Here is a 144,179-nt window from a genome sequence, read left to right as displayed (position 1 = left end):
GTAAATATGGACCTCTATCTCGATGTGCCCACCTTCAAGGTCATGTTGGAAACCAATAGCAGATTTAAAGATTCCCTCAAAAGCCAACAGCCTTAGAAACGTCTCTGGCCTACTTTAGTTATCTATGTAATTGTATTTGTTGATTGCGTTTACTGCAATGGCTTTAAAATTCATCATTAATGTAACCAAGCAGAAACTTAAAAATGAGAAATTATTATATCTCTAAAGGGCCATACTTTAATATGTCATAAAGATGGAAACTTCAGAGCCCTGTCCTCTGGAAGGACCTATGACCCTATGACCAAATTAAACTAATGGCGGTGACATATTCTATAGGTTAAATGTAGTTGATTGACACAATTTTTAACAAATCAAACAAGTATAAAACCATTTTAAATACACTTTGTAGACTTGTCCTGTCTCCACATAAAGCAAATGCTTTAGAGTGTTTATGATCATCACCTGTCTTTTGTGATAAGACTGTTTGTAAACTGTTGTATATGCAGGGAGACTATTCATCCAGAGTCTTTTCTTTTTCATGTTTTGTTTATACAGTGAGTCCTCGCTTATCCTACACAATGCGTCCCGCAAACCGCTGTTGGCTAGTGGATGGTCGGAAAGTGGGACCAATGTTAACCTGCGGCAAATAATGCATTTTTGGATTGCATTAACCGCTGTCGGATAACGTGTTCGATGGAAAGCGGAACATCGTAAAGCGAGGACTACCTGTATAATGATGGCCGCATCATAAGTTTAAAGAGATTAATCCCATAACATTTGATTAAGCAAACCCAGAGCAAATAGAAACTGAACAATTTTTTACACAAGAAGCAAAAATGAATTGTTTTCTTTATGGGCAATTTAATCTTTCTAAGATTGACAATTACAATGATCATTTATTTAAAGGAGCCATCAAAGCAACATTTTACATTTGTGTTTTTTTTTTTTTTAATAAATCAGTTCTGTAGTATTAGATAATACTTACTACTTTCTTTTTTTTTTAACTATTAAACTCCTAATGCAGGGATGCACAAACTGGGGGATGCAAGTTTTTCTGTAGGGGGCAAGGTGCTTACAGAAGCCAGCGCTCTTCCCCACAACATTTAAATTAAATACTGGGGTAGCGTGCAAGGCTTCTGTATATCCCCATTACCTGCTCTCCAGTGACATGTCGCCATGACAACGCTGCCGGGTCAAATGGCAGCACTTTGCCATGGCAACGCGGCATCACATGACTATCTCAATGCCATTTGTAATGAGCCGCTTTTGATTTTTATAGCAGGCTTTAGCACACCTCCTCAGCACCGCAAGATCTTTGTAACACTTTCCTGTTTGCGATAATTTGTTACCAATATTCCCAGCAGTTTGAGCTGCAAACTGTAATAATAGATACTGTTACCTTAGTAATATAAGAATACATTGTTGCTGCTGAGTTACACTGACTGAAGGATTGATCTGAAAATGAAAGGCAGCCATTTAATGAACCCTGGGAAGCAGGATTTTGCTGATCGCTCACTGGAGAAGGAATCGATCGGCAGCTTAGATTTTATTTTTACTTTAAAATGCTTTGATTGCCTCATAAAAAATATTTTGTTTTTCTCACAACATATTGTATAGGAGATTTGGGGATCATATTTGAATTGGTATTAAAACTGACAGAGAAAACAGCTTCACAGTATATTGAATAGTGGCCAATGTGCCTGGTGGGACATGTGTGAATAATGAACATATTATTCATGCCTAAAGGCTGAGAAATGCAGTAAAATAAAAAAGATGCCTTAAAACTGTCTCTATTACTAATAGAAGGGACTTACAGGTTCTGTTAGGCTTGGTGGGAATTCAGCTTTTGCCACCCCATTGGGGGCCAATTTTGAGGGATGATAGGTTGGAACTGGCACGTTCCAGGCTCAAGCGTTCTGCATTTATAACTAAGCATTAAAATGCCAACATGTATTTTTCTTGCAACTGAGCCAATGTACGTGGCAGCAGAAATATGAAGCATCAATTCATTACTTTTATTAGCATTTATATATAAAACAATCTGCATTATCTTGTGTCCTCTCTTCTTCACACATGGAAATTCTACTCATCCTACCCACAGGGTTCTGAGGGACATCTTCTAAGAACACCTTATGAAACGTCTGAGTTGGTTACCACACTGCCTTTAAAATCATTGCAATTGTGAGTGAGATACCTATCAAGCTTCATCTTTCACTTTGTTTGTAGTTGAAACATTATTGCACTATACATTTTTTCTTTCTTTGTATAATCCTGGATGTATTTGCGCTCCTGATTCCTTCGCTTTTGTGTACCTGTCTGCACTACCTCCAGTTGTATAAATGTTTCAATATTATCACTCGTGTGTCCACTGGGTTTAATACACTAAACGATATTTGCGCTTGAATTCTCTTTGCCTCCTTCATCGGTATGTCAAGAATACAGAAACAAAATTATTATATACAGTGTTTGTAAGAAGGATATCTGGTTGCAATGGATTAAGCAGATATCCCTGTTACAGAGACTGTATATAATGTGGTGTGCAGTACACAATAAAAAGTGTTTCTTAGTATGCAATATATATTAGCTACTACGGCTAATTTGGATCTCAAACCTTGGGCAAACAATGCAGCAGCAATTTGCAGATGTCAAGGCTAAATAATAAAGAATGAGCGGCAGAAACACATTCACAGCTATAGTTTTACGTCTCTACATAATGCTTTTGCATCAATAGTTCTCAAGAATAGAAAAGCTGAAGAATTTTACATTGAAGTAAATACTCGAGAAAATGCTCTCCTGCAAAATAATTATGAAGAAAACAGCCAACTAAGTCGATGCCTGTAAGAGACGTGTTCAGAGGTACATATAATGGAGACCGATTGGGGTGAAATTATATCTTGGCTTTATTGAGCCTGTTCCTTAATGCAGGCAAAATATACAAAAACACAAAATAACAAACGCCTATCCCTGTGTAAGGGCTAACTTACTTCCCCAGTCCCTTTCTCCAAGGCTGGAGGGATAATTCTATTACCACACTATTCCCCAAAGTCTCAAGAGATACCTTAAAGCAGATGGCCCTTCATGTCAGTCTCTGGTAGGTTCCTGGGTCCCCTGTGTCTAGGAATATAAGTCTCTGGGTGTCTTGATCTCAGCAGAGCCTTTCTGCTCAAGACCTCTGTGTGCAGGCTTCACTGCTTTCCTCTTGTCAGCACCCTTGTGTACTGAGGAAAAATCTCCTTCCTGTTTCTGGGAACAGGCTTTTTCACAGAGCTGTGATTAGGCAGGTGGAGTGGTTGATTGCAGGTGTGCAATTAAACAGCACACTGCTGGATTAGAGGCAAGCCTGTTAACAGGGATAAGACCCTGTTACAATGCCAAATAGAGATATGCAAATAATTAGCTGGAGTACACAAAAGGGGTCATTCTAAATTTGCCAAACCTACCGGAACTTCAAAGGGCATTTTTGTCACGGGACACCAGGACTAACATACCAGGGATTAACTTGTGAGACAGAACAACAGAGTTAATAAAAGTCAATTTATTGGTAAAAGATAACCACAACTGTTTGGAACATACAAAGTACACTCCCAAACGGTGTAATTAGGGAATACCCTGCAGGCTTTGTCGCAGGGACCTCTGTGAATTTTCCCTGTTCTGCTCCCACGCAGGCACTGCTATCAGAGACCCCAACCGACACATCAGGAATACAGAACTGTGGAACCTATAACTGGAACTCTGGAACTGGCTCTGGCTGGAATTCCCACTAGAACTCTGAACAACTTGGAGCCTCCTTCACCACCTTTTATACCCCAAGCCATTACATGGATACATAAAGGGAGGGTTAAGGCCAGGTGCCTTCAAAATGACCTAGCTTCTGATTAGTGGGTGAACATACAAAATTACTTTGGTTACATAAAAAGAGTTACATGGAAAGGTCACAGGAATTTTTCAACATGTCTCCTGAGTACAGAGTTAACCCCTGGTCCTTGAAGTGCTGGAACAAGGCTACACAACACATTATAAATATTGTGACAAATGGCTTCCTCAGGGGGCTCCACCGTCTGTCCGGACCAGCTTGAACACAATCTTTTAGGGTGAATAAATCGATGAGACATAATGCAATGTTCCTTTTAGCAGGTTTCTGCCTGTTTTATTCAGTCCAAGACAGTGGAACTGCAATACGTTGAGAACAAGTAAAAAACAATATTTTGCTCAACTGAGCAATAACTAAACAAACAATTTCCCTGACTAGGGTTGGGCGGCTTGTCAGCATCCAGCAAAACAAAGTAACAAACTTCACAAATAAATATATGACACGAATGATTTACCCTTTTAGAGTAAAAGGCTCTCCCCTTTCTGCTTGCTGGCAGCAGGCCTGCCTCCAGGATCTTGGTCAGGGAGAGAGAGAGGACGCAGGAAACCAGCTTTAAATAGTTGCTTTCTAGTTAGCAGAACAGGTGACAGAATTCAGGCAGTTGTCAGTCTCTGGCCTGGATTCTTCATCCCTTACCTCCAGCATCTGAGAAGCTGTGGGATGGAGCACATCCATTCTGTGGCTGCACTTTCCAACCTAAACAGGATCGAAGCTGTCCAGTATCCTGGAATCCCTATATTTTACATTTATTACCACTCCCTGAATTCTGTCACATATCCTCCCCCCCGAGCTCAGACTTAGAAAAGTGAGCGACCTTGGATATCAGGGAGTGCATCCTTGACAACCCATAGGCATTGCTGTGTTTCAGCCCTGACCTGTGTTCTACGGAAAAGTTAAATGGTTAAAGGCTCAGAAATCCCCCGGTCACCCTAGCATTTTTCTCCCTATTTTGACACATCTAGGTGAGGGGCGGGTGATCTGTGACCAAGCAGAATTTTCTCCCCAATAAGTAATATTTGAGGGACTCAACAGCCCAATTTATTGCGAGACACTCTTTCTTCACTATGGAGTATTTTTTCTCTTGGGGATTTACTTTATTACTTAAATAAAGTACGGGGTGCTCTTCTCCCTGGTTTTCCTGGGAGAGCACAGTCCCCAGCCCTTCCTCAGATGCATCAGTTTGCACTATAAACCTTTTAGAGATGTCAGGTGTGACCCACACTGGTTGGGCACAGAAAGATTCTTTCAGGCTTCTAAAGGCCTGTTCAGCTTCAGTGGACCACTTTTGCTTTTGTGAGGTTGGTTAGTTGGCTTTCCTTAGTTGAAAATTTGGGAATGAACCTTCTATAATAACCAATTAATCCCAATAAGGTCCTCACTTGTTTCTTCGTAACTGGTCTTGGCCGATTTTGTATCACCTTTACTTTGACTGTTTGGGGTTTAAGTAAACCTCTGTCAATGGAATATCCGAGATACTTAGCCTCCTCCAGACCAATAGGGTGTTTAGCGGGGTTAGCGGTTAATCCAGCAGACCAAACTGAATCTAGCACAATTTGGACTTTTGGAAGATGGGATTGCCAATCTTCGCTTGAGCTACCACATCATACAGGTAGGCGGCAGCCTACCGAGCATGTGGTTTCAAAATGTAATCCGTCATTCTTTGGAATGTGGCAGGGGCCCCATGTAGGCCTAAAGGCAACACACTATCCTGAAAGAGGCCGTCTGGGGTTGAGAAGGCCATCTTTTCTTTTGCCCTTTCTGTGAGGGGAACCTGCCAGTACCCTTTTGTTAGATCTAGGGTTATGAGATATCGGGCCTTGCCCCGTCTCTCTACCAACTCGTCAACCGTAGGCATAGGATATGTATCAAATTTTGAAACCGCATTTAGTTTGCATTAGTCATTGTAAAACCTTGTTGTACCATCGGGTTTTGGGACTAAAACAATAGGGCTGTTCCACACTTTGGGACTCCTCAATTACACTGAGTTTTAACATTTTTTAACCTCTAAATTTATAGCCTCTCTTTTGGCCGCTGGGATTTGGTAAGGTTTAAGGTTAACACGGACCCAAGGTTCAGGGACTATGGGGGTCATGCACTAAGCGGCGAAAAAGTGCTTTCAGCAGGTGTTTGAACTCAGTACCAGTGAAAAAATAAGTGCAATATAGCACTCGCGTGACAACCTAAATAAATAAAGAAATGACAATAATAAATAGACCTGTGAATTGGAGTCCGAAAAAAAGTCCTTGAGCTGCCCAAAAAGTTACTCTGAAGTTTATCACCCCTAGGGGTTTGAACTCGCCATGTTTTGTGCATGTTGCCCTCGCAGTATGCAGGAATGGCCGAATCCCTGGCGAATCCCTGCGAGAGCAACATTTCAAAACATGGCAAGTTGCCGGTGGGGAGACAGTCGGCCTGGCGAGAAGGGCTCTCCTGCCGAGATGAGCCTGCAGCAGAGAGAGATCCGCCACTCTCTCTGCGCAAACCTCGGCCCAAATAAAAATAATTTTAATCAAAATCTTATTCATAGTGTTGGTGTGCAGGGTGTCTCCGGAGCTGAACCGCGTTGGTTTCAGGTACGGGACCCCCTTCTTCCCGAGATACACGCTCCTTTATGAGGTGCCGGTATCCCTCTGCATTTAAATGTCCCGATCACGTGACCGCGGGATGTAAACAAAGCAGAGGGATACCCACTTGACCGACACACAGACACACACAGACACACACAGACACACACAGATACACACACAGACACACACAGACACACACAGATACACACACACACACACACACACACACACACACACACACACACACACAATAAGAGCCGCCAACAGAAATCATGGGGCCCAGGAAAATGAAAGGAGCAGCCCCTCCCCCCCACAACCCATAGTGCACCTACCACGGAAAAACAAATTTTAGCGTACAACTTTTACTTAACCCCCCAATACATATAAAAATACACCCCCACTCCCCCAATACATATAAAAATACAACCCCAATAATAAAACGCTGCACCCGGTGCCGGGTCGGCAGCGGGGGAAGTCAGCTGGGCTAAGCTTCCACCTCGCCGGCGTGAGAGGGAGGCCCGGCGCACACACAAGCAGCCATTGTGGGACTGAGAGGTGCCTGCAGCGGGGCAGGGGCGACAGCAACTGCTGTGACCTGCAACCAGGCCGCTGCCACTTCCAGCCCCCTGCAGTCCCTCCAGCCGCCGGACTACCGCCACCCACCAGACCCCACAGTCCCGCCACCCACCGCCCCCTGCAGTTCTGCCAGCCGCCGGGCATCGGCCACCACCCCCCGCATTCCCTCCAGCCGCTGGGCTACCGCCACCCACCGGCCCCCCACAGTCCCGCAACCCACCGGCCCCCCGCAGTTCCGCCAGCCACCAGGCATCTGCCACCACCCCCCCTAAGTCCCACCAGCCGCTGGGCCCCCGCCATCGCCCCATCGCCAGACACCGCCCCCCACCACCACACCGCCCTCCCCCTTGCAGCCACCGGCCCGACCTGTGATAGTCCCCAAGGCAAGCCTGATTTGTATATGTATTGCGGGTATATTTTATATATATATTGGGGGGGAGTGGGGTATATTTGTAGATGTATTGGGGGGGAGTGGGGTATATTTGTAGATGTGTTGGGGGAAGTGGGGTATATTTGTAGATGTATTGGGGGGAGTGGGGTATATTTGTAGATGTATTGGGGGGAGTGGGGTATTTTTAGATGTATTTGGGGGTGGGGTGTGTTTTTGTATGTATTGGGGGGCTAAGTAAAAGTTACGCGCTAAAAAAATATTTCCGTGGTAGGTACGCTCTGGGTTGGGGGGGGGGGGGTCTGCTCCTTTCATTTGTCCTGGGCCCCATGATTTCTGTTGGTGACCCAGATCTCACACACACACAATCACACTCCCACACACACAATCACACACACACACACACACACACACACACACACACACACACACACACACACACACACACACACACACACACACACACACACACACACACACACACACACACACACACAATCACCCCCACACACACAATCCCCCCCCCACACACACACAATCCCACATACACAATCCCCCCCCCACACACACACACACAATCACACACACACACACACACACACACACACACAATCACACACACACACACACACACACACACACACACACACACACACACACACACACACACACACACACACACACACACACACACACACACAATCCCCCCCCCACACACACACACAATCCCACACCTCCTCCCCCCTCTCCCTGCACTCACACACAGACACATTTTCCCTCTCCTGCATCAGATCAGAAGCTATCTGATTGGTTACAGCCTGTCACATGAGGAGACCGTCTCTGTAAAAATCTAATTCTACTGACTACAGAGATTCACGTCTCTTCGTCGCTCCGTCGCTCAGTCGCCGTTGCCCCTACTATAAGCGCATGCTACAGATTCAATGCATTTCTTTTGAAGTGACGTCGCTGTCTCCGTTAGCCTGCACTATAAGCACAGCCTTACATTTCTCTCTTGGGAGAGGTATAATATATTGGCCCCTCCCCTATAATTGGGATTACTGTGAGGTTTGTTTATCTTAGTAGTGTGTTTAGTTATACTTGGGCTCACTATAGGCATGTGCCTTATTAATCAAGATATACACAGGAGCCTTTAGTATTACATAGTGTTTATTGCATATAATAGCATTTACATATGTAGCCAGGTCCCCTCCGGTTCCCCGGTGTATTTATGTGTTCCCCTTACCTCTGCTGATATAGGGATTGCTGCGAGAGGCGTGGGGCTGCTGCTGGGGTGAGAGCATCGCCAGTGGCTCGGGCGGTTGCCTCTACAGGACACCATCATGTTAGGTTGCGCGCGCGCACTCATGGAGGCTCGCGCATGCACATTGAGAATCACGGTGGCCATGACAGTCACGCATGCGCAGAGATGTTTGTGCACGAAGCTGCAATAGGAATAGGCTCTGTGTGGAACTACAACTCCCATGATGCATAGGGAGATTGTAGCAGGTGATCCACAACAACCAATGGGATGGCTGGTTTCCCCTGGAAAGGGAAGATCTATATATTGCATGCTGGGACAGAAAGAGGCAGTCGAGATCTGGACTGAGAGGGTGCAGGTAGGGTCCCCGGAGCAGTGCTCCAGGGATTAGGCCAGAATTACCCCTAAGGTCCCAGATAGTCCACTGAGCCACAGTAGAGGAACTAATATGTGTATGCTTTAGGGAAAGGGCGTCAGATAGAGACCTTTTCACCATAGCAATTGTGTGAGATATGCTGCAGGACATTTCCTGAAGGAGAAGTGCAGCCTGTTGCCTGAAAGCAGACCAAGACTCAATATTAGAGACTGCTCATAGGGGTATCATCCGGCTGGAGGCCCTTTCAGAGAAGTCAGCCTGAGGATCCATCCAAGAGAGGAGCATCAGACCACGCCGCGGAAACTCGTCGCTGATCTACACTGGCGACACACTTTATCGCAGTGCGGCCAGATCCGCAAGCCGGGAGATTTCCCGGCTTGCTAGTGGCCGCCCCTCGGCGTGCCGCGCGTCATAGACGCGCGGTCACGCGTCTTCGGGAGCCTGCGCCCCCTGCACGCGCGTCCAGGGCACCCCGAGGGAGCCCTGGTGTCCCGCGATCGCGGGACAGCGGCAGGGGGTTCCGGGGGACCCGGCGGACCCGGCAGCGGTAGGGAGAGCGCCCCGATCGGAGGGCGCTCTTCCGCTGCTTCGGCGCGCGCCCGTCACACTCGGGCGCGCGCCAGGCTACTGCTGCGGCACAGAACGGGCAAATGCTCGAATAAACTGTGCCGCAGCAGTACGGAGTGCTGCTGTTTATCCTGGTCTGGACTACGACCAGGGAGGTATTTCTAAGTGCACCACCGGGCCCCAACATAGGGAAGCACGCTTTCCCTAAAACAGGGGAAAGGGGACACTCAAGGGTTAAGTGTCTTCAGACATTCAGTGCTTTGGAGACATTCACCTGGATGGTGCCACTATTGGGTCATATTCTGTGGCATATGGTACATGCAATATATATGATTAGTAAATACTGTTCATACACAATCGTGTGTAATTCTTGTGTATGTTGGTTCTGGTGAGGGACTCCTCCTATCACACTGGGATCCCTTAACGTTGAGGCTTTGCACCGTGAGAAAAGTGTATCCAAGGCTCCCAGTGGCGGAGGCTTAGGCCTGGGACCCGCTGTGCCCAGCGGCACAGCCGGCCGCACGAGCGTACCCCACCAGCAGGTGAATCCTCCCAAGCCGGTCCCAGTCCCCCCTCACGGCATAGCTCACTACACACTGTGACGCGTCAGCTGCAAGAGGATTAAAGAGAATTGTAAACCCAAGCGTCGATGCGTCACGTGGTGTGGCTGTGAGCCAATGAGGAGGGGAGGCTTCGGGAGGAGGGGAGGCTTCGAGGAGCAGGGAGGAGCGTGTGGAGGGAAAGCAGCGTGAGTGCCTGTCTGTGTGTGTGTGTGTGTCTGAGTGCCTATCTGTGTGTGTGTATGTATGTGCCTGAGTGCGTGAGTGCCTGCCTGTGTGTGTGTGTGTGTGTGTGTGTGTGTGTGTATGAGTGCCTGTCTGTGTGTCTGTGTGTGCCTGAGTGTGTGTGCCTGAGTGTCAGCGTGTTAATAGGGCAGCCCGTAGCAGGTCCCTCCTGCAGCCTGGGAGCCCGATCCCGTGGAGGGGGGGGGGGGGCTGGTGAGTCCCTCCGCTTTACCCACGCCCCCTCCGCTTAAACCACGTCCCTCCCTCCCACTCCAGCCCGGCTCCCGCTCCCTACAGACCGCATATCACGGTCTGTGTCTGTCAGCGCCCCGCCTGTCTGGAGTGTGGGCGTGCTGACTGAGGGAGCGGGGTCTTAGCCTTATGCTTCCTGGTATCCACACAGGTGACAACAGCACAGGCAGTTTCAGTACCCAGGGGGGTACAAGGGCTACACAATGTTCACAGGAGACGGCCCACTATATGTTTTTTAGTGTTTTTATTATTGCCAGTCTGTCCTTTTCAATTGCTTGTTCAATAAAATTGATACTTTTTGTACCCACCTCAGAGTGCCCCATGTTGGAGTTTCTGTAAGCCCTTTCTGTGGGGCTTTCAACTTTCTCTTTTTAATATTAGTGTTTGCTTTTACTCCAGGGAGCACTGCCTGTATTACACAGGTTTATTCTGTGGGTAATGATAGATATATCCAACCGGTAGTAGTGCTTTTTCAGTCTCCTTGTATTCATTATTTTTTTGCTGTGTTTTTCAGTACTTTTCTTGATTATAACACTCCCTTTGTTAATATCATATTGTTGACATTTGCGGTTTATGATTTAACTATTTAGTTGTTCTCTTTTTATCTTACATTCACTGATACCACAATGGATTCTGAGAATAACAGTTTTGATTTTGATGTCCTTGAGAGGAGGTGGAAAACGATTATGGGAGACATTTTTTTCTAGAAAGTCAACACCTATACAGACACCAGCACTTACACCTACTCTGAAAGAGAAGTTTAATCAGTTTAAAACCACATTAATAAAACAGAGCAAAACATGGTGGAACATTTGTAGCTTGGAACATTATATTAGGGCAGACATTATTCCAAGGGGTCTAAGAATTAAAGTACTGCCCACTTGGGAGCCCAATGACCTATATAAAGCCAAATGGGAAACTGTCTGTAACGCCTGTATGCCCGCAGACCTGACCTGTCCCCAGTACTGAGGTGGGTAAGGGTATAACATGCACCCACAGCAGTGAGGGCGTGCCCGGAGTGTGGTAAGTTGCGTTGCCGGGCCTGATGAGAAAGGGTTAACGTTATACTTGCTGAGTCCGGGATGCCAGAGGTCGGAGGGTTAATGTCCAAGAGCCAGAGTTCAGGGGCAGGAGAGAGCAGCGTAGTGATGTCCAAGAGCCAGAGTTTAGGGGCAGGAGAAGGCAGCGTAGTCAAGTCCAAAGCAGAGTCCAAGGGTAGCGTGGTACACATAGTCAAACAGAGCCAAGATCAAACCAAAGGAATCCAAACAGGGGCAGGGGCAGGAAACAGAGCTGAAACAGACAAGAGAGCTAGGCATAGACACTGCACACACAGGAGCTACAGATAAGCTATGCAGAGCAAGGACTGAGAGGACAGAGTGGGGTTATAAAGGAAGGAGGGCCAATAGGAGTGAGGGGTGGAGCAGAGGTTTGTCTGGATATTTGCAGGGATAGGTCCAGGTGAGCAGGGGAGGAGACAGGGATGTAATCCAGAGCAATTGCCTGCAGCCGACGGGGGGCGAAGCGAGTAGATGGAGATGGCTGATAACTTGATCAGGTGCGCGCGCCTTCTGTAAGGCTGTTATGCGCGCGCCCCGACCGTGTACCTGGGCGTGCGGCGTGCGGCGCGGAGGAAGGACTCGGCATGGAAGAGGTGAGAGGCAGAGGGGAAGGAGGAGCGGTGCAGCTAGGTGCAGTAGGGGCTGGGGTGACGGAGGCATGCTGAGGGGCGCGTGTCCATCGATCCGTCACAAGCGATCAGGAGCGTGCGCCTTCTGTGAGGCTGCCGTGCGCATCGTGTGCCTGGGCGTGCGGCCCGTGCCGTGGAGGAATGCTTCGGTGTGGAGGAGGAGAGAGAGTGAGGAAGCGGGGAACCAGGGCAGCTAGCCGCTGTGGGGCCTGAGGTGACGGGGAGACGCTGAGAGGCGCGAGTCCCCCGATCCGTTACACTGTCCTTAACAGATGCTCTAAAGAGCTCTTGGAGTTTATTATTGAGCATGATCAACATGAGCTAGAAATAACTAAGAAAGAATTGGTTCAGCTTAAACTAGACCTGTCTGTCCCAGAAGTTGTTAATGAATGGAAGACATTTCAAAACCCACTGTACATAGAAATTTGAAAAAAAAAACGTGTTAGAGGTCAAAAGAAATAAGTTTTCCAGAGATTCTTTAGACTATGCTAATCAACTTGTCTATTTATGGAGAATTCCAGGTGAAAACAGAACAAGAACAAGGAGACAGTTATATGCATCAACAACTGATGCTGAATCATCTGATGTCGATACAGAGGGTGAGAGCAAATACCTCCGAAGGAGAAGGGTCCAAAGCAATCACAGGTGAAGAAAGGGAAACAACAAAAAGTGAGAAGGACATAACACTAACAAGAGGACTAAAAGTTATTAACCTATCACAGCATGTTCTTACTCCTCAACAAGAACAGGTCTTATCTAAAGAGTTGTCCTTCATTCTAATGCCTGTAATTGACAAATTCATCTGTGTAAAGGACTTGTTTCTCTTTTGTAGAAAACTTCTACTTAAAAAAATTCTATGCTAAAGAGGATGATCTCACACCTTTTTACTGGAACATACTTCAGGATATGATATCCTTGGTGGAAGAAAATTAAGGAGAATCTCTAATGGGATCTGAAAAAATTAGCTTTAGGCCAAAATCCACATTTACTCCACCATTTCATATTAGCCTGGCAATAGTGATAGAAATGTGAACAGGTGATCAGCGCTCAGAATTCTGTGATTTTAATTATTTATATAGTTGAATAAGCAAATACCAATATCCCAATATAGTGCAAATTATAGTGCATATATACATCAACTGTTGGTGATGGTGAGTATTAAACCAAATGAAGTGCTGTGTTATTGTGTCAAAAAATATAATATAAATATACTCTTCAAACCTGTTAACAATCAAGTGATTAAAAGGACGTTGCTGCTGCTGTGCTCATGGATTGGCTCCACAAACCGTCGTACTAAAGCAAAAAACAAAAAGAGAAAACAGAGCAAAACCTTATAGTGTAGTAAATAAATAATGTATTGATATATATCAGCGGGTAAGTATTACACGTACATCAATACTTTAAAAAATTGGCATGACATGTTAAGGACATGTTAACACATCAGCTACTGCATCCCGTCACGTCTATTCAGGCCAGACAAGGAATCAGACCCCTTCTCCCTCAAGCGTTCTGTTGCTTCAATCAGTGCAAGTCTCACTGTGTAGAGGGGTACTGCTGCTGCAGATACGAGCCGACACAGGCTCTTCACTGGGTCTGGATGTCGGGACTCCGGGAGCGCGCTGATGACGTCATCAAGGCTCCGTCGCGGGTAATGCAAATTTCGCCGATGTGAAATGTCCACATTAAACACAAATTCTGATGCAATGATGTAAGGATAAGTTCTCAATTCTTTTAGAGCATAGACTGGAAATGCACCCTCTTCCTACACGTTTCGTATAAAAATACTTCGTCAGGGAATCCTCATCATTGCATCAGAATTGGTGATTTTATGTGGACATTTCACATTGGCGAAATTTGCATAAACCGCGACAGAGCCTTGATGACGTCATCAGCGCGCTCCCGGAGTCCCGACATCCAGACCCAGTGAAGAGCCTGTGTTAGCTTGCGTCTGCAGCAGCACTACTCCTCTACACAGTGAGACTTGCACTGATTGAAGCGACAGGACGCTTGACGGAGAAGGGGTCTGATTCCTTGTCTGATCTGAATAGACGTGACGGGATGCAGTAGCTGATGTGGTAACATGTCCCTAACATGTCATGCCAATATTTTAATTGATTGATGTACGTGTATTACTTACCCGCTGATATATATCAATACATTATTTATTTACTACACTATCAGGTTTTGCGCTGTTTTCTCTTTTTGTTTTTAGCCTGGCAATAACAACTTTGTTCAGCTGGCTAAGAAGGATATCATGGGCATCCCAGCCAAGAATACCGGTCCAGGCAATCTCTCACACCTGGAACAAGAATGTTTGAAACTGTTGAAGGATCTAAAAGACATTGTGTTTGAGCTCTCTGATAAAGATGGCAATATAGTCATCTAGCCAACTAAGATGTACATCATTGAGGCCAACCGACAGCTATTATATCCATCCAACTACAAGATACTTTTATTGGATCCTACTAAGAATTTTAAAACTACAGTGGATGAGTTAATTACCAGAGCTCTGTATACTGGCACTTTTACCAGTAAAGAATCTAAGTTCCTGAAAGTGGCACACCCCAGGATACCAACCATGTATTTTTTGCCAAAAGTACATAAAAATCTTAAATGCCCACCGGGTCGACCGATAGTGTCGGGCAACGGAGGATTGTGCGAAAACATCTGTACTTTCATTGATACTCATCTCAAACCACATGTAGTAAATCTTCTGTCATTTGTAAGGGACACTTCAGATGTTCTATTGAAGATCCAGGATATTGTGGTCAAGAAGGGGACTTACCTAGTTACCTGCGATGTCGAGCTTTTGTACTCTAATATAGCTCACAAAGACAGAATCGCAGCCACTGAATACTTTTTGAGTATGCAGAACATCATTATTAAGGGTATATGTGATACAGTTATTCTCTTCAACTCTTTCATCCTTACTGATAAATAATTTTATGTTTAACACCAAATACTATGTTCAAATCAGAGGAACTGCGATGGGGCAAAATGTGTCCCATCATACAGCCACGGCGCCTTTTATTCTCCAACATCTCCGAATTTTGGGTGGTCCCACTAACTACTGCCTTTACATCTGCTGATTTTCCCTGCATGCCATTGCCGTACTGTCCCCTTTCACTCGGAGCATCTTTGAATCTGCCGCCACCCGCCCCTACGCTACAGGCGAGAAGTTTGACGAATCTGCGGCTGGGAACCTGTGAGGGTTCGCGTGTTTGCGTATGTGCAATCGACGGAGGACGAAGAGTTGGAGTTTTCTGTTCCAGTGAGAGCGAGGCTTGTTGCTCCATCTGGAAGCCGACGCCATACATCAACACGCGGCAGATACCAGTGAGGAGCGCATGGAGACAACCGGAGTTCTTTGAGAGGGGATACTCTCTAATTATCCACTGCGAGTTACCATCTTTATTCCGGTCAGCGGGCATTTCAGCCCCAGAAGGACTATTCAGTAGGAGCTTATATCATTGTGTATCATTGTGATCATTATATTCTTTTATTATATGTCTTATTAAATATGTTTTTTACCAGTCACCTGTTTGTTTCAGCAACAGTTGTTAGTTTTGGTTAGTCTGTTTGTTTTAAGTGTTTACAGTATCACACTATGTGTTCTTATTTTTTTATATATCATATCTGACTGCATCACGTGGAGATCAACATTGGATCTGCCAGCACCACTATCTGGTTGTATAAATTAATTTTAACCTATCTATTCTTGTTGAGCGCCAGAGATATAATTACCATTCCTATTGCTCATATCTGACCAGGGGTCAGAGTTATATCTAGGCTGCCCTCATTCCTCTTTCATTGTTATTAGTGCCAACTAATGTTTTCCACTAAGGGTATATGTGATACAGTTATTCTCTTCCACTCTTTCATCCTTACTCATAGTATTTGGTGTTAAACAAAAAATAATTATGTTCAAATCAGAGGAACTGCGATGGGGGCAAAATGTGCCTCATCATACAGCCGCGGCCCCTTTTATTCTCCAACATCTCCAAATTTTTTCGGGGATTTTATCCGAATTCAACGCACTTCACCGCACTTCACCACGTTCATGCCGCATTCATGTTGCATTCATGCCGGCGTCACCCGCGGTTGATGTGTTTATTGATGTGTTTATTGATAATGGCTCGGATTAAATTGGTTGCAATTCTTCGGGTATCCGCCAGGTGTCAGATATTCATGAATTGTAATGCGCATGCGCTTCAGTAATGTGTCGACTTGCAGGTGTTTAAACAAATACCACAGTGGTCCATTGTAAATTGGCCTTGGTACTGAAGAAGTTACAATAATGTATCAATTTAGGCTTTTCATATTAAAAAATACATGCACAGTGTCTGGTGTTTTATTGTCCTGAGAGTCCCGAAATGAGTGCACCACCGCAGTCCATGTTCCAAAAACCCGACAGAACGTACGCTTATTTAATATGGGCCGCGATTAATGCAACAGATGATAAGATGGCAACAGTTGGTCAAATTTATCAGTATTTTATCGAAAACTTTGACTTTTACAAATTTTCACCAGATGCTCATGTGTGGAAGCGTGCAATAAGGAAAAAGTTATGTATCGATCCGTGTTTTTTTCGTATTGATCCCGGTGTTATTGGAGGGTATTGGTGTGTATCACCGGATTTTTCCCGTATCTATGATCATGGAGACTTCAAAAGGCGAAAGGTCATGTTAAAACCATCTAAGAAACGTCAGTCGCTGGCATGTAATGCACCAGCGACTGCGCCAGCGACTGCGCCAGCGACTGCGCCAGCGACAGTGCCAGCATCCAATAACGGTCCGACCGTCAGTGAAAACCTGGTGACCGGCAACCCTTGCTGTCTGTCCCCGCCTGGATACCTGCAGCCTGAGCCGGATTTCGCGTACAGATTCCAGCAAGCTTGCATGTACCAAAGCGATTTCCAGCCTCATCCGCTGTCAACTACATGTGTAGTAGTCCCGCTGTCACCTGTCAACTACGTGTATGATCGAGAATACGGGACTGGTAGTGGCTCGGCGCCAGCTGATTGGCAAAGTCTATAGTGAGTAATGTTGGCGTATTTTATTCTGTTTTTGAAATATCAATACAAATGCACAGTCAAGCGATTCTCCTGTAAGCAATATCATTGGCTGAGCAGCTTCTACAGTAGATACTGCACAATTGGTGGAAAGCTAGGTGCATGCGCATTGGAACCTTCTTGAAACGCATATGCGTGTCATCACATCGACAGTAGGCGCATGCGCATGTGAACAGGAGATGCCCCCGCAGAAAATTATTGGTGGGACTGACTGTGGGAACTTCTTTAGGAGACTGCCTGACCATTACAGTAAAACTTTTACTTTTGTTTTTCCTCAGAAAAGAAAACTTTGTCATCTCATGCAGAAAACGGCAAATCGAGGGATTTCGATGGATAATATCGTTTTGTGTAACAATGCCTGCACATTGCTGAATCGGATTTAAAAAACCACTTACCAGAGTCTACAGTTTAGTGGCCGTTGTTATTGATTAGGATAGAATACTGTAACTGAGAGCTTCATAGGAAACCTGAAACAGTATGCTGTTGTTTTCAGACCGTATACAATACTTTTTTTTATATATACTGTATAATAAACCTGAAAAATAAAAAGTATGCATTTATTCTACATGTATTCCAGTACATATGTGTATTCTATACCCGTACAGCATGTATGGTTTTAATACTCTTGTGATGTACAGTACTGAGCATGCCTACAGTATACAGCAGGCCTGCACAACTTGTAAAGCGAGAAGGGCCGAACTGCTCCAAGGAAAACAGATTCAGGCCGCACGGGTAAAATCATCATCATCATCATCATCATCATCATCATCATCATCATCATCATCATCATCATCATCATCATCATCCTCATATCTCCTCCAGCACCCCTCATCAATCTCTCCCAGCACCCCTCATCATCCTCATATCTGCCCCAGCACCCCTCATCATCCTCATATCTCCCCCAGCACTCCTCATCTTCATATCTCCCTCAGCACCCCTCATCCTCATATCCCCCCTTCACCCTCATCATCAACTTTTGCAAGACTCACCCACTCACACCCCCATCTCTCCCCCTCACCCATACACCATATTCCCCCTCCACATAACACACAATACCCCCCTACAGCCCACACACATCCCAACCCTCTGCACCTCACCCCCCTGCACCTCACCTCACATCACTCCCCTGCACCTCACATCACCCCTGCACCTCACCTCACCCTCTGCACCTCACCTCACATCACCCCCTGCACCTAACCTCATCCCCCTGCACCTCACCTCACATCACTCCCCTGCACCTCACCTCACATCATCCCCCCTGCAACTCACCTCACATTACTCCCCTGCACCTCACCTCAACCCCCGGCACCGCACCCCCCCTGCACCTCTCCTCACCCCCCTGCACCTCTCCTCACATCACTCCCCTGCACCTCACCTCACATCACCCCCTGCACCTCACCCCCCCTGCACCTCTCCTCACCCCCTGCACCTCTCCTCACCCCCCTGCACCTCTCCTCACCCCCCTGCACCTCTCCTCACCCCTGCACCTCTCCTCAACCCCCTGCACCTCTCCAGACATCACTCCCCTGCACCTCACCTCACCTCCCTGCACCTCACATCACCCCCCTGCACCTCACCTCACATCACCCCCTGAACCTCACCCCCCCTGCACCTCACCTCACCCCCCGGCACCTCACCCCCCTTGCACCTCTCCTCACCCCCTGCACCTCTCCTCACATCACTCCCCTGCACCTCACCTCACATCACCCCCTGCACCTCACCCCCCCTGCACCTCTCCTCACCCCCTGCACCTCTCCTCACCCCCCTGCACCTCTCCTCACCCCCCTGCACCTCTCCTCACCCCCCTGTACCTCTCCGGACATCACTCCCTTGCACCTCACCTCACATCACCCCCTGCACCTCAACCCCCCTGCACCTCACATCACCCCCCTGCACCTCACCTCACATCACCCCCCCTGCACCTCACATCACCCCCCTGCATCTCTCCTCACCCCCCCTGCACCTCTCTTCACCCCCCTGCACCTCCCCCCCCTGCACCTCTCCTCAGCCCCCCTGAACCTCTCCTCACCCCCCCCCCCACACCTCTCCTCACCCCCCCCCCCACACCTCTCCTCACCCCCCCTGAACCTCTCCTCACATCACCCCCTGCACCTCTCCTCACATCACCCCCTGCACCTCACTCTCCCCGCTACACCTCACTTCACGGTGGCAGAGCAGGCAGGACTAGCGCACTCGCAAACAGGAAGTGCCACATGCATACAGCATGCAGTCCTGAGAGCAGGCTCGAGGAGGAGGGGGAGAGCAGGCTCGAGGAGGAGGGGGAGAGCGGGCTCGAGGAGGAGGGGGAGAGCGGGCTCGCGCTCTAGGAGGGGGAGAGCGGGCTCGCGCTCGAGGAGGGGGAGAGCGGGCTCATGTGCGGGGTGAAAGCGGACTCGCGGGGGAGGAGGGGGAGAGCGGTCTCGCGTGCGAGGTGAAAGCGGGCTCGCGGGGGAGAAAGCAGGCTCGGGAGGGAGGAAGACAGGGAAAGCCGCCGTGGGCTGCACAATGAGTGCAGGCGAGCCACATGCGCCCCGCGGGCCACGTGTTGTGCAGGCCTTGTATACAGTACAGTAATGTACAGTATGCCTGTACAGTACTGTATGTTCTAGAAACACTGTATTTTGTTACAGTATAAAAGGAGACAATGGAACAATTTAAAACAAATCAACATTTTCTTTTATTGGTGGAGTAAGTACAAAAACATTTATTTACAAATACAATTTAAAAACTTTTAAAGTGTACAGCAATTCAAAACATTAACAGGTGTATGGTTTACTGCTAGTGAAAACATTTATGTACAGAAAGTCAAAACATTTACAGTAGGATGGTGTACAGAACAGTCAGTCAGGCCTGCACAACTCCAGTCCTCGAGTGCCGTAAACAGGCCCGGTTTTCAGGATAACCTTGAAAACCGGGCCTCTTTGCGGCCCACGAGGACAGGAATTCTGCAGGTCTTGTGTAAGTAAAAATATTTCTTTATTAATACAAGTTAAAACAAGCAACATCTGCTTTATTAAAGTACAGAAAGTCAGTACAGTACTGTAGTTCAAAGACATGACATATTTTCAACAGGCAGGTCATAATAATAATTTGATCCCCACACCCCCAAATACATAAAAACCACACAAATCAACCATGTGCAGTCAAACGCACAGTGTCGCAGTCAAAAGCCACAGCACAGATTGAATATCGTAATATCAAGATGGTTTAGGCAGGCTTGGGGAGAAAATAAAAATAAAAAATTACGAGAAAATTTTTTTTTGGTCACTCACTTGAACTTTGCAAGCAAGCAGTGGTGAAGTTACTGTATAGACGCGAAGTTATAGACGCATGCGCAGTAATCATCAGCTAGCTAACAGGAATGTGATTGAAACCAGAAAGACACACATTCAAAGGAATGGTGTGGGAGAGGTGTACTGCACTGTAGATAAGATAAGAAGTTGAAATACTGCAGTGCAGCAAATTATCCTGTGTGTGTGTGGGGGCGAGCGAGGGGAGAGCGCTGTATATGCCGAAATGTGATACTGTAACAGCACACACCTATGCGTTTCAACAATCTTCAAATGAGACATACAGTACAGCACTGCAAATGCATGTATAAATATACAAATTTACAATTACTGCGCGCGCACACGCAGACTGTGTACTGACGTTAAACACAAAAAAACAACAAAGTAAGTTTATATTAAATAGGTATTGTTTTTTTTTTTTTTTGTTTTGTTTTTTGTTAATAAAGTTGTTGTTTTAAAAGTAAACTACACATCTTCCCTATCACGCAGACCATTACCTATTATAGATGATTGGTCTATCCCTAATTGGTTGACCAATAAGGTATCTATGTGAGGTATTTAAGACCTCTGGGTAATGGCCTAATTATTCCCTGAAGAAGTAGTTAATTTTACGAAACTAGTTGGATGTAACATTCTATTGCCTTATATCTGCTTACATTGGCCTTTGTCTATGTATTGGCCTGTCCTGTTTTTATTTCATCCTGTGTGCTGTTTTGGACACTTGTGAGAGACTTTGTAAGACTGTTCAAACTTCCCTATTGAATCCACCACTGCTGTGTAGACAGTGACGTCATTACACAGCGTCCCGCGACGGAGCGGCATCGTGGCACGCTGAGGGCACCCCAGCAAGCTGCGTTTTAACCTCTGTGCAGAGGATACACCTGCCGAGGTACAGGAGCAGCTTCATATCGGCCAGGAAGCAGGAGCGATTTCACCGAGCCCCAGTACCAGCTGCTGAACCTGGCTGCATGAAGGGAAATCCCCTTGGGAGTGAAAAGACTGACGTCCTGCCCCAGAATCAACTGAGCTGCAGCAGCAGAGGGAAGCAAAAACCTGAATCTACAGCTAACAGCTGCCGAGTGGTAAACAGTGTGATACACACTACATGCCTTTTACCAACTTTTTTCATGTACGCAGATATATTACCCCCTTTTTAATTCTATAATATATTGTTGAATTTGCTTCACTATTTGGCGTTGTACGCTGTTTTCTTTTGTTTCCATTCTCTTAGTGTGTACTGACGTACTGTAGGTTGAGCTGCTAAAGTATTAGACTTTGAAGACAACAGCTCACGAAATCCCCCTGAGTTTTTAGACGGTATTGCAGTATTGCAGACAGCGCTAATAAAATGCTAATTTTACGAGCGCTAAAATACCGGAACATATTTCGGAAAAAAAAAATACTGCATCTGCCTGCGGTTATCAGAGTTGCGCCGATACGGCCGCATTAGGATAAAGGCGGCCGCAGCTGTATGCAAACCTCTTTTTGGGTTTGTGGGAGAGGGAGAGAGTTTGCAACGATAACATGATCGATTTATACCTGTCACATCCCTCTCTGGATTCAGTACAAAGACGACGTCTTCTTCCTGTGGAAAGGGGACATCATCGAATGTATCGAATTTATAGAGTTGCTACTGTAAACATGAATGACCTTAATATTCATTTAACACACAAAATTTCTGACACTCAGGTGTCCTTTTTGGATCTCAAATTTCCATTACGAAGGACATAAGAATAGAGACAGATGTCTTTAGAAAAAGAAAAAATAGGGTGCTCTACCCAGTAACACTTCATCCAATTGGACAATTCTAAGTTGATAATAACTCTAATGTGGGATCTAAGGAGTGGGTATATAAATTAATTGACCTGTGAGTCACTATGAAAAATGATAGCATCCAAGTACTCAACTATTGCAGTCAAAAATAATGTCTCTTACCCACTCCTGTAATGTCCAAGGAAGGTAGTAGTGGCGTGCCAGCCATGAAGATGAATCCAATATCAGCAAACAAACAACAGCAAATAGCGCACAGCCAGGGAACCAGGTGGAATAAAAGTTCAATGTCCTTTATTTCAGTGCATGACTGATGACAAAAATACCCCCATGGGGACAAAAACGCACCTCCTATGCGTTTCGGACCGGTAGGTCCTTTATCAAGGAGTCTGGCATATGGAGCAAATATGTGTCTTATATACCCCTAGTCTAATCCTCCAAGATCTAACATACCTGTGTAAATCGGGTCAATCCCTACTGCGCCTGCGCGTGACGTCACGTAGGGCGTCACCACTCTAAGGCCTGTGGGTAAAAGGCGCCACCCCCGTGCTGCAACGCGCCCGCTAACACATGGACAGATAGCCGATATCAGGCCTGTGAATAGACAGCAAGTCCCGCCCCCATAACATCACAAAGAGCCGCGATTGGTAGATGCGTGCCGCCGTCCAACAAATAAGGAAAAGGCTGATCGGAAGGCACGCCCACCCCCTGGTACTCCACGCAATGCCCCAGGCAGGCATGAACATAATGACAATACGTAATAAACTGAGCAGGCTTACCGCAACCTTTCTGTAACCATAGGCAAATATATAATCTTAACAAAAGGCTGCTGTATAATAATTATAGCTACAAACACAGTATCTTACGAGTATTGGACTCACATTGCTCCATATCCCATTGCAAACAGTACATAATATTAAAACAGTGTCACTGAATATACACTTGAGTGACAATACAGTTAAGATAAACTAAACAACAAACATACCTTTATTATCCACAATGGTTTAACTAAATGTCCCTACATAACAATAATCGACAGAATAAGATTCATAAAATCAAATCTCCATGGAGTAAAGAAAACGTGAAGAGATGAATCAACAATATTACTTGCTCATTATATCACTATTAATTAAACAATATTAAGCATCGTAATTGTATTCATTCTATTAGTGCGAACAATCTACAGATCAGATATCTATATCCATTTATCAATATACAGTACATGAGGTATAGAGACAGCGGGGCCTTAATAGAATCAATAAACTATTCCCCCTATTTTAATGTTTGAGGAAATGGCTAAGATTCCACTCAATTTTCAGATCGCAGGGGGTTCTTGTTTGTAGCATAAAAATCCAATATGCCTCCCTGCGGTCCAAAACATTGAGCAAATCTCCCTTTCTCTCGCTAGCAAAAACTTTTTCAATGCCTCTGACAGTCAGTCCTTTGATGCCTCCTGTCTCACACTGAGAAAAATGCTCCGAGACTGGATGCGACCAGTCCCGTTTTTTAATCAATCTGACATGTTCAAGTATTCTGCATTTCAAAGATCTCGTAGTCCTCCCTACGTAGTTAATTCCACACCCGCAGGTCAACAAATAGATAACATACTGGGTGTCACAATTTATGAATGATTTAATAGGGAATTTTTTGTTATTGGAAGAGCCCGAGAAATTTCTGGCAGGTAACATAAATTGGCACATTTTTGCAGCCTCCACACCTGAATGATCCTTTAGTGATGAATTTTCTAACAGACGGAGATGAGGCTACAAAACTTGGAGATACATATGTGGCTATAGTTTTGGCCCTGCGGTATACAAACCGGGGTCCTTTCTTAACACAATCTCTGAGGCTCCCATCCAAAAGTAAAATATTCCAATATTTCTTAATGATTTGTTGGACTTGCTGACTGCACTTATTGTATTGCGTAATTATGAGGGGTACATCCTCGGTGGTTTGATATTTATTACGATTTACATAAGCTTTATTTGATGAATGTAATTTCTTATCATCGGCTCCATCTGCTCTTGGGTCAACCTGCGGGGGGGTATAATAGATCCTCCCTATTCACAGATGCCACTTCCTGAAGGGTACTAGTTAAATTTTTAATGTTATACCCCCTCTGTTGGAAACGCTGGCTCAACTCCTCAGACTGATGAGTAAAACCCTCATGAATTGAGCAGTTCCTCCTCAGTCTGAGGAATTGGCCTTTAGGGATACCTTTTATCACTGCAGGAGGGTGGCAGCTGTCTGCTCTTAATAACATGTTCCTTGCATTCGGCTTTCGAAAAACATATGTTTGAATTTGTCTATTCATGTCAATAAACAACCGAAGGTCCAGATAGTCAATGTGATGTTCATTAAAATTATGAGTGAATATCAGATTATTGTTATTACAATTAATATAATCAAAAAAACTGTGCAACGTGTCTATGTCACCTTCCCAAATCATAATGAGGTCGTCGATGAACCTCTTGTAAAATGTGATAAACTGTCGATATGGATTAGTGCTAGTGAAAATAAACTGTGATTCCCACCACCCCATAAATAAATTAGCATACACCGGTGCAAAACTTGTGCCCATAGCTGTGCCCTGTTGTTGTAAATAAAATGTGTGATCAAATAAAAAATGATTGTGTGTGAGTAAAAAATTAATAGAATCTAAAATGAACGCTGTGTGAAATTGATTGCTATCTGGACCCCCGATGAAATGGTTGACAGCCGCCACCCCCTGATCGTGTTTGATGACTGAGTACAAGGACATAACGTCCATAGTAACCCATACAGAATGGGGACCCCAGGTAACTGAACTAAGTTTTTAAATATGGTCCCCCGAGTCCAACAGGTAGGAGGGCAAACCCTTCACAAATGGTTGCAAATACCGATCGATATATTTGGAAAGACCATCTCCCAAAGATCCAATAGACGACACGATTGGTCTCCCCGGGGGGTCGACCAATGTCTTATGGACCTTTGGGAGATGGTAAAAGACAGGAATAGTAGGGTATGGATTCCATAAGTAGGCGCTTTCCGTCTTACTCAGGACTTGGGTGATTTCTCCCACTTCTAACAATTCTTTGAATGCTTCCATAAACCCTTCTGTGGGGTCACCCGGTAGTGCAGAGTAGGTAGTGGCATCCCCAAGTTGCCAATAAGCTTCTTTGAGGTAGCCAGTCCTACTCTGCACTACCACCGCTCCCCCTTTATCCGCATTCTTGATAACAATTGTGGAATTTTTCTGTAAAGATAACAATGCCTGCTTTTCCCCTTGGTTCAAATTATGATATGCCACCCCTGAGAATGAAACACCCTCCGCCAAAATACGCAAATCCCTTATTACCAAGTTCTCAAAAGTCGTCCAAAACGGACTCTTGACGAACTGGGGATAAAATAATGAGCCTCTTTTAAGATCAGACTTCCATGTACTAAATTCTGGAATACCAGTTTGCTGTGGGGCCTCATTATTATCTCCCAATAGTTCCTCTAGATCCAACACATCTTGGAGTTCACAAGCCTCTCTAAAGTCTAAAACAGGTACCATTGGCACCCCCCCTTTCTGTAACATTCTCTTGCGAGGACGAATCAGACATAACCACAGATGTAGAGGTATTCTCCAAGGTGTCCATTAATACCCCCTCCTCCTTATCAGAGGTCTGTGCCCGTTTCTGGAAAAAAGATTTTAACGTTAGTTTCCGCACAAATTTGTGAATGTCTATGGCAGTATTAAATAAATCAAAGTCCATCGTTGGAGCATACTTAAGGCCCTTCCTCAGTAGTGACAGTTCAGCCGAGGTTAACTCTTGACCTGAGATATTAATAACATCCATGTCTTGATTCATATTTACTTCTTCCTCTTGGCAGGGCGCCTGCCTCCCTCTCTTCTTCTTTCCTCTTCTGGTTCTTTTTGATTTTTCTGAAAGAGAGGGAAGTTTTTTTGCTGCTGTTGTTGTCTCATCGGTTTCTGCTGCTCCTGCACATTATCATGGTAAGATCTCTCATAGTCCGCTTACGAAGACCTGGGTCTGGATGATTTTGCTGATCCATACAAATGATGTCCATCTCTCGGTCTGTAGGAAGGACACTGAATGGGAAAGGTTTTCAACATCTGATAGGTCAGAGTCCCCACTAGGTTGATCATTGCTCCTAGATTTTAATATAGTCTTCCGTGGGGTTGATCTCATCGTTTTATCCCTTTGTTGATAATTCTTCTGGGGACCCTGCATGCCCCGCTCATGACTGGGGTTAACCCGCTGCCAACTATAGATTTGTTTCTTTTCATAATCCATGCGGTCTCTATCATATTTGGACTGCTTTTTGGCCGTAATCTCATCCTCTGCTTTAAGTACTGTTTCTGACAGGATTCTGTCATAGTTTTTAAAACCGTCTAAATCCATAAATTGTTGCAATTGTAACTGTAATTCCTTAATCTGGACTTGTAAAACCTTTCTCTCGTTAAAATTTTGCTCTACAGTATAATGAGTTCCATCAATTTGAACGAGCACTGATCCAATGTAGTGATCCAGTGCTGTTCAAACTGTGGAGTGGTAAACCAAAAGGTAGGGACCTTCTTTATCCGTAAACCCTGGTGAATTCTTTTATTAACCATATAATTCTCCAGGGAAATTATATCCCACCATGCTCTTATATTCAGGATTAACAGTCTCTCAAGTCTTTGAAAATGGGTTCAGTTTATTACGTATTGTCATTATGTTCATGCCTGCCTGGGGCATTGTGTGGAGTACCGGGGGGTGGGCGTGCCTTCCGATCAGCCTTTTCCTTATTGGTTGGCCGGTGGCGCGCATCTACCAATCGCGGCTCTTTGTGATGTTATGGGGGCGGGACTTGCTGTCTATTCACAGGCCTGATATCGGCTATCTGTCCCTGTGTTAGCGGGCGCGTTGCAGCACGGGGGTGGCACCTTTTACCCACAGGCCTTAGGGCTTGGAGTGGTGGCGCCCTACGTGACGTCACGCGCAGGCGCAGTAGGGATTGACCCGATTAACACAGGTATGTTAGATCTTGGATGATTAGACTAGGGGTATATAAGACACATATTTGCTCCATATACCAGACTCCTTGATAAAGGACCTACCGGTCCGAAACGCGTAGGAGGTGCGTTTTTGTCCCCATGGGGGTATTTTTGTCATCAGTCATGCACTGAAATAAAGGACATTGAACTTTTATTCCACCTGGCTCCCTGGCTGTGCGCTATTTGCTGTTGTTTGTTTGCTGTCTTTAGAAAAAGCACAGCTACTAATAGCCTCTTGCATTTCAATAGTTGTCATCCAGTCGCCATAAAGAGGGGGATACCCGTGGGGCAACTATATCGTCTTAAATGCAACTATTTTAACTTAACTGTGTTTAACAAAAGTGCTAAGAAGCTTGAAATTATATTTTTTGAGAGAGGGTATAAATTCTCACAACCCAGGGTGAGCATGTAGGAAAAAACAATAGAGAAAACACACACTAAGTGCAGACAATAAGATTCAATATTGAAGCGTGTATTTAGACTTCAGTGCTGCCCAGCGCCGCTCCCTGCACCATGTCCCAGGCCTTAAACGTAGAAATGAATCGAACTGGTGCTGGTGCACCAGCAATGGACTTTTTGTCCTTGGAAATTAGTAGACTCTCTCTATCTTGCTGTCTTATTGGCGAAACGCGTAGAGTGGACCCGCCCAGGAAGTGTGAAGATTGGTGCTGCAAGCTGTCAATCTCGAGCCGCACCAGTGACTCGACAGAGGTCATTGTGTACACCGGAAGTGACGTATCGCATCAGAGAGAGTGCTGGAGGTGATCCCCATACATTGCGATGGAGAGGGGACCACAGAAAGCCTACTACACGGGAATCACGAGGCGTCGGCGGTGCGGTGAGCTGTGGCAACAACCATAACACTCCCCATTCACTTTTTAGTGATAAATGTTTATTTTACATTTTTATATTGTAAGTGCGCATTTTTAGCATTTCAATAAAGTTACCTTTTGTACCATTTACCTGCACCATGGAGGTTTCTCTTTATTTCTCCATGTACCTTTGCACCTGACTTCTGAGCCTGAGTTGCATCCTGTCTGTGCCCAGAGGACTCCACAGATTCCACTCATCCTGTTATTGCCTTTACCCTACTACCATCTTGTGATTAGGCTGCACATAAGAGCCAAGTCTAAATACACGCTTCAATATTGAATCTTATTGTCTGCACTTAGTGTGTGTTTTCTCTGTTGTTTTTTCCTACATGCTCCCCGTGGGTTGTGAGAATTTGTATCGATCATCTGGGACCAGTCAAGACAGTCCCTTCCAGAGGGTTTGAGCAGGGGGTTACAACCTTTATTATATATATATTTTCAGCTTATGGTTGCACAATTTTTAGTCACTTTAAGTTTTAACAGCATTATATGTGTATTATTTTTTCACTTAATTATTAGTGAGCACTAGTATTTTATTAGCGCCTGTTTTTTCACATCACCTTGTCACAATTGGGAGAGGGTATAGTCATATATCCTTTAAGAGTACCTTGTATAAAGTTAGACAGCAAGATAGAGAGAGTCTACTAATTTCCAAGGACAAAAAGTCCATCGCTGGTGCACCAGCAGCAGTTCGATTCATTTCTACATTTAAGGCCTGGGACATGGTGCAGGGAGCGGCGCTGGGCAGCACTGACGCTCATGCTCACCTGCTCACGCAGGAGATTTTTCTTGTACCTGCATGAGCGTCAGCGAGCGTGCTTGTGTGCAGGGTGGGAGCCGGGCGAGAGGCGGGCATGGAGGTGGGCCGAGAGGCGGGGCTAGGGCGCCACGTCACGGCGCCGACGTCACGGACTGCCATTGGCTTCTGGCAGTCACGTGACCGGCCCTGCGCTTGCATGAGCAGCAAAATTTAAACTTGCCTGTCTCCTGCATTTCCACACGCCTCCGCACGCCTGCGGAAGCGTGCTGAAGCGCCATCTAAATCCGCGCTGATAGGGATAATGTTTCCCCTCAGCGCGGCTCAGCGTGCCTCAGCATGGTCTTTTTGACCATATCCGAGGCCTAATCCACATTGGGAGGAATTGAGAGCTACTATTAAGCGTCACTGGGGGATTTTACAGGGAGAAGAAAGTTTGGCAAATGTAATCGGACCTAAGGTACAAATGACGGCACGTAGGACTACTAACCTCAGAAAACAGCTAGTGCACAGCCACTTCGAGAAAAACAAACCTGTAAAAAAATCCATCCAGAGGGACATTCCCCTGTGGAAGATGTAAATGCTGCAGTTACATCTCTAAGAATAAAACTTTTTTCAACAGCAGTAGTACTAAAATCTTTGAAGTTAGGGACTTTTTCAATTCAAAGGACTCATTTATGTACTATCCTGCCCTTGCCGCCTACTTTATGTAGGAATGACATCTAGGAAACTGAAGGTACGTGTTTTGGAACACGCATGTAACCTACATAATGCTGGCAGAGATTTATCTAGAACAGAGTGGGTGTGAAAAAGGTGCTAAAACTCCAAATAGGGGTCACACTATAAAGTGACTATATAAACAACTGTGCAATATAAATTAAAAGTTAAAAGTGCAAATACTTGTGTGAATAAAGTGATACAATTAAGGTTGTACAATAACTCCCTGCTCAAACACTCTGGTGGGGTTTGTCTTCACTTAGCCCCAAATGTAGAAACTTTCTCTTTCACAATCCAGGGGGAGCATGTAAGGAAAAAAAACAACAATGCAAATATCTAGAATATATAGAGCTCTACGCAGAGAGCTCGAGCAAGCATAGCTGGAGTCCTAACGAAGGCGGTGTGGTGACCCACAGTACCTGGTGATCTCTTCGGCTTTCATAATCAGTATTACATGCTGTTTTAATAGTGCTTTATTGTAAGTGCGCATTTTTAAATTTTTTATAAACATTGATTTTTTACCTTATTGATCTGTGCTATGGTTGTTTTCCTGTTTCTCTGCATCTCCTTTCCCTGCTGAGTTGCGGAGTAAAGTTCAGCCTTTCCTGATCATAGAAGTATACACCATAGTTCACTGCTGTTGCCCTGAATACTACTTTATTCTTGTTAATTTATTCACATAAGAAAATCATCTGCACTTAGATATTTGCATTGTTGTTTTTCTCCTTACATGCTCCCCCTGGATTGTGAAAGAGAGATTTACCTAGGGCCAAGAAGCTTACTAGTGTGGCACAACATTTTTATTCAAAACATGCAGGTGTAAGGACCCGCTCTGTGGGGACTCCCGCTACCAGCGCCTCCTTACCTCTTCTCCCCGGCGGCGTGCCCCGGCCCTCGGTGTCTCCCCCGCGGCTGCTCCCGCACTTCTGGGTCGCGCGCGTCACCCTTACGGGCGCACGTGGACCCAGGCTTCCCTTTCCTGGCGCCGGGAACCTGATCCTGCCTCCTCAGGTGTGGAACACGCATCGGCGCGTTTCCCTGCCCTTGCTCCACCAGGTCCGCTCCCCAGACAATTCTCCCCTATTGGGGCTTCCCTTGGGCCGCACCTCCGCTCCTCCCTTTCCTCTGATAGGTCCCAGCCCACTATTTAGTCTCCCCTCGCCATTACCACATTGCTCTGCATAGCTTCTGTACCTTGGTGCTGTCTGCTTCTGCCTGGCTGTCTTGTGTTTCAGTCCCTGTTCCTGTCCCTGGATTCTCTGCTGACCTCCCTGGAATTTGACCTTGGCTTTGGACTTTGACTATGCTGCTCTCTGGAACCCTTTGGATTTGGCTTTGGACTCTCTCCCTTGTAGTCTTCTACATCCCTTGGACACAGCTTTCGGACCTCTACTACGCTGCTCTCTACGCTCCACGACCTAGGCTTACGGACACTCTACCACGCTGCTCTCCCTACACCTTGACCATTGGCTTACGGACTTTACCCTTCTACGCTGGAGATGGCAAGTACTGTACTCTTTCTATTTTTGTTCCCTGGACCAACTACGCTACTTCCACACCGGCCGTGCCCCCGTTTACTGTTAGGTGTGTGGTATTTCTCCTTTCCACCTCAGTCCTGGGGTCTCGTCTGGCTTGTGGGCAGGCAGAGCGTTACATTATGCAGAGCCCATCAGACCCAAACCCCCCTCAGGTGGAAGATACCCTAACCACTATCTCCAAACACTTTACCTTTTTGGACAACCAGGTTGCCGCTCTTAACCAACAGGTTGCTACCTTAACCTCTCAGATTTCTCAGGTTAATGTCTCCAGTTCCGTTATCCCTCCCACTGTCTCCCGTGAAGGAACAGGTTCTTCGGAGTTGCGTATCCCTACTCCTAGTAAATATGCTGGATACCCGCTTGCATGCCGTGGGTTTTTAAATCAGTGCAAGATACAATTCGAACTGTCAGCTTCTTGCTTCCCCACAGATCATACCAAGGTAACTTATGTTTTTTCCCTTCTCACCGGGGACGCCCTGGCCTGGGCTTTACCAATCTGTGAACTAAAACCTGAACTCACTTACAGCTTCCCTAACTTTAAGAGAGAATTTCGTTTAGTCTTTGATACCCCTGGACGTAGTGATATGGCTGCTTCCTCCTTGTTCCACATTTCGCAGGGTCGGAGATCTGTGGTGCGATACACTCTGGAGTTCCGGACAATCGCAGCTGAGACTGACTGAAACGATGGGGCCTTTTCCACGGCTTTCTGGCAGGGACTTTCGGAATCCTTAAAGGACGAACTGGCGGCTCGTGACAGGCCATCCTCATTGGAGGACTTAATCGCTTTGTGCATCAGGGTGGATCAACGACTTCTGGAAAGGCTGGCTGAACGTCAACGTCCTCGTACTTCTGTTTCTATGCCTTTTGCTTCCAGGTCTCCTGCTCTTGCTTAACCAGCATCGGACGCTCCTGAACCCATGAAACTGGGCAGCCATAAACTTTCTTCGGAGCGACTACGTCGGAGGAACGAGGGCCTGTGCTTCTATTGTGAATTTTCTGGGCACATCCTGCCACATTGTCCTTTGAGGCCGGGAAATGCCAACACCAAGTGAGGTATGAGGGGATCTCACTGGGTACGATCTCCTCTTTCCCCTCTCCCGCACAGGATCTCCCCAAACGTTACTTACTTCCTGTCCTCCTTAAGCACGCCAGCGTTCAAATCCCCGCTCTGGCCTTCCTCGATTCTGGATCCGGAGGGAATTTCATGAATATGCTTTTGCTATCCAGTACAACATTCCTCTCCGGGAGAAGGCCTTTCCGGTCAGCTTGGAGGCTATCGATGGGAGACTTCTTCAGCCAGCCTTTATTTCCTTGGAGACACTTCCCATGGAACTTTTTTTTGAAGGATGGACATTTGGAACTCATTTCTTTTGATGTCATCCATTCCCCTTCGGTTCAACTCACTCTGGGCTTACCATGGCTACAACTTCACAATCCCATTATCGATTGGACTGCCGAATTCCCCGTCCAATGGGATCCCCCCATGTGGAGTTGCCTGCTCCATCCGCTGCGGTATTTCCCCCGCAAGACGCCACCCTTCCGGACGTTTATTCGGAGTTCCTCGATGTCTTCCGTAAGACCAAATCCGAGGAGCTTCCCCCTCATCGCCCTTTCGGCTGCCCGATTGACTTAATTCCGGGTGCCCCTTTTCCCAAAGCCAGGTAATATCCATTATCCTTGCCTGAGACGGAGGCCATTGCCGAGTATATCACAGAGAACTTGCAAAAAGGCTTCATCCGGAAATCCACCTCTCCCGCTGGAGCAGGATTCTTCTTTGTCAAAAAGAAAGATGGGACGCTTCTTCCGTGCATCGATTTCCGTGGCCTAAATAAAATTACCATAAAAAATCGCTACCCTTTGCCTCTTATCCCCGAGCTCTTCGGTAGGCTGCAAGGTTCGACGACATAAGTATGGTAGCCCGGATGATTGGCACGCCCCAGCATCGCGTCCTGGCGGAGGTGTCCCCACCCGTTGCTGCAAAAGATTACATCAGCCGGGCGGGACCTGCGGAGAAGAGCCCACCTCTTACCTGCCCTCCCAAGTCAAGCTCACATCCAGATGCGTCCATCCGAGAGGCTGCGGAGGTTCCGGTCCATCAGAGGAGCTCCATGATCCCAGATGACATCGGTGCTGCTCAAGACTTGCCTGCAGAGGAATCCGGGGATGTTGCCTACCTGCGGTCTGGTGAGATTCCCACTCCTTCCATTTTCCAGGGTCAAGTTGTGGCCTACCTCGATGAGGCACCTGGTGCAGCCTTGTCCAGTGCGCAGCAGGGTGATGAACATCCAGTCCAACCAGATGTGACGTCATCCCTGCCGCCAGACTTGAGCTGGCCTGGTGGTCTCACGAGACCAGCGCAACGAGATGACATCGCCAAGATGGCGCCCACAGAATCTATGGAGCTGGTTTTACCACTGCATCCCCAACAGCGGTGAGTGTGGTACTGTTCCCGGACACTGCCCCAATGCCCTTGTCACCTCCTTGATGTAAAGGCATGCCCCACTGAATGGACAGGCCATAGACTATACAACTCCCCTGACACCAGTCCTAACAGCCCATGTTCCACTCCATACTACCCCTGTGCAGAACTTTTCTCTGACCCCTCTGGCCATATACTGGTAGAGAAACAGAACCCCAGCGGAGAGCAGTGACGTCATCACGTCAAGGGGGCGGGACCAACGCTCGTGATCGGAGCGCGTCCTGACCCAGAGTAACTCCCTCACAGAGAGTTACATATGAGCATTAGCTCAATATTAGCTCGTGAAGGCAGAAACCGTGCTGATTTTTGACACACCAGGCATTAGCAGATGCGTGTATGTTGACACAGTTTGGCTACGGTTCCTGTCGTTTTATGCTACCAGTATCTCATGCTGTTTTTATCTGCATCTAAGTGTTAGTAGACACTACTTGTGATCTACATTTTTTCTACCCACCGGTTCTACAGCCATCTGTTTGTCTGCTTACAATAGATACACCCCCCCCCCAGGAGACTTGCGCTGGGGGAGCTTTCAGTGAGTGTGTGTGATCTAACACAGATATGGTGCCGTGATATAGTAGCACCATCCAGGGACCCTAGCAGTGACCTGCTTTTATGGATTGCCTCCAACATTGGTAATTGATGACTGTCCCTGTATAAGCCTACTGTGGTGTGTACTTACCTGGATTACTTACCTGAATATATAACGATCTGCTACACATAACACCAGTCACCACTACCTATAAGCTAGACACTTGATTGACACAGGTGGCTGTATCTGTGATTTACTTACTATAAACACAGACACCTGTGGTTGTTTACAACATCTGACTTTACCCTGCACATATCATCAAGGGTAACAGCCAACACTTTACACTTGAGTTCTGGTGTTTTTTACTTTCGCTGTACTTTTTTGGCCTACTAGCTCCTATCACCCTGGTACTTAGCGTCCGTTTTATTTTAATTGAGTTAAGACTCTAATAAATGGTTTTTTAATAAACTCACTATACATATTACATCCCACACTACCTCTTCCATTGTATATTGTGCACTGTTGAGTGCTCTCCGCTGGGGTTCTGTTTCTCTACCAGTACTTGTTCATATCCACCCCTGATTGTAGCACCACAGATTTTACTTCTCCAGCAGTTGCGAGGGTATATTCCTTCCCTTCCCCCCCTCCCCCCAGCCTTTCCCTTAGTTCCCTCTGGCCATATACAATGACCCCCTGTTCTACCATCAGGTAACCCGTGCACCACCTTTATTGACTGTTGTGTAGCGAGAGAGAATTCCGCTTGGGTGATCGCAGGTTTAACCAAGTCAATAGGGGAGACCGCGAGCATACCCAAGGGATTCTACCGAGACCGTCAGGTATCTCGTGCATCACGTCTACTTTTGGTCGTATAGAGAGAACCCAACAGAAGCGTTCACAGTGGTAACCGAGGAGACTGCGAGCATATCCAAGGGTTCTGCCGAGACCTGACGGTGGCTGCCATAGAATTGAGAGATGCCCTGTTACTGGCCCTAGCCTCATAGGTCCCTTTATGTTACCCTCAAGCTATATTATGTGTGGGTAACAGATTTCAATGGATCAATGGAATGGATGACTGGGACTTGTATTTTCAAGGACAGGGTGGAGATTCTCCAAGACACCGGTGAGTATTTTGTTTGGGTGAAGGATCTAGAGGGACGGGCAATTAAGAAGCCTGATCCCAAGTTTTATAAATAGATAGTTCCCATACTCTTATGTTGAAGAGTTAGATTATCATCACTGACATCAGTGGGTGTATTGGGTTCTACTGTATTACATATGATTATGTGTAATCTGTATTATCTTTCAGGTCCAAACTGACAGATGGTGCAGTACATTTGGTTCCAGTGGGGGACATGGAAATTTAACCTGGGGAGAGTGTAACACGATTGGTCTATTTTGCCTGACTCTCCTCCCTGTCACATAAACCCTAAGATGTCTAGGCTGCGACAGGCTAATCCTGTGGGCTTTTGACCCCCTCCATCACTCAGAGAGGAGCATGAGGGGATGTGTGGTGGTGACTCGTGGCCTGTGTATAGCCTATCTGATATAAGTACAGACCTTGAGCTTGTCCCTTCCTGGTTCCTCAGAGGGGATGTGACTAAATGTAATCAGTCTGTTCCCCTCCTTCCTAAGGAGAGAATGTGAGTTCCCCCTCCTCCCCTCCACGGAGTGGGAGAGGCCATTCAGGTCGCAGGGCTGACTGGCATGGATCATCAAGGCTCCAGACTCATGAGCAAGCACCATCCAGATGCCTGGGATCATCTGAGACCCTGCACCGCTGTAATACCATCTATGCAGTGACTGCAATAAAGCCTGTTATTTACTCTTTTACACCTGCCTGGATTGAGTCAGTGCATGTGGTGTATGAGAGATGTGCTTCAGAGGGGACTGCCTCCAATGTGCTTGGAGTCCAAAGAAGCTGGAGGCGCTGATACCGAACCCAGAAACCAAGATGACACCAAAAGCCTGTCCTGGTCTCCACCCCATCGCAGACCACTCGGCTTTCTGGAACCCTCACAGGTATGCCGCACCACAACAGCTAGTAGCCGCAACTTGTCTCCTAGATGGTGGGGGTACATTTGCTACATATTTAAAGCATTATATTGACATTTCCCTTGCCACATACTTTGGAGAGTAAACACTCCCATTATAATATACCGTATATACATCACTTTTTTACAAATCTGAATCAAGCAATTTTGACAAATATGACCCTTAGAATTGTGTCATGTAAAACGTGAACTAAATTTTTAGATTTGTTCTCCACAAAATCAATAAAATATTACACAGCTATAATCTTGCTGCTAATTAAACCTAAAGAGTCTACCCGCTTAACCAGAGTGGCAGTTAGGGTGCACTAGTGTAAAGTGCAGAAACAGTGAAGAAGTAAATCCCTCCAGAGACAAACGAGATCACCGAATTGCATGCACTCTGTAAACTGCCAGGTGTGTGGAGATGATAATAGTTAAATATGGGGAGACGGTATGAGAGATCAACACCACTGTGGGGTATGCTAGTGGAAAATTGGATTGAAGAGGTCTTGAACAATGAACTAAAATGAAAGACAAATAAGGGTAAAAATATATTTAATAGTGCTAAAGGCAAAATATAAAAATGAATGCGGCAGCATGGAGAAAAAGACCATTTTAAGGAATGTTGGTCTTAAACCCCTAGCCTTAAAAAGACAAATCCTATTAGGTTACAGCTAGAGGTAGATAATTAGTACTAAGGTAGTTAGTCCGGTAAGACTCTTACCTATGTATTGGAATGTGTTACAGAGGGATAACGTGTCACCAGCAGGACTAACACACTAGAACATTACTAGTGGATAAATGGTCTGCTTGGCTCTGTAAAAAAAAAAAAAACCTGAGAGTAGACTCCTTAAAAGGAAATGCTTGAGATAAGGGCTGTAGAGACTAATGTGCAGGGTCTATGGAGTAATCAGACCCTGGGTTAGGCTAGGTACCAGCAGTATCGAATGCCTAATAGTTGGGCAGATACTGGAGACCCCCGTGGAGAAAAGGGTCAGATCTCTGCTCCAGACACCTTTTAGTATCTGATGCACAGAGAGTTAAAGTGACTTGCCCAAAGATCACAAGGAGCTGATACAAGGATACTGAACCAGGTTACCCTGCTTCAAACTCAGTGTCATTGTTTAGTCAGTGCTTTTACTCACTGAGCCACTCATTCTCTATTTACACAATGAACAGATATGCTGCTCCCATCAATTTTTCATTCAGTCCTGATGTAAACCTACAATAACTTCTGGCATCATCTCCTTTAACCTTTATAGGTTTGAGTATAAAAGCAAATGATGCCCCACATAAAAGTACAGTACAATGCTGGTCATTGGCAAGATCTGTAAATGGGAAGTTCATCTATATTAAGTATATTTAAGAAGATAGTAATTTGTAGGAGACAGGAGCATGTAAGGAATGTTTTAAAAAAAACTGCCCGTCAATGCAATCAACACAATTGTGAAAGTCCTTCCTGTAACAGATTTGCTAAAATAAATCCCTAGCGATCTCTGTGTTAATGATGTGTATTTTCACTGACATGCTCACTGAAAACAGACATGCTGATAAGTAGCTTTCTTTCTTGTCCAATTAAGATTAAGCAGTGTTACACAAAGAGGAATCACTTTGCCTACTGACCACAAAACAATTTAGAAAGCTACTTCAGCTGACAAGCCTAGTGAGCTGTAATGACATTCCCAACCATGAGGACATAAAAAGTAGTAGTATAGTAACCCCAAAAAGGTTGAGTTGACATGTTTATTTTAACATGCTTTAGCACTGTACAAAACAGAATCTATGAGTGTTCTTTTTCTTGCTTCATACAGTACATTGCCTGTGAAGGCTTTCACACTGAGGGGGCGATGCACTAAGCAATGATAACTGCTTTTAAGAGCAGTAAGTGGCTTTTAAGGCTGATATAGCCTGCTACGGGATTCACTAAGCCGTGATAACAGTGCTTTATCAGCCTTAAAAGACATTTTTTCAGCCCTGTGAAAAAACACGTCCGATCAGGCAAAAAACGGCAAACGTGATGTTTTTTGCCAGTCCGCGTGATTCACTAAACAGTGATAAGTCAATCTTGCTTTAAAAGCACGCCAGAATTTCGCTCCAGCTACACGCTGGCACAAAAGAAATGAAAACCTTCAAAAAAACTTTTTTCTGGCACAACATTAAAACAACAGTACGGCCGGTGTCCCCGGGTGATCCTTGCGGGAGTCCGTGGGTCCTCGGGTAATCCCTGCGGGAGTCCGGGGTCCCCGCTGGCCTGCGGTACCAATTGTATGCCCCCCCCCCAAAAAAATAATATTTTTAAATAAATACACCCCCCTCCCTCCCCTCGCCCCCTAACACATACAGTACAATAATGTGAAAAATGACTATTATCCAGATATGGATAATAGTGCAATTGCCCATTTAAAATACAACATTAAGCAGCATAAATAAAGTAAATAAATCTTGCACTCACCCCTGCCAGGCTGCCACGATGAAGGCCGTCCTCATTCTCATCACCATCCATGTCCTCCGTTGCTACAAACAATACAGTGCATAAAAAAAAGACAGTCTAATGTCCCTTGATCACTTTAGCGGTTAGTAAACGCTATAGTAATTAAGGGGTTAACCCACCCTTTCCACTACCCACCCGGTAGACCTAAACACCCAACCTTGGTGATAATATCCCCTTCACCCACCCTCGCTACCCACAATAAAAAAAATACACACAACAGCCCTACTACCCACCTCCTATGCTCCCAATAAACCATTACAATATTTAATAAACAACAATACACAACCCACCCAACCTGCGCCCCCACATAAAACCATTATTTATTTTTTTACACACAGGATTAATACCGCAGGCTGATGGGGTCCTCACGGGTGTCCACAGGCCCCACAATGCACCCAGGGGTGTTCCCATGGGTGTCTGGGGGCCCTCATGTGGTCCCCGCTAGGCTCCAGATGGTCCCTGCCAGTGTCTGAAGGTCCCTGGGTCGTCCCCAATCAGATTGGGGATATAGTTCCCACAATCTGATTGGCTCAAATTCCATGTGACGGCAGCCATGTTGCTTTTGATGACGTCATGTTAAAGGGATAGGAAGAACAGCCATTCTGATTGGCTGGCTTAATTTCCTTTACATGACGTCACCAAAAAAAAAGGCATATGGTTTTCACTGGCCAATCAGAGCCGTGGGAACCATTTGCCGAAAATGGGATGTCATAGGCCTATAAAAGCCAATGCAGCCTAATTTTACGGCAAAAAGCCGAGGAGGAAGGACCTCCTCCTCCAATAGGACCTCAAGGGCATGCCTGCGGAAGCTGGAAGAAGATACAGATGAAGAAAACCCCATAAGACCCCGAAATTGGATTACAAATTACAGATGAAAAAAAAAGAAAGAAAATGGCTATGGATTTTTTTTACCTGTGGCCTGTTCTTGTTTGAGTTCGTGGATTGGTCCGAGAGCATGCGGTGTCCCCAGAAATCGGAGGGTGAAGACATCTAAAGGTATGTAAAACAAATTGAATGTATGTTATTTTTCTTTCACATGTTTTTTATTTTATTGTGAATTAATTTTTTTTATGCCCATTCATTGCCACTGTATTTATGTATGTCTCTATGGATATACATACATACAGGGGACAAGCAATGGTTGTTTTTGCAAATGCTTGTTTTTATGTGTTTTAAATGTATCTTGCTTTTTTGTTTAGAAATGTTTGGGCAATTAAAATTTTATTTTTATTTAGTAAGATCTAATTGATAGTGGTGTTTAAATAGTTTATTTCAGGGGGTGCTTGCTTTTAGTGGCTTCTTTTTGGTAGTTAGATTTTGTCGGGTGGTGTTTACTTTGAGCTTTCATTTATTTCATAATGGTTTTGTTTTGGTATTTTATTATTGAATTGTGGTCTTTATTTTGGATTGGATTAATTGATTCATGGTAATTTAGTTCTGATTACTTCTTTTATTGTTTATATTTTCTGATTGTTTCGATGGCATTGGATCTTGTTTGTGATTGTTTATTTTATTTTGACCATTGACTGGCATAGTGTTAAATGATGACCATATTATATGGGCATCATGTACCACTGTGCCATTCAATTGTTTTATTGGCATTTGTTATCTATTTAATTGGCTATGTGATGTGTTTTATTTTGCTATGTGCTGTGTTTGATTTTGATATGTGCTATGTTTGATTTGGCTATGTAATATTTTTTATTTGGGCCTGTTTTTTAATCCTTCCCCATTTCTTGCTATAGTGGTAAATGATGCCCATATCATTTGGGCATGATGTACCCACTGTACCAATGAATGGGTGAAGAGTAGAGGTAGTTGCCTAGGGAGGGTGGTTTGGCCTCCTGGGTGGGTAGTGGCAGAGGGTGGCTTAACCCCATAACTATAGCGGTTATTAACCGTTAAGGTGATTAAGGGACTAGGGGCCATTAAATTGTATTTTGCTATGTATTCTTTCTGGCAACGGAAGACATGGCCCTGCAGTAAGCTGACGAGGATGCCCTTCATATTGCTAGTGGTAAGTAGAAAAGTTTTTATTTACTTTATTTATGCTTCATGGCTAATGTTGTGTTTAATAAGGGGAAAATAATCGATTATCCATATCTGGATAATAGTTATTTTGACCATTACTGTACTATATATGTTTGGTCGGGGGGAGGAGTATTTATTGAAATGTATGCCATGTTTAATTTTTTTTTAAATACAGGAATGGTACCGCAGGCCAGAGGTGACCCACGGGGACCACCCGAGGACCCCCGAATGCCCAAAAGGAACACCCAAGGACTCCCACGGGGCCACAGCTGTGGGCACCCTGGGGATCCATAGGGACCAGTCGAGTGCCCCCAGACACCCGTGGGGATAACCCAGACACTCACAGACACCTGCGGGGACCACCCGTGGACCCCGTTGGGGCCTACGGACACCTGCGAGGATCACCTGCAGGTACACGGAACCTAGCGGGGACCACCCTAGGGCTCCCAGGCGCCCGTGGGAAGCCCCTCGGGGTGCACTGTGGACCCTGCGGAGAACCGTGGGGACCACCCGGGGACCCCCGGATGTCCACAGAGTCCACCCGGGGACCCCCGTCGGCCTGTAGTATTAATCCTGTGTGTAAAAAAAATAAATAATGGTTTTATGTGGGGGCACAGGGTGGGTGGGTCATGTATTGTTTTTTATTAAATATTGTAATGGTTTATTGGGGGACTAGGAGGTGGGTAGTAGGGCTGTTGTGTGTATTTTTTATATTGTGGGTAGCGGGGGTGGGTGAAGGGGGTATTATCACCAAGGATGGGTGTTTAGGCCTACCGGGTGGGTAGTAGGGTCGGAGGGTGGGTTAACCCCTTAATTACTATAGCTGTTACTAGCCACTAAGGTGATCAAGGGACATTAGATTGTCTTTTTTTATGCACTGTATTGTTTGTAGCAAGGAAGAAATGGATGGTGATGGGGATGAGGACGGCCTTCATCGTGGCAGCCTGGCAGGGGTGAGTGCAAGATTTATTTACTTTATTTCTGCTGCTTATTTTTGTATTTTAAATGGACAAATGCACTATTATCCATATCTGGATAATAGTAATTTGGGTCATTATTGTACTGTATGTCTTTGGGGGTGGAGGGGAGGGGGGTGTATTTATTTAAAAGTATATATTTTATTTTTTTATTTTTGGGCACAGGATTGGTACCACAGGCAAGCGGGGACCCCCGGACACCTGTGGGGACCACACAGTTCCCCGGACACCCACGGGGACCCCTGCCGGCCTTTAGTAACATTCCTATGCTTTAAAAAAATGTTTTAAATGTATGTTAGGGGGCTATAGGAGTTGCTGGGGGCACAGGGGGTGAGTGGCTAGTATATATTGCAAGGTTTATTGAGTGCAATTGCCACTAATAAAGCTGCTATTGGGCCTTAGCCCCTTCATTGCCTTAGTCGCTAGCTGCTAAGGTAAAGAAGCTGCTTTAATATACATTTTTAATAGTGTGTGGGAGCAGGGGGTCTCCTGAGCTGAACCGCGTTGATTTCTGGCTCAGGGACCCCCTGCTTTCCGAGTTTAAGGCTCCAGTATAGGGCATCGGATGCCAGTGTCGCCGCCATTTTTAAAGCGTTCACGTCACGTGACGTGCAACATGTATAATAATGGGATACCGGCACCCCATATCTGGGCATGTAACTCAGGAAGCAGGGGGTCCCTGAGGCTGAAATCAACGCGGTTCAGCTCAGGAGACCCCCTGCTCCCACACAATATTAATACAAATTATATTAAATCAACTTCATAGCTTGATAGCCGCTTCAGTAATGAATTATTTTTTATTGTGAGGTTTGTTTTGATACTAGTGTAGATGAGCAGGGGGTCTCCTGAGCTGAACTGCATTGGTTTCAGCCTTGGGGACCCCCTAATCCATGAGATACAGGCCCCGTTATGGGGTGCCGGTATCTCCCTGCAGGATTTAAATCTCCCGCTCACGTGATGCCGGAGCTTTAAAAGCACAGGGGATACCGTCACCCCATAACGGGGCCTGTATCTCATAAAGTAGGGCATCCCCGAGCCTGAAACCAATGTGGTTCAGCTCATGAGACCCCCCTACACATGAACAGTATTATTAAAATGTATATTTATGCTTCACGATTGCCTTTAAGAGCCATGCATGGAGACGCAGCATCTCCATGCAGTTCTTACAGGCGGCTTTTTTTCTATCAGCTATTGCACTTTACAAGTTTAAGAGCGATGGGAGGGAGTTTTTCCGGCATATTTTTGCTCGGACGGACTAAAATGAGCTGAACTTGTTTGTGAATCCTATGTTTGGCTTCACTTTGTAACGGCCGAGCAAATATGTTCCAATCGGGCGCAAAAGCTTAGTGCATTGTCCCCTGAAACTCATTCTCACGCACCTCTAGATTGAGTACCTCCACAGATTTCAACTGTCCAGTAAGGTCAGACTTCCTCCATTTGAAAGATTCATTATTTGGTGTAACACCTGTAAGAGTGTGCTAAAACCAGGTGCGTGTGTATGGCAGGTTCCGCGACGGCTCGGCATACAGGGTGCCGCCATGTTGTTGCGTAATATTGCAAAGGACACTGACAAGGTCTTGAGGTCGCGCATGCATAAGGGGAGCGCGCGAACGACAGGCCAATAAGGAAAAGGCTCTGATATGGACGGCAACTCCCGCGAGCTCTGGGACAATCACCTGATGCTAGGAGCCAATGAGAGGGCGGGGATTACGGAAACAGGAACAGGAAGCGTGGGGGCAGAGACCACGCTAGGAGAGGAGCTCGGGACCGAGCGAGAAGGAGGTAGTGTAAGTGCAGGGGGTCCGTGACCCGCCTGCATAGGCCAACTATTACCCCCAGGCCCATAGGAGGTTTTCCCTGAGTCACAGTAGGCTGCTGTACTGCAGGGACGCCCGATAGTGGAGAGAATTGTCACCTTAGTTAGGGACAGCGCACGGAGTTGTGGACAGTCACAGTTATCTGGGATCAGACGGCCGGACATCGCGACGTCCGGAGGATCCGAGCGGAAGCAACAGACCCTTTGCGAAGAGGCACCGGTCACCGCCGTGACTGGAAGGTACAATTGTAAATCACGTGCACCAACACCGGTCATCAGGCGCTGATCCCGCCTTAGAAATAACTCTAGTAGTGACACTAGCAAGTGGCTAGCGGACTGAGTACATTAGCTAACCTCTTACAAGGACAACACTCTATAGAGCGTGGCAGAGCCACTGCTATTCGGGACAATTGCACTAGGAATGCGGCTGAGCCGCGTGGTATAAGGACTCCAGCGTATAGTATAAGTATATAAGTTATGTATGATGTTATGTAGAGAGTAAGATATGGTTACCTATGCACAGTAAACTTGGTTGCACGCATTGTTGAAACCAGAGACAGAACATAAAACACAGACAAAGCTCAGTTTTAGCACATCCAGTGAGACTCATACACGGTACAGTGCCTAAATATATATGTATAAATATCTAATAAGTAAAATGGTCTTTTGGTTTGACATTTTTGGCCAAAATTGTTGTAAGCCCCTGAGCCAACGCCACGGCAGACCACATATCAGGGGTCCCTAACGCTAATATAAATTCTTAATAACCTGTGTAATAACAGGAAGAATGATTTATAGTAAATCTGTCAATATTAGTTGCAAAGTTCTAAGTCTGACTGAAGCTTTTATTAACCTGTACATTACCAGGAAAAGCACTCTGTATTAGAGATGTCACAGCCAAACTGCAAGCAGTCAAGTGTCCCTGAGTGGAAGATGCTATGGAGTGAGCCCATAACCATTTAAATGTGGGAGGGGGTGAGCTTAAATTAGGAAGGAGGTTGCCACCCTCCAATCAGCCATGACTAGCTGGACAAGAATTGTAAAAGATACTGGACACCTAACCATTTTGGGGGTTCAATAGGAGCTTGTTAGATGTCCAGTATGCACGCATTGTTGGTATGTTTCTTGCCCAGGGCGATCTTACGTAACGGGGATCCTGGGTAAGTGGAGGCGCTGCGCTAGAAACTCTTACCCCAGGCTCCCAGCTAGCGGAGGCTCATATTTCCTGGAGCCGCAGGTTAAGTACAGCACTAGTAGTCCCTTAGGAAGGTGTTCAGAAAAAGGGCTACATTTGGAGGCGCTGCTGAGATTCAGACCTGGGGTGCCCCCATAATTTTCTTTCTCAATTGTGCAACAAGTAGTCCATCATGTCTGTGCCCTTGCCGCTTGAGGTGCGCAAGTGGGCCCAGCGGCATGAGATTCCCCTGACACGTGTTTTTAGCCTGGGGCATGTTCCCACCGTTCTCTCACTCGGCACTGTGACAGACCGTGTCAGAAAACTCCCGCTCATGGACACTGCCCGAGTGCAAGACCACTACTACGATCGGGACCAGTTGTGGCGCAAAATATTATATGTCACTGAACAGGACATATACCCCAAAGCTCTGCCCTTGGTACTATTATTACCTGAGGCCCCCGGTGTACGCTGTCCCATAGTGCAAGTGGACCCCAACGAACCAGTGGCCGCTTCTACCCCCCAGAGGGGGTATCCCAGCTCGTTAGGTGCCGTCACTAGCGGCTCCGACCGCACCCCTGAAAACAGTTTGCACTCGCGGTGGCCTGCTGCAATGGGCCTGGGCACTTCATTCACCCCGTCCGTCCTGAGGCCCGCCCTGAATAGACTTAGTATGCCCCGACTAGATGCCTACTCCCCCGCCGGGGTTAGCCTAATGGATAATGCCTCTATCCCTGTGCTCGCAGAGGCCATTCATCACTCCACACAGGCCCACCAATACTGGAAGTTAAAGGCATTCTCAGGTGTCAAACCCCCGCCTCAGGGAGAAGTTGGATTTGAAGAGTGGCTGGATCACGCGGAACAGGTACTGCCTGAATGGTCCTGCACTGACGCCGTCCGTCGACAGCGTATCGTGGAATGTCTCCGACCCCCAGCGTCCCACATGGTGCACTGCTATTGGGACGATCACCCGGACGCTGACGCGGCGGGACTCATTTACTGCCTTACCAAGACCTATGGAGCCCCTGTGGACGTTTATGCCCTGATGGCCAAGTTTCACGCTTTGGCCCAGAAAGAGGGAGAAATGGTGTCCGACTTTCTTAGACGTCTGCATCTGGATCTGTGGACCCTGGTGAGAAAGGGCGTGGTACCGAAGGTGGATGCCGACGGATTGCGCACTACCCAGCTATTGAGGGGGCTCCTGCCTCTGCATCCGGTGTCTGTACGTGTCAGCGGCTGCCTAGTACCCGGACAAGCCTTGGCGTTCAATGATCTAATGGACCGAGTCCAAGCACATGAGACTGTGCTGCTGGGGCGTGACTTAACCCCTGGGAAGAAGGCGTCGGGTGGAAACAAGGACACCAAAAAGTCAGAAGCTAAAGCCGAGGCCTCAGAGAGCGGGGACCCAGACAAAGAGGATTCGGAGGTGTCGGTGTCGGGGCGAAACTCACCTTCCGCCTGAAATGATACCTACCTCAGTCAAATCCAGTGTTACACTTGCAGGAAAATGGGACACCTTCGGGCGCATTGCCCCTCCCAACGGAGAACGGCGTCTCGACCAGCTCAGTCTATGCCATGCGCTCCCCAGGACGGTGGAGCCGTGGCTCAGCCCTCAACGAGTAATCGGATCGGACCCGCTGCCATCGTCCGGGTAGTGATCGAAGGCATCTATGCTTTGGCATTGATGGATACGGGATCCCAGATGACCATAGTGTATCGGCCCTTCTATGACCAACACTTACACAGGCTGCCGCTGTTGTCCGCTGACTCCTTACGGTTGAAGGGGTTGAGCCACGAAGATTATCCCATCGATGGAGTGGTAAAAGTACATCTGGACATTCCCCAGCTGAACACCGGTAAGCACCACCCCATGGAAGTGGAAGCCTTAGTGTGTCCCGAGCCACAAGACCACCCCAGCGCCCCGATAATCATGGGGACCAACACCGACATTGTGCAATCAGTGATCCGCATGTACCTACAAGAAGCGGGCGAAGCCCCGCTGCTGGCCCTCGCTACGTGTCCGGCCCTACAAGAGGCTTGCGGTAAAATTGCGACTGAAGAGGAGCATGGAATGCTGTACAGTCAAGAGTGGGGACTGACCCAGATCCCGCCCGGGGAAGGGAGAATGATGATCGCGGCCTGCCACTACCCGGATAGACGTCTGGAAGATCAGCTCTTCTCTTTGGAGAGCACGACACGGGATGATCAGCGGCTTGGCTACGAACTATTAGCTTCCGTAAGAGAGTGGCCGGGGAAGATTCCGAACAGGACCTGGGTGTATGTGCAGAATATCTCCCCGTACCCCATGTGTATTGATCGTCGGCAGCCACTGGGCAGAATATACCCAGTGGTACCCGAAAAGAAGGCTCTGGAAGGGCGGCCGGTGGCCACCACTCATGCAGCAGCCCCCCTGTTGGCCTTTGACTTCGGAGACTCGCCGCTAATGGCAGACTGGAGAAAAAGACTGCAGACCAAGCTAGGAGAACGACGAGTCGTGTTCTCCACGAGTGATATGGATGTGGGGTGCAGCCGCAGCGCCCGCCATACCATTCGGATGAACGACACTGCTCCGTTCCGGGAGCGCTCCCGCCGTCCAGCCCCCCGAGATGTGGAAGAAGTGCGGAGGTTAATAGCCGAAATGGAGAAAGCTGGGGTTGTTCAGGGATCACAGTCCCTACGCTTCTCCCATTGTGGTGTTCCGTAAGAAGAATGGGGCGGTGCATCTATGCATAGATTACCGAACATTGAATAACCGTACGGTACCCGACCAGTACACCCTACCGCGCATTGAGGACCTTCTGAACGCCTTGACGGGAAGTAAATGGTTCAGTGTACTAGACTTACGGTCAGGATACTATCAAGTACCAATGGGTCTGGAAGACCAGGAGAAGACGACTTTCATCTGTCCACTAGGGTTCTACCAGTTCACACGCATGCCACAAGGGATCTACGGGGCCCCTGCCACATTTCAGAGGTTGATGGAACAGACCCTGGGAGACATGAACCCACAAGAATGCCTAGTGTACTTGGATGACATTATAGTGTTCGGGAAAACCCTGGAGGAGCATGAGGAGCGGTTACTGAAGGTATTGGATCGACTTCAGAAGGAGGGGCTCAAGCTGTCCCTGGACAAATGCAAATTTTGCCGCATGTCCGTGACATACGTGGGCCACATCGTCTCCGCTGAAGTGATTTCCACCGACCCAGGGAAGATAGAGGCCGTAGTGAATTGGCCCCGGCCCAGTAACGTCCAGGAACTGCGATCCTTCCTGGAGTTTTGTGGCTATTACCGACGTTTCGTGGAGGGTTACTCAAGTAAAGCCAAACTCCTGAATAACCTGTTAAAGATCTATCCTGAGGATGCCGGTCGGAAAAATTTCACCGCCCAAACTCCCTTCGGAGAGAGGTGGACCCCGGCTTGTGAACAAGGGTTCCTAAAACTGAAAGCCAGTCTAACACAGGCCCCGGTACTGGCCTATGTCGACCCTTATCGCGAGTATGTGCTACACGTGGATGCCAGTTTTAATGGGCTAGGAGCAGTGTTGCACCAGAAACACGACACAGGGCTCCGCCCCGTGGCGTACGCGAGTCGAAGCTTGACCCCCAGTGAACAGAACTACCCTGTCCACAAGCTGGAATTCCTAGCCCTCAAATGGGCAGTAGTGGACAAGTTACATGATTATCTGTATGGGGTACAGTTTGAAGTGCGTACAGACAATAATCCCATGACATACATTAATACGTCCGCCAAACTAGATGCGACCGGTCACCGGTGGTTGGCGGCACTGGCCAACTACCGTTTCAACCTCAAGTATAAACCAGGGCCCACCAACGTGGGGGCCGATGCTTTGTCATGAAGACCGGGGCTCCCGCCTGTCCTGGATGAGGAGGTGTGGGAAGAGATTCCGGGGCCTGGTATACGTGCTCTATGCTCTACAGCCGCGGTAGTCGACAATCAGATCGCCTTTTTGGAACTAAGAGTAGCCGACTCATTGGGGTGCCAACCCCGGGCTGTCCCTCGGGCTTACCGAAGTGGGGACGGAATGAATATTACAGAAGACAAGATTATCCCCTGGAACAAGCTAGTGCAGTATCAAATTCAAGACCCAGTGGTAGAATTAGTCAGACAAGCTTTGCAGCAAGGAAACCCTTCTATCCTTAAGCAAGCCCCCAGAGAATTGGTGAAACTCTTGTTAAACGAGTTCGGAAAATTCGAACTGGACAATTGCCTCCTGTATCGGGTCATACCCTACCATAATCATCCTGACTGACGACAGCTATTCCTGGCCAAGATTCTGCGGAATATGGTCCTTCGGGCCCTACACGATGATCATGGCCATCTAGGTGTCGACAAAACATTCGGGTTAATTCGGGACCGGTTCTACTGGCCAAAGATGAGAGACTCCGTAGAGGTTCATTGCCGACAGTGTACCCGCTGCATACAGAGGAAGACCTTACCCACTCGAGCTGCCCCCATGGCGCATTTGAAAAGATCTGGCCCCATGGATTTGGTGTGTATGGACTTCTTATGCATCGAGCCAGACTCCAGGGGCATCAGTAATGTACTAGTGATCACGGACCATTACACCAGATATGCCCAAGCATTCCCCACCAAAGATCAGCGAGCAGTGACTGTGGCTAGAGTATTATGGGAAAAATACTTCATGCACTATGGGTTACCGAATCAACTTCACTCGGATCAAGGCAGAGACTTCGAGAGCACTCTCATTAGGGAACTGTTGAAGTTGTTAAATATAGCCAAGTCACGGACGACTCCGTACCACCCTGAGTGGGATGATATGCCTGAACGGTTCAACCGCATGCTACTTGACATGCTGGGGACACTAACTGGCTCTCAGAAGTCGGAGTGGAGCAAGCATGTGGAGACACTGGTGCACGCATATAACTGTACTCGCCACAAGTCTACCGGGTACACCCCCTACTTTTTGATGTTTGGAAGGGAAGCGAGACTACCTGTGGATGTGCGATTGCGGATATCTACCGATGGGGTATCCAACAGAACGCAATTCCGATAAGTACAGAGACTGCAAGACAGTCTACAGCAGGCGTATAAATTAGCGGAAAAGACGGCGGCACAATTAAATGCGGGCAACAAGAGGCGCTATGACCACAAAGTGAGACATAAAGAGATTCGCCCGGGGGATGCTGTTCTTCTACGTAATTTAGGCGTTCCGGGGAAACACAAGTTGGCTGATAGGTGGAGAGATGGGGTGTATGAAGTAGAATCACAGATGCCTGGCCTCCCGGTATACCGCTATCACGGTAGCTTTAGACAGGCTGTAATTTACACCAAAATTATATATAAATATATATATACCTGGGTTTGAACTGGGACGAGACTTAGATATGATAAATATAATTTATTCCTTGATAAAGGTGAACACAACAGATATGTACAAATAACAGGCAAAATATAGACACTTACGTAACATGGAAATGATGAAGCAGTCACAGCTGGACTGGCAGTTCATACAGCACTCTTCATAGTCATCAAGACACCCAAAAGCATGAAAAGACCTCTGGCAGGAAGACAGTGCATAGCTTTTCTCTCAGCAAACAAGATGGTTTAGAACAGACTGAACGCTTGAAGAACTTGCAAAACATGAACAACATGAAGAACAATGGATAAGGGCTTGACCACAGATTATATACCTTTTGTTGCCCTATCCATAACCTTAAGTACAGGGGATTGGTTTTCAATTACCTCCAGCCACTCACTAACGTGGGAAAGCATTCTGACCCATGCCCCCCTGCTAGTTGGCACATGCGCAGTAGAACTCTGGGGTCTCATTTTTGAAGCCCCACATTTGCATCAGGAATGCCAGCCAGTCTATCCATTTGGAGTTCTGGCAGGAAAACCTTTGTTGAAAGGTGTGAAGTGGGACACTTAAAGACTGCTCTGGCTTGAGCCTCCTCCGCCCTTAGGTAAACAGGGAGGGTGGCAAGATCCTTTGAACAATACTTAAGTCCTAGACATTTGGGCGTCTCCTAGGGCCATCTGCTACCTTATGGCCAAAAGAATTTCCTCTGGAACTTATCCATACCTTAAAATACAATATAAAGCATAAAACATAAACGTATTAAACTATCCAGTTCAAGCAGGTCCAAACTTCCCAGTTCTCATTGCCAGAACTGGGACACCATATGATCCAAAAAGCGACTTGCTACGACCTATGGAGCCGGAGTTACACAAATGCACATGAAATCATTTTAATACAAAAATCTCCACTGAAAAAGAAATCTCAGCTTTTCACTAAATCCCCATTGAAAACAACGGGCTCCGCCGCCATGGGTTTCAATGGAGCAACTCCGCCGTTGTAGTCAATGGGGTTTCCTACCATAGACTTTCAATGGGGAACCGCCGCCATTGAAGTCTATGAGAAAATCCACAAATCTTTACAGTCGTCCATACTCCGTCTGGTTGGTCTGAGGGGGCTGGAAATGGGCATGCATTAAAGCCGGAACCTTGGCTACATGTCACCCAAATCCCATCCCTCTTGGCATTCCAGAACCGGAGATATGGACTTACACATTTCAACATTTTACACTTAGTCATTTTTTCACCATGCGGCTTTTCCCTCATTAGAATCAATGGTAAAAGCCCCGAACTTTCAAGGGGGTCCATACTCCGTCGGGTTGGTCCAAGAGGGTCAAGGAGGGTTCTGCAGTGATGCCGGAGCAGTGACTACAGATACCCCAAACCTTGATCCTCTGGTCCCTCCGGAACCGGAGATATGGATTCCTAAATTTCAGCATTTCACACTTAGTCATTTTTCTGAGCCGTTTCTGCCGCCGCCGGCAAAGCCTGTGGCGCGACCCGCTCTATCTGGTTCGACCCTTATCGGGGGTCCAGGATTCGGGGACCCGGTTGTGGTCGAGTGGGGGGAAGCCTAGGAACTAGGGGCAAAAAGAATTTTATTTCTAGGGCCCCCAGAACTGTTTATTCCCACGCTAATTGACGTTGAACTTGACTCAAGTGATTTTAACTCTTTTAAAGGACATTGTATCCGCTTTGCGGTTAAGCGGTTTGGAAGGCAGCCAACTCATTCCTGAAAAGCTCTTTCGAGGGTTTCTCCATTGAAGTCAATGAGCCCATAGACTTTCAATGGGAAACCGCCGCTGTCCCTCCCGGACGCCATCTGCTTGTCTTCTCAGGAACCGGACTTCACAGCAAGATTCACCATGAAAAAGCATTGAGCCCTAATTGCGGCTTATGGGAACCTGCAAAATGGTGCCTGAAAAGGCGGGAAAACTTCACAAAGAGCTATAATCATTAAAGGACTATTAACCCTTGTGCTCCCGGATGGATTCTAGTGTGTGTGTGTGATGCAGACACTGACTAACACAGAAATTACAATGGAACAGGGGAACAGGGGAAAATACAGTTACAGGTCATAACAAGGGTTAAATCACATTTCTGGACCTCAGTCCAGTAAACCCCTTGTCTCCATGGTGCGGTCAGGGGTGGCCAAATGGGGTGCAACCCCTTTAATACCGGGCCACCCCCTTTCTCCCTCTACAACCGCATCAAGGATTCAGAAGGCCGAGTAAAAGTATGGCATAGGAATCATCTGCTCCCCATACCTCAAGTAGGGGACAACGAATTGGAAGCGCCCACTGTGTCAATAGATGGAGAAGATGGAAATACAGAGGATGGCCTAGAGACTGTAATAAATGCCACCTCTGAGAATCCGATGGAGGGAACCTCTCAAAGGGGCCTTCCGACCGTGGGGGCATCTCCCGATGGAGCTATGGGTAAAGAGCCCCTTGGTCCATCGACAGATACGCTGACCCCAGTGAGCCAGCCGTTAGACCCACAGAGCCCATGCTTTGTGCCACAAAGAGACTTTGTAGATCTATTGAACCCCTCAAGGGCAGAATTGGGAATGCCCACTGGAACTTGCTCTTCTCCAGAGGAGGTAGCTGAAGAGCTACCTCGCAGAAGCCAAAGAACTGGTCAACCTCCAATGAGGATGGCGTACGACCAATTCGGGGCACCCCATTATGAGGCTCAGCAGTGGGCTCACCGCAGAGTACAGTCGGTAGTAGTAATGTTCACTGAACTGTGCAATTTAATCTAGAACGTCAGTAATGTACTGTGTGCGTTGATCTGTGTATAAAGTTATGTAGATGTAGCCGAAGCGGGGACGTTGGGTTCTGCGGGGGGGAGAGTGTAAGGGTGTGCTAAAACCAGGTGCGTGTGTATGGCAGGTTCCGCGACGGCACGGTATACAGGGTGCCGCCATGTTGTTGCGTAATATTGCAAAGGACACTGACAAGGTTGTGAGGTCGCGCATGCGTAAGGGTAGCGCGCGAACGACAGGCCAATAAGGAAAAGGCTCTGATATGGACGGCAACTCCCGCGAGCTCTGGGACAATCACCTGATGCTAGGAGCCAATGAGAGGGCGGGGATTATGGAAACAGGAACAGGAAGCGTGGGGGCAGAGACCACGCTAGGAGAGGAGCTCGGGACCGAGCGAGAAGGAGGTAGTGTAAGTGCAGGGGGTCCGTGACCCACCTACATAGGCCAACTATTACCCCCAGGCCCATAGGAGGTTTTCCCTGAGTCACAGTAGGCTGCTGTACTGCAGGGACGCCCGATAGTGGAGAGAATTGTCACCTTAGTTAGGGACAGCGCACGGAGTTGTGGACAGTCACAGTTATCTGGGATCAGACGGCAGGACATCGCGACGTCCGGAGGATCCGAGCGGAAGCAACGGACCCTTTGCGAAGAGGCACCGGTCACCGCCGTGACTGGAAGGTACAATTGTAAATCACGTGCACCAACACCGGTCATCAGGCGCTGATCCCGCCTTAGAAATAACTCTAGTAGTGACACTAGCAAGTGGCTAGCGGACTGAGTACATTAGCTAACCTCTTACAAGGACAACACTCTATAGAGCGTGGCAGAGCCACTGCTATTCGGGACAATTGCACTAGGAATGCGGCTGAGCCGCGCGGTATAAGGACTCCAGCGTATAAGTATATAAGTTATGTATGATGTTATGTAGAGAGTGAGATATGGTTACCTATGCACAATAAACTTGGTTGCACGCATTGTTGGTATGTTTCTTGCCCAGGGCGATCTTACGTAACGGGGATCCTGGGTAAGTGGAGGCGCTGCGCTAGAAACTCTTACCCAAGGCTCCCAGCTAGCGGAGGCTCATATCTCCTGGAGCCGCAGGTTAAGTACAGCACTAGTAGTCCCTTAGGAAGGTGTTCAGAAAAAGGGCTACACACCCACAAATGTAACTTGCTTTAGTTACAATAAATTATTAATTGTCATCAATATAGAGCAGTAGGAGAGCTCATCCATGAACCATCAACATCCAGGGACTCCCTGATTTTTGTTCTGGTTTTGACTTAAAACCCTGCTACGGGGTCACCCTGGCCAAATAGCCAAGCCCTGGCTCTGCCGCTATTTTGTATTCGACAGGCATATATTTGGATAAGTTTGTGAATTTCATTTTTTTTTTACATGACGTCACTTAAAGGGAATGATGCCAGCCAATCAGAATGGCTGTGCTTCATTTGCCTGTAAGATGACGTCACGAAATCCAAGATGGCCGGCGTCACATGGTATTTCAGCCAATCAGAGTGTGGAATTGGTTCCCACGATCTGATTGGCTGAAATACCATGTGACGCCGGCTTCGTGACGTCATCTTAAAGGCAAATGAAGCACAGCCATTCTGATTGGCTGGCATCATTCCCTTTAAGTGACGTCATGTCAAAAAAAAAATTGGTTTGAACAGCCAATCAGGTGGCTGTTATCCATTTTGAGGGTAAATGTGACGTCACAAGCCATATTTAAGGCCGTGACGCCTCATTTGAGCCCAAGAAGCCGACGAGACAGCATTGGCTGGGATTTAACATGGGGTATTTTGGATTGACAGATGAAGAAAGAAGATAAAGAAGAACAAGAAATGGTGACAGATGAAGATAGAAGAAGGTTATTAAAGAAAGAAAAAGAAGATTGGGGTACCTGATCCGGATCTTCATGGAGGATGCCATCGGATGCTGTTGGAGGCCTTCAAGGTACGTGAGCTTCCTGTTACCCTGGGAGTCGGAGGGCCACCGCTTCTAATGGTAAGTAATATATAGAATGTTTGTAAATGTCTTTTTTTACAGGTTTTTTCATTGGATGTGATTTTTGATTTTTGGGGGGAGGCACATTGACTGATAATATATTAATCTGTACCACTTTAGGGTACAGATTAATACATTATTATTACAATATTTGGGGGGCATTTCTGGCTTGGTTTTGCTGTTGGTTTTTTTAATGTCAGTTTCTTATGTGGATGTCATTGTTTGTTTTTTTCATGCTTAATGTAATAAAATGTTTGCGATTGGTGTTCGTTTGTAGTTAATATTGTATTATGTTAGCTAATGCATTTTATGGTTCTTTCAGAGATTGTTTGAATGTATTTATTTGTCTTTTAATGTTATATTATGTTAGCTAATATGTTTTATGGTTACTTCAGAGATTGTTTTAATTTATTTTTTTGAGTTTTAATGGTTACATTCATTAATGTTGGAGTAATTAATTGTTTGGATTGGTTAGTGTTACTATTCATTTTGAGTGGTTTAGGAATGAATTAGTTTCATTGGTTAATGGTTTAATTAAATAATTGTTGATGTTGTTACTGCTTGTATTGATTTGATTAGCTGGCTATTGTTTTTATTGACTTTATTTAGGTATGCGAATGCAGTGTTTAATAATGGGTAAATAATCTATTATCCATATCTGGATAATAGTTATTTTGTACATTATTGTACTGTATGTGTTAGGGGGGTGTATTTAGTTAGAAATATTGTTTAGTATTTTTGTTGGCACAACATTGGTACCGCAGGCCAGCGGGTACCCCGGGATTCCCGTGGGGACCCCGGGACAGCCACGGGGTCAGCCGGGGACACCCGCATGACCCCCGGCCTCCCATGGGGACCCCTGTGGGGTCAGCCGGGGACACCCGCCGGACTGTTGTATGGGTGTTGTGCATGCTAAAAGGTAAACAAAGAATTTTTTCTAAGTCCAGCTTTTTTTATCACCTGCCTTTAGCTGGTGAGCTTTATTCAGCGCAACTTTCACGTACGATCAATTTGCGTTGCTTAGTGAATCCCGCAGAAGGGCAGGATTCAGCGCAAACAGCTGATCGTACCAGCAAAGTTGGACTTTCAAAAAATTTCAAGAAAAAGCCCGTTTTAGAGCGCAAAGTGCCTGTTTGCGCGGCTTAGTGCATAGCGCTCGGCGGAACTTAACGTTCTAAAAGCATTTTGCGCTCGTAAAATGACTTATCACTGCTTAGTGCATAACCCCCTATATATGAAAACAAATACAAAAAGGTGCCACAATTGGCACTTACACACAGTGAATGCACTTGCTGGCTCACAGCAGCATCCCTCAGCGTCCTGTCCGGTATCTTTCCCTCCCTTCGCGTCCAGATGGTCAGGTAACGAACGGTTGCCTGGGTCTTGCGACATACAGTAGAGGCAACTCTTATTCTAACAAAAACCAGTGGCAATTCCCCAAAAGACCCAGGAAACACCCAGGTACATTTTGAATACATGCCTTAAACTTTCCTTAAACTAGCCCCAGCATTTCTGCATTGATTAATGGCCTATCAGATTAACAGCGGGGGTCCCTGGCAGTCCCATTCAAACTGAATTGGACTGCCAGGGATCCCTGCTGTGTTAATCCTATGGGTCGTTAGTCAATGCAGAAATGCCTTAAACGTGCCTCAAACTAGCCCAGAACATACCCAGCACATACCCAGCACATACCCAGAATGTAACCCGGCTAGTTTACAGCAAATTTTAGAATAAACGTTGCCTCTACTGTATGTATGAAGCTTTTAAATGTTGCTTCTTGCATGTGGCTCAGATGTCTAGGGAGCAAAGATTAACACCACCTTAATCTTGTGGATTTATTTGGTGCAAAGGGAGTGAAAATTTGCACACGGTCTAGGTACATATTTTGATACGTCCTCATAATATTTCTCTGACTCTCTACTTCACTAACTCCTCCTATAACCACTCCCCCAAATCCTCATGGCCCAAGTGGTGCAAATTGTGACGCAAAATGAACCTTGATACAAAGTAAAATATGGCACAATTGACACCGGTTTGGGAGCAATACTCCAGTTTGCGACACTTGATATATATCCTCCATGAATTCTTATGGAAATTTCTAAATTATACTGAATTAGTTGTGTTATCGAGGAATAATGTCAGGCACTCCATTTGTCCATAAAATTTCCAGGAAAAAATTTGAGTCCTGTACAAATAAATATTTTGTGCAAGAGACGCAGGCAGATAACCAGCTATACTGATGGTAAAATTAGACCACTGGACTTCTCCCCCTTAGTGGTACTGAGAACGCTAATTATTTCAAATGATTTTATGAAATGTTATCTTTTACCATAAAGTATTATTTGGTATTTGTGAACTGTGTCTATTTGATAACCTTATAAAAAAAAGTATTCAACTTTCTCTTCTAACTCAGGCCAACAGTACTAGCAGTGGATGGGTCATTATTACAGTATAATAATACTGGATAGATGTCTTGGTTATAAAAAGTGATTATCATTCTTCAGTGCAGACCACAGGTAACAGTTTTCAGAGGGTTCCCTGTTGATATAATTATTTGGCAATGTAAGCTTTCCCGGACCTGAGAAAACACATATAGCTTGTAGTAAATAATAAGAAACAGTGAATGTCCTGTTACTGCGGAAGAACTGAATTTGGATGTGTTGCAGCCATGCAGGTTCTGCCCATGTAACAACATTTGGGAGAAGCAATCTCAGAAAAATTAGCAATTGGGTTACGTACCAACTAATTCCTGGGATTCCCTGTTAGTTGGATTAGATGTACCACTTTTTTTAAATAATTATTTTTATTGAAAGGTAATCAACAATACTTAACATGCATGTCAATTGTTATACTGATGCAGCGGCCATTATTCAATAATTACTCTGCGCCGTTTTCATAAAGTCTGCTGTATTCCACGTGGCATTCACTCGTTAATCTTCCGTGAAGGCTGTCAATCACAAGCATGTTTACCGTTGTTGATTTTCCGTGACTACTGTGATTGTGATTTGTTTAGGTGCAGTTCTGCGTGTTTCTGCCAGGTGGCAAAAGTGAATTCCTTTGAACAGGGCAACCAGTGAGGTGTGTTTAGTCAATTTGCAGGTGTTTAAAAACTAGATAAAAAGAGTGGTCACTACAATCATCCATTGTAAATTGACCTTGATCACTGAAGACGTTATCAAATTTAGCATTTCATAATTAAATTCTCTACAGTATACACAATGCTTGTCCCGTTATTCTACATTGCTATCCCTGCACTTGTTGAATGGACATCATGTCAAGTCCTTATACCCAAACCACAATGCAGTTACGCATTTCTCATATTTTCTACAATTAATGCTGTAACAGGTAAGAAGGTGACTTTAGCAGAGATTTACAACTATATAATTGAAAAATATGAATTCTTCAAATTTTCACTGAACCAACGTGGCTGGAAGCATTCGATAAGTCATACATTTACTAATGAGGATTGCTTTTATTGCACAGCCACTCCTCTGGGAGATACCTGTACAAGTGTATCTGTGCTCCCAGCTTTCGCCGTATGTTTGATCATGGCGACTGCAAAAGAAGAAACATCGCGTTTCATCCATTTAAGATTCGTACAGTCCGTACTTCCCAACCCTGCAGTGTACAGGTACCCAAACCGGCTTCCCAATACTATTGCAATAGCGGGCCGACCGTGACTGAAAACCTGTTGAGCAGAAATCCTTGCTACCTGGCCCTGCCTGATTACCAGCTTCAGCAGGCAACTATCATGTCAACTAACTGTCAACTATAATGCTGATTAGATGAGTGATCCCGGCTGTTACACAAAATGCTGTACACCCCTGACATTGGGTCATCTCAACCCAGTTGGCAACGTATATAATGAAGATAAATATAATGCAAACAACATGAGTGACCCCAGCTTGTACGCACAATACATATCTGACATTGGCTCATCTCCACCCAGTTGGAAAAGTTTATAATGAAGGTAAATGAAGGTAAAAATAAAGTGCTATACAGTATAAACTTTAATTCCCCTGGGGGGCTCAAGATTTCTTTGGGGGGCACACAAGTTATACAGGTCCCACGCTCTCCCCCCAGGCATTTAAATTAAATGCCGGGGGATCGCACAAAGTCTCTGTAATCCACTTATAGTACCTTCCCTTCCAGCAATGCGTCGTCATGGTAACCAAGCATCAAATTACCATGTATAATTTTGGACAACACACTATGCATTGCACTATGCACTGTGAGTCAATTACATGTCATAACCTGTAATAAACTAAATAAATACAAAATAATAAAAATGTATTGATTTTATTCCACTTCATGGTCAATGGAAAACATTAAGTGATGCTTTTTTTTTTTACATATTTAATCAATGTTAAGATTTAGAAAATAACTACATTTGCAAACAGTTGTTTTCTAATCCTTCACGATCATCCGTGAAGTACTGTAAGACAGACCAATTGAGTTGCATCTCACCTCCTCCCACCCCCACAAAGCAAAGGCATGGGACTACAGTAGCTACTGTATCTAAAAGTCTAACGCGGTTACATGATTTGTCTGCTGGTATAGAAATTTACATTTCTTGGTTCCTCACACATGCGCATTGTGAATACAATAGAAAGCCTTCACTGCCAATCGGACTTACTGTAGAAATCCAACGGTAAACAAACAAAATAAAAGTAACATTCTTTTTGAGAAGGAGAGAATAATTGTGAGCGTAAACAAAAGCTTATGCGATGCATTTTTTTTAATACTTATCAATTTTTACATTTATAAAATCACTATATTTTTATTTCTCTATGACTCTCCAAGGGACTGAAAAAATGATGTTTATATTTTACAACATTTCAAATGATTTCTTTTAACTGTAAACCTGCATGCTCATCACAGCATTATGTACACAAAGATGAAACATTTTAGTTGCACCTTCCCCCTAATACCCCCCCACAAAGCCAATGAAAAGGCAGTCGACTCATTATCAACATCTCCTCCATCCAATACAGGACATTCACACAGAAAGACACATTACGTATGCTTCGGGTCTTTCATGGCTGATAAGAAGACCTGTACTGTAATTTGGCTAGAATGCATGCACTGCCAATGTGAATTTCAAGTCAAGTAAAAAAGAAAAAGGGATATACTTTTTTTTTTCTCGAGAAGGGATTCATAAATAAGTTATTTGAAGAAACACTTTATATAAGGCTTTTTTTAAATATTTAATCCATTTCAACATTGTTGAAACCATAACATACTTATTTTAGCATTGAGGTTGCTTTTTACTGTATATTTGGACTTTGCAGGTGTAATCTAACGAATCATGAGCTTGCGTATTCTGATCTGTGTGGTTGATTTGAGGTGCTGGTTGTTTAAAGTGTGTGCAGTTAGAAACAGAAGCAGTTTGAAGAAGGAATAAACAAGGGATAGTATATTGAAGTACAGTTTACTGTTAGTACTTATAAACGTTATAGTTGCTAGAATGAGCAGGATTTAAATGCACATCTTGCCACATGTATGTGCACTTGGAGCAGCTTTTCCAAGGAGCATACCGCTGTGAGAAGTGTGAGCGGGTGGTCTCTTTAGAGTCAGAGATTGCTGATCTGAAGAGGCAACTTGCAATATTGAGGGACATTAGCAATCTTGATAGGGGTTTTGAGCTCACTGAGCAGGTCCTTGCTTCCACTAGTGGGGCAGATGGTGGCGCTGTTAGTGAAGAACAGGTAGGTAGCTTGGTTGCTATTAGTGAGCAGCAGGTAGGTAGCTGGGTGACAGTTAGAAGGGGAAGCAGAGGCAATAGGGAGAGGCAGGTCATTCCTGATCTGACCCATCCCAATAGATTTGCTATGTTGAGTGAAGATATTGGGAATGTCGGGGCAGAAATGGCAAGGCTGGGGGAGACTAATTCCTCTAGCAGCCAGGGGAATAGTTCCTCCCGCACAGTGGGGACTCAGGATGCTCAGATACAAAGAAAGATTGTGGTAGTTGGGGACTCCATTATTAGGAACTTGGATAGGGCAAACTGTTGCCATGACCGCATAAACGAACAGTTTGTTGTCTTCCGGGTGCGGCACATTGCGGATCGGGTAGACAGATTGTTGGGGGGGGGGGTGGCTGGGATTGACCCGGCGATCTTGGTACACGTTGGCACCAATGACAAAGTTAGAGAAAGATGGAGGGACCTAAAAAATTATTACAGGGATCTAAGCCAAAAGCTTAAGTCAAGGACCTCCAAGGTAGTATTTTCTGAAATACTACCAGTGCCATGCGCTACCGCAGGGAGAAAGTCCGAGATTAGGGAGGTTAATGCATGGCTAAGAAAGTGGTGCAGGGGAGGGATTTGTGTTTTAAGAGCACTGGGACTCCTTTTCTGAGAGGTGCCATCTATATTCTAGGGAGGGATTGCACCTCAATGAAGAGGGATCTTCTGTGTTAGGGGGGAGAATGCTAAAAAGGTTGGAGGAGATTTTAAACTACGGTGGAGGGGGGAGGGGAATGAAACAGATAATTAACTAAATGGAATAGAGGAGGATACAAGGTGGTATGGAGGTAGAATGGTGGCAAGTGCGAGTTTGACAAGCAGTGAGACACCCATAGTAAATACAGATAATACTAGATGAGAAAAAAGGTTAAACCGGCGCCAAAGGGGGGTAAATACCAGACCAGTGGAGGGTGTGACAGTCCAAATACAGTCCTTGGGATGCTGAATAGTGATGATTTCAACTCAGCAGTGTATATGTGGAAAAAGAAAAGAAAAAGATAATGGTGCAGTAAATCAACACAGGGGGGGGGGGGGGGGAAATGCACAGATAATTTACAGATAATGACAAACAAGACATACAAACATGAAACAATAGCACGGCCTAAATATTAATAAAAAGCAATTTATTTGTGTGGAAAGTGCATGAACCGCATCCGGAGGGGTAAAATTACAACCCTACTCACAGAATGCTGGAAGGGTACAGGCAATGATCTGGTGCGTGCAGCTGGGCTCTCAAGATGGCGACCGGAGCACTTGGGCTGGCGTCTACACGTGACTGGAATGCCAGGCTGGTGACTCAGATGACGGGACCTCTGGGCGGACGTGACGTCACCTCCGTTGTAATTTCTCCACCGGCTCACAGGTCTCCAGTCCTCCAGTCCTCCTCAGCAGCCGCAATATCGCCGCACCGGTTTTAAAACACTTTTCAGAGACTGCAGATTTCTCCTTAGGAACTGCAGACTTCTTCCACACAGTGAAACACTCTAAAAACTTGGAACTTCCCAACGCGTTTCGTACGCATGCGCGTACTTTTTCAAGGGATGTGCTTGTCTACATCCCTTGAAAAAGTACGCGCATGCGTACGAAACGCGTTGGGAAGTTCCAAGTTTTTAGAGTGTTTCACTGTGTGGAAGAAGTCTGCAGTTCCTAAGGAGAAATCTGCAGTCTCTGAAAAGTGTTTTAAAACCGGTGCGGCGATATTGCGGCTGCTGAGGAGGACTGGAGGACTGGAGACCTGTGAGCCGGTGGAGAAATTACAACGGAGGTGACGTCACGTCCGCCCAGAGGTCCCGTCATCTGAGTCACCAGCCTGGCATTCCAGTCACGTGTAGACGCCAGCCCAAGTGCTCCGGTCGCCATCTTGAGAGCCCAGCTGCACGCACCAGATCATTGCCTGTACCCTTCCAGCATTCTGTGAGTAGGGTTGTAATTTTACCCCTCCGGATGCGGTTCATGCACTTTCCACACAAATAAATTGCTTTTTATTAATATTTAGGCCGTGCTATTGTTTCATGTTTGTATGTCTTGTTTGTCATTATCTGTAAATTATCTGTGCATTTCCCCCCCCCCCCCCCTGTGTTGATTTACTGCACCATTATCTTTTTCTTTTCTTTTTCCACATATACACTGCTGAGTTGAAATCATCACTATTCAGCATCCCAAGGACTGTATTTGGACTGTCACACCCTCCACTGGTCTGGTATTTACCCCCCTTTGGCGCCGGTTTAACCTTTTTTCTCATTTTGCTTCCCTGACTGGTTGTACTACCAGTCATCCACCTGGCTGCCTGAACATTTATTTAATTTCAATCAATATCATTAGCGCTGTTTTGCACCTTACCTTTTTTCACAGATAATACTAGAAAACTTCTAAAAACTAAACTAAGTGGGGGCAGAAAGGAAGGAGCAGATAAGATAATAGTACAGGCTGAACAAAACTTAAATGCATGCTTGCTAATGCAAGAAGCCTGACAGATAAAATGGGGGAGCTTGAATTGATAGCTGCAAGGGAGCAGTATGATATCATAGGCATTACTGAAACATGGGATGAAACTCATGACTGGACAGTAAATTTTAAAACAAATAGAAAGGGAGGGGGAGTATTTTATATGTTAAACCGGATCTAAAACTGATTATAAGGGATGATGTTTATGAAGGGAATGATGAAAATGTAGAGACTTTGTGGATCGAAATTAGCAGTGGAGGTAAAAGTACAGTATAAAGAAAATGTTTGTGGGAATATGCTATAAACCACCAAATGGAACAAAGAATACCCGGGCGCTTTTCCAATGTGCAATATGATAGTGATGACAAAACAAAAATAAATGACCTTTATGGGGTTTAAATACCCCTTAACCTGATGGTACCCTCCTGTGACTCTGACCCCAACAGGATCTATCCAGGACCCTTGGTAAAGTGGAATAAAGAAAAAATGGAGGCGCACAGGGTGAGGGGAAATATGATGCTGGTGACAACTGCTGCAACCCCCTGACATGGGTCAAATGGGGTACAGTGCACCCTAATGGATCCCCTATCTGGAGGATGGTGGGGAGATAATGGTATTGGATGGTGATAAGTAAATGTCAGTTACACGGCCTTGTGCAAGCGCTTATGCATCAAGGTATCTTTTCCTCTGTATCTTCTTTCAGGTGTGAGGATCCTCTTGCTTCCCCTTTGACCGTCTCTCTTCAAGATGGGGGAATCCTTCCGCTTCAACTCCTTTCTGTTCCTTGTGGATATCTCCCTATATGACGCAACTGTACTCTGTGTGCAGCTCCTCTGTAACGCTGTGCTCACCACGGACAAGGAGAGACCCCGAAACTGAGGTGAGAAGAGTAACACCTGCACCCACAGCTACGGGGACACGCCTGGAAAGTGGAAAATAGGCGTATGGAACCGTACGGGAGTATAAGATAAAGTAAGATACTCGCCGGACGAGAAGGGAGGTTCCAGAAGATAGTTGTTACCGAGAGCCTGGGGTCCAGAGCCGGAAGGTAGATCAGAATCCGCAAGCAGAGGAAAGAGGTCAGAGAGTTCAGGAGGTCAGGACACTAGCCACAAAGTCGAAGTCCAGAGCGGATCCACAGTCAAGCCGGTTCGGTACACAAAGGATCACTAGAAAAGACAAAGGGACAAGATCTAAGGCAAACACGACCGTGGTTAACACTGGTCATATAGAACTATTCTCCATACTCTTGGCATTTGGAAGAAATCTCTATCCTGAATCTCATCCTACCTCTCCCATCGTACTTTCAGTGTCTCTTCTGCTAATACCTCCTCCTCTATTGATCTATCTGTGGGGGTACCCCAGGGCTCTGTCCTGGGACCTCTTCTCTTTTCTCTGTATACACTCTCTCTAGGTGACCTAATAACATCTTTTGGGTTTAATTATGACCTCTATGCTGACGACACACAAATATATTTCTCAACACCCAACCTTACACCTGCTGTACAAACCAAAGTTTCTGAATGCCTCTCTGCTATATCATCCTGGATGGCCCTCCGCTGCCTTAAACTCAACATGGCTAAAACAGAGCTCCTCATACTTCCTTCCAAACCTGGCCCTACTACCTCCTTCCACATTACTTTTGGAACTACGATCATTCACCCAGTTGCCCAAGTATGCTGCCTTGGGGTCACACTCGACTCCTCTCTCACATTTGCCCCTCACATTCAAAACATTTCTAAAACCTGTCGCTTTTTCCTCCGCAATATAACAAAGATACGCCCTTTCCTCTGTTGCTCGACTGCTAAAACTCTGACTCAGGCCCTCATTCTCTCCCGTCTTGATTACTGTAACCTCCTGCTGTCCGGCCTTCCTGCCTCTCACCTGTCTCCCTTACAATCTATCCTTATCGCTGCTGCCAGAATCACTCTACTCTTTCCTAGATCTGTCTCAGCATCTCCCCTCATGAAATCCCTCTCCTGGCTTCCGATCAAATCCCGCATCTCACACTCCATTCTTCTCCTCACTTTTAAAGCTTTACACTCTTCTGCCCCTCCTTACATCTCAGCCCTAATTTCTCGTTATGCACCATCCAGACTCTTGCGTTCTTCTCAAGGATGTCTTCTTTCTACCCCCTTTGTATCTAAAGCCCTCTCCCGCCTTAAACCTTTTTCATTGACTGCCCCTCACCTCTGGAATGCCCTTCCCCTCAGTACCCGACCAGCACCCTCTCTATCCACCTTTAAGACCCACCTTAAGACACACTTGCTTAAAGAAGCATATGAATAGCACTGTGGCTATTCTGAACACTTGGCACATAAAGCTTGGCCCCCTGCAGATGCACTTACCAGAACTCCCTCCTACTGTCTCTGTACGTTCTCCCTACCTACCAATTAGACTGTAAGCTCCTCGGAGCAGGGACTCCTCTTTCTTAATGTCTAAAGCACTTATTCCCATGATCTGTTATTTATATTATCTGTTATTTATTGGATTACCACATGTATTTCTGCTGTGAAGCGCTATGTACATTAATGGCGCTATATAAATAAAGACATACAATACAATACAATACAACTATGCTCAGCCAAAGAAGGAATGGCTGAGCATGGTATAAATAGGAGGAAGAACCAATAGGGAGAGGGGGAGTTACGAGGCAGCAGCCCCAGGGAAGATAGGGATTGGTGGGGACAAGATTGCCACAGCTGTGCTGGATGTGAGGCTTGTGGGCGGTGCATGCGCATGAGGCATGTGCGCCGCGTGGGAGAGGAAAGAGCGGCCTAAGCTGGGGGCGGGAACCTCTCCTGGGGGAGGAAGTAACAGTTCTGGTTCGTGCGCACGCATGCGCGCTTTCATCATCCACCGCGGGGAATGAAGTGGAAGGAGGTGTGCGCGGCCTGAGCAGGGGACGGGAGTTCATCCCGCGAGAGGGCAGAAGAGTCCCTGTGTGTGCGCGCGCATGCGCACGTCCTGAGGCAGCCGCGGAAAGCAGAGAGCAGGAGAAGGGTCCCGCTCGCGGCGGTGAGTCTGTGGGGCCGGGGAGCGCCGGTTGTGTTGCGGCAAGGGAGGAACCCTCTTTAGGAGAGGTGTTCCCCGAAGTCTTACAGTACCCCCCCTTTGAGGAGCGGCCTCAGGATGACTCCAATATGGCTTTTGGGGGAATTTAGAGTAAAAGAGTCTCAGCAGTCTGGGAGCATGAATTTGATGGTAGGGTACCCAAGATCTTTCCTCTGGACCAAAGCCCCTCCAGTAACCAGGTACTGCACCGAACCCCTCGTCCTCCTGGAATCCAGAATAGACTGAATCTCAAACTCCTCCTGCCCCTGAACTATGACTGGTTTAAAGTCAATCGGTGTCCTGTGGAACCGCAGACTCTGGAACACAGGTTTCAGCAGTGACACGTGGAAGACGGAGGATATCTTCATGGATGGAGGAAGTTCCAGACGATATGCCACAGGATTGATCCATTCCACTACTGAGAATGGGCCCAAATACTGCACCGACACACTTTATTCGAGCAAATACCCAGTATGTACCTGGCAGATACCTGGAATGCGCCGCTCCTCACCTCTGACAAGCCCCGTTGCGTTTGCCTTCCCAGCCTGGGTTCATGCCTGGCTGACGGGCGGCTGATCTGTTAAATGATAATGATTAGGATTTAATAGGCTGCAATGCTTCGCGTGTCTACCAGATGGCATAAATTCATGAATTGTAATGCAGTATATATATATACTGTGCAGTATTGCAGCCAGCGGGAATAAAATGCTTCAATCCCTGCCTGGAAAATACCTCAATGCACTCGGGCAGAAAACAGTCACAAACCTCAATACACCCGGGTATACCCAAATTCGTGGGACTAGCCGAGCTCGAATAAAGTGTGTCGCCAGTGTACCTGGGAGCCAGCTTGTGGCTTGGAGTCTTCAGTCTAATATTCTTGGAGGAAAGCCAGAACTTATCCCCTGGCTTGAAGACTGGTGCTTGACGTCGGTGAAGATCTGCCTGTGCCTTTTGTCTGTGGGTTGCCTTTCTCAAAGCCTCTTGGATCTTTCTCCAGAATTCCTGAAGATCCTTGATTCGGTCATCAGCCGCTGGAACCCCGGAAGGAACTGTGGTGATGGGCAGCTGACCGGGGTGAAAACCATAATTAATGAAAAAAGGGGATTTCAGCGTGGAGCTGTTCTTTAAAGAATTATGGGAGAACTCTGCCCACGGAAGTAAATCTACCCAATTATCCTGGCTGTCCGCAATGAAGCATCTGAGATATTGCTCCAGCGTCTGGTTCGTTCTCTCCGTTTGCCCATTCGTTTGGGGATGATACCCGGAAGAAAAATGGAGGGTGATATCCATCCTGCGAGCGAAGGCCCGCCAAAATTTTGAGACAAATTGTGTACCTCGGATTGGATACGATGGAGAGAGGAACTTCGTGAATGCGGAATATCTCCCTAACAAAAATGTCTGCCAAAGTGGCGGAATTGGGTAGGCCTTTGAGAGGAACGAAATGAGCCTGTTTGGAAAAACGATCCACGATAACCAAAATGGTGTTCATCCCTTTAGAGGTTGGAAGTTCCACCACAAAGTCCATGGACAAATGACTCCATGGGCGTTCTGGTATAGGGAGGGGTTGTAGAAGACCGTACGGCTTTTAATGAGCGGTCTTAACCTGGGCGCAAATTGGACAGGTTTTTACGTACTCCGAAATGTCCTGCAACATGGTTGGCCACCAAAAGGTACGACCAATGAGGTCAGAAGTCCTATCAATGCCTGGATGACCGGCTGACCTAGAAGAATGACCCCACTCAAGAATCTTCTTAAGGAAGCGTGGAGCTGCATACAGACGGCCAACCGGCACCTTAAGGCCCCTCGGGAGGTTAGATTGTGCTGCCATGACCTGATCCAGGATATCGAAAGAGTTGGCCGAAATTATATATTTGGAGGGTAAGATTGTTTCGGAGATAACTTCGGAATTGTCCTCAGACAGGAATTGACGTGAAAGTGCATCTGTCTTTTGTTTCTTTGAGCCAGGAATGTTAGATATGAGATAACTAAATCTCGAAAAGAAAAGAGACCATCGAGCCTGACGTGCCCCAAGGCGACATGCACTCTCAATGTAAAGCAAATTTTTATGATCAGTAAAGATTGAAATTGGGGTCTCTGTTCCCTCCAGAAGATGTCTCCAGTCCTGAAAGGCGAGTTTAATCGCCAGGAGCTCTCTGTTTCCGACGTCATAGTTCCGTTCTGCCAAATAATTTTTTTTTGAAAAGAACCCACAGGGATGAAGTTTGGCCTGTGGGGACTGTGTCTGAGAGAGAATGGCGCCGGCACCGACGTCAGATGCGTCTACCTCTAAAGTAAAGGGAAGCCCGGGGTCAGGATGACGCAAAATAGGAGCAGAAGCGAAAGATTTTTTGAGGGAATCGAAAGCTTGGAGAGCTGCAGGAAACCAAACTGCTGTGTTAGCTCCCTTTTTGGTAAGGGCAGTAATGGGAGCCACGATAGAAGAAAAATTCTTGATGAATTAACGATAGTAATTCGCAAAACCCAAGAATCGCTGTATGGCTTTCAGGGAAGTGGGTTGTGGCCATTCTAAGACAGCTTTGAGTTTGACTGGGTCCATAGAGAAGCCAGTGCTAGAAATGATGTATCCAAGAAAGGGAATGGAAGAAAGATGAAAAGAACATTTCTCTAGCTTAGCATAGAGATGGTTCTCCCGAAGGCGGGACAGGACTAATTTGGTGTGCTGAATGTGGTCAGAGAGAGATTTAGAAAAGATAAGGATATCGTCAAGGTATACAATAACGAAGCTGTCGAGGAGATTGTGGAAGATCTCATTGACAAACTCCTGGAAGACCGCCGGGGCATTGCACAAGCCGAAAGGCATAACTATGTATTCATAATGCCCATCCCGGGTGTTAAAGGCGGTCTTCCACTCGTCGCCCTGACGGATGCGGACAAGGTTATAGGCTCCGCGGAGATCAAGTTTGGAAAAAATTGTTGCCCCCTATAGGCGATCGAAGAGTTCGGAAATGAGTGGCAGGGGATAACGGTTCTTGATCGTAATCTTGTTAAGATCTCTGTAGTCAATACAGGGACGCAAGGAGCCGTCCTTTTTCTTAACAAAAAAAAATCTAGCTCCAGCTGGCGATGAAGAATTGAGAATGAACCCCTTCCTCAAGTTAACCTGGATATACTCGGCCATGGCCTTGGTCTCGGGTATGGATAGGGGGTAAGAACAGCTCTTGGGCAGGGCTGCAATGGGAAGAAGGCCAATCGGACAGTCAAAAACTCTATGGGGGGGTAACACTTCGGAACGTACCTCATTAAAAACATCCACCAGGTCCCAGTAGACCATTGGGAGAGAAGTTTTGGACTCCGCGGATAAATCCACTCAGGCTAACATTTGTTTGGGGGAAAGACAGGTCTTGAGCAACGTATGGGTTCTTTATTAACCCAATCCAGTTGTGGGTTGTGTAGTTGCAACCAAGGGAGTCCCAGAATCACATCTACCAATGAAGTATGGATCACGTCGAAGATAATCTTCTCTTGGTGACCGTCCTCCGTGGAGAGGGATAGAGAGCAAGTCTCCAGGGAAATAAAAGCTGGTTGGAGTGGACGCCCATCTATGGCCTCCAGACCAACTGTAACAGCTTTAGATCGGAAGGGAATCTTATTCCTGTAGGCAAAACTCTGATCAATAAAGTTTCCCTGAGTCCCGGAATCTATGAATGCGGAGGCGGGGATCAGGGAATTATTCCAGGCCAGAGAGATAGGAAGCATTATTCTGGTGGGAAGTTTTTTAGGAGAAGAAATAGAGGAAGAGATTACACCCAACGAGATCCTCTCATACCTTATTGGATTTTGGCGTTTCCCGGACGCAGAGGACAGCTTGCCAGAAGATGACCGGAATGACCGCAATAATGGCAAAGCCCACCATCTCGTCGGCGCTGTCTCTCAGATGCGGATAGCTGATGACCTCCAAGCTGCATAGGTTCGGGCTCATCCATGGGTTGGGGAACGAAAGGGACGAGGTTGCGGCTGGTAGACCGAGGGGAAGTGGTACGAGGAAGAGCACGTTCAAGTCTTCTTTCTCGAAACCGCTGGTCCACGTGGATGCAGACTGCAATGAGCTCCTCCAATCTGGGGGGTCTCTCCATGGTGGCCAGCTGGTCCTTAATGGCATCAGACATACCTTGCCAAAAAGCTGCGGAGAGTGAACTATCAATCCAGGAGGTCTCCGCCGCGATCGTCCGAAAGTCCAAAGCGTACTCGGCGACAGGACGTGTACCCTGGGAGATATGAAAAAGAGAGGAATCCGCCGTAATCTGGTGACCAGGTGTATCAAATACTTGCCTGAATTACTGAAGAAAGCGAGGGTAGTCACGCGTCATAGCAGGTTCCCGCTACCAGATGGGGGATGCCCAGGCTAGGGCCTTTCCGTTCAAGAGGGATATAATATAAGCCACCCTTGAGCATGCGGTAGGAAAGCGCGATGGGGATAATTTAAATTGAATCTCGCACTGATTAAGAAACCCTCTGCACTCGTGGGGGTCCCCTGCATAGCGATTGGGGGCCGGGAGACGAGGATCTAAAGCCACGGAGGAAACCCGGAGAGGGAAACACCGCAGCTGCCATGGCAAAGGGGCCTGGGGTATGCTGCAATGAGGAGAGTCTTGAGAGCTCCAGCGTCATGGAGGCAAGCTGCGCCTCTAGCTGGAGATGTCACTGCACGGGGCTTGGTTGCTCCACCTCTTCGGGGCCCATGTCTGTGGGGCTAAGCATAATGTAACGCTGTGCTCACCATGGACAAGGAGAGACCCCGAAACTGAGGTGAGAAGAGTAACACCTGCACCCACAGCTACGGGGACACGCCTGGAAAGTGGAAAATAGGCGTTTGGAACCGTACGGGAGTATAAGATAAAGTAAGATACTCGCCGGACGAGAAGGGAGGTTCCAGAAGATAGTTGTTACCGAGAGCCTGGGGTCCAGAGCCGGAAGGTAGATCAGAATCCGCAAGCAGAGGAAAGAGGTCAGAGAGTTCAGGAGGTCAGGACACTAGCTACAAAGTCGAAGTCCAGAGCGGATCCACAGCCAAGCCGGTTCGGTACACATAGGATCACTAAAAAAGACAAAGGGACAAGAGCTAAGGCAAACACGACCGTGGTTAACACTGGTCATACAGAACTATGCTCAGCCAAAGAAGGAATGGCTGAGAAAGGTATAAATAGGAGGAAGAACCAATAGGGAGAGGGGGAGTGACGAGGGAGCGGCCCCAGGGAAGATAGGGATTGGTGGGGACAAGATTGCCACAGCTGTGCTGGATGTGAGGCTTGTGGGCGGTGCACGCGCATCAGGCATGTGCGCCGCGCGGGAGAGGAACGCGCGGCCTAAGCTGGGGGCGGGAACCTCTCCTGGGGGAGGACATAACATCAACCACCGTGGGGAATAAAGTGGAAGGAGGAGCGCGCGGCCTGAGCAGGGGACGGGAGTTCATCCCGCGAGAGGGCAGAAGAGTCCCTATGTGTGCGCGCGCATGCGCGCAGCCGCGGGAACCAGAGAGGCAGGAGAAGAGTCCCGCTCGCGGCGGTGAGTCTGTGGGGCCGGGGAGCGCCGGGTGTGTTGCGGCAAGGGAGGAACCCTCTTTAGGAGAGGTGTTCCCCAAAGTCTTACATCCTCAAAGCAAACCTTCCTTTGCTTGTCCAAATAAGGCAGATAAATGGGCAGTCTTTAAAACATTGTTAGAAAAGCACACTTATCAGTGTATACCCTTGGGTAATAATATTAAAGAAATAAGTCAAAACCAATGTGGCTAAATAAACAGGTAGGGGAGGAAATGGGATGGATGGGATGGAGACATCGTATCAGAATGATAAGGAATAAAAATAAAGAAAAACCTGGCGCCAGATAGTCAGTGGAATGTCCTGTACTCCTCAAGGGAACCGCACACTTGCTCGACAGACCATGCAAAGAAAAGAACACAAACAAACAAAAATCATAGCGCAACACTGTAGGGTAAGCAGTATTGAACTAATACACATAAACAGTTAAGAATCCTAGCGATAATTAAAACAATTCTTTATTATTAAAAAGAACTATGCCAAGACCGACTATGGCAAATACAAGGAACCGCAGGTCATCCGGAGCACAAAAATTGGAGCCCTACTTACATACAGCAAGATTAAGCTCGCATGGTAGGAACAAGTCCTAAGTAGAGATGATCTCCCTGGCGGGTGATGCCTCTGCTCCACTGCGGCTCAGACACCAGTCAGTCCTCCGATGGTAAGTATTGGAGTACAGGACATTCCACTGACTATCTGGCGCCAGGTTTTTCTTTATTTTAGTTTATTCTGTTAGTACTGGCAGTATCACCGGGCAGCCAACCTTTATTACAAGATTTTGAATATCACACTGTGTATTACACTTTAGCGCTAGTTCACATTTTTTCTTCAGAATGATAAGGAATGTAACAAAAATTGCAAAAGGACAATCAAATTAGCAAAAATGGATAATGAAAAAAGGATTGCAATAGAAAGTAAGTTCAACCCTGAATGTTATTTAAGTACCTTAATAACTAAAAACGGAGAAAAGAAAATATAGGACCCTTTCATTGTGAGATGGGTAGGCAGATTATTGGAGATAAAGAAAAAACAGAGGTATTAAACAAATTCTTTGCCTCTGTGTTTACCAGGGAAGAATCAAGTTCAATCGTAGTGGCGCAGGAGGAAGCCACAACCTCCATATTAATGAACAATTGGTTAACTGAGGAAGAAGTTCATAAGCGACTTGAAAAAATTTAAGTAAATAAGGTACCCGCCCCGATGGCATACATATATACCCGCAGCCATCTGCCCCTCCCGCAGCCACCGGCCCCTCCCGCAGCCACCAGACCTCCCACAGCAACAAACCCACACTCCCCACCCGCAGCCACCGGGCCTGACCTGTGACCATCCAAAAGGTAAGTCTGATTTTTATTTGTATTGGGGTGTATTTTTCATATGTATTGGGGGGTGGGGGTATATTTTTATATGTATTGGGGGGTGGGGGTATATTTTTATATGTATTGGGGGGCTTGGGGGAATTTGTATATGTATTTGGGGCTTGGGGGTATTTTTATATGTATTGGGGGGCTTGGTGGTATTTTTATATCTATTGAGGGGTTTTGGGGTATTTTTATATGCATTGAGGAGGGTTGTTTTTTTTAATTGTTTTGTTATCTTTTTTTAGATGTATCTTTTTATTTGTATTGTTCTCTTTTTTTAGATGTATCTTTTGTAGATGAATTAGGTTCTTTTTTTAGATGCATTGGGGTATTTTTTATATGTATTTGGGTGGGTTTTATATGTATTGTTTTTATTTATTTATATATATATTATAATATATATATATATATATATATATATATATATATATATATAGTTATACGTTACCGTTCCAAGGATTGGTAAACAAGAGACAGCACTCAATGTTGAAAATCAAAGTGTATTAGTGAAAGCAAAAATACATCCAGAAACCCAACGTTTCGGTCCTACAGAATGGGACCTTCCTTTTTTTTTCTGTATACCCCTGAGGAAGGTCCCATTCTGTAGGACCGAAACGTTGGGTTTCTGGATGTATTTTTGCTTTCACTAATACACTTTGATTTTCAACATTGAGTGCTGTCTCTTGTTTACCAATCCTTGGAACGGTAACGTATAACTACATTCTCTATATGGGACGTGCACCTGTGGCTTACCAGCACCTATTGGAGTGCCAACTGCCTTATCTGACTATATATATATATATATATATATATATATATATATATATACACACACACAAAAGGCCCATATTTAACCCCCCCCCGGTCCATATTTAATGCCCCCAGGCCCATAATGAATCCCCCCAGGCCTTTTGTCACATTGGATGTAGCATTGGGTATCTTTGTCTTTTGTTGACAATATTAAAATTAACGGATTGCGTTGTAATGTTTTTTTCCCATATTAACAATAATAAGAAAACAGTTAGGTAAAAGTAAAAAAAACAAAACATTTTCGTGATAGGTGCGCTATCATTTGGGGGAGGGGGGGAGCTGCTTATTTCATTTGTCCTGAGCCCCATGATTTCTGTTGGTGGCCCTGTCTACCTCTAATGTCCTATTGACAAAGTATGATATCACACGTTCACATGGTTCCCTTTATGGAATGAATTTTCTATTTCATGTCGCCAGTTAAATTGCTAATCCCTGTTAGCTGTGCAGTCTGCTATTTTGGTAAATTCTGACCGTGGTTTATATGATTAAAATGTCATCTTGCCACTTTGTTACTCTATAACCTCTGATTTGATCCTGCTGCTGCCTTCCCTGTCTTTATCTTGACTGAAGTCTTTTTTGACTGGCATTTATAGCACAAAACCTGCTGTTCCTGCTCTTACTGTTTTCACTATTGCTCTAACTGTTTTGACCACTGATGTCTAATTGCTGCTTGGATATCACTGGCTGCCTTAAAGTTTGCTCCCAAAAATATTTATTGTAAAACAGGGATTAAACACATTTCTTAATCTTTGTCTTGACTGCCAAAAATACTTAATTTTCCTCTACTCCCAGTACAGTGGTTAAGGCTCGTTATATACTGTGTGCGGCGGTGTGCGTGCGTGTACCTGTGCGAAGGCGCGTGCACGTGCCGCACACTTTTTGTGTGTATACTATGCGCGAGTGAGGTAGTGTATGTATGTGTATGTATAAGCAAAAAACTGTGAGCGCACACTCCTAAGATATATATAATATAGTAACAATTTAATAAAGGATCAGTAAATGATAAAACAGAACTGAAGGTGGAAATGACAATCCTAAATGAATAAAATGCACCTAAACAATAAATACAAAAGGAATAATAAGGAATAGCGGAGGATGCTGCAGCAAGTAAGGGGTTAATCCTGAGGTAAGATAAGTCTGTAATGAGTCCCGTATCTTAATATGCCATGTAAACCCTCCTTTGGTAAAATAGGTGAAGAACTTTAAACTCAAAATAGAAGCAATGTAAAATTAGTTCCAGTAAGTAGATGGATGGCACACTCTCACGATAATAAGCCCAGATGTAATGCTGATCAGTTGAAAAGGCTTGTAGCGCGCCTGTCAGCTGGATGCCTCGTATCTGGGAGCAGTGAAAGCCAGGATATATGCAAATGCTAAAGGGAGTACCTTACCGGTCGGCATCAAGACCCACATATGTCAGGGAGAGCACCTCCACGATGTTCTACAGGTGTATTTCCCAGCCAGACTGGGGTAAATGAGCCACCGTACTTTGAGCACTGAAGGAGGAAATGAACCGGCAAACAGGAAACAGCTGATCACGTCTCAGGAGTCCTCCAGTAGCGCAGCTTCCAACGCAATGACGCACTCTACTCGTTTCGTCAGTTATTCAACGAAGTCCGTTTATTTTTTATTTATTTATATTTCCTTTACTAAGCGCTGGTTAATTTCTTGTCTGTATGTATGTGTACTGTATGTATATGTGTGCGCATGTGTGTGTATATGGGAGTGTGTGTGTGTGTGTGTATTTAAATACGTTTAGAAATAAATAAATGAATACTTTAATAATTTTTAATAACATCGTACATACATACACACATATACATACATTTCAGCGGCGGTAGCGGCGCAAATTCTTTATTTTCTCCATCTTCCCCCCTGTCGGCCGGTTCCACGCTCACTGCCGCTCGCGTACGGCGTAGCTCACACACGGCCTAACTCACATCACTTGAAAGATGTTATCAGCAGCATACAACATGTTTTTTTACATAGACCATTTGTCGAGTTGCAGACCAGATCATGTCACATTTCTCTAATAGCTACTATATAATTATAATATCTTCAGATTACAGATGTTTCCGAAATGGAAAGCATTAAATGTAAAGAGGTAAAGTGGGGTCCAGAGGACTTATCGGCAGACCGTGTAATACAGAGCAGCTTTTTGCAATTCCGTGGGGACTCAACTTCCAGAGCCTCTTGCTGTATTAGAGCAATGGTCAGCGACGCTTAAAACCACTGCAATACTCTGTGAACAGCTTGATCTTATTTTATATGTAAGTTATGCATACTTACCTTTATTAAATTAATTTATACCCTTTTAACCTCTGGTGCACTCCTCTTCTCTGATCTCTCTAAGGGCCTTATTGAGAAAGCCTCGATAAGGCCCTTATCGAGCACTTAACGCCCAAAATGGGTACTCGTATTCAGATAGCCTTGATAAGTGCTCGATAACGGTCTGTATCGACGCAAAATTTTATCGCTATCCGAAATTCGCCGACTGAGCAGCGATCAGCCGCTTATCGACCATTTTCTGATGGTTGATAAACTTACGCGATTCAGAGACCCGCGAGTCGGCTGTCGCGGCCTATCGCAGCCCATCGCAGCCCTAAAACGCGTTCTTCTCCCCAAATCCAATCCACCACAAATTTTTGGGTCAATTGGTGGGGAGATGCCTCTATGAGCAGCGATGTGTCGGGACTTAGAAAAAATCAGGCCCCTTTCTTGCCTCGGATTGATGCCGGGGGTCTCCGGAGCTAATAGCCATTAATAGCAGCTCCGCCCCCCCCGGCATGCATCCGAGGCAGGAAACATGCATGAACAGCAATTTCATTACCTAAGAGGCTAACCGCTAAGGCAATGAAGGGGTTAAACACCCGTGCCAGGCTTACTGTAAGAAACATACAATACTGTAGCTAGCGAGGTTGGGTAAAGGGGGAATTTGGCCCTTAGTGGCTGTTTAGGCATTGCGGGGGGAGGGGGGGTTGCTGGGGTAGTTAACCCCTTCATTACCTTAGCGGTTAATACCGCTAAGGTAATAAAGGGGTTAACCCAACCGCTACCCACCCGCAAGGTCTAAACACCCATCCTTAGGGCTAATACCCCCTTTCTCGCTTGGTATTGGTGTTGCTTTTTTGCATTTCATGTATTATGTGGATGTCATTGTTTGTTTTTTCATGCTTAATGTAATTAAAGGTTTGCGATTGGTGTTCGCTTGTACTTAATGTTATATTATGTTAGCTAATATGTTTTATGGTTACTTCAGAGATTGTTTTAATTTATTTTTTTGAGTTTTAATGGTTACATTCATTAATGTTGGAGTAATTAATTGTTTGGATTGGTTAGTGTTACTATTCATTTTGAGTTGGTTTAGGAATTAATTGGTTTGATTGGGTAATGGTTGAATTAATTCATTGTTGATGGAGATTTTTGTAAGGTGAAATTATAACAAGGCTTTATTGTGCCATTTCCTTAACATCAGGAAACCATCCAAACACGGGGGGCGGGGGGGGGAACAAAGCTTCTATTCACTTGGGAGTATTTCTAGTGAAATACTATGCAATTCACAACACCCTTAGATAAGCATGTCTCCCAGCCCCAAACACATAGCATGAAATGAACAGATATAAAAAGTCTTGTTAATAAAAGTCTTATCTGTTAGCTGGCTGCTGTAGGGGAAGCTTCTTTGCTCTCCTGGAACCGCACCTGTGTGTGCACAGAAAATGTCAGCATCCAGGTTTAGAAGTCTTATTTGTCAGCTCCAGAGATCTGTGTTCTCTTGGTCAGTCTCTCCTGGGAGACTCAAGAACCTCTGCTCTGTCTCCAAAGTTCAGCTCACACGTGAGCTAAGGAGTCTCTTTTCCTGTCTCAAAAGACAGGCTTTTTGTAAGCCATCTAATCAGGCAGGTGGTGTTAGTTAACTGCCTACCAGCAGTTAACCACCATACTGCTGGATTAGAGGCACATTTGTGAACAGGGATAAGTCCCCTGTTACATACCTCCCTGTTTGTGGGAAGCTCGGGCTTACCACGGCCAAAGCCTATCCTTCCACTCTAATTCGAGATCTTTGTGACTTGAATGAGAGTGGATGGAGGAAGAGAACCCTCTGTCCCGCTGGGATTGAAGCCCTTTCTTCAGTTTATTTTTGTCTCCTCCCGAAGGTGCTTGAGATCAGCACTCCTCAGTCGCTCGAGGAGGACTTTTTCCAAGTAAAGTCTTTTTACAGAGTGCGTGGTCATGAGATTTCCGTTGCGTCGGGAACTCCTCTTTTTGTAGACAAACTGTATGGCAACAGTTGTAGAGCAGTTAGGACTAGCCTGTAGAGTTTTCCGCTTTTGAAGCGGTCTTTCTGCACCTCCTCCACACCACGGAGTCACCAGTTCAGCTTCTTTGGGACTGAGTTGCACCTCCACCTCCTTTTCCAGAGAACGTCCTATTTTTTTTAGCTTCCTCAGCTAAGGATTCTTCTGGCTTTGATTCTGCACTCCTACCTCTGTTTGTTGCCTGTTGGGCATCTGTAGGTTTGGCTAGTGCTTTCTTAGGTGGCTCAAACTTCGTAATCTTGTTATGAAGGTGTGTGGAGTCCCCAACTCTCACTGTACCCTTGTCCTCACGGGCATTAGTTACTGTGGGATACCGGTGCTTGGGCTGAGCCAATACCTTTTTCCGTATTGGAGTAATCTGTAAGTTACTGGTCTGCAGAGTCTCAACCTGTTTGAGTGTGTCTTGCAAGTCTCTTCTCATGGAATTTATCTGCGCACTTTGCTTTCTCTGAGTCTGTATCAGTGTCTCCTTCATATTCTGGAGCTCTGTAATTTTTGTCGTTAAGGTTGCCGCTGCGTCTGTTTTCTCCTTGGTGTACTGACTCAAGGGAATGGAACAGTCTCTCTGTCTCTCCAGCTCTTGCTCCAGTTTCTGAGCCTTCTCACGCTCCCTCTCATACAGAGTCACCTGGTATCGAAGCTCCGCCTCCAATGATGCTCTGAATACATGCAGTGTGGCCTTTAGCTCCTCATACTGCTCTGTGGGGATGTAATGGGTATTCAGACGTTCCTGCAGCGCTTGTACCTCTTTAGCAGCCTGCAGCTTTTCTACCTGCAGTGTTTGCTGCTTCTCCTCAGCATACTGGAGGTGTGTACGCAGACCTTGCAGTTGGTTCTTCAGTCGGTGCTCTGCTTCAAACTTTTCCTTGACTTCGTCTGTCAACTGAAAAATTTCTTCTTCCCGTTTTAAGTTTTCTCTTTTTAATCTTGAATTTTCTCCTTTTTCAGTCTCTGTATTATTCAGGGCCTCTTTGCAGTCCTCCTTCCATTTACGCACATCGGCTTTGAGAATGACATTCTCCTGGCGTGAGACTTCCTTCTCTAGGTTGAGGGTCTGAAGCTCCTTCTGAGAGACTTGGAGATCTGTATTAAGATGTAGGATAGTTTTCCTTGAAATGTCCAGCTCCTCAGTGAGACTGTGTAGTTCCTTTCTGGAAACTTCCAGGTCTGTGTGGCAGCTGTTGGTCTCATGATGTGAGGCATCCAGTGCTCTGCGGAGTGTCTGAACCTCTTTCTGAGATACGTCCACCTCTCTACGGACACTGTTGACCTCCTGTTGTGAGGCATTCAGCTCTATGCGAAGAGTGTGAACCTCTTGCTGGAAGACTGTCATCTGCTTCATTGCCTCCTCATACTTCCGCTTCAGCGTAGCCACCATTTTATCAGATTGGCTCTGCTTTTCATCCATGGCGGAAATAGTAGCATTTGCAGTATCTAGCTCAGTCTTGAGATTGTCCAATTCTGTCCTGGCTAAAGAGTAAATTATGAGCACATCTTTTTGTAGCCTCACATTATTTTTCTGTACTGTAGCTCTGTGTAACCATCTTCCTTTTGTTTCAATTGTTCACGGAGCATATCACAGTCATGCCTGGCATTTTCCAGGGCATCTTCAGGGCTGATCAAGGGATCGTCACTCACTGGTTCCGGCTCCACTTCCCTGGGATGGTTGGTTGAGGGTTCCTCACTGTTGGCACCGGACAGACACTTCTTTGGGGTACACGACTTCTGCCTTGGGCCCTATGGATATTCGGTTAACCGCGGGACGAATTCTCCATTTTCTCTTGGCTGCAGGGCAACTCGGTCCCCCTTTTCCTCCACAGGATCTTCAGACGTGTCTGTTCCTTCCACGGTGAAGAACCGCTTTTCTTTTTCCGCCTTTTTATTTTGGATGACTCCGTCCCATCAGGAATACTGGGGTCTCCTTTATTTGAAATTTTAGCAGCGTCACTGGATCCACCCGGCTTTTCTTGCAACTGTAATAGCTGACGGAAATATTCGGTGATCCACTGCTCCCGCTCTGTCTCCTGCTGATCATATTCGTCCTCAAAGGGAGCGGTCTTTTCTGTTCGTGCCGAGTTCAGCCACCATCACCATTCTTGGGGTGTTTTGTGGGTGTGACTCGGTTCGGGTTCCCCGTAAGAGATGTCTTCCTCTTTATTGGACTGGAAGGGCCACTCTTCTGTGGGGTAGGGTTCATTACAGGAACGCTGCATCTTGTCCTCCATTTTTAGGCTATCAGGTGTAATTTTCTTCCTGACCTCAGGAAGCGCTATTGCAGCTGTTGCCACTGTATTTGCTAGAACCCCCAATTGTGGTAGTCCTATAGGTGGGCATATTTTGCTTGTAGAGGTCGTAGCTCTCACAGGCATCTCTGTAGACTTTTCTTTCTTGGGTAATTTTTTTTTACAATATCAGCAGTACTGTGCATGCATTTTCTCTTATAAGGTATACAAGATGTGCAGTTGCTAGGTAAAAACTTATATTTGCTTTACACCATTTACTTGCTAGTAATAATCTCTCATTAGGTATGCTGAATGTGTGGTTGCTAGGTAAAAACCGTCCGTTTGCTTTACACCATTTACTTGCTTCGTCCAATCTCTACGTTACAGCAACAGAATTTGGTTTTCTGCTTGAGTTCAGTAATTTTCAGTCTCATCTTTGGGTATTATGGCATTCACACTTCACACTTTGGGTGTCTGTTTTGCTCCCAAGATATATATAGGCAGACTTTTTTACTTGCAGAAAAAAAACATTCTTTGCAGTGGACTATTTCTTTCATTCCTGGCAGGGTGACTCAACACTCAGCAATTGACTTTGAAATACCTTTTACACAGTTCAGCAATCCCTTTTCCCCCTGTAGGGCAATTTTACACTCAGCATTTGTTTGCTAGAAATATCCCCTGCTTCAGCTGAGTCTTACATCAATTTTCACACTTTTCTGCATATACTCCATTCACAGCTGGTAGCCCTATGCGGTGTGGCAACCTTTATTTGCAAAATCAGTACCGCTCGTGGGTCACCATCTGTATTCACTGCTTCAGCGAAACTTTTGAAAACAACAAACACCTATCCCTTTTTAAGGGCTGACTCACTTCTTTAACCCTGACTACGGCTGGAAGGCAAAACCCCTTTTTCAATGACCATATTACACTTTGTGATAGGCAAATAAGGTTTAGCTGCTTCAGCAGTCTCTCTCCTCTTGGGATTGGGGGAAAAGAGTCCATCTGTGGTTTTGTAGGTTTCAGTGCAGTGGTGTGTATCACTTTAACTCTGGTCTCTGCTGCATGAGAGTTTTTTTTTTTTTTTTTAAAGTTGCTCAGACTGTTTGTAGGCAAAAAGCATAAAAACATTTCACAGAAAAAATCTCCGGTCCTTTCTAACTTCAAAGACGACCTCTCATCCCACTTCTGACACCATATGTAGGCGCACGCTCACAGAGGTACACAATTGGAGACTTTTGTAAGGTGAAATTATAACAAGGCTTTATTGTGCCTTTTCCTTAACATCAGGAAACCATCCAAACACGGGGGGGGGGGGGGGGAACAAAGCTTATATTCACTTGGGAGTATTTCTAGTGAAATACTGTCACGATTGTGCTCGCCACAAACCTGGGTCGGACCGCGAGGTTGAGGTGGGGTTGTAAAAGCACCGACCTGAGACTGCGCAGGCTGATCCGGATTGCGCAGTTCGTTGTCATATATCGCAGGATCAGGATAGGAGAAGACAGCGTCGCCGTTGTACGAGCCAGGGTCAGGACAGGAGACATCAGGATAAACATTGTTCAAGCAATAGTTCGGCAACATGTAGTCAGGAGAGCCCCGCTTCAGCTTAGGAGCGCGGGGTTGGCCTCTGCGCGTGCGACGACCATGGCCCATGGTGCTGGTCACAGGAGATGGTAAGCAGACCAGCGTAGCACACCGCCTAGCTGCACGGGTAAACCAGTGCACAGCGCAGGAGTCCTGAGCGGACTGGGGAATCCTCTGTTTCAGCGCAGGAACCAGGACACGGCCTCTCTAGATTAGGGAAAGAGTAGGCCCCAGGACCAGGAAGCTGGAGATACACAGGGAAACCTCCGCATCAGAGCAGGAATCCAGGAGACTGAAGGAAGCAGGGACGAAACATCCGCTTCAGTGCAGGAATCCAGGAGGCTGAAGGAAGCAGGGACGAAACATCCGCTTCAGTGCAGGAATCCAGGAGGCTGAAGGACGCAGGGACGAAACATCCGCATCAGTGCAGGAATCCAGGAGGCTGAAGGACGCAGGGACGAAACACCCGCTTCAGCACAGGAGAACAAGCAGGAGCTTGAAGGAAGCTGAAGGACGCAGGGCGGAACCTCGTATCAGCATAGGAGAACAAGCGGGCTTGAAGGGAGCTGAAGGACGCAGGGCGGAACCTGGTATCAGCATAGGAGAACAAGCGGCTTGAAGGAAGCTGAAGGACGCAGGGCGGAACCTGGTATCAGCATAGGAGAACAAGCGAGGGCTTGTTGCAGAACGATAGTGACATCCAGTAAGGACTATGCTCGGAAAGAGCATTGTGGGAAAGCAGTACTTAAAGGCCAGCGGGCCAATCCCCAGCGGGGGTGTGAAGGTACTGCTCCAATGAGTGAATGCAAGTCTAGGTTGCAGTGATAGGCTGCACAGCTGCAGTAGATACCAGAGGGAGTGTGTATAGCTTTGGTGAGTGAATCCAGACTGCAGCAAACATCAGGAGAGCTGTTCCAGAACTGCACCGGTCTGCAAGGTAAGGCAACCAGTAAACCGCGGAGCGGATTCCTTACAAATACTATGCAATTCACAACTCCCTTAGATAAGCATGTCTCCCAGCCCCAAACACATAGCATGAAATGAACAGATATAAAAAGTCTTGTTAATAAAAGTCTTATCTGTTAGCTGGCTGCTGTAGGGGAAGCTTCTCTGCTCTCCTGGAACCGCACCCGTGTGTGCACAGAAAATGTCAGCATCCAGGTTTAGAAGTCTTAGAAGTCAGTCTCTCCTGGGAGACTCAAGTACCTCTGCTCTGTCTCCAAAGTTCAGCTCACACGTGAGCTAAGGAGTCTCTTTTCCTGTCTCAAAAGACAGGCTTTTTGTAAGCCATCTAATCACGCAGGTGGTGTTAGTTAATTGCCTACCAGCAATTAACCACCACAATGCTGGATTAGAGGCACATTTGTGAACAGGGATAGGTCCCCTGTTACAGTGGGTATAGTCAGTCAGGGTGGGTGCTTAGGCCTCCCGGGTTGGTATCGTGTCAGGGTGGGTTAACCCCTTAATGACTATAGCGGTTAGTAACCGCTAAGTTGATTAAGGGGTTAGGGGCCATTAGAATGTATTTATTTTGTATATATGCTTTCTGGCAATGTAGGACAGAGGGACCTGCTGTTGTGGTAAGTATAACTTTATTTATTTACTTTATTTATGTATGCTAATGCAGTGTTTATAATGGGCAAACAATCTATTATCCATATCTGGATAATAGTTATTTTGCCCATTACTGTACTGTATGGGTTTGGGCGGAGGGGGGGGGGGGGCGTGTATTGATGTTTTTTTAAATATTTATTAATATACATTTCTTTAATAGTGTAGAGGTTCAGGGGATCTCCGGAGCTGAACCACGTTGGTTTTGTGTCCGGGGACCCCCTGCTTCCCGAGATAAAGGCACCTTTATGGGGTGCCGGTATCCCTCTGCATTGAAATGTCCCACGTCACGTGACCGGGACATTTCCTTGCATGGGAGATACCGAGAACTACCATGGGGCAAGTTTGGAGCAACTGCCTAACAAGAGGAAACTGCCAGGAGAACATCTTCTCACCTTTACTAACTATCTATATTTTCTGCCTGGAGGAACTTTTCAATATTCCAGGGGTGCAGGGTCGCAGACATAAAGGAACTTCAATACACACTCATACACACTGAGGGGACTACAGTATGCACTAAGCTGTGATAACTGCTTTTAAGAGCGCAAAGTGGCTTTTAAGGCCGATACAGCCTGCTGCACGATTCACTAAACAGCGCTTTATCGGCCTTAAAAGGCATTTTTTCAGCCCTGTGAGCAAAGCATGTTCGATTAGACAAAAAACGGCAAACGCGCCATTTTTTGCCCGACAGCAGGATTCTCTAAGCGGCGATAACTGAATCATGCTTTTAAAGTGCGCAAGGAAAAGGCGTCAGCTAAATGCTGGCACAAAATAAGCTGGACTTAGACAAAAAATATTTATTTTCCTTTTTTCAGGCCCACCATTAATACAACAGGCCGGTGGGTGTCCCCGGGGAAGTCCGAGACCCTCGGGAGATCCCAGCAGGTGTCTGTGGCCCTCGGGTGAACCCCGCGGGAGTCTGGGGATCCCCGCTGGCCTGCGGTACCAATGGTGTGCCACCCCAAAAATAAACTATACTTTTAAATAAAAGACACCCGTGGGGATGACCCGGGGACCCCTAGATACTCATGAGACCACCCATGGACCCCATTGGGGCCTGCGGGGACTACCTGGAGGCCACGGAGCCTAGCAGGGACCACCTGGAGGCCCCCAGACAACCGTGGGTACCCCCAAGGGTGCACTGTGGGCCCTGCGGACAACCATCGGGACCACCACCGGGGACCCCCGCCGGCCTGGAGTATTAATCATGTGTGTAAAATAAATAAATATTTGTTTTATGTGGGGGCATTGTGTATTGTTTATTAATTATTGTAATGGTTTATTGGGGGGCTAGGAGGTGGGTAGTGGGGCTGTTGTGTGTGTTAGTGTTTTTTGTGGGTAGCGGGGGTGGGTGAACGGGGTATTATCCCCAAGGATGGATGGTTAGGCCTACCGGGTGGGTAGTGGGGGAGAGGTAGTGGGGCAGGGTGGGTTAACCCTTTAATTACTATAGCGATTACTAACCGCTAAGGTGATTACGGGGATAGGGGACATTAGATTGTCTTTTTTTATTGTTCTGTATTGTTTATAGCAACGGAGGACATGGACGGTGATGAGGATGAGGATGGCCTTCATCGTGGAAGCCTGGCAGGGGTGAGAGCAAGATGTATTTACTTATTTATGCTTGTTAAGCTTATTGCTTCCCGAGTTACAGGCCCCGGTATGGGGCATCGGATGCCAGTGTCGCCATCATTTTTAAAGTGTCCACGTTGCGTGACGTGTGACATGTAAATAATGGGATATCGGAACGCCATATCTGGGCTTGTAACTTGGGAAGCAGGGGGTCCCTAATGCTGAAATCAATGCGATTCAGCACAGGAGACCCCCTGCTCAAACACAGTATTAATACAAATTATATTAATACAGCTTCATTACCATAGTGGCTACCCGCTATGGTAATTAATTATTGTTTATTGTGATGTGTGTTTTAATTCTAGTGTACATTAGCAGGGGGTCTCCTGAGCTGAACCACATTGGTTTCAGCCTCGGGGACCCTCTACTTTATAAGATACAGGCCCCGTTATGGGGTGCCGGTATTCCCTGCAGGATTTAAATCCCACGGTCACGTGACGCGGGACGTTTAAAAGCACAGGGGATACCGGCACCCCATAACGGGGCCTGTATCTCATGAAGTAGGGGGTCCCTGAGGCTGAAACCAATCTGGTTCAGCTCAGGAGACCCCCTGCTCATGTACACTAGTATTAAAATGTATATTTATGGTTCACGATCCCCTGTAAGAGCCGTGCATGGAGATGCAGCGTCTCCATGCAGTACTTACAGGCGGCGTTTTTTTCTATCAATTATCGTGCTTTACAAGTTTAAGGGTGATAGCAGGGAGGGAAAAAAAACTCAGACGATCGGGCATATTTTTGCACAGCCGGAACAAAATGCCCTGAACTTGTTAGTGAATCCCGCGTTTGGCTTCACTTTTTATCGGCCGAGCAAAAATTTTCCAATCAGGCGCGAAAACGCTCTGCTTAGTGGATAGCCCCCAGAGTCCTGGTACAGAAGCACACCAGCTACAGATTTTACTGTTTCATTTTCTAGTAAGTAGTAAGATACTATGTCGACGCAATATTTGTGTTCCATTCTGCAATGCTAAGTAAGACTATCAGTGCAGAGAATATTTCAGACAATCACAGAATTGATACTAATCTGTGGACCAGTGTTTGGTAACCACTGCATTTTTTTCTTTACATTAGATGATGTGAAGTTATCGTCATTTACTAAAGTTAATTTTCTGGTTATGTTAATAGCATTGGTGTGAGACCTTCCATTAAATCAAAAAAGTGTAGAAAATAAAGTATTTTTTGAAAATGGAATTACCGTGATGTTAAAGTTACTTGAGTTCATTATGTCTTTGCTTGAAGCAAACAAATACAATATAAACGCACTTGCAAAATCCCTTAATTAAACATTTATTATTACTTATACAGTATAATGCTGCATAAAAGATTTCAAATCTTGATCTCTGGGGTTTTAGTTTCATAGTTTGGCCAAAGTACGATAAAGCTTCCCACCACACCAAAGTAACAACAAATCAGGTAAGTCATAACCTCTAATTTAATCATCTAATACCATGTCTGAGCTGAACTCTTCTGCATTTCATGGTAACAAATAATTAAACTAGACAAACTCTACAAAAAGCATAACGTACTATGTGATCAAGGAGGTACACTTGTGTAATAAAAGCAGAATGACAAAAACATATTTACACAAATGTATAATAACTTTTTTTGCTAACATTAAACAATAACAATTAGATTGTAAGCTCTTGAGTTAAGAAGAAATGTTACGTGAAAATGTTCAACAATGACCAACACATTCATAATACAGGATAATTATTATAATTAATTTTCTTTACTAAGGCCACAGGCTTGTGCTTTAAGTACATATTCACACCATTCGTCTTTGCCCACCAATCTTTAAACCATTTACCCTAATGGAATATTTTCAAAACTAGAAATGCTCTCCTGCTGTGAAAAAATACAGCATAAATACATGTTTCTTCCATTTGGAGGGAAAACGTATGGACACTTGACTATTTTGAGGTTTAATAAAAAGAAATAGTTCATGATTGAGCTGTGATTTAAAAGCTTTTCCCTTCTGTGCATCATATTTCAACCTTCTTATCTTATCCAATTAAAACCTTACAGTACAAAACCACTCATTGCACTATAAAATCATCCTGTCCTGTTTTAACATATTTAATATCCTCACAAGGCCAATCTACACCATCTATTCTCTGTGTGTCACTCCCTCCTCAGGCCTCCTCTTCCCACCTCGCTTCCCATCCTTCATTTTCCCTCAAGCCTGTGCTGACCATTTTAATGTCAAGGTGGATTTTATCCACAGAGAAATCCCTTCTGTACCTTCTTACTGTAGCCGTGTCCCTCTTGCCCATTTACCTCCGATGCAGGCGTGGGGAAGGCTGTTGTGGCTGCGTGCGCGCTGCAGAGTGGTGTCGGGTGCCACCGGAATGGCAGGCGGACCCGGCACAGCTATTTCAGGTGCTGGGAGGTTGATGCGGGCGAGCGGGTCGGCGGAGACCCGCGGTGAGCGGCGTTAAAGGGTGCCGCCATGTCAGGAATGCTCACGCATGCGCAGCAAGCACCCGGTGCCATTACAAGTTCATGCATGCGCAGAGGCTCCGCATGGAAACTACAAGCCCCATAGTGCTTTGGTGCATAGGGTAAAGGGTGCAGCTCAGCCAAAAGGGCTGTTAGGATCCTCTGAGGAGAAGAGATACATTTTCGCGTGCTTGGAGCCACGTTAATTAGTTGGAGCCAGGACATTGTCAGGGACTCAGTAAAAACACTGCGCGGTGATCGCGGCCTGTGCTCTGGTACCAACCGGAGTCCACCCAAAGCAGAGGCGGACGCCATTGCGGAGGCCCACGTCGCTGGATCAGATGATCCTTGTTGCTAAGTCGGCCACACCGAGTAATGGAGTACTCGGCAGGTACCTCAACAAAGTGCACCAACAGTTCACGGGATAGCGCTACTCCCTACACTTTTGGGTGGGCTGGACATTGGGAAAGGGACATCAGGGTATTGGTGCCTAGCACCCGATGTACTTTGGGACACTCACTGCTGGAACTGGGCTGGGTGTTCACTATACTGTGTGGTGGTGTTATGTTATATGTGCTGTCAGTAAAGGTTGTTATTATATACCGTGTGTGTTTACTATTACTATTGACAGTGTTCGACAATTGTATACATTTCCATGCCCGGGGCGGGTGGATTTTACCCCCAGACGAGTAAACATTGGCCCAAGCAGCACACGTGTTTTACTTTAAAATTTCCCCCGTTCGCGCTGAAATTTTCCCCTGCTCGCGCTGTCGAGCGGGGCCGTGGTGGTGCTCGGTCCCGCTGCCTTTCCTCTTCCCCCTGTCGTGTGTGTGTGTGTGTGTGTGTGTTTGTATTCATGTGTGTGTGTGTGTATATGTGGGAGTGTGTATTCATGTGTGTGTGTGTATATATGTGGGAGTGTGTGTATATATGTGGGAGTGTGTGTATATATGTGGGAGTGTGTGTATGTATGTGGGAGTGTGTGTATATATGTGGGAGTGTGTGTATATATGTGGGAGTGTGTGTGTATATATGTGGGAGTGTGTGTATATATATGTGGGAGTATTGTATTGTATTGTATTGTATGTCTTTATTTATATAGCGCCATTAATGTACATAGCGATTCACAGTAGTAATACATGGGTAATCAAATAAATAGCAGATAATATAAATAACAGATCATGGGAATAAGTGCTTTAGACATACACTACCGACACACTTTATCACATTGCGGCCAGATCCGCAAGCCGGGAGATTTCCCAGCTTGCTAGTGGCCGCCCCTCGTCTTCGGGAGCGTGCGCCCCCTGCACGCGCGTCCAGGGGCTCCCCGAGGGAGCCCTGGTGTCCCACGATCACGGGACAGCGGCAGGGGGTTCCGGGGGACCCGGCGGACCCGGCAGCGGTAGGGAGAGCGCCCCGATCGGAGGGCGCTCTTCCGCTGCTTCGGCGCGCGCCCGTCACTCTCGGGCGCGCGCCAGGCTACTGCTGCGGCCAAGAACGGGCAAATGCTCGAATAAACTTGGCCGCAGCAGTAAAAGTAACATTTCGGAAGAGGAGTCCCTGTCCCGAGGAGCTTACAGTCTAATTGGTAGGTAGAACGTACAGAGACAGTTCTGGTAAGTGCGTCTGCAGGGGGCCAAGCTTTATGTATCGTGTTCAGAATATCCACAGTGCTATTCATATGCTTCTTTAAGCAAGTGTGTCTTAAGGTGGGTCTTAAAGGTGGATAGAGAGGGTGCTAGTCGGGTACACGAGTGTGTGTATATATATGTGGGAGTGTGTGTATATATATGTGTGAGTGTGTGTGTATATATGTGGGAGTGTGTGTGTGTGTGTATAAATGGGAGAATGTGTATGTGTGTATGGGAGTATGTGTGTGACACCAGAGGTACCCCCCCCCAGTCAGTCACCCCTGCCCCTGTCAGTCAGTCACCCCTGCCCTGGTCAGTCAGTCACCCCTGTCCCGGTCAGTCAGTAACCCCTGCCCCCCTCTCTCTGGTCTCCCCCCTCTCTCTGGTCTCCCCCCTCTCTCTGGTCTCCCCTCTCTCTGGTCTCCCCCCTCTCTGGTCTCCCCTCTCTCTGGTCTCCCCCGTCTCCCCTCCCTCCTCTGTCTCTTTTTCTCTCTCCCTCCTCTGTCTCTTTTTTTTCTCTCCTCTCTCTGTTTCTTCTTTCTCTCTCTCTCCTCTCTCTGTTTCTTCTCTCTCTCTCTCTCTCTCTCTCTCTCTCTCTCTCTCTCTCTCTCTCTCTCTCTTCCTCTCTCTCTCTCTCTCTTCCTCTCTCTCTCCCTTCCTCTCTCTCTCTCTCTTCCTCTTCCTCTTTCTTCCTCTCTCTTCCTCTCTCTTCCTCTCTCTTCCTCTCCCTCCCTCTCTCTTCCTCTCCCTCCCTCTCTCTTCCTCCCTCTCCCTCTCCCTCCCTCTCCCTCTCTCTGTATCTGGATATCTTATTTACCCTATATATCTTAACTGTCCTATACTACACCAAAATAACTTATACTGCTTTCTTCCAAATCTGACTCAAGCTTCACACAGAAGACATTGGAATCCCCCCTAACCCAGAAGACAGGTAGGGAACACATCCCCTCCAACTTATAACATTGCGGGACTGCGGATCAGGTAAGATCCCAGGCGGGATTGCTGCTTTAGATATTGTGAAGCGGGGAAGTCCAGACACTGGTTAAGGGGTTCAGGAAACTAGTCATTCACCTGTGGCTTTTATTTCTAGATCTGACATTCACACACACACACACACACACACACACACACACACACACACACACACACACACACACACACACACACACACACACACACACACACACACACACACACACACACACACGTACGTACGTAACAAGGACTAATTGTAGTATAATGTAATAAATACATTCGTCAAAAAAGAATGTTGTTCTGAGTAGGAATTTATTAAATGTATTTTATTTATATATTTTATTTTAAAGCGGGGTTGGGGGCGGGACTGGGGGCGGGACTGGGGGCGGGACTAGGTGGCGAGTAGATTTTTTGGTTGGGCGAGTAGATTTTTGGGTGATTTGTCGAACACTGACTATTGATTCCTGTGAGGGGCTCCTCCAACTATGCTGGGATCCCTCGCAGGTGGAGGCGCTGCACCGAGACGATAATTATACCACCCCAGGCTCCCCGTGGCGGAGGCTTGAGCCCTATGTGAGCCAACAGGTAATGGCAGCACCTGAAGTCTCTCTAAGGGGAAAGAGGGCTACATTGCTATACACTGCTTCTGTCTAAACCTCCTCCTTGCACTCTCGACTCTTTCTTACCCATTACAGAAATGGCAGTTTCTCAGTTGCTCCCCTGCTCGCCCTCTACCACTTGCCTCTCAATCCTATTCCCTCGTGCTTTTTAAGACCTTTTGATCCGACCCCAGGCATAGGCACTACTCTCACCCATATCTTCAACTCATGTATCTCAATATCAATGTACTCTGGCACTTTACCTTTGTCATTCAAGCAAGCAGTTGTACAACCAATACTCTAAAAAAGAAAAAAACCTGAACCTATTTGCCTTATTAATGTTCTGTGTCCCTCCTGCCATTTACTTCCAAAATGCTTAAGTGCTTGATCTACTCCTGTGTGCTCAAATTTCTTAATTCCCATGCTCTTTTAAACTGTCTACAATCTGGTTTTCATACAGCTCACTGAACTGAGATGGACTCCATGAATCTCAATCTCAAGGTCATGTCCCTCTTCTTCTGCTTCATCTCTCTGCTGCTTTTAATACTGTCTACCACTGTCCTATCCTTCAGATTCTACACTCTCTTGTTATGCATAACAAAGCTTCATCCTTGTTCTTTTCATACCTCATTCACTGCTCCTTTTTCATCCCTTTTTCTAACATGCCATTATCCCCTGTTTAACTTCGGTTGGGGTACCTCAGGCATTGTTTTGGTACCTCTCCCATTCTCCCGAAATACTATTACTTGATTCCTGTCTTGGCTCCCTTGATATCAGATACCACCTCTATGCCTCAGGTATGGCCTGGTAGGTACTCATATATACTTATCCACACACCTGCAGTCCAATCCCAGACCTCTGATTACCTCTCCACCTGCTCTTGGATGGTACTCTGCCACCTCAAACTTAATACGTGTAAATTTTAGCTCTGCATATTTCCTCGTAAACCTGGCCTATTATCCACTTTCTCCATCTTATTAAATGGCACTATCATTTATCCTGTCAGCAAAGCATGTTCCTTAGGTGTTTGACTTCTCCCTTCTTCTCCATTTACATTCATGGCTAAAATGTGTCACTTCTTCCTCTGTACCACTCTCACAATGAATCCTTTTATTTGTCAATGTACTGCATAAACTATAATGTATGTGCTCATATGTAACAGGTCTCCCTGCATCACATCTGTCTCCCTTGCTATGTATCCAAAATGCTGCCGCTAGGATAATTTCCCTTTATCTCAGAACAGTGTCTCCATCCCTCTCGTGGCTTCCCACCAAATTCTATATAACCTTTAAAGTTTTCCTCCTCACTTTCAAGGCTATCATTCTTCTGCTCTTGCCTATGTCAGCTTTAATTCCACTCTATACCCCTGATCATCTCATACTCACTGCTAAAGACTGTCTCATTTCCATCCCTTTTATTTCTAATGCTATTTCTTACCTAAAGTCTTTCTCACTGCGCTTCTTCTGGAACTCTTTTACACTCAGTCTATGTCATGCACCTTCACTCCCCACCTTCAAAACACAGCTTCTCCCCCACATAATCCCCTCTTCACCAGCTACTCTCCTACATGTTGCCCCTTCACCTCTCTCCCCACATCTCTCTCCACTTCATTTTTCACCCCCCTCTGGTTTTATACCCCCCTCCATTTTTACACCTCCCCTCCACCCACCTGTATAGCAGTGTCCACGAAGGCAGGCCGGGCCTTGCTATTTCCTGCTGCAGTGGAGCATCAGCAGAGGTAAGCAACCAGCCAGCCGCCTTTGTGCTGCCTCTGCCGCCCATCAAAATGTGCCACTCTAGGCAACTGCCTAGGTCTCCTAGTGGTTACACCGGACCTGGCTGGGCGTGGATATGCAGATAGAAAAAGGATGGGCGCCAGGAACATTTATAGTACAAAGCTTTATTCACATCAGCTTATAAGGCTCCCATACAAAAACATACTTCACATTAGACATCTTAACTGATGGCAAACCATAAAGTGCTTTGTCACCTGGTAGCTCTCACTCCTATGCTGTGGAGGTACTCATGCTTGTTTCCCTTAGTATTGGTTAGATTGGCAATCTCTTGCATAGTGTCAATAGTTCCCCAAATTATAGTGGGCCCCTGCTGGGAACACACTCTGCTTCTGGTGATCTGTATCCCCTTACTGTGTGCTGCATGCTTCGTTCATGCATATTGGATAAGGAGTTTACTACGAAACGCGTTGAATCTGACTTAGCAATTTGGAGGACATTGTCTGGGGAGTACTGACGGGAGGAGGTGCTGGCAAACGAGCAGGAAAATTCACAGCGGTAGACAGCGTCTTCCGCCCTGACCGCCGTGTCACAGGAAGTGACGTCACCGGACGTGACGCACGCGGAAGACATCTTCAAGTGACTGTAACAGCAACATCCCTCCACGAGTCACCTCCGGCTCTCTCCAACGATTCATACCATTGTACAAATGTGAGTGCATTACCTGTGTTTGTTTGTGCCACATTATACCCTATTTATTACACCATTGTGTGCTCTCTTTCTTTATTTAACACTCGGGAGGTACACTCAGGATTTATGGACCCTTCTAGCCCACCAGATACATTGATCTAGCATCATTACTATCAGAGGGCATTTATTGCACCAGGGCTCCAGTCAGAGGGAGAAGGATCTCTGACACGTCTGTTACCTATCCATATATTGTGAGTGAGACCTATTTTGAGATGACCTTTTGCACATTTTACATATTTGGTCTGCGCTATTATTTCTTCCATTTTTTCCCTGCATTTTATCCCAAGATTTGAGCGCTCCTCCCACCTGGAAGAAAACGCAAGAACTCTGGACCTGGACAGTCCTTTAAGGGTGTAGAGCTGCTTGTTTTATATATATTTTTTCACATTTGGTGAAGGATTTTTTTATTCACTATATATATATTTATATTTTCTTGTTATTCACATATTCACATCACGTTTATATCACTTGTATTATTGTAATTAAGTCACTATTATAAAGCACCCGGTACCATTGTTTTGTTACTACTCTGAAAATACCTGTGTAGCCCTGGTTCCTAGCGAACACAGAACACTACCATATGCTGTATAACCTGTAGGCGCACAGGGCCTGAGCCTCTGCCACGGAGAGCCTGGGATACGTTTAATACTTATAACTTAGTGCAGCGCCTCCACCTGCGACAGCTTCTGCCTGAGGGGAAGTGGGTCTTCTCAGGAACTTATGTACATTAATACACACACAGCAATATACCGTTATCAATATGCTTTACTTGCAGCAACCATAAACTTCATCAACAGGTGTCCCTCCCTAGAGGAGAGACTACTCTCGCATCCTTTCGAACGCTCACTCTCCCCTCCCCTTCACCGGGTGATCCCACCCCGTGTCCAGTTCCCTCTTGGAATACGTTCCCCACTCTCACGTGAGACATTGAATGTATATGTCTGTGACTGCATAGCCACTGTGTCCTGAGTGAATGATGGTACCGTTGGTGCACTTGACGTTTACCTTCCGGGCACTCCCGTACCTGGTTCTGCAACTATCTTCACAAAGGATCGGCGTGGCGTAGATGAAATCACCGGTAGGTGTCCGGGGCGATCCCACCCAGACATGCTGCCACTTGGTAGCGGGGCCTGATCCCAGACCTCCCGCTGACTTATGACTGTCCCAGTAGCGATTGGGTAACAATAAGGGAAGCCGGAACCTGTCTATGGCCAGTCACTAGCTCAGCTTCACACTACTGGGGCTCAGGGCCTAACTGGGCCTGGGGCATATGGCCTAGGTAGGGGGTGGACTGCCTCCCTACACCGGAGCTCCTTCTCCTTCCTCCTACCGCTCGCTCTGACCCAACGTGTGCGCCACCACTTCCTTTTCCTCCCTACCTCATACCTGATTGGTCCTCTTGCATCACGGGGCCCCGCGGGGCTGCTGGGACCCGTAGTCCCCTAACTCCCCGCCTATCCGAGCTCTCCTCCTTCACGGGTTTTGGTCACATAGTCTGCGCATGCGCAACCTCCTGCCAGACCAGTTCTGCGCCGGCGCCAACCTAACCCTCCGTTATCGGAGCGTTCCCTAGGTGCAGCATCTCCCACCCCACAACAACAAATGGTGGAAAAGGGATCCCGGCTACATCTGCTAAGCACTTGCTCACTCCTCTTCCTGAATGAGAACAATATTGGGCTATTACAATAGGCACTTACTAAATAGGGCATGTTCCCTAACTGGAAACTATAACCAATGACAGGACATTCTTAAAACATATCTATACACTTAAACATATTTACAAGACTCACTGGTCACAAGACATACTGAGAGTGGCTATCCTTTCTGCATAGGCATCCAAAATCACATGATGGAGAGGGGGATTAACCTGAGTGAGCCCACACAGTTAACCCAGTGAGGCTGATAACCCGTTACATTAATTAGTAGTACCCAGAGGAGGACTACACTAACATCCCATTTTTATAACCTGAAAGGCACTCTAAGTAACCTATTAAGGCTGCAACAACATTATCAAGAACAATTTACAAAGTGATATTACATCAAAGTGACATTATGAAAATGAATATATAACTAGCCAAAGTGACGAAAGAAAAAAAAGTGAGAATTTAAAATTGGTAAAAAAAAGCTCTGCCAGGTCATTTAGTACTTTTCTTAAAACTGTTACTTAGCACCTTAGTCAATATGGTCCTGAATCGACTTGATTGGCATATTGAATAAGGTTCTGGGGATTAAATTCACTAACGTTGACATTTAATCGAGGCCGATTAGGGTGAAAATAAATCCTGGCTTTATTGAGCGTGTTTCTTTAACAAGGCAAAATATACATAAAGAAACAATATAAAGGCCTATTCCACTTTGGAGAAAAACTAAACATTTACTCCTGCCCTTTCTAACTGTGTGGCTAGCTAAGCTGGTTACCACCTCAAACATATACAGTATATACATAACAGTCCAACAAGAAAGTCTCTTTTCTGTTTCTGTTGCTGTAGGGGAAGGCCTCTCTGCTCTCCTGGGTCAGCACCCTTGTGTGCTATGGAGTGTCTCTCTGCTCAGTCTTCTTTCCTCTGTCAGCACCCTTGTGTGCTAAGAAAATCTTTGTCTAGGAATAGAGGTCTGGTCCCCTCGTGTCTTGCTGTCAGCACACAGTCCTCCTGTGTGCTTCAAGACTCTTTCCTTATGTCAGTACCGTGGTGTGCTAAGGAAAATCTCCACCCCTATTTATCACATGAGGCCCCCTCTCAGAGTCCCAATTAGCAAAGTGGAATCTGGTTAATTGCCTGGCTGCAATGAACCAGCTCCCTGCTGGTCTTAGAGGCAGATTTTCTTAAACAGGAATAAGTCCCTGTTACAAATGGGTAGTGATATTCATGTCATTTGGATATACAAAAATTGCATTCAACCAGCGTTAAACACTCCAAGCACTGTAAGTAAGCAATAACGCTAGAAATCAGTGTTATTCAGCACCAATGATCCAATTCCGGAGGGTTGGAAGATATTACACTTTTATATCAATGTCATGTCATAGGATTTCTTTTAAAAATCTATAACAAGCCTTTAGTAGCTTAAATCGCCAGCTAGTCATTAGAGCTCTTTGAGAAAAGCACACAATCCCTGCAAGCTCTGTGTATATATGTGTATGCGTATGCGTATGCATATATATATATATATATATATATATATATATATATATATATATATATATATATATATATACAACACACAAAATAGATGCCGCAGTCAAATCAGCTCAAAATAGTCAAATAATACACAAAACCAGACGTCAGGGTAAATATTACCCTCTGGCGGTGCTACCGACCCAAAGACAATGAAAACACAGGAAAAGAAAAGAGGATCAAAAAGGAGCACTCAAAAAATATGGTGAAAGTAGAAAAATGGATTTTATTAGTAATGCCAAGATAAAATAGCTAAAACATACCAAAACACATACCACATAATAAATGACTGCTGTAAATGATGGAACTTATAATATCTAAACAAAAAACAAACAAACATAGAAAAACCATTTAATAAGGGTCCCAATGAAACAAAACAAAACTACGGGAAAAGAAAATTCCCCTAGAAATGTAATAACGATCGGCCGATCATAGGGTGGATAGGGAATCAAAAAATAAATAGAAAAACCAAATAACACCGTTCTAAATAAAGAATAAAATAATAAATCAAGAAAATAACACTGTGAGCCAAAAACCTACATGCAAAGTATGTATGTATGTATGTATGTATGTATGTATGTATGTATGTATATTTGTGTCACAAAGAGTGCTATTGGGTTTGACCAAATGTACATTTCTTCAGGTGAGGATGTCCCGAAACACTGGTGTTGCTTTGGAGATCTTTGTGGTGACTATCGGCTCTATGCAATAAGCGCCGAAAAAGTGCAATCGCCAAGTGTACCTTATCGGCATGATTCTGCCGATTTTCCCTCGCCGTATGCAATAAGTGCCGAATTCCTTCCGAATGAAGCCGAAAACATTTGCTCCCACTCTGCCGATGATTTGCCGATCACACACAGGTGTATCGGCGTGCATGGCGAGGTGGTGTTAGGTTCGCCAATGAAACTTCTTGCTGAATCTGCCGAAGCAAGCATGTTTTGGATTGAGCGGCCCATTTAAAGGCAGCGTGTATTTTTATTCATTCTCTGTGTTGTTGGGAGAGAGAGAGAGAGAGACATACAGAGCTGGGCGATTTACATATTTCATATTGACTGAGAGAGTTGTTGTGTATTGGGAGAGGTTTGTCCTGTGTTGTTTTGTTAACATCTTTGTCTTGTTTTCACTTTGTAAGTGTTCAGTGCGATTGTCTTTAAATTTATTTTCTGTTCTTTGTGAGTGCTAGAAGTATGGCTGCAAGGCGTGGGAAGAGTGATGCTGGTGTGAGTAGTACTGGTAGTCGTGTGAGTACGCGTCTGAGTCAACATAGGATTCAGGGGAGTGCTGTTGCTGCGAGTGTGAGTGGTGTTGCTGGGAGTGTGAGTGGTGTTGCTGTGAGTGCGAGTGATGGTGGTGGCTCTGTTGATGGTGCTGCTGGGGTGTCTGTTGCTTGTGCTGCTGGGGTGTCTGGTGGTGGGGTGTTTGCTGGTGGCCTGCTTTTGGAGTCTCTTCCATTGGAAGAAGGAGAGTCCAGTCAGCAGCAGCCAAGCTCTGGGCCTACACGTATTTGGAAGAAACGTCTGGAGCGGCCACCTAATCCTCGGTTCAATGAAGAGGAAAACAGAGTTCTTGTCACAGGGATTTTGGAGCACTACGACTCTCTGTATGGCCATTTACTAGGTAAGTCTATCTTTGCATTGATAGTTCAAAGACATGTTATCCTAGGTCATGTGAGATGTCTTAATATCAAAATATTATTCTATAATATCTATCAATTAAACTTAATTGTTACACACATATTCCTTCATGCTTTAGAACGACATAACAATCAGTCTAAAAAGTTTGCCAAAGTTCATAAAATATTCATGTAAGCTTCCTTACATATGTTTGTTTCCACGTAAATGCTCATGTGGTACACATAGTCCACCTAAACCAGCATGTTTGGTATCTCTTGGAACAGGTAGCAGTTTAGGAAACTGATCGTTTTTCTAATAATAATTAACGTCATATATTTTGTATGTATTTCAAGGGCGGACAAGTTCAGCATCCAGAAATGAAATGTGGAATCAAATAACAGTGGCTGTATCTGCGTGTGGGAATCATGTCAGGGACCGGGCGAATTGTCGCAAGAGATTCGATGATATCAGGGCAAACTTAAAGAAAAAAATCCAAGCACAACGGATGCATGTTTCTGCCACTGGAGGTGGGCCGCCAGCACAAGGTATAATCTTAACTCCATTGGAGGAGCAGATGCGGGAAAAATTTCTTCCTGTCGTCGTGGAGGGTTTGCCAGGGGACAGAGATATCGGAATTAATTCGGCTCCATTTCCACCAGGTGACAAATGTTACTGTACTAGGCGGGTCGTAGGTTACAGTTCGTATCTATATTTCCGCTGCTACTTATACTTTCTTCCCAATATAAGCATACCTACATATATATATATATATCTGTATATATGTCTCTCTCTCTCTCTCTCTATCTATCTATCTATATATATTTATATCTAGTTGTCCTACAAAAAGAAAAAAATGATGTGTGTGTTGTGTGTGTTGTGTGTGTTGTGTGTGTTGTGTGTGTTTGGAAACATGTATTGGCTCAGCTATAGTGGATGACATCATTATGAATAATCATACACAACTTGACCAACATGAAGGGATTATGTGTAATGACATAACACACACTGCAACCTTCTACCTTACAAAGCATTCAACATGTTTGCCCTATAGTTGAAAGCTGAATGTATGTGGGAATCTTTGTACAAACAATGGGTTAACATGCATAACCACAAAGCACATCCGCACTCATTGTTTATCACAATAATGTATAACTTTGTTATACTGTGTCTGCACACAAATGAATAATTCACTTTTTCATGTATGTGTCGATACATATATACATATAATATATATATATATATATATATAAATTAGTCATAATGTATGTTTCACCTATAACCAGGCCATTACTGCCTAATCAAGTCTTGCATGGAAGATTGTGCATTCAAAGGCGAACATAAGTAATTTGCACAAACACATTTCGTTATGTTATATTAAAGCTCTTTTTTCGCTTCATGTAGTATAATGAGAGCATAAATAGGGACATGTACCATATGGTATTTAATTGTGTTCATATGTAGCTCACTTCAGATTTTTATTTCGCTCATGTACCGGTGTGTGAAACCAGCTGCAATTCATATGTAATCACAGCATAGAGGTGAACAGAAGGGGTGGGGTCAGGAACAGAGCCAGATCACAGGGTTATGGTAGGGTCAAGTATTGTGGGACGGCTTACAGGTGGTAGAACCAAATAAAAGGTCAGGGTGGTGTCACGTCTTGGGGGAGGGACTACAGTTGTTACAAGCTGACAAGGTGAACAGAAGTTAATCACATTCATTTGAAATGGTAATTATCAGAATACTTTCACCCACCAGGCCACTATATATGAAAACGGACGTTAGTCATTCGTTCACTCATATCTTCTTTTTACCTTATAGATACGCCACCTTATCACAGCAGTACCATCTGTGAACGACACACTGCATGTGTTGATGAGTGTCAGCCACATTGAGCGCTACACCTGCTTCTCTTAAATGTTCACACAGATCACTAAAAACATTCATTCACATTTCCACAATTAGGTACTGAATTATAAGCAGAGTCAACTTTGCTGTCATGGTAGTGATGTACATTTTTATTGTTAGATTACTACACAACATATGCAGTGTAAGTACAACAGAACACTTAATTTTACAACGCATTCCTGCATGAACATTGTATGTTGTATGGTGTTTAAAATAAATGTGCCAATTAGGTTGACATGTACATTGATGTTAAGATGGATAATGTACAGGTTGGCAGAACCATATCATTGTCATTTCATTATGTCATGCTGATATTTAGCCATAAATACTCACACTACACAAACTTCATGTTCATTATGTAAACATGTTAATAAAATTATGATGTTATTCTTCTATATAGTTGCTCCTGCAGCTCATGTGACACCTGACACTGAACATGTCTCATCACCTGTCTCATCAAGGTCATCATCAAGCACGGAAGGTGAGTGTATGAGGTGTAGCACATCTAATGTGTACATTTGTAGAATTTCATTTGCCATGCAAAATAAATGCCTTTCACATGTAATGAAATTCACATCAGTTATTGTCACAGAAGATGTAGTGTTTCCTGACAACATGTATTGTGTGTGTTGTAAACTATCAGCTAGGAGTTGTGAGGTTACAACAACCTTTCATTCATTCTTCTTTCACACTGAGTCGAAACATCATTGTTACTTCAAGCATCATCTTTTAATTGGACACAAATTAATAATTATGGAAACATGTTATGTGTTCCACTATGAGAACAACTATCATTATAATGAAAAACAATTGAAATTTCCATGGCAGTTCATAATGTCTTTCTTTATTTGTAGAATCAGATGTTGCCACTCACGGACAAATTCACTCAAGTGACCATGAAGATGTTGACACTCCTGGATTAACACTGCATTCAAGTCCTCCTGCTCGTGACACCTACTCAGCTATTGCAGCTTCTGAAGAACGAATCTTGGGTGATGAAAATCATCGCCATTCAGAAATTATGTCAGTGCTTGAAAGGATGATATCACTGAATGAAAGGATGCATGAAAGGTCAATATCACAAATGTCACAAATTCATAAAGTCACCATCCAAGTTCCTAAAGAAATCCAAAATGTAAACAGGACATTACAAGCACTAGTTCTCAATGTAAGCCAAGCAAATCAGTTGAGAATGACAGCAAGAGAACAACAATTCCACTTTACCCCATCTGAGGATGGATCTTTACATGATGCTACTTTTTCTCCTGAGTCATCAGTTCTTCATTCTCCAGTTCTGGATGATACCGGTACAGTAGGTGCAAGTTCTGTGCAGGTCCCTGTCAACATCCAACCGCTTACATCTGTTCAAAATCTGGAACTGACACCTACAAATGAGACACGAAAAAGAAAGTTAGGGCAACAATTACTACTAACCAGCTTTTGGAAAAAGATTAAAACACCAAAACAAGAAACTGCTCCACCATCACTATTGCAATGTTTATCAACTGCTTCGCAACTGCCACAGCCCACACCCAGTGCCACTCAAGTACCACAGCCCACACCCAGTGCCCCTGAAGTGCAACAGCCCACACCCAGTGCCACTGAAGTACCACAGCCCACACCCAGTGCCCCTGAAGTGCAACAGCCCACACCCAGTGCCACTGAAGTACCACAGCCCACACCCAGTGCCAATGAAGTGCCACAGCCCACACCCAGTGCCCCTGAAGTGCAACAGCCCACACCCAGTGCCACAGAACTGCCACAGGCCAGTACAAGTCGTACAGTTAAGGCCAGAGTAATTGGCAGAGTTAAAAGGCAAACACAACAGCCAACAAGCAGGCCTGTGACTCGCTCTCAAAAGGATAAATAAAAATAAATAATCACATTCACTTAATTTGTTGGTGTCCTGGTGGTGTTTACTGCACACTATTTCATGCATAGTGTATGTATGATCATGTACAGATGCTTCATAACATTCAAGTATGTCCTTGTACACATGAATGTTTAGAAATGCTCACTGACTGAATGAAGGCATATTTGATAACATATGAATATGTATTAATCATCAGTTAATTAATGGTACAATATTATTACACACTTGCCATGTTAATGGAAGCTGACATTCACTTAGCTCTTGTTCAAGATGAGATGTATCTGGGTTATTTTTGTAATGTAGATAGTCATTTCATGCTAATATTATTGACATACAACTTTAAGTAACTACCCATATAACAGCATACATTTTTATGTTATGTTTTCTGGTGTCTTAACTCTGTAAGACATTACTTATCTTAATCTTCTTTCATAGTTCATAATGTTGGCATGTGATCATGTATGATTTTTGGTTACAATAACAGATCTGCAAATGTGTGTATGAATATATCTGTAGTCTCTCTGTATCTCTATGGATATATGTATACACACACACACACACACAGTGTGTGTGTGTGTGTGTGTGTGTGTGTGTGTGTGTGTGTGTGTGTGTGTGTGTGTGTGTGTGTGTGTGTGTGTGTGTGTGTGTGTGTGTGTGTGTGTGTGTGTGTGTGTGTGTGTGTATATATATATATATTAACTGATAAATAGAGATATACATATATCTCTATTTATCTCTAACACTGTTGTCAGCAAACAGGCCTTGTGTTAATGAGATATAAATGTTAGGACACTTGCTAAAATTATGGGATCAGTATGATTGAGCCCATAATTCACTCACCTGTATTTAACTTTGACTATGATTACAACAAGGACTACTTACACACATCAATGGCTTTAGTTTAGCACTCTATATATATATATATATATGCAAATACAACTGTATGCTCATCTGCATGTCTTAGGCAGGTCTGCAACCCCGCCTTTCCCCATCATCACCCAGCATACAGCACTTCCACTGCAGCAAGGGATTCTGGGAAATGACATGAAAATGAGCACACAGTGTCACTTTTTGCCTCACAAACCATTTTTAACATGGTTCCCTATAGGCTTAAGCTTGCTGCATGGTCACAGCTTTGAGCACAGCCAGGGTTAAGGTGCATACCCAAAAAAACACCCACAGACAGCTGTTTCGACCTTGATGGGTCTCATCAGTGTGGGGTTGATTTTAACTGGGTATGCATGAGAGGCTTTGGGATAGGCTATACCATAATAATGAGTTAAGTTATGGTGAGTAAAAAAAGTGACAAAAACCCTCCACAGGAAAGCAAATATGCAAATACAACTGTATGCTCATCTGCATGTCTTAGGCAGGTCTGCAACCCCACCTTTCCCCATCATCACCCAGCATACAGCACTTCCACTGCAGCAAGGGATTCTGGGAAATGACATGCAAATGAGCACACAGTGTCACTTTTTGCCTCAAAAACCATTTTTAACATGGTTCCCTATAGGCTTAAGCTTGCTGCATGGTCACAGCTTTGAGAACAGCCAGGGTTAAGGTGCATACCCAGAAAACCACCCACATCAGTGTGAATAAAAATGAATGGAGAGCCCACAGTATATACAGTGCTTTACACTAGGTGTGTGTGGAGTGGGAGTGGATATAAATGGTGTGGGTGGGTGTGGAAATGTGAGAGTTTGTAGCACAACTAAAAGTGTGTGTGGATACTAAGTGGTCCCTATTGGTGTATAGGGATGGAAAAACAAGGAGTATTAGTATGTGTGAGAGACAGCTGTGTGTGCATACATATAGCACAGTATGTACAGACATGGCCTTTAGCGCTCATGGGACGAGATGTCATACACACTCTTTCTTCACTTGCTTTCAGTAACCTTTTGACACCTCTATCCATAAAACACATCCACACCGAGGGAAGGAACAGCACAGATAACATTCCAAGAGACACTGTTTTTAAGTATACCTTTTGCTTCATTCATTGTAACATCGCCGGAAGAAGAGATCAGTGTATCTCGAAAGCTCGCACAAATAAAAGCATTTCGTTAGCCACAGAACGGTATCATCTATTTATTTTTTGATTATTGAAGCTCGGCTAACACGGTACTGATACCTCTACATATATATATATAATATATATATATATATATATATATATATATATAATATATATATATATATATAGTGCAGAATAAATGAGTTCTCCAGTATTCGGTGATACCTTTTTTATTGGACTAACAATTTATGTCATAGGACAAGCTTTTGAGAGTTATCCTCTCTTCTTCAGGTCAAGCAATACTGATATACAAATGAATCTATGGCTAAAACAAGACCTGAAGAAGAGAGGATAACTCTCGAAAGCTTGTCCTATGACATAAATTGTTAGTCCAATAAAAAAGGTATCACCGAATACTGGAGAACTCATTTATTCTGCACTATCGCAACTGGACTAACACGGCTATTTTCTGCTTTATATATATATTTATATATAGATATATAGATATATAGATATATCTATATATATATATATATCTATATCTATATATCTATATATATCTTTATACATATTTATATATATATATATATATATATATATATATATATATATATATATATACATATCTATATACATATATATATCTACACACAATATATTGTTAATTATATATAGATAAATATATTTGTTGATATTTTTATATATATTTAATTATATATATATTTATTTATATATATATATATATATATGTATATATCAAGAGAGACTAACAGAGATTGTCAAAGAGAGAGAAACAGAGACAGAAAGAGAGAGAAAGACAGATAAACAGACAGAGAGAAAAACAGAAAAAGACACAAACAGAGAGATGTGTGCGTATTGTTAAATCTAGCTAAGTGTAACCAGAAATCTGTTCATCATAGCACTGTAGATGATTTCACACACATTGTTATTCTAATTCAAAGAGTCTAATTGTTTTGCACATGTTGATTGCCTAAGCCGAAAGTAAAGTTTCGATTCCTGTGAAAAGAGTATCTTACGCAAAGAATTTCAGACAATTATTGTAACAAATTTCTTGTGGGAGAAAACCTAGGCGTATAACTGCTAGGTTGTACTGTATTATAACCTTGGAAGAAACCACGAAGATAACATGTAACTATTCACATATTCAGCAGACATCCGTATGCGTTCAACTTAACACAACATACACTTGAATAGAGAAGAAATGGCAGAAGCTTCCACATTGCACAGCCATCCACGTAAATCATACAAATTTATGATTTATGAAGCAATCGAATCAACGCCAGAGAAAAGTGCAAACGTGGCCAAAATCTATGACTTGATCCAAAAGAAATATCTATACTACCAAGAACCTGACAAACAACGAAATTTTAAAACTTCTGTACGATTCACTTTATCCGCAAATGAATGTTTTGAGCGTGTCCATGATCGGCTAAATCAACGACATTGATTCTGGCATGTTGCGCCATCATTTAAACTTACCATGGAACATGGAACATATCTTCTGTTAAATAGCATATTTTTGCCTAATACCAGTGACACTGAAGCCGCACCGACTGTCGCGTCTGCTGGTATACCTGCACCCTACATTCATCAAGACCAGATGCAAGATGGACATATCTATGATATGTATCCAAACTTATATGGGCAATAACAATGTGGATGGGAAAACAACCAACAACTGTACGTACCTCCGGACGTCTTGTTTGAAGAAGCCACTGCAGATCCATATGACGCCCTCATGGAGATGTGTGTGATTCAGGATTCAATGGTTGCCTCAACCATGGATGATACTGTTGTGCCTTTCTGGAGCGAGCAGTTGCAGCCAAATCAATTTTGACTTCTACAAGAATGGTAAATACAAATTTCGTTATGCCTTTACTCAAATTATATAGGTGTACATTAATAAAATACATCATTTGTTAGCCAAATGAGTGTATACAGCTTAACATTGCAGACAGCCTTACATGTAGCGTGCACAAATACATTATTTCCTATAACAATATACTACATGACGAACCATTAGTACACATTGGTTACGGAGTCCTAAATCATAGATGCTTATCGGTTTAAAGTATCATTTCAACATGTTACACTAACTGTAACACACACACCTCATTGTTTAGCATTCAACATATAAAAACAAAGTGTCGCCCACATATGACGTGGGAACCTGGTCATGTCCCAAGGCGTCCTTAAAAAGGTTACGATGCAAGCCCCACCCCCAACCGACGTGCACGCGTGAAACAGTATTGGCTGTGCCCGTAGCTTATTGTTACGGTCAGTGCAGTGTGTCATGTGCGCACGTCGGTGGGGCGGTGCGTGCACAGCGCTGGAGGCCAATGTTCATTCAGTGGGAGGGGTGTTTGCGTGCACTTCACGTTACCTTAACAAGACGTCACACGTATTTTGTTCACTCATTGGCTGATCGACCGTTTTTGCCGTGGGCACACGTCCGTTTACAAAGTTTAGATATGTACGTGTGTTGAAGTGAATTTGTTTCGCTTCCATATCGTAACTTTCAGCCATGATATGCGTAATGCTAACAGCACCATGGAGGGACATGTATTGAACGCACAGTGTACACATGAACACATGTTTTGCGCAGCGTACACATGCACAGCGTACACAAGTTTTGCGCATGCACTAAGACTTAGTCCACACATTCGTGACGTGCGCGCGCAACAGACGTTGTGCGCGCACATTATTATGTATACAGGCACCGGAACTAACATATCAGCAGTAATGCCAGCAACGCGATTTGAAAAACTAGACAGTTCTGTATCTGTAGTTTTATCCTTGCAGTTTAAACATATACGTCACTTATGAGTGAATATCCACAATCATATAGAGATGTGTTAAGCGTTGTCATGCTGAGACATAGATAAATGTGCCATCTTTGAACATCATGTGTTTGCTGTATTTCACAGATGTCGAGGATGAAAACATGGGACCAATGTATGATTTCAGATGGCCCAATCGTTATATTAGATGATTGTGACGACTAGCGAACAAGTTTTATAATAAATATGTAACAATTCTTTCAATGATTGGTGCGCAGATTAACAATCACTGCATAGTGTTATCCTACAGTGCAAATATTTACATGCACTTAATTATCATAATGATGTTGCTAAGCACGGAAGTTAGAACTTCTATTGATATTTTTTTCTTTTCTACTAACATTACTGTATATGTATTGCCATGTGATATATGCAACCAACATTATCACTCAGCAAACACATTAATTTACTATATATTATAATCTCACGTGTGACTTGTCAAAGAATGTAAATGGTACATAACAACTCGTCAACATTGTATCTGAACGTACACAATAACAATAGTGAGGTGATAGAAACTGTTTAGTCGTGTGAATGTTATATTATCATCTAAGTTGTAGTGGTAACCTAACATGCATGAGCTAATGAATGTTAGGTAAAGAACATTAAACCATTAACTTTTGTGTGTACATTTAATTCACACGAGTGACTATAGTTTAGTGTTATTAGTAAACGTTCAACACATACATAGCTAAGTGAGGCCGATGATAAAAGCAACATTATTATGTTGCTTTATATTACTTCTGGTAGAAATACATGCATCACACCAAAACGACAACACACACACACACACACACACACACACACACACACACACACACACACACACACACACACACACACACACACACACACACACACACACACACACAGTAGGTTGCTGAAATGTGTGCGTATGTAAATGTATACTTCATTTATGATCATATGTTGACAGTAGTTATAAAGGATCATGATCATTTTGAATAAGTAAAGTGAATGAAATAAAAATTTTAATAACTACATTGTCATTGTGTTGAATGATTTAGGAAAAGTTGAGAATTCCAAAAACTATACTTTGGAATGGTGTTAACATTTTGACAAATTTTAGATGAACGTCAAATCAACACACATATTTGACTTATACATACACATGTGACAATGTAGTAATGAACATGAAGATGAAGTGAGAGAAGAACTAATCACATACATTGCAATGTTAATGATGTTTAACACATTAGGGTCTTTGCATACAAACATGCATTGAGTTTTAACATCGCTCATGTGCATGAATAGATGTTCTCCTCCCATAATCACTAGCTGAGCAGGGTTTATCCCCTTCTCTCCCCCCACCCCTATATTCCATGAATGGATATTGTAACGTTGCCAAAATTACATGTTATGTAATGTACGTAATGATAAGAAAACACACTGCACAATAACCACCAAGTGTAGATAAACGCACGGACACAATACAGAAATGACATGTTTCTATTGTCACATCTTTTTCATTACGTTCTGTTTATACATCCTGTAACTATACCTGTATCAAGGTTTGCACATCTTATGACAGATGTGAATTGAAATACATACCATGAGCAGAAATTGGAGTGATATACCTTGAAAAAGAAAACATGAATGAATATAAATCATTGTCATGACATGATCATTAAGGTAAGCAACACACAGAAGTGACAATTTTGTATGTGATATGAAACAAAATCTATAATACATCAAATATGATCTTAAATACACAATAGTGTACACATCATTGTGACACACACGTCACACTACAAAAGAAACATTGTATGTAACCATACTACACTAGCTATTGACTATCGACATAGTAGGTTTATTGTGTATGCATAACCAAAAATAGCATGTACATAAAATATAGATTTTGTACACATTATTTCTTCACGTACACACAACACCTTTTAGTGGTAAGAAGTATAATACAACCTATTGATGAATGACATACCGGTGCCACATGCAATTGACCACACAGCAGAGAAGAGAAAGGTGTGTGAACCATATTCATCTGTTTCCTAAGTGAATGGTATTTGTACAAATGTATTTATCATTATAATGAATTAATACATCTATGTAGTTCTATGAACATATATGTATTTGCTTACATGAAAAATAGGTGTTTATGACATTCCGACGTGTCTCCACACCACCGGCTGTTGGCTCAGTGTCAGCTGGTAAATTTAAGGGATGCTCCTCCTCCAAGCCCTGACGTATGTCGTTTTGTACATTATTGCGGAGTGCCACATTGTGCAAAATGCAACATGCAATGACAATATCTGACACTTTAGCAGGCTTACACTGGCGACACACTTTATTCGAGCTCGGCTAGTCCCACGAATTCGGGTATACCCGGGTGTATTGAGGTTTGTGACTGTTTTCTGCCCGAGTGCATTGGGTTATTTTCCAGGCAGGGATTGAAGCATTTTATTCCCGCTGGCTGCAATACTGCACAGTATATATATATATACTGCATTACAATTCATGAATTTATGCCATCTGGTAGACACGCGAAGCATTGCAGCCTATTAAATCCTAATCATTATCATTTAACAGATCAGCCGCCCGTCAGCCAGGCATGAACCCAGGCTGGGAAGGCAAATGCAACGGGGCTTGTCAGAGGTGAGGAGCGGCGCATTCCAGGTATCTGCCAGGTACATACTGGGTATTTGCTCGAATAAAGTGTGTCGGTGCAGTATATTGCAATGCCCCCCCTGTTCTATCTAAACACCGAAATCGTGTTTTCAGAAGCTCAAATGTCCTCTCTATGACGGATCGGGTAGATATATGGGCAACATTGTACCTCTCCACTGCTTCATTTTGCGGGTATGGCACCGGGGTCAACAGCTACGGCCTAATTCCGTATCCTGAGTCACCTATAATCCATGGTGCACACATATGAAACAATTAGTGCTAACATTATAACATACAACAATTCCTATAAAAGCAAGAGTTTTGTTTAACCACATCATAATATGTACTCACCCACCAGCCAACCAGGTCCAAAATAGCCTTCTTCGAAAGCATGGAAGACTGATGAGTTTCTCAGGATAGAGGAATCGTGACTGGAACCAGTGAATTTGGCTACCACATGCATAATCTTCATTGTGGCATCGCATACCACCTGTACATTCAGGGAATGGTAGTGCTTACGGTTGCGGTAAGCATGCTCAATCTGACTAGGCGGGATCAAAGCAACATGGGTGCAATCTATTGCACCCATCACACATGGTATCCCGGCTATGGTATAAAAGCCATTCCTGACTTCCAGCCCCTCTGTGTGCTCTGTAGGAAAATGAATATAATTCCTAGCGCGTCTATTCAGTGCACATAGAAACTGGGTATAGGCCCGCGAGAATGTAGATTTCGAGACCTCGCCCACTATGCCCACAGTTGTCTGGAAAGACGCGGAAGCAAGATAATGTAATGAGCACAGCATTTTAACAAGCCCAGGGACTGCACGACCTCTGGCTGTCACAAAATTTAAATCTCCCCGTATCTCTTCATTAAGAGTTAAGATTGCTGCTGAACTCAAACGATAGCAACTTACAATCTCCTCCTCACTCATCCCATCTAACATGGTTCTCTCCCTGTACAAACGAGGATGAGGCATAACTTCTCTCCTCTCTCTTCTCCTCTCATCTCCTTGCCCTCTCCCTCGACCTCTCCCTCTCCTGTCCGCGTGCCTGTCCCTGTCACTGTCCCTGTCTTCTCTGTCCCTGTCCCTTCCTTGGCCTGTGACATCCTCTCCATCAGCAAGCCTCTCGTCCAATAGAATCTTCCTCCGTCTCATAAACATTCGCATCATTTTCAGGTCTGTAGCTGTGAATGCGCAGGTAATTGCCCTCCTTTAAATACCTACTGTATGTGATGATGTCAGGTGACTTGCTGAAGTGCAAGGTGTTACATTAACATATCCAAGTTGTTCACTCCCAACGTGTATCCAGTACCAATTAAACGGATTATTTATGTGTGTTCACCAGGCAATCATGATATTTGAGAATGATATAACGTTAAGCTTTGTACAAGCATTTATTGGCAAGTATTTCTGGAATGTGTAATGCATGTACCACTTCTGAACGCAACACTCAGTCATCTAATTAGGATACAACCATGACATTGACGTTGAGAAACTACGTTGCAACATGTGTAATTTGGCATGTTATTGTCACCTGTTCACATGAACTAATTGTGTGGTGCATATGCATAATTTAATGCCATCAGGATAGTTGCTATTGATTCAGTTTCAATCGTGTAAAAATGAGTAACTATTATAGATGCGTGTATAAGTTAGCATGAAGTGATTCTAATGTATGGTGTACAATGTAAACATGCAATGTTATTGAGTGTCCAATTGCGGACGTCATCAAAAGAGGGAGGTCACAAAGTACATGTAAACATGAAAACAAACAGCTACATTTAATCATGCGTTACACATTCAAAGCATTCTGTAATGTATACTAACATTACTATACGCTGGATCTGTTAGATGTGTGAAATGTGTTACATCATATAATAAATTGAAGCACACTTAAGTACCATGTTTCATATTATGTGACCTGTTCCTTTAAGAGTTGAGTATAGGATTTCCCATTGACACATCCTAACATTAAGACTAATGTGACACGCAAATCATCATAACATATAAAAGTACAATGTTATGCAAATAATAAACGTAAGGAGTGACACGATGAAGTGAATGACCTCGACACTGTAATGCCAAGCACATTTGTATTATGAGCAATAGAACGTAAACAGTCCTATAATGTTATAAGTCCCCGCTCCATTGACTCCATTGATGTAGAGATGAGGTTTTTTTTCTAAGTGCCGTCCCGGCAACCTTGCCGATCCTTCTCCCCTCCAACTTGCCAACTTTAGTTGGCGGGACCAATTGCCGATGAAATCTCCATTTCTGAGTGCCGATCAGCACCGATAAGCTGATCGGGGCTACTGCACCGACACACTTTATTCGAGCAAATACCCAGTATGTACCTGGCAGATACCTGGAATGCGCCGCTCCTCACCTCTGACAAGCCCCGTTGCATTTGCCTTCCCAGCCTGGGTTCATGCCTGGCTGACGGGCGGCTGATCTGTTAAATGATAATGATTAGGATTTAATAGGCTGCAATGCTTCGTGTGTCTACCAGATGGCATAAATTCATGAATTGTAATGCAGAATATATATATATACTGTGCAGTATTGCAGCCAGCGGGAATAAAATGCTTCAATCCCTGCCTGGAAAATACCTCAATGCACTCGGGCAGAAAACAGTCACAAACCTCAATACACCCGGGTATACCCGAATTCGTGGGACGAGCCGAGCTCGAATAAAGTGTGTCGCCAGTGTACTTGAATACAGCCGATTTCAAAAAGTGCCGATAAGTGCCGATAAGTGGGTTATCGGCAGCCACATGCCGATAAATTTTTATCGTCAAGAAAAACTGCCGATTTTGAGCACTTATCGGCGCTTACTGAATCTCAAATCCAATTTTGGTGGGAAAATGCCGATAAAAGCCTTATCGGCGCTTACTGCATGTGGCCCTATGTTCCTCTTAATATTTCAATTTTCTATTAGACTTTTTGAGAAGTTATTTGCCTTATATAAATTAAATTGATTTTTGTAAATTCACTTTTTTGTAATAAATTAATTTTTTCATCTGAGGTTCCAAATTTAGATTTTTTAGAGTGCTGGTCTGATCTAAATGTTTCTATGTATGTGTATTGTGCCTGATGGTGAAGGTACTGAACCTTAGCACCAGTTACAATTATTAACATAGTGTTAGTGCAAGTTCTGTTTTTTGTTTTTTATTTCTCTTAAGGCCTCGTCCATGGTTAGCGCCTGCTCGCTGAAGCGTGCTGACGCTCGCCCATGCTTGGCACTGAGCCCCTACAGCCGCAATTAGAGCGGCTTTAGTAGGGTCTCGCCTACGCTTCCGCAAGTGCGCGGAAGCGTAGGTCTTAGCAGATTTTTAAATTCACGCGCTTGCCGGAGCGCAGGGCCAGTCACGTGAGCGGTTCACCCAATGAGGGCGAACCAGCTCCGTGACGTCACTGGCCCGCCCCCGGCCCGCCCCCGGCTCGCCCCCTGATGGCGCGCAGGGCAAGCAACCGCAAGGCCAGGGAAAGCACCCCAGCGGGGAGCCTGGCTGAGGCCTAAGTAAGGCCTGGGACATAGTAAACACTTTTGTGCTGCCGCTCGCTGTTGCTTGCTGCTGCTCGCTCTACCAGGAGCTTTTTGCTGTCTTGGCAGAGGAGACAGCAAGCGCGCTTGGGAGGCGGGTATCACTGTGTGTGTGTGTCACTTGGTAGCTGTCAGTGTGTGTGTGTGTGTGTGTCTGTGTGTGTGTGTGTGTCACTTTGAAGTGGTCTGTGTGTTTGTGTGTCACTGGGGTACCTGTGTGTGTGTATATGTGTGTGTGTGTATATTATATAATATTTTTTTTTTTTTTTTAAAAGGGCATGTTGTGAGAATAAATTATTTATTAACATTGTGCAACTTTGATAAATATATTCACACACATACATCACACAGACACAGACACACACACACACACACACACACACACACACACACACACACAGACACAGACACACACACAGACACACACACACACACACACACACACACACACATACACAGACAGACAGACACAGACAGACACAGACACACACAGACAGACACAGACACACACAAACAGACACAGACACACACAGACAGACACAGACACACACAGACACACACAGACACACACAGACACACACACACACCGCTCCTCCGCTTCCCCAAGCGGCAACATTTCAAACTCTCCTGTCTCTTCTGATTTTCTCAGCCTCCGCAGATCAGCAAGCATGCGGAGGGAGAAATTATAGCCGCGCTGATTACAGATGCAGGGACTTTGTGCATATGTTCAGCGCGGCTCAGCCCACCTCAGCGACGCTGATTTCACTGTGTCCTGGGCCTAAGGGTCATACCTTGGTGTGGCAGCAGGCTTATAATGCTTTGGCCAAAGAGTTTTTTTTATAACTTTGGTTTTATTGAGGTTTTTCAGCAAAGAACATGTACAACAAAATCTTCACCATACATTGTACAAAGAAATTGTGTTACAAACTGACATTTCTCACAAACAGGTATTGGGATACAGCTAACAGAAAAATAAAAATAAAATAAAAAGGGGGGGGATGTAGGGGAGAGAGGGGATAGGGAAGGGGGGGAGGGTGGTGTGGTGCGGGAGTCGATCCTACTAGAACCAATAGAATCGTGTAGTTTCAACTCCTAAGGGTTGTTATATCCTTAGCACCTCCAGGTGAACCTATCCACCCGAAGTCTTAGATACCCACTTCGCGAGCCTGCCGAGGATGTTCTTGGCACTATGTGTTCTGCGTGATTCTTACGCTCAGCGTTATTAAAGGGAAAACGCTTCTATTACTATCAAAGCAGGATAGTATCTCTTCCTACTCCCGGGATGTCCCTCTGGTCCAACCAAGGTGTCCAGGTTTTTAGATAAATTTCGCCAGTGTCATTAACTAGATTTGTTAATTTCTCCATCTGGCATACAAACCAAATTCTGTTCCGAATCTTGGGAATTAGGGGAATTTCGGGTTGCTTCCATAGTGCTGCGATCTCGCACCGAGTAGCTGTTGCGAAATAAGCAACTAGTTTATTACTTGATTTAGTCCACCCCAAGGACGGTCTGTTCAGCAGAAACCGCCACGGGTCCATGGAAATTTTAAGATTTAGAATCTTCTCAAGCCAATCTCTGATTTTTCGCCAAAGCGGTTTAATCCTCGGGCAAGACCACAGCATATGTAGCAAATCAGCCGTTGCTCCGCACTGCCTAGGGCAAAGGGGGGAGTACCCTGGTACGAATTTAGATAATTTCAAGGGAGTGTGATACCATCGCATTAAAACTTTATATGCGTTTTCCCTTAAAGTTGTGCATATAGAGCTCTTGGCAGATGCCATAATTATTCTATTCCACTCTTCAGTCTCTAGGACTTCACCCAGATCTCTCTCCCACTGATCCATGTACCTCAGTTTGTGGCCAGCTTGTACTCCTGAACCGATCACCTCTTTGTACAACAGCGATATGAGTCCCCTGGTATCCGTCTGAACTAGACAGAGCTTTTCAAACTTGGTTAGTGGGGGTCGTGGGGTAACGCTAATGTAAAATGCTCGCAATTTGGAGAAATCTAAATATTTCTGAGGGGGGGACGTTTGATTCCTCTCTAATTTGTGCAAAGGGCTTTATATCTTTGCTCCCCTCTAGATCTCGGAGTCTATGTATGCCTAATTGCTTCCAAATTGAAAATTCCTTTCTGTACAAGCCTGGAGCAAAATCTGGGTTGCCCCACAATGGAGTCATCAGAGATCCTTTAGATAGCAGATTACATTTACTTTTATTGGCCTCCCAGATAGCCAGCGAGTTCGCCACTGAGGCCAGCGGCTTATTCAGCAGCTTCAAGGCTGTTTTGGGTAACCATATCAAGCTTTTTAACTCGATTGGGGAGCAAGCTTCACTTTCCAATGCAACCCACCTTTTCGAATCCGGGTTTACATGCCATTGGGAGATTTGGCTTAATTGTGCCGCTTTGTAATAAGATAACAGACAAGGTACCGCCAGACCCCCTTCCAATGTTGGCTTTTTTAGAATCATACCTTTTACTCTCGGTTTTTTTCCTTCCCATATGAATTTGGATATAGCAGACTGAAGTGAGAGTATATCCGTCAGTCTGAGTGGCACCGGTAATGTCTGGAACAAATATAGTATACGTGGGAGGAGATTCATCTTTATACTATGTATCCGTCCGATCCATGAGATTTTAAAAGACGCCCACTTTCTCAGCTCTTCCTTCAGATCGCGGATCAGTTTGGGGAAGTTTGCCTGGTAGATACTATTGTAATCTTTGGGGATTATAACCCCTAGGTATTTCACCCCTTTTTTCGGCCAATTAAAGTTGAAATTGAGCTGTATCAACTTTTCTGTCTCTTTCGGGAGGCTTATATTCAGGGCTTCAGACTTAGATTGGTTGATCTTAAAGCCTGATATATCATTAAATTTCCCTAGCAAGTTGAATAGGTTCGGCAAGGAAGTGAGCGGCCTTGAGATTGTGAGCAAGACATCGTCTGCGTAAAGAGCTATTTTATGTGTTTGTGTGCCCGTCTCTATGCCTCCCACATCTGGATTATTTCTAATCTGTGCTGCTAAGGGCTCTATACACATTGCGAATAGAAGGGGGGATAATGGGCACCCCTGTCTGGTGCCGCTTCTGATTTGGAGCGGGTCCGACGGAAATCCCTGGTGGATCACCCTGGCTGCCGGTCCCTGGTATAGTGACAGGATAGCATTGATCACCCGTGCTCCCATCCCAAACTCTCCAAGCGTGGCCCTCAGATATGGCCAGTCAATCCTGTCGAAGGCTTTTTCAGCATCCAGACTCAACATCATAACTGGGATCTTACGTGTATTGGCTATATCTATCAGATCAATGATCCGTCGGGTGTTATCTGCAGCTTGTTGACCCGTAATAAACCCGACTTGATCTGGATGTATGAGTCTGGGCAGGATGTGACTTAATCGGTTGGCCAGCAATTTAGCATATATTTTGATATCGGTGTTAATGAGCGAAATGGGCCTGTAACTTGAGCAGTCTAATGGGTCTCTCCCAGGCTTATAGATTACTGAGATGGATGCTTGGAGCATCTGTTCCGGGAATGCAGCCCCGTCTAGCACCGCATTGAACATTCTGAGGAGGTGAGGCCCCAGGAGCTCAATGTATTTTTTATAATAAAGGTTGGAGAACCCGTCAGGTCCAGGTGCCTTGGCGGGTTTGAGGCTCTGAATAACCTGGGTAAGTTCCTCTAAGGTAAAATCTGCTTCTAAAACTTCCCTTTCCGAACCACTCAATCTTGGTAGGTGTGCACCCTTCAGGAAGTCCTTCATGGCCCTTTTGGTTTTACCATTATGTGCCACCTTTTCACCATTATAGAGGTTCTCATAGAAACTCCTGAATTCCTCCACTATCAGTTTTGGGTTGGCTGTTTTGGCTCCTGTTTTTAGCCGTAACTCCCGGATACTATAATTTGGCTGTCTATTCCTCAATTTGTTGGCCAGTAAGGTATCTGGTTTGTTTGACTTATCATAGAATAGCCTTTTGGACCAACTCACCGTGTTATCTGCCTGGGAGGTCAAGACTAAGTTAAGCTCGACTCTAGTGTCTTGAATTTCTTTGAGAAGGGCCGAACTCTGATCTCGTTTATGTTTGAGTAGTAATTCTCTAAGCTTATTTTGTAAGGTATTGATTTTCCAATTCCTTTCTCTTTTTTTTTTAGCCGCTAATTTAATTAGGGTCCTCCTCAAGGTTGCCTTGTGTGCTTCCCACAGTACAAGGTGGGATTGAACACTACCCGTATTAATTTGGAAAAATTGATCTATCTCTTTACTAATTATTTGTTCGGACCCTGGGACCTTCAACAGTGCCTCATTAAGTTTCCAATTTGCTCCCGGCCTGTCCAGAAATTTTTGTGTGCACCGTAGCTCTATAGGTGTGTGATCCGACCATGAAATATCATGGATCCATGAGTGGGGGATCTTCGGGACCAGTCTGCTAGAGACAAAGAAGTAATCGATTCTGCTATAGGATAAATGTCAGGGGTCAGAGAGGGGAAGGATGACAGGTAGAAGGGACGAAGAGTATGGAGGAAGGAGGAGAGAACAGGGAGAGGATAAGCAGGAAGGGGGTAAGAAAGAGCGGGAGAGGGAAGAGGGAGAGAACGAATAGAGAATCTAGAAAGGGGATCTGCAAAGACGAGAGAACACCCTCGTAAACAAGAGAAAGGGCCCTGCTTCTGGAAGGGAGGTAGGAGAGGGAGGGAGGATGATAATCTCAGGTGAGAGAGCTTGGAAGTAGGTGAGATAGGAAGAGTAGGCTGAAGGTGGTTCCCTCTCAGGGTGGAATGCCATTATCCATTGTCATATAATTAACATCTCTCTCCAACCCTTACAGTCGGGAGCTCCTGAGAGGAGGAGCGGGGAGTTCGGGGCTATTTCGACGAGAGGGGTAGCCATCAAAGTGGACATCGCCACACATGGTCGCTGCTCCGAGACCGGACACCATTTACCCGAGGACTCCAGAACAATCAGCACCCCCTTTATGGAGTCAAAGAGCCCGGTAGCAAGGGAAGGGAGGGGAGGGGGGGAGGGATGACGTGAATAAACGATACGCACAGGAGAGATGATGGAGGCTACAGTCCGAGACTTTTCACTACTCTGTCTCTCATAAATGTTAACCCTAGGTCACACTTAGCGTAAGGGGGAGACCCCCCCAGGTTTAGCCCACGGATGGGAGGAGAGGGGGGCCACACACCGCACACTCTATTGGGACACTATGATCGCCACCAGTCGTATTGGGAGACGACACAAAGATGGCTGGGGAAGACGAAAAGGACTTAACTAGTTCTACTGTTTCACTGTAAATAGTTTTTGTGATTTACACATGTCGGTTTGGTATGACACACAACGTATGCCTAAGGGAGAGGGAGAGGAAGGGGAGAAGCATTGCTTCCTTTTTTCTCTTTCTCTCTCTATATTGTTTACATATAATGCGTAGATGGTGCCGGGTTCGGGACCACCTGGGCCGGCCACCTGCGACTCAAGCTGTGCACGAATGGGTCACTCCATCATGCACAGACACGTCCCTCGGGCACCTGGCCACAAGATGTGGTTAGGAGTTAGGAAGCCCGCGCTGGGCATTCCAGGGCGCAAGGTTCGCCTGAGGGCCAAGGGACCATTGCTGACCAAGGTCAGCTTCGGCCTCTCAATTGTTTTGTTACCCCCTACCCGTCCCCACCCCCCCTTCCACCCCCTTCCCCTGTGGTGCGGGCGCAACCCCCGACTGAAGTAAATGGACCAGAGAGCTCAGAGGCTAAAGGGGCCTACAATATAGACAGCACTTACAGCGATAACAACAACCCCACTACACCATGTCGTTGACTATGATATCCCACAACACTAAAGGTTTAAATAGCCCGGGCAAACGCCGAATAGCTATAGCGGATTACAAACGCAAGCGGGCCGACGTAGTGTTTCTACAAGAGATGCACTTTAGCGGCAAAAGCGCCCCCAAATTCTGGGATAAGAGCTTCAAGCGGTTTTACCTTTCCTCTGCAAGGACGGAAAAGAAGAGAGGAGTGGCAATCTTGCTTCATAACAACGTCCCATTTATAGAAGAGGTAGTTAAGAGAGATAAAGAAGGTAGATACCTAGTCTTAGTAGGCACTATACAAGCCCAGCCTATAACGCTGGCTACAATATACGATCCATGTGAGCAAGACCCCTCATTCATTAACGGGTTCTTTGACACACTGAGATCAGTAGCCAAGGGGGATTTAATTGTGGCAGGGGATTTCAATGTAGCGATCAACCCAGGGATGGACAGGTCAGGCCCCCAGAAGGCTAACAAAAAGTCATATATAGATGCCCTCCTGAAAGGTCTTAGGGATAGCCAACTAATAGACATTTGGAGGGAGATGCACCCGTTAGAAAGAGATTACACCTTTTGGCCAAAGAGTTTAACTTAAATTACCCCTACTTATGAGCAGACAAACAGATAAGTATTTAACTATATACTTTGTCATATGGATGTTGCATTGGGGCCCATTGTTTTTTTTTTTTTTGTTGTATACAGAGCTCATTGAGAGCAAGGTTTTATACTTCATATTTATTTTCAAACGTTTATAAAGTGATGCTAATTAATCCCTTAGAACAGAGGTTCCCAACTCTGATCCTCATGGACCACTAACAGTGCAGGTTTTAAGGATATTCCCTCATGATCTGGGAAACTGCGAGGGAGCTCACCTACACCCCAAGTACCCAGAACCCCACATAGATCATACATAAAGACCAAACAAGGTCTGGAGGTACAAGGCCGCGGCTTTTTGTTTAACCATTAAATAATTGGTAAGTGCTACCCCTGCCAGAGCACTCGCACAAAAGGGTTAAAAGCAAAGGTCCTTGAACCAATGACTCGTGACACCAAAGCCGGGCCCACATTACCCGACCGTTGACGCGTGTGCTCCTGGAACTCACGTTTAAATGAGCCCTGCTCCCCACTCCCCAAAAGCTACTCCCCACTTCCAAATCTACTTGGCTTTACAAAGTATGGTGCCCCTTCTGGTAAGGATAAGCATACTTACCCCCCAACTGCCACATCCTACGGGGCTATTTAGTCACCCTTAAACTAGCCCAGAAATACCACACTTGCCAGGACCCTCACGAGCCCGCCTTGCATGGCATTATTAAATAAATCGACACCAATGTCCGACAAGTATACCCCATCGGACCTAAACCAATTGCTAGTCGCTGAATCAAAGTCAGGATGCTTTTAAAATAGCAATCCAACATCCTCCCAAGCCCCAAATTATATCCTTTACCTCGGCAAATAGATGCATCCCCAAAGAGCTGACCTGGCACATGTATGTGTCCTTGTAAAACACATCTGCCACATTACTTGCATCTATTTCCGCCGTCGTGCTCTTTACCTCTGCTGCTGGTACGGCCACTCCCCTGCGGGAGCCAGGCTGGCAGCCACAAACGACGTAACCCCTGCACCGCAAACTTCCGCTACCCCTAATGACCCAGCCTGGCTGTATTGGAACTGTTGCCTGCCCCAAAACATGGATCCGTCTTGCCCCTCTAAGGCCTGGGACATAGTACAGTAGACCTTGCTGAGCCGCGCTGAGCAGATGCACTTACCCCCTGCATCTGTCATAAGCGCGGCTTTAGCAGCCGCTTCCGCATGCGTGCGGAGGCTCAGATATTTTGAGGAGACAGGCAAATTTAAAATTTGCCACTCAGGGGAGCGGAGGAGCAGTCACGTGACCGCTCCCATCCAATGGGAGCGAGGGACTAGCCCCGCCTCCCGCCACGCCTCCATTCCGCCTTCGCCCCCCTCCACCCCGCCTCCAAAGCGCGCTCACTTCCTCGCCTGCCAGGACACAAAAAAGCTCCAGTTTGAGCAGGCAAGGCAGAACAGGAGCGCAGATCAGCATGGCCCGAGGCACCATGGCCGAGGCCTAAGGCTTTAAGTACACTCATCAAAATTGCACGCAGGCCAAAAGCCCCTGCATCTCCACAGGCACCAACCCTTGCCTAGCATACGCAGACCCCGTAGGGCCCACCACAATAGAGGACCCTGGAAGCTGTGATGTCACAGCCTGCTATCCATGACTCCCATTTGACCTGAAGCCCCCCCTCCATAGAATGAATCCATGCTACCTGTGGGTATAAGTGCCAAGAACCCAGACCCCCCACCCCCCTTTGTGGACCAGTCAGAGGAAACCTTAGGGGAGCTGGAAAAAACACCGGAGGCAAAGCCCTCCTCTTACTTCCAGCCATTCTCTGACAAGCCACACTCCTCCAAGGGGCCTTTGGTTGTCTGCTGCCACTTGCCAGCATTCTCCAAAGAGCTCTCCTTCCAGTTGTCATCAATGTGACCCACACAACGGGCAGCATCACGAGAGACCCAATTAGCCATATAACCCTCTCTGGCACTGAGCCATAATCCCCAGGAAAGTATATTGAGGCAAACGCAAACGCAAAACCCCAGTGAAATATCATCCAATGATATCTCAAAAGGGGGAAAATAAATTCCTTCCTGACTCAAAGAATTGGCAATCAGATCACTCCCTTGATCAACATCCTCCAAAGTTTACTTATTTGGTATATCCCTGTATACCTTTCCTTTCTAAAAATATGTCCAACTTTTTTTGAACAAATCTATTGTATCTGCCATCACAGTTTCCACGGGTAATGAATTCCACATTGTAACTGCCCTTAAGGTGTCTTCAACCAACCAGCACACTGCTGGATTAGAGGCAAGCCTGTTAACAGGGATAAGACCCTGTTACAGGCACTAACAACTGTTTTGTTACAACAGACTGCTTTTCCTCAAGGCGATACAATAGATCGTTATCCACCTCAAAATAAGGATAAGAAAGGGATCTGTCTGGATTAGTATGGGTCCTATTCCTTACCGAAATAGTATTTCGGGCTACTGACAAAGTGGGATCTGACCGCTGGGTACTCTTGAAGTTACCTGGGCTAACCTCTAAATTATTAAATTCAATATCTGGCTCAGGATTATTAGATTGTCTGGCATCATTTTGTTCTGGGTTGTCGCCCACTAGTGTTTTCATAGGGCATGACTGTTTATTTCCAGACCTATCTGTGCTATTTAGTTTGTCTCCCAAAATATCAGCATACGGGAAACCATCATTACATTCACTTGACAAATGAGTGGCAAATTTTTCAGCAGCTGGCCATAATTCAAGAAATGGGGAAAATCTCTACCAATAATCATGTCATGGGCTAATTTTGGTACCAGACAACTTATAGAGCCACATTGTGTTTCAACCTGTATTTCAGCAGTGGGGTACTTATGTATATCCCCATGTACACAGGCAATATGAATCTTTTGGGAGTGATCTACATGAATACCATTTACCAAATCTTGGTCTATGAAGGTAACCATACTCCCTGAATCTAGTAATGCCTGAACGCTTTTCCTTTCTACCTGCACGGAACACCAAGGTTGACTATTCAAACAGCCATTTTTGTTTGCACAACACACACACTGAGCATACAGTGAATAATCATCCCTATTATCACAATCCACATTCCATTCCATTGGTTCAACCATTTTGGGTCAGACCTTTGCCATATGTTCAACTCTCGACATTTAAAACATTTCACAGCATAGTCCCTTGTACTGTAGGTTCTTCCCGCTTAACAAAGTTATTTTCTCTTGTGGTTATGTCCCTGGGGTTATAAAACCCAACCTGCTCATCAAAATCCCCCCTTTTCTCTGCAACAGTCTTACCAGTTTTACTGGGGATCTGGATCTTCCGGTTCTGAGGCTGCCCTTTGATAGGGGGTTGAAGCCATTCTCCTGTTGCAAAGTACCGTTCTACCAATGCGACTAGCTGGTCAGCTTTTTGGGGATAACTCTGACTGACCCAGCGACGAAGGGCAACAAGTAAGCCTCTCAGAAATCGTCCATCACTAGTTGATCCACAATGTGGCTGGATGTGTTGATTTCTGGTTGTAACCACTTTCTGGCAAGGTGCATTAAGTCAAACATCTGTGATCTTGTGGCTTTGTCCAGGTTGTAGGTCCAGGAGTGAAACCTCTGGGCACGGACAGCTGTTGTCACTCCTAGACATGTCAGGATCTCTGTTTTCAGCTTGCTGTAATCACTGGCTTGAGCCGGTTCCCCACTCAGAAATGGTGCTAGCAGACTTGCCCATTCAGCCACAGGCCATCTTTCTCTTTCAGCAATCCACTCAAAAGCCATCAGGTAGGCCTCTATATCATCTTCCGCCACCATCTTTTGCAGGTAGTTACTTACTCTAAGTATTAAAGAAGCAAGAACCCACTGTAAGCACTCAATACCCCCTGATGTATAATGTGAAAATTAAAAATAATTTTTAATGCTATACTAATTAAAATAATGGGTGTTAAAATTTAACAAATGACACGCATATATGATACCTTATCTACTATATATTTGGGAAAGCACTGTATGTTTGTCTGCATGGCCTGTGTCCCTAGCGGCAATCTCATTGGTCCCTTGGGCTGCCCGCCCCCGCACACCTCTCATTGGCCTGAGGCGGAGTGACGGCCCAAAACACACACACACACAGCGCTCCTCCTCTCCCCGGGTCTCCCGGTTTCCCGCGCTTTTTCCTCTCCCCCCTCCCCCCCGGCACCGCTACAATCAGCGGGGGAGCGGAGCGAGCGCCCGGGACACAACAGGGGACTCTCACCTCCCCATGGCTCTCACCAACCATAGGCCACTCCCTCACCCGGCGCTGTCCCTCACCCCCTCCCCCCACACACACACAGAGCACACGGCTCTCCCCTCACCCGGCGCTCTCCCTCACCCCCTCCCCCCCACACACAGAGCACGCGGCTCTCCCCTCACCCGGCGCTCTACCTCACCCTGTCCCCCCCCCACACACAGAGCACGCGGCTCTCCCCTCACCCAGTGCTCTCCCTCGCCCCCCCTCCCCCCACACACAGAGCACGCAGCTCTCCCCTCACACAGGCCGCTACCCGTCCCCGCGGGTGCACCTCCGGCTGTCTCCGCCTCTCCTCCGGCTGTCTCCACCTCTCCCCGCGAGATGCCCAGCACCTCCTCACCGGAGCGTCTCAGCCTCACCGCGGAGGAGCCCGAGGTGGAGGAGGAGGGCGGCCGGGACCTGGTGGAGGAGGAGGGCGGCCAGGACCCAGAGGAAGAGGAGCGCGGCCGTGTGCAAGGTGAGTACACGCAGGGGAATGGGTTATTTAACGCGTCCCTGACTCACCCTGCCCTTTGCCCCCTACCCTCCCTGCCCCCTTGCCCTTTGCCCCCCCTGCCCTATGCCCCCCCCTGCCCTTCCATCCCCCTGCCCTTTGCCCCCCCTGCCCTCCCTCCCCCTGCCCTTTGCCCCCCCATGCCCTCCCTCCCCATGCCCCCCCTGCCCTCCCTCCCCCTGCCCTTTTCCCCCTCCCCCTGCCCTCCCTCCCCCTGCCCTTTGCCCCCCCCTGCCCTCCCCCCCCTGCCCTTTTCCCCCCCCCCCACCCTCCCTCCCCCTTCCCTTTGCCCCCCCCCCTGCCCTCCCTCCCCCTGCCCTTTGCCCCCCCTGCCCTCCCTCCCCCTGCTCTTTGCCCCCTGCCCTTTGCCCCCTGCCCTCCCTCCCCCTGCCCTTTGCCCCCTGCCCTCCCTCCCCCTGCCCTTTGCCCCCCCACCCGTCCCTCCCTGCCCTTTGCCCACCCACCTGCCCCTCCCTGCCCTTTGCCCCCCCGCCCCTCTCTGCCCTTTGCCCCCCCGCCCCTCCCTGCCCTTTGAATCCCTGCCCTTTGCCCCCCCCGCCCCTCCCTGCCCTTTGCCCCCCCTGCCCCTCCCTGCCCTTTGCCCCCCCCACCCCTCCCTGCCCTTTGCCCCCCCCACCCCTCCCTGCCCTTTGTCCCCCCCCACCCTTCCCTGCTCTTTGTCCCCCCCCGCCCCTCCCTGCCCTTTGAACCCCCACCCGCCCCTCCCTGCCCTTTGCCCCCCCCGCCCCTCGCCCCCCTGCCCCTCCCTGCCCTTTGCTCCCCCGCCCCTCCCTGTCCTTTGCCCCCCGCCCCTCCCTGTCCTTTGCCCCCCCCGCCCCTCCCTGCCCTTTGTCCCCCCCGGACCTCCCTGCCCTTTGTCCCCCCCGCCCCTCCCTGCCCTTTGTCCCCCCGCCCCTCCCTGCCCTTTGTCCCCACCTACCCCTCCCTGCCCTTTGTCCCCCCCCACCCCTCCCTGCCCTTTGCCCCCCCTGCCCCTCCCTGCCCTTTGCCCCCCTTGCCCCTCCCTGCCCTTTGCCCCCCCGCCCCTCCCTGCCCTTTGCCCCCCCGCCCCTCTCTTCCCTTTGCCCCCTGCCCCTCCCTGCCCTTTGCCCCTCCTGCCCTTTGCCCTCCCTGCCCTTCCACGCCCCTCCCCCCCCGCCCTTCCACCCCCCCCCCTTCCACTCCATACACCCTGCCCTTCCACGCCCGGTATACCAGCTAGTGATGAATATATATGATATTCCGGGTAACTAAATAGGGCGACAATTTGAGGTTAATTGGATCAAACTGTCCGAGGGAGCTGGTATACTGTAATCCCTATCAGTGTTAATTAGATGTACGCTGGTATCAGTGAGAGGCTGTTCAATAACTGTCTCAGGTGTCAGACAGGTCCCAGATAATGAAGGTGAAATGTGAAATTGATCATACATTAATATGCTAGGTACAGACAAAAAGATCAGTATTTCAAACCAGTGTGTGCTCACTTTGCAAATCATAAATCCATAAATGGAAAATATAGACTCTCTCTACAATCCAACATGTAGCCACCTAACAGCAACTGATTAGCTCCAGAATAGTACAGGAGTAGGCTGTTAAACATTGAACACAATGTGCAGAGGCTCATAGACTCCTATAGGCAGTGTGGTTGTTAGTATACCTGTGCACATATTCATGAATGTGCTTCCACTGTCAGTGCTAATTGTAGAGGGAGAAAGAGGGTGGCCCGGGATTAAAGGGGTTACACCCCATTTGGCCATCCCCTGACCTCACCCGGGAGTCAAAGGGTTAACTGGGCTAAGACCCAGAACAGTGATTTAACCCTTGTTATAACCTGTAAATGTATTTTCCCCTGTTCCCCTGTTCCATGGTAATGTCTGGTTTAATCAGTGTCTGCATCACACACACACTAGAATCCATCCGGGAGCACAAGGGTTAATAGTCCTTTAATGATTATAGCTCTTTGTGTAATTTTCCCGCCTTTTCAGGCACCATTTTGCAGGTCCCCATTGGCCGCCATTAGGGCTCAATGCATTCTAATGGAGAATCTTGTTGTTTTAGTCCTGTTTCCTTGTTTGGTTGTTTGGTAAAGACCAGCGGGTGGCGTCCGAGAGGGAGAGCGGCGGTTTCCCATTGAAAGTCAATGGGCCCATTGACTTCAATGGAGATTCCTCGAGGTAACTTTTGAAGAACAAGTTGGCTGCCATCCAGACCACAAACCGCAAAGCAGATACATTTTCAATAGGAGAGCTTTGATCACTTACAAGTCAAGGTCAACGTCAAGTGGCGTGGGAATAAACAGTTCTAGGGCCCCTAGGAATAAAATTCTTTTTGCCCCTAGTTCCTAGGCTTCCCCCCACTCGACCACAACCGGGTCCCCGAATCCTGGACCCCCGATAAGGGTCGAACCAGATAGAGCTGGTCGTGCCATAGGCTCTGCCGGCGGCGGCAGAAACGGCTCAGAAAAATGACTAAGTGGAAAAAGCTGAAATTTGGTACTCAATATCTCCGGTTCCGGAGGGCCCAGCGGATCAAGGTTTGGGGTATCTGCAGTCACTGCTCCGGCATCACTGCAGAACCATCCTTGACCCTCCTGGACCAACCCGACGGAGTATGGACCCCCTTGAAAGTTCGGGACTTTTCCCATAGACTTCAATGGCGGAGAAACCCCATTGACTTCAATGGCGGCAATTTACCATTGAAAGTCTATGGCGGAGAAGCCCGTTATTTTCAATGGGGATTTAGGGAAAAGCTGAGATTTCTTTTTTAGCGGAGATTTTTGTATTAAAGTGAAAAATGATTTAATGTGCATTTGTGTATCTCTGGTTTCGAAGGACGTAGCAAGTTGCTTTTTGGACCATATGGTGTCCCAGTTCTGGCAATGAGAACTGGGAAGTTTTGACCTGCTAGACCCAATGTAACCAGATATTTCAATACGTTTATGTTTATGTTTAATACTGTGTCCCAAGGTATGGACAAAGACCCAGAGGAAATTCCTTTGCATACCAGGGTAGCAGATGGCCCTAGAGGCGACCCAATGTCTAGGACTTAAGTATTGTTCAAAGGGTTTTGTCACCCTCCCTGTTTATTTGAGGGCGGAGAAGGCTCAAACCAGAGCAGTTTTTAAGTGTCCCATTTAACACCTTCCAACAAAGGGTTTCCTGCCAGAGATCCAAATGGGTAGACTGGCTGGCATTCCATTTGCATATGTGGGGCTACAGAAATGAGACCCCAGAGTTCTACTGCGCCTGTGCCAGCAAGCAGGGGTGCATGTGTTAAAATGTGTTCCCACGTTAAAGAGTGGCTGGAGGTAATTGAAAACAAATCACAGGTACTTAATATTAAGGATAGAGGGACAAAAGGTTTATAAACTGCTGTCCACCCTATATCCTTTGTCTTCGTTTGCTGATATGGTTACCTGATATCCCCTGAATGATTACCTGATTGCTGAAGAGAAATGCTACTTCAAACTTCTCATTCCCCAACCCCTAAGTAAGTGTACCTCTTGTCTGTTACTGTATTATTCGTGTGTTCACCTATCCAAAGGAATAAAATCACTTTATTATATCTTAAGCCTCGTTCAGTTCAAACCCAGTTATTTTTGTGTAATATTAATAGACCTGTGTAGGCTATCGTCACAGGCATATTAATAAAACTGGTGGCAGCTGGCGGGACTGAACTGGACCTGGATTACAGTATTCTGCGGGGTACTGTGATCCAGTGGGAACTTGATGGTAATTGCAAGTTCCTGGGACTAAAGATATTGAACACACAGTAGTGCAACAAGTAACGCAAGTTGTCACACCACCTCACTGCTGCGACCCAGAACCATTAGTGAAGAGGAGAGCATCTATTACCTGAGAACTAGAACTCAGCTGCGGCTACCAGTCCGTTTACCCCTGAAATGTTGGCACTGATTACAGCGTGGGGAGACCGAGGGACACCGGAGGAGCGGCTACAGTTTATCTCTATGGCAGTGAACAGACCCGCTTATTGCCCCCCGGTCTGACCCCCCAAAGATGACCTCCAACTGGACAAGCACAGTCTCACCAAGTATGTGGAGGGCACTGATCGGATTGACATGTTTTTAAGGAACTTTGAAACGCAGTGCCGGCGGTACAAGGTGCTCTCCCAGCATAGGGTTGCACGCCAGGACCCGCTACTCTCCGGCTTGGCTAAACAGACTTTGATGGCGCTTACAGAGGAGTATGCTGATGACTATGACCACCTGAAAGAACTTTTGCTATTTCAGCACGGTTTTACCCCTGAAGCTTACCGGGGTAAGTTCCGGCTGGAGGAGAGGCACCCTCAGGAGACCTATGTCACTTATGTGACCCGCATGGCTTTGTACGGGTTATACTGGGTGGAGGGCTCTGAGGCCAGGACCTACCAACGCCTGCTAGACCTCATATTTCAGGAGCAGCTCATGCAGCAGTGCCCGCCGGCGGTGAGGGCTTTTGTGTATGATAAAAAGCCCAAGACCTACACCGAGGCGGCGAGGATGGCAGATGACTATGTGGTCAGCCGTTCCCAGATGACCACCAAGGCGCCAGCCAAAGCGGCGATCGCGCCGGTGCCGGCCAAGAAAGCTGTGAGTACCCCCCCAGTGGACCCAAAAGCCGCCTGCGGGCAGCGGGTCACAGAAGGCGGGAGAGCTCTGGCATGAGCGCCAGTGCTACAATTGCAACAGCACTGGTCACCTCAGACCAGATTGCCTGGAACCCCTGTGTTCCAATGGACCCTATCGAGGGCAACGCACCCCAGCTGCGAAGCCGGTAGCCCGCGTGCGGGTGGCTTCCACCAAAGAGCAAGGACCGGTCATGGAAACAACTCCCAGCGAGACGTCCCATGTCACCCCTATCCCGGTCTCTTCGGTGCCTACAGCCAGGAGCGGAGGACATCTCAGCGCAGACGGATGGCCGGAGCAAACATCTTACCCCAGTCACAGTCCGTGACCGGCAAGCAGTCGGCTTGCTTGATTCAGGAGCTGCAGTGACCCTGGTCTGACCTGATATGGTCCAGCCAGAGGAATTGCTCCCAGGCCCTGGGATGCAGATCACTGTGGCCGACGGTGAGCCACGTTTCCTGCAGGTGGCTCGCATCTTTTTGGATTGGGGGGTGGGCAAGGGTGTGCGGGAGGTGGGGGTTTTACCCGGTTTGGATGCCGACATTCTTTTGGGCAATGACCTGGGACCGATGACCTGCACCTACGACCGTGTGCCCCAGCCCGCTGCAGTGGCGGCGGTTTCCCGGAGCCAAACAGCGGCAATGCCTGCGGCGGCCACTCCAGTCCCCCAGCCTTTGGGACCAACGTTAGCGGAGGGCGCAGAGGAGCCCGGGGAGGTAAGCCAGGATCAGTTGCAACCACAGGCTGACTTACTGCTCCCTCTCACCCTGTCCCCTTCCCCTGACAATGACATGACTGGGGGGTGGCCAGACTTAGTAGCCCAGTTTAGGGAGGCAGTGAAGGCAGACCCTACCCTGGCTGGCGTGAGACTTCGGGCGTCCGAATCTCAGGCAGGGGAAGGCACTGAATTTTGCCTATGGTATAAGGGACTCCTATACAGAGAAGAAGGGAACCCGGGGATAGAGAAGGGATTGACCGGTAAGCGACAGCTAGTAGTGCCCCAGGGTTACCGACAGCAATTGTTACGGGTAGCTCACTCTATTCCGTTAGCGGGACATCAGGGGGTCACCAGGACGCGAGCCCGGTTATTGCAGCGTTACTACTGGCCGGGGGCATCCCCAGATGCGAGCAATTTCTGCCGCTCTTGTGATGCCTGCCTGCGAGTAGGTAAGGCGGGCGACCGTGTGAAGGCACCCCTGAAACCCCTACCGATAATAGGGGAACCCTTCCAGAAGGTAGCGATAGACCTGATAGGACCCCTCATGATTCCTAGCAGGTCAGGGAAGCGCTACATCCTCACGGTGGTGGATTTTGCCACCCGGTACCCTGAGGCAGTAGCGCTTGGCACCATAAGTGCCAAGACAGTGGCAGCAGCTTTGCTGAACATTTTTGCTAGGGTAGGTTTCCCTAGTGAGATCCTAACCGATCAGGGGTCGCAGCTCCTGAGTGAACTGTTACATTGTCTCTGGGATGCGTGCGGTGTACAGCACCGGTGCACTACCCCTTACCATCCCCAGACAAACGGACTATGTGAGAGGTTTAACGGGACCCTGAAGCAGATGCTTCGGACCTTTGTAGAGGCGGAGGGGAAAGACTGGGAGATTCACCTGCAGCACTTGCTGTTTGCCTACCGAGAGGTACCGCAAGAATCTACAGGCTTCTCCCCCTTCGAGCTACTATATGGCCGCAGGGTACGTTGACCTCTGGACCTATTCCATGAGGGATGGGAAGGGGAGACTACCGCTACTGATGCTTCAGTGATCCAGTATGTGGTAGATCTCAGAGACCGGTTAGAGATGCTCATGGGGGTGGCCCAGGACCACCTCAGGGCTGCTCAGACCAAGCAAAAGCAATGGTATGACCAGCAGGCCCATAGCAGAGAATTCATCCCAGGACAGCAGGTACTTGTTCTCAAACCCACTCGGGAGAACAAGCTGATGGCTGCCTGGTCGGGACCATACTCGGTTATCCGAAAGGTGAATGAGTGCAATTATGTTGTACAGGTAGCGCCTGAGAGGCACAAGACATACCACATCAACATGTTGAAAGAGTACAGAGCACTGAGTATGGGAGCAGTGCTGGCCATTTGTAGCCCACTGCTGGAGGATCCAGCGAGCAATGCTCTGCCTGATCTCCTAGGGGAGGCAAAGCAAGGAAACACTGTTGAGCAGGTAGAGATAGGGGCACAGTTGAGTGCTAGGCAGAAGGTAGAAGCCAGGGACATGCTAGCTCAGTTCAGCGCCCTCTTCACTGACATGCCAGGGACCACACATCTCACCAAACACCCAGTACACACAGGGGACCTGCAACCTCTGCATAAGCATGCTTATAGAGTGTCAGCAGAGGTCAAGATAAGTATGGAGAGAGAGATTGAGGAGATGCTGACCCTAGGGGTAATTACACCGTCCCAGAGCCCTTGGGCAAGTCCAGTAGTCCTAGTGCCTAAGAAGGACAAGACCACCAGGTTTTATGTGGACTACCGGTTGCTCAACGCTGGGACGGTGTCAGATGCTTACCCCATGCCCCGCATGGATGAGTTACTAGATGAACTCGTGGGGGCAAAGTATCTGACCACCATGCATTTGAGTAAAGGTTACTGGCAAATCCCCCTGACCCTGGAGGCTAGAGAGAAGTCAGCATTCATCACTCCAAGTGGCCTCTATGAGTTTTTGGTGATGCCATTTGGGATGAAGAATGCCCCGGCTACCTTCCAACGCCTGGTAAATAGGTTACTGGAAGGGATGCAGAGCTATGCCCGGGCTTACTTAGATGACATTGCTGTCTTTAGTAATTCCTGGGAATCCCACATAGGACATGTAGCTGCGGTGCTGGATAGGATCAGGGAGGCTGGGCTTACCTTAAAACCCACTAAGTGTATGGTAGGGATGGCAGAAGTCCTGTACTTGGGGTACAGGGTGGGTGGAGGGCATCTCAAACCAGAGCCAGCCAAGATAGAAGCCATAGTTGAGTGGCCTGTTCCAAAAACCAAGAAACAGGTCATGGCATTTTTGGGCACCGCAGGGTACTATAGGAAATTTGTCCCACAGTACAGCGCCCTGGCCAAACCCCTGACTGATCTGACCAAGAAGCAACTGCCTGTGCTTATTACCTGGTCTCCTGCCTGTGAAACTGCTTTCCAGGCCCTGAAAACTGTGCTTGCTGGAGCCCCTATACTGGGTGCTCCAGACTATACCAAGCATTTTCTTATACAAACTGATGCCTCAGACTTTGGTGTGGGGGCTGTGTTGAGCCAGGTGGGGGACGATGGCAAAGAGCACCCTGTGGTGTATCTAAGTCGCAAACTGCTCCCCAGGGAAGTGGCATATGCCACCATTGAGAAGGAGTGCTTGGCCATTGTGTGGGCACTCAAAAAGCTCCAGCCCTATGTCTATGGGAGTGTTTCACGGTCATCACAGACCACAACCCCCTGAGTTGGCTACAGAGGGTATCAGGGGAAAATGCAAAACTGCTGAGATGGATCTTGGCTTTGCAAGAATTTGAATTTACCATTCAACACAAGAAGGGCAGTGAAAACAGCAATGCTGACGGACTTTCACGCCAGGACTATCCCTCTGAGACTGAGTTCATTAATGGTGCCAGCAGTGCCCCACTCCACTTTAGGGCCAGTGGGCCACAGGTCACCCATAAAGAAGGGGAGGTGTAGAGGGAGAAAGGGGGTGGCACGGGATTAAAGGGGTTACACCCCATTTGGCCATCCCCTGACCTCACCCGGGAGTCAAAGGGTTAACTGGGCTAAGACCCAGAACAGTGATTTAACCCTTGTTATAACCTGTAAATGTATTTTCCCCTGTTCCCCTGTTCCATGGTAATGTCTGGTTTAATCAGTGTCTGCATCACACACACACTAGAATCCATCCGGGAGCACAAGGGTTAATAGTCCTTTAATGATTATAGCTCTTTGTGTAATTTTCCTGCCTTTTCAGGCACCATTTTGCAAGTCCCCATTGGCCGCCATTAGGGCTCAATGCATTCTAATGGAGAATCTTGTTGTTTTAGTCCTGTTTCCTTTAAAGACCAGCAGGTGGCGTCCGAGAGGGAGAGCGGCGGTTTCCCATTGAAAGTCAATGGGCCCATTGACTTCAATGGAGATTCCTCGAGGTAACTTTCGAAGAACAAGTTGGCTGCCGTCCAGACCGCAAACCGCAAAGCGGATACATTTTCAATAGGAGAGCTTTGATCACTTACAAGTCAAGGTCAACGTCAAGTGGCGTGGGAATAAACAGTTCTAGGGCCCCTAGGAATAAAATTATTTTTGCCCCTAGTTCCTATGCTTCCCCCCACTCGACCACAACCGGGACCCCGAATCCTGGACCCCCGATAAGGGTCAAACCAGATAGAGCAGGTCGTGCCATAGGCTTTGCCGGCAGCGGCAGAAACGACTCAGAAAAATGACTAAGTGGAAAAAGCTGAAATTTGGTACTCAATATCTCCGGTTCCGGAGGGCCCAGCGGATCAAGGTTTGGGGTATCTGCAGTCACTGCTCCGGCATCACTGCAGAACCATCCTTGACCCTCCTGGACCAACCCGACGGAGTATGGACCCCCTTGAAAGTTCGGGACTTTTCCCATAGACTTCAATGGCGGAGAAACCCCATTGACTTCAATGGCGGCAATTTACCATTGAAAGTCTATGGCGGAGAAGCCCGTTATTTTCAATGGGGATTTAGTGAAAAGCTGAGATTTCTTTTTTAGCGGAGATTTTTGTATTAAAGTGAAAAATGATTTAATGTGCATTTGTGTATCTCTGGTTCCGAAGGTCCTAGCAAGTTGCGTTTTGGACCATATGGTGTCCCAGTTCTGGCACTGAGAACTGGGAAGTGTCGACCTGCTAGACCGAACAGAACCAGATATTTTAATACGTTTATGTTTATGTTTAATACTGTGTCCCAAGGTATGGACAAAGACCCAGAGGAAATTCCTTTGCATACCAGAGTAGCAGATGGCCCTAGAGGCGACCCAATGTCTAGGACTTAAGTATTGTTCAAAGGGTTTTGTCACCCTCTCTGTTTATTTGAGGGCGGAGAAGGCTCAAACCAGAGCAGTTTTTAAGTGTCCCATTTAACACCTTCCAACAAAGGTTTTCCTGCCAGAGATCCAAATGGGTAGACTGGCTGGCATTCCATTTGCATATGTGGGGCTACAGAAATGAGACCCCAGAGTTCTACTGCGCCTGTGCCAGCTAGCAGGGGTGCATGTGTTAAAATGTGTTCCCACGTTAAAGAGTGGCTGGAGGTAATTGAAAACCAATCACAGGTACTTAATGTTAAGGATAGAGGGACAAAAGGTTTATAAACTGCTGTCCACCCTATATCCTTTGTCTTCGTTTGCTGATATGGTTACCTGATATCCCCTGAATGATTACCTGATTGCTGAAGAGAAATGCTACATCAAACTTCTCATTCCCCAACCCCTAAGTAAGTGTATCCCTTGTCTGTTACTGTATTATTCGTGTGTTCACCTATCCAAAGGAATAAAATCACTTTATTATATCTTAAGCCTCGTTCAGTTCAAACCCAGTTATTTTTGTGTAATATTAATAGACCTGTGTAGGCTATCGTCACACTAATGCCACTATAAAGCTGTGTATGATCAAAAGAAACCTATCTAATATACAGAAAAAGGTTTCATGGTGGATACATGTAGTCACCTAACAGCAACTAATTAGCTCCAAAATAGTAAAGGAGTAGACTGTTAAACACAGAACACAATGTGCAGAGGCTCAAAGACTCCTATAGGCAGTGTGGTTGTTATTATACCTGTGCACATATTCATGAATGTGCTTCCACTGTCAGGAGTGCTAATGCCACTATAAAGCTGTGTATGGTGGGAAGAAACCTATCTAATGTGCAGGAAAAGGTTCCTTGGTGGATACTGAGTAAGACAGAGACACTGTTATAATACTGCCACAAAGCAACACTGAACACACTGTTAGTAAACTGCTCAATGAGCATATAGTATACAGATCTAGTGAAGATAAATCAGTCACATATGCACCATATTAATTCACATATAAATCACCTGGGTACTAGCTAATGAAGTCCATAAATACAGAGAACTAAGACCACTCATAAATGTAAATGCCGTGGCTAATATACCCCTAAGAACGGTGTGGCTGTTGGTATGCCTATGCACATATTAATGAATGTGCTACCACCGTTAGGAGTGCTGGTTACACTAATGCAACAAAATAACAAGGGAAATCAAGCAGCCCTCGCCTCACCATGCATCACCGAGTCACCACAAAGACTCCTGCCCAACATTGAAGGGAGTACACGTTAGCCGTCTGGCAGCTGTTTGCTCTGCAACTCGATAATGCTACCACGTGAGTACTGATGGTGCGCGTGCACGTGACAGATGCCGACGCGCGCGTTTCGCGATTAGAAACGCTTTCTCAAGGCTAAGTGTGAGGGGCAAGTCCCATAGATCGTAGTAAAACTTATATATGCATTGCAGTGTTTCTATTGGCTGGAAGTTTCTTCCTGGAGGTGTGTCCATGCAGTGCTATTGAAAAGTCAGTAATACAATGTGCATAGGCATACCAACAGCCACACCGTTCTTAGGGGTATATTAGCCACGCCATTTACATTTATGAGTGGTATTAGTTCTCTTTATTTATGGACTTCATTAGCTAGTACCCAGGTGATTTATATGTGAATTAATATGATGCATATGTGACTGATTTATCTTCACTAGATCTGTATACTATATGCTCATTGAGCAGTTTACTAACAGTGTGTTCAGTGTTGCTTTGTGGCAGTATTATAACAGTGTCTCTGTCTTACTCAGTATCCACCAAGGAACCTTTTCCTGCACATTAGATAGGTTTCTTCCCACCATACACAGCTTTATAGTGGCATTAGCACTCCTGACAGTGGAAGCACATTCATGAATATGTGCACAGGTATACTAACAACCACACTGCCTATAGGAGTCTATGAACCTCTGCACATTGTGTTCAATGTTTAACAGCCTACTCCTGTACTATTCTGGAGCTAATCAGTTGCTGTTAGGTGGCTACATGTTGGATTGTAGAGATAGTCTATATTTTCCATTTATGGATTTATGATTTGCAAAGTGAGCACACACTGGTTTGAAATACTGATCTTTTTGTCTGTACCTAGCATATTATGATCAATTTCACATTTCACCTTCATTATCTGGGACCTGTCTGACACCTGAGACAGTTATTGAACAGCCCCTCACTGATACCAGCGTACATCTAATTAATCACTAATAGGGATTACTGTATACCGGCTCCCTGGGACAGTTTGATCCAATTAACCTCAAATTATCGCCCTATTTAGTTACCCGGAATATCATATATATTCATCATAGGGTATCATATATGTGTGTCATTTGTTGAATTTTAACACCCATTATTTTAATTAGTATAGCATTAAACATTATTTTTAATTTTCACATTATACATCAGGGGGTATTGAGTGCTTACAGTGGGTTCTTGCTTCTTTAATACTTACCTTATATGTCACCCATTAGCACCCTACCCCCACACTATTACTTTATATTCAGCTGAAGCGGGGTTCTTCTACATTGAAGTTACTTACTCTAACCACCTTAGGATGTGCTTCTCAGTCATCCCTGGTAAACCTCTCAGATAGGCCCTGAAGCTCCTGATGTAAGGCATGGGAGTTATTTTGATGCTCCTCTCTGAGCAATCAATGAGCTTCAGCCTGGGCCAGCACCAGTTGCTGCAATGCTGCAATGTTTAACCGCTGTGTGGCATTAGTTTCTTGCTGTACAGATGTGAATTGGATCAGGGCTTTAATAATTTCCTCCATTCACCAGCAGTCTTTTTTGCACCTTACAGGCTTGTCAGTGTGATACCCGCATTAAACGCCACCATATGTTTCAAAAGTACCCTTTTGCTATGTACCTTTCGTCCAGGGATCACCACTTTCACCCAGCCTTCCAGGTAGTGGAGACAGTCTTCAGACACAAAGGTGAAAATAAAGCTTTGGCATGTTTATTTTGCCATTAAGATGTTACAGCAGATAACGTTAATAAATCAAAACAAAACAAAAGTCCTTGCTCCATTGAGCACCAAACACAGCTCTCTTAATACAAGCTACTCTGAAAACAAATTGGTCTGCCTCACTCTGCTCACAGGCAGGTTTTAACAGCTGCTGCTCTTAATTAGCAGTCGCAGCTATGTGAGACCAGGGAGAGCTAGAAGTCCTGGTCTGGATTCTACCTGGTAAATCTCCAAAACATGGAGTGGAGCACTGGCCCACCCTATTCTCCAAGTGCTCCGCCCCATGGACCCAATATGAGGTGCAATAAACCAAATATTATACACTGCATCTCCCTGGGGCTTAATGATAGCAGAAACCCTGCAATAATTGAGGGGCAATATATACACCCTCCTCTACCATCCCCTTATATCCGTCACAATATATATATATATATATATATATATATATATATATATATATATATATATATATATATATATATATATAAACAAAGAAAATACCTGCAGCAGACTAAACCAATATAAATGATGTTGTTGTCAGGTCAAAGTAAAGGCTAATAATAAACAGCCCGACTGATAAGCTCAAAGTAACATACCTGAAGGCTGAGTACTTTTGTGAAATTGCAGTAGGAGCTAAGGAGCATCAGAGGGAGAGAGTAACGGAGAGTTTGCCGCTGTGCAACCAGAGCAACCCATATGATGTATGCAGCACGACCGGATCAGCTTGGAGTAACCAATACTCACGATAGAGCTATCCAAATTCAGTCCTTGGCTCTCACTCTCTCTGTCCTCGTGTCCTTCCGTGCGCACACGGATGACGTCAATCCTCAGCGCGAGTTCGATCCGGGACATCAGAATAGGAAGAGAAGATCGATATCGCAGCCATCCAGACACAGGGTCTCACCAGGGAAAAAGAGAAGACACTCAGGACGGACAAAAATAGAAGGACCTCCTCCTATGCGTTTCGGGCATGTACTGTCCTTTCTCAAGTGTCTTCTCTTTTGTAATGTAACTTCAATAAATATACCATTTTAATTTTTCCCTGGTGAGTCCCTGTGTCTGGATGGCTGCGATATCGATCTTCTCTTCCTATTCTAATAATAAACAGCCCCTGACGGTGCTAAAGGCAGATAATAATATGACTACAAGAACAAACAGAAGCCAAAAAAGCACACACATATATATATGGCTTCAAACACTTAACACCCTACCTTATCTACAGTAAATATCTGTTGTTTTTTTTTCCCCTCTCTCCACACTGTTTTAGCCATAGATTCCTTTGTATATCAGTATTGCTTGACCTGAAGAAGAGAGGAGAGCTCTTGAAAGCTTGTCCTATGACATAAATTGTTAGTCCAATAAAAAAGGTATCACCGAATACTGAAGAACTCATTTATTCTGCACTATCGCAACTGGACTAACACGGCTATTTTCTACTTTATATATATATATATATATATATATATATATATATATATATATATATATATATATATATATATATATATATATATATAGAAAGGCGGGGTTGCAGACCTGCCTAAGACATACAGATGAGCATACAGTTGTATTTACATATATATATATATATATATATATATATATATATATATATATATATATATATATATATATATATATATAATCAAGGGGCAGATATTCCATGTTTTCAAGGTCCGTCTGGTACCACATTTGAAGAACCATAATTCACAATTTACACATTTTTAAGCTTGGTTTATATATTGGTTTATATAGACAGTGAACAAGCGCAAAATATGTAGGTCATTTTTACCTCTGCCTAACCTGTTCCAATAAACCATCAATTTTTTGGAAAGATTGAGTCACCCTCTTTATCTATTTTGACGGATGGCTGTGCGTCTCCATTTCTTCAATTTTCTCCTGCATCTACCCAGCGGAGTCGCACGCTGGAGTGTTCCTGCCTCGAGATCGAATCTTTAAAAGACGCACATCCGACGACATAAGTGAGTAAAGAATTACATCACTTGAAAGCATATATATGCACCCAATTGAGTATGAGGGGGAAATGCAACATTCGAAGAGGTTGAGGAGAATACTGCATCTTAGAATTTAGCTTGGTTATCATATTTTCTACATGTCTCCAAGAAATTGCTATCTCCACTTAAACCTACTGTACTCCTTGTTTCTCTACTCAGGACTGTATCAACACAGAAGGAATTATATCTAAAGGAACACGGAAAACTGTTTCCGTTTATTACCTTAAGAAGATATACAAATTGTATGGTATTTAAGCAATGTTTGAGCCCAGATACCTTTGTTTGGACTGGAGATCATTCTGCAAAAAGCTAAGAATTTGTTACCAATTAGGGAGATTGGACAGATCCTTTATCCATTTAGTTATGATTTTTTTTTCCATATTTTCCAATCAACCAGGGCCATGAGATGTTTGTATAAATATTGACTTCTAAATTTATTTGTAGCGTTGTGTATAAGATCAATACATGTAGGGGCCCAATTAGTGGATGAGATCTGTATAATCAAGTTAACACTTGTAAGTAAGCAAATAAGACGCTATTAGGTAGATTAAACTGTTTCTTACATTTTTGAATGTGAACAGGGATTGTTCTTCCAGTCAATGAGCTGGTGGACCTTCCCTGGACCATTAATTTGCCCCATACTGAAAGCTAGAGTGTTATGTCTAGCTACAAAGTGTTGATTGCCCACAAAAGGTAGGTATTTGTTCATCATCTCAGAATTCTTTAATTGTTTTAAAAAATGTACAGGCAGTTCGTATTGGCAAAAATAATATTTTATTTGACAGCTGGGCTGTCTCTATCTTCTGCCTGAACAAGGGTAATCAAAGAGAGTGGGGAAGCCAAAGACCTCTCCACTGTAGGAGAAATCCAAATATGGGAGCCTAAAATCCACTCCCAAACACTCCTGAAAATACATTGCGATGGTAGGGGCAGCCTGGCATGCATTTTAAAGGTTAAGCTTACCGGTTGCCTCTACCAGTCAAGATGGCAACCTATGTAATAGGTTAACAGGGCCATCTCAGATAGTAAAAATGGCTGTCCAGTACGTGTTTTATTTTCATAAATCATTTTATATGACAGTTTATTCCACTTGTGGGTGCTTTACAGTATGTGTGTGCTTTGTTAGGCTTCATTGTGTGCTGGTAATTCACTAATCCCGGTCAGCACACAATTAAACGTTGGGCTGTTATCTGTCTTGGGCTAGGTGAAGTGCTTGGGAACACTGGGGAAGTGGGGGAGGACATGAACTCATGTCGGGGGAACACGTACTCCAAGAGAGGAGGCATTGTTCATATCGACTATGAGATGCCTATCTCTACGGGCATTGTTATACTGAAACTGGGAACCGAGGCCTGGGTACTATCCCCGTCAGCTCGATTCCCATTGGTCAGTGTTAATTTCCCACTCTACTTAAGCCGGCCCCTGTTGGCTGTCCTAAAGCACTGCCACCACTCACGGCCCTGATTGATCCATCTTGGATGAGCCCACTGCCTCTGATTGGCTCAGCAAAGACTAATCACTTCACTTATTGCTCACCACCCGGTTTTACATAGTTTCAGATGGAGGCGGGAAAGTATGTAAGCCGACGTTGATCAAAGTTCCACCGTTATTCAGTAGTTCATAGCTAGTCTTGGTGTCAGGGACTAGCAGGAAATTTGAACTGATAACTGAGCGACTATCATCCCAAGGTACTGGGACACTCTGAGGCAGACGGATCGTGGAAGACATTCTGGGTAAGCTTGCTACGGTAGCACCCAGCACCTGGTGAGCTAGGATTCCCCCTGTAGCCCTCTGTTTTGATGAGTTGAATCTGTATTTGTGCATTGTGTTGCTCCTTTTGTCTCTGACTGAAATAAACTATGTTTATTTAACTCCTTCATTCTGTTTGGTGCTCGCAATCCCTGTGTAATAGTCTGGTCTCCTGTGATAAACAAAACTAGTTAAATCTTCTACTATATATATGGGAAAGGATCTCCTCTCCTGTCTTTGTGCAATACTAGTGGAGTGATTTCCAATCATTCAGTTATTTGGAGAGTTTATTAATAGTTGGTTAAACATTACTTACGCAGATTTAAAGGGCTCATTATACCTAGGTATTTTATATATCATGATGCTATCTTAAATGAGAAATCCCTTAACAATGATGGATTCTTAGGCTACGGCCCCAGTGTTTACTGCACGCCTTGCAACCTGGCAGCGCGTGTAAAGATAAAAGCCATGATCTGCGGTCTGTAGGGGAGCGATGGGTTGCTCGGGGGGCGTGGCCATGATGGGGAGGGGCGTAGCCATGACAGGGCATATCTTTCCTTTCATTGGCTTCCCGCCAACCACGTGATCGTGTTGTGGTATGGAAAGACAAAATTCTTGTCTTCCCTGCCAGCGGACGTGCCATCATGATGTATGAGCACTCGCACACACATCTACTGGGGCCTGCCCGATATAGGGCTATACCTGGCGTGTGTCACACATGGCCGTAGCGCACCACGCCATCGCCACTGGGGACCTTGCCTTAGTTTTGCCTCAGATTTTGTGATTTTTATTTTGTAGACTTAAAACGAGCAAAGATTTTAGAATGAGAGGGAAGTTCATATTTGTGTCGTCGACATACATTGTGATTTGGAACTTTGTCTCTCCAATTTTCGTACCCTCTGTTTCCTGGATATGTCTCAAATACACGGCTAATGACTCTAAATACACTACAACTAAAAGTGGAGTCCGAAGCACTGTATTTACTGTATTTACTGTATTAAGCACTGTAAGCACTTTATTTACTTATTTATTTCAAAGATCTGTCAGGGGTTTCTATTTGCAATTAACTGGTCCTTGGGTTTTTTATATATGTTTTTGATGGCTGTACCAAAGTTGCCTTCAATACTAAATGGCTACATTTAAGTGGTCCCACACCACCATGTCAAAAGTATTTTCTGCATCTAGACCTAGTAGGCAGGGACAGCATGAAGATCTATCTCCAGCTATACAGTAACTTTCCTAATATCGGTGGCCGGACTTGTGCCCTGCATAAACACTGTTTAGTCAATTGAAATCACGAGTAGAAGGTACTTCAACCTGTCTGAAAGTATTTTTGCATACAACTTGTAATCCTGGTTAAGTAACGAGATGGGTCTATATGAAGCCACATCCTCAGATTCTCTCCCAGATTTATGGATAAATTTAATGTCTGCTAACAAAATTTTCTTGATATTCTCCCTCCACCAGCATGTTATTAAAGAGTGTGGTCAACAGGACATTTAAGGTCTGGCCCAGGATCTTGTCAAATTTGGATTCTGCAGTCAGGCTCTTGGGAGAGTTCATAGCTTTATAGACTTCATCTTTTTGTGAAGTTTTTTTTTCAGGTCCACCACTGATTTTGCACAGATCTTAGTAGGAGAAATTGCCTTCCAAAAGGAAGTTTTGTTTAACAAATTAATATACTTTTTAAAATATAAAGCTCTGTAGAATAGTTCAAACTGTTTCACAATTTCATCTGTATATATCGCTATATCTTCAGCTATTTGCCTTATTTCCAATAATCGGTATTATTCCATTGCACCTACTGTATTTCCTCGTATAAGATTAGCTAAGACTTTACCCAACTTATGCCCATGCTTAATTAATGTGAAATTTAAAGAGATTTGATTCCTCTCACTTCCGGGAAATCTGGTCAAAACCTGCTTTTTAAGATAGAAAATCCAATTTACATTTAGAGAAGTTGATTTTTGTTGATGTCATAGGCTTTAGTGAGTTATTATTAAGCTTCCTATTCTGTTAGATACTATGACATCATCTCCCATCTCATGACTGCTATCCCTGCTTCTCAAAAAAGTTTGGATTTTCACATGCTATTTATTGTTCCTGCATATTGTTCCCATTTTTCTACTACAAAATTTTTGAAATATTGTTTATGTCAGTAAGTTCGGGAATTTCTGTGATTTTTGTTTAATTATTTCCCCTCACAACTTTAATCTATATATATAAAACTGAAATGTTTGTCTGTGATGTTTGTCTGTGGGTTTGTGTGTTTTGTGATTGGTTGCCGCCCACCCACAGCTCTCGTTCTCATTGGCCGCTGGGGTGGGGTTACATCATGGGCAGGGCGTGAGCCTCACACCACCCTCACACCACATGTGCCTCGGACGCAGTGCCTGCCCTCACACCACGTTTGCCTCTGACCCAGTGCCTACCCACACGCCGATAGCGGACACTGCCTGCGCCTCATACCGAGGCACACCGGCTCCCACCACCCAGGCTCACCGCCGCTCCTAACGTGGGACGGAGGGGATGCGCAAACCCAGCTTCCCCCATGCGTGCCTCCTGCCACAGCCCGCCACTCTCGCCCCCCCCCAGCCGCCACCGCACCCTAAGTCAGCCTCCGCAGGGATACCCTCCTGCCCACGCAGCGCGCCGTCCCGTCACTAAGCCGCCCGCAAGCGCAAAGAGCCGCGCGGTACAACCCTCTTGCCCACCCCCCCAGTAAGCTGCCACCGGAAAGCTCTGAAGTGGGGGGGGGAAATCACAACTCTCCCACCCCCCCAGTGAGCCGCCGACGGCAAGCTCTGAAGTGGGGGGTGGAAATCACTACCCTCCCACCTGCCCCCCCAGTGAGCCACCACCGCTGAGCTCTGAAGGGTGGGGGGATTACAAAACCCAGTGAACCGCCGCCTAGCTGTGAAGGGGGGAATCCCAAAACCACCAGTGACCCGCCGCAGGCGAGCTCTGAAGAGGGGGGGGATTGGAAATGTAAAGGTGGGGGGGACTGGGCTGTGACCGAGGGGGGGGGGGGAAATCAGAGCTGTGAAGGGGGGGGAATGGAGCTGTGAAGGGTGGACCGTAGCTGTGAAGAGGGGTTGGACCGGAGTTGTGAAGGGGGAGATGCCGCTGTGAAGGAGGGGGAACAGAGCTGTGAATGGGGGATCGGAGCTGTGATGGGGGTGGGGAACGGAGAGGTCTGAACGGGGTGGGGAACGTAGCTGTGAATGTTGGGAACAGACCTGTGAAAGGGAGGGGGGAAATCACTGATGTGAAGGGGGGAAATGGAGCTGTGAAGGGGGGGAAATGAAGCTGTGAAGGGGGGGGGAAATGGAGGTGTGAACGGGGGGGACCCCAGCTTTGAATGGGGGGCCCTATTCATGTGCAGGGGGGGGGGGCATATTGCTGTGAATGGGGGAGAAACAGACATGGGGGAGAAAGGGGAAGGGGGGAGAGAGGGGAAGGGGGAGAGAGAGAGGGGAATGGGGAGAGAGAGAGAGTGGGGAGAGACAGAG

Source organism: Ascaphus truei, chromosome 3 (assembly GCF_040206685.1).
Source record: "Ascaphus truei isolate aAscTru1 chromosome 3, aAscTru1.hap1, whole genome shotgun sequence".
NCBI classification, from domain to species: domain Eukaryota; kingdom Metazoa; phylum Chordata; class Amphibia; order Anura; family Ascaphidae; genus Ascaphus; species Ascaphus truei.
Note: the sequence above shows the minus strand (reverse complement) of the source record.